At 41.7% G+C, this 144,179-nt stretch overlaps 2 protein-coding genes across 8 annotated transcripts in view; both read left to right on the top strand.

Moving 5' to 3' along the window:
- The first annotated feature begins 39,952 nt into the window (after positions 1–39,952).
- Positions 39,953–127,587, top strand: RASGEF1B (RasGEF domain family member 1B). Of its 6 annotated transcripts, none has more exons than XM_069012984.1 (14): positions 39,953–40,221; positions 112,628–112,810; positions 114,296–114,418; positions 115,197–115,334; positions 117,952–118,170; positions 118,268–118,342; positions 119,637–119,732; positions 120,293–120,395; positions 121,087–121,166; positions 121,715–121,810; positions 123,282–123,377; positions 124,602–124,725; positions 125,366–125,438; positions 126,239–127,587. In XM_069012984.1, exons 2-14 carry the CDS (start codon positions 112,634–112,636, stop codon positions 126,261–126,263), a joined length of 1,425 nt encoding a protein of 474 aa, XP_068869085.1. In that variant the 5' UTR covers positions 39,953–40,221; positions 112,628–112,633; the 3' UTR covers positions 126,264–127,587. The 6 variants fall into 6 exon arrangements, with proteins under 6 accessions (XP_068869085.1, XP_068869087.1, XP_068869089.1 ...); XM_069012986.1 differs by lacking the exon at positions 39,953–40,221 and adding an exon at positions 40,272–40,290; XM_069012988.1 differs by lacking the exon at positions 39,953–40,221 and adding an exon at positions 100,724–100,813 and having other exon boundaries at positions 117,955–118,170.
- A 9,843-nt stretch (positions 127,588–137,430) lies between these two features.
- The window catches only part of PRKG2 (protein kinase cGMP-dependent 2), a 23,193-nt gene continuing 16,444 nt past the window's right edge, over positions 137,431–144,179 (top strand). For both annotated transcript variants that reach the window (XM_069012981.1, XM_069012980.1), the window contains exons 1-3: positions 137,431–137,573; positions 139,813–140,319; positions 142,606–142,772. In XM_069012981.1, the coding sequence (XP_068869082.1) occupies positions 139,826–140,319; positions 142,606–142,772 (661 nt within the window). In that variant the 5' untranslated portion in view covers positions 137,431–137,573; positions 139,813–139,825. The remainder of the gene's footprint in view (positions 137,574–139,812; positions 140,320–142,605; positions 142,773–144,179) is intronic.

Genomic DNA, 144,179 nt, shown 5'->3' with positions numbered 1-144,179 from the left:
GGAAATATTAGTATGTTTCTGGGAGTTCATTGTTAACACACAATTAAAAGAGGAAACATCTATTATTTGCTTCATTGTTTTCAAGATGTAATGAAAATGTTTGGAAAGCATTCACATAACTTAAAAGTATGCAACAATCTAAATGGTTTGGCCTCTGATAGCATGTGATTTTCACTGGAAATTGTGACATTAGCATTGCTTTGTGGTAGTCTTCAAATTAATAGAAAACAAGCAAGAATATTTCTTTCTAGTTTAATTCCTGGTCCATGTTTTTTGTTCTGCAGCTTTGGCAATCAATTACTAGAGAGAAACCAACAATTAACCTTGAAGATTGTGTATATATATATATAAAGTTTTAAAATACTTGTATCCACTCTCAAAAGCATTTCAGAACTAAAGAAGGTATTTTATTTTGTCATTCTTGCGTACCCACAAATGTTCAGCTCCTTTACCATATGATTACCTCTTAAAATGTCTTCCAGATATTAGAAATTATTTTACAACCTTAGCAAATGAATAACCATTTCCAACTTTAATTAGAAATTAGCTTCAGAGGAAGCTACACATTGTTCCTTGCAGAGATTTAGTCTGGCTTTGGACTATACGCTTGTATTGCCCATCCTCAAGCTCTGTTCAGAGGCTCTCACAGCTCCAGCTCTTCCTGGTCACTATACACAAACTGTGAACCCTTTCTAGATTCTTGACTTTTGTTTCCATCACAGACACCACCCACTGCTTTAGTTCCACACAGATATTTGATTACCTCAATTGACTCCCTACAGGCATAGCTTGTGAAAGAAAGCTAAATATAACCCCCCAGAGAATTTTAAGATAACCAGTATTCAGGAAAGGAATTTGGTATCACATCATAAATTATATCATGGACCAAACTGTTTTCTGGAATTGTGTTACAAAAAAAAGGCCCATTTGTATTAAAAAAAAAACCAAAAAACATGGAGCAAAACCAATATTCAGAGAAAACAGCCACAGTTCTTTGCCTCTGGTGTTCCTCATCCATTTAATGTGTCAAACTAATGTTTATGACTTTGGACTAAAGAGCAGTTAAACGCAATTTATTTGTTGCTCCAAGGACATTTAGAGCATGATGAGGCTCAATTTGTCTGGTCTCTGGCTAAAATTCTTCACTCACACTGACACCATTAGCTTATTATGGCCCAAGAAGATATTTACTGCTTGCTCCATATTTCCAGTTAAGAGGCATTTATGACCATTGTATTACAGTTTTGTGGGACTGATATTCCTAGCCAAGATAATTTCAGGAATGTGCTCTAAACGTGTTACAACATCGACTTGAAGAGCTAGCATGGTGCATGTGCTGTGCATAATTCCTTCTGTCACATGTAAATAACAGTCACATTCCTGGAATCAGTTTGAATCCAAACATGCACAGTGCCTTTTACATACTGTCCAATTTCTCACTCACCTTTATCCTACATCGTAGGCCCGGCAGGGCAAAATATGAATAACACCTTTGTTTATTGGCTGATACAGAATGGAGGCATATTTCCCTGCAGAAGATTTATGATCCATGAGCCCATTGCATTTGGATTGCAGCTAGCAGATTAGTTGGAGATTTGTCTCATTCAGAAAGCATTGACAATAGTGATTGATCACAATAATTTCACTGAAGGATCTTAGCAATGTTTTGAGCCACAAGCAGGTGCTCAATTGCCATTCATTAAGAAAGTAATATGAATGGAGACATTGCAATAAAAATGTAAGCATTCTTATTTATTTTGGATGAGAGAAAAATGTGCATGTGAGAGACATTTCTTTGTTTACTTGTGGAGTTAGAACTTTACTGGGAAAGAAACCTTTAAGCCTGTTAAAATCAATGAATTTGGCAGATATCGGACCTTCAAGTTTTGGTGTTGCTCCTTATAATGGAAAATGAATTAATCTTCCACATTCTGACTCATTAAAAACCCTGAGAGGACTTGAATATGACTTTTAATATAAGGGAATGTCTAAATTCAGTAGACTTTGTCTCAGACTGTCAAAAGGGGAGCCTACACTTGAGTTAGTAACTCTATTTAATCTCCTCAAGGTGTGACCTGAGACACAGAACTCGTAGAATTTCAGCACAAAATTATGGAGTTCCTTCTTCTCCCCCCAGCTTTATATGGAATATATATATGTATGGAATATCCCTGTGGTCAATTGAAGTCAGGTGTCCTGCCTGTGGACCCTCCCAAATTCTCATCCGCCTCAGCCTATTCACTGATGGGGTGGTGTGAGAGGCAAAAAAGACCTTGATGCTGTTTAAACACTGGTCAGAAATAATGAAAACATTGCTGTGCTATCAACACTGTTTGCAGTACAAATCCAAAACAGACCCATAGTAGCTACTGTGAAGAAAACCAACTCTATCCCAGCCAAAACTAACACAACCTGCAGACCCAGGAGTGATGACATTGGATCTGCTCTTATGTCTGTGCACAGAGCTGGGTACTGTGATGATTCAGGGCCATAATATATTACTTGAATTCTCTGGGATGTGCATTCTGAGGAGAGGATTATTTGACTAATTTAGTTCTATGGGTCTTCATACCAACCTACCTTTTAATTTGTTATGCATTTTCTTCACGAGAAAGCTTTAGACAGCTTAGGTATTCCCTGCTAAGGCATGACATTGGCTATTTCACAGAAGGCTCCTTCTTTGGAAACTTAGGTAACTTTCCCCAGAAATTAAGTACCTGACAATAGCATCACTCATTTATCAGCATGGCAAATGCTTTAAAAACCACTTTATGTAGCTTACTTCCAAAGTTTGTTCCGAGACTTGCTTCCTCACTGTTGTTTTTACATTGTTCACCTGTGCAGTTAATTACCCTCTCCTGAGAATACACCTTGCATTACCTTTAATGTCTAGCATCTTATTTTTGATCCCCTGAGCTCTTAGACACAGCTCTCCTGAGCATCCTCAGGACCCAGGACTGTGTGCCTACTCTTTGTGACCAAAGTGATCTGCCACAGACCCTTCCACAGCTCTGCAGAGATGTGTGAATATGCAGGCTCTTCTGCTTCGGGCTCCCTTCACAGGTGTATTTGAATGTAGGATGCTTTTGTAGCTGAGTTTTAATGGGGTTTACACAACAAAAGACAATATATGCCTTCACTTAAGTGAATCACCTTTAATTATTTTTTGCTCACCACAGGTGAGCACAGTGTCAAACTCAGCAGTTACAAAGCCAGAAGAAGCCAGGAGGGAAGAGAAAACATGCAGCCACTTATTTGTTCTTCCTACTACACTCAAGACTTTGTCTCTTACAACTTGGCCCAGTGGACATACCAATCAATATTTATGGACTTTGGGCTAACAAGACATCTGCTAAACATCTCAAGTCATAGGATGAGCAGAACCACTGGAAGAAGGAACCGCATGACCACTCAGATCCAAAATGTAAATGAAATTATTAAAGGGACCTTGGAGAGATCCCAGAGCTATCACATATGTTGTAAGGCTTCAGATATATTGTACCATTTCTTCTCTGGCTTAAATGGTGGAACAGATGGCTTGTTGGCAGCCTAATGACAACACTCCACACTTCCAGCAGCTCTGCCCAGAAAGAGCTGAATAATACCGTCTCTGACTCTGAAGAGAGCATTTAAAAGTGTGTGCATGTGTGTAAGTCTGACTCACATTCCTGTGATTGTTGGTTGCCCTGCTTGTTTGCCATGCATTGTGCTGTAATTAGTAGCTCTGGAGAATACAGCTCTAAAGAGTTTTATAAATCTTGCTGAAGTGAGTAATTTCCCTTGTGTAAATGTCACCTTTTGGAAAGAAAACTGCAAAGTTTTCTGGCAGTACATCTTTTACAGTATTAAGACAATACATTATTTGTCATAAAACAAGCACTCTTCCATGTAATGAAAGTCAACAGTGATTTTATTGACCATAGGGAATAACAAAGTCAACTGGAACTGAGAACCTTCCAAATGTCATGGTTGGTTGTTTATCTTCAGGCAGAAGATTATGTTAATCTTCATGAGAGCTAATGAGAGGATACATAACTTCATAGTAGAGGCAGAGCACACAGAGTTTTTACCACACTCTCAATTTGCTGCTTTCAAAACAACACACCAAATATGATGAGTGGACCTCAAAGGCTGAGGTGTCAGGTTGGTTTCCAAAAGCAGCTCAAAAGCCTTGATATTTTACATGAAAAATGCATTTTGTCATTCACATCCCTTGTGTATATTTAACAGCACAGCTTTGGGTGCAGAGACCAAGGATAGTGTCTTTAGCTATTAGAAGTCCCTGAGACTGGGAGAGAAATCTGTGTGTGACCACAGAAGGAAGGTTTCTCTGGACAGCCATTCTTTATAGTGCAAAGTTTCATGGGCACATACTGCTTTTGGCAGGAAAAGATGCATTTCACAAATGTGCAGCTACCAATCCAAATTTTTCTCAAAAGGTCTGTTCTGTACCACAAACTCATGTATCCACCAGAGTTAAGCCAGGAATTCTGGAGCAAAGCTATGCCCTGACAGTGGGAGCACAAACAGTTTTGATGAACCATGTGTAACAGAACACTGGGGCCAGTGACCTCCCAGAAGCCTCTGCCTTCAACTGGGTTAGGGATGCTTAACTACTGGCAGGGCAGGTCCCTTGTCATTAGACAGTCACACTCACCATTGCCAAGGCCAGCAAAATTAACAACTCCTGGTCAGTATCCAGGGCAATATTCAGGACCTCACAGTTCATGGCACAATACAGCTTTTTGCAGAGACTTCTCCCTGTCCAGAGGCAAAAGATGTGTCTAAATGGAAGTCAGAAATATGACAGAGGGAAATGCAGATTTATCTCGAGTTAGCTTCACAAAGTTGTGAGGGATATTTTGCTTTGGCCAGCTTAGTCCATCAGAAGGATCAGCAAGACAGTTTAAAAGGGACACAAGGGGGGAAAGAGTGTGACTCTGCACAGGGTAAGCTCTGCAGCAGAAGACAATGGGCAAGACAAGGAATTGGATCAGGATTCTGCAGGAGTAGGGATAAACAATGGAAATAGAAAATTGCTATTTTATACCCATTCAGATGTGTAAATTAGGATGAAAATAAGAGCTCTTAATTTTTATTTTTTTTTTTAATTCTTAATTCTGCACATGTACCTTCTAAAACTCCAGGCACAAAATAGAGAGTGTATTATTCTCTGAAGTGCTTTGAATATAAGCATATGATTAAAGACCCTGTTGATGGAGATGTTACCACGTCTCAGGGCCAGATCCCATATCTATGCCACTCTTGCAGAAGAGTGATTTCTTCCTGGCCCATCAGAGTTTCCCATGTTGCAGAGGTACCTGTTGGCTTCCCCGTGAGGGGCACTGCTTTGGTTTTGTCTTGTCCTTTTTGAAGTAGCAGATGCATTTAACTCCCCATCAGCATTCTCTTTGCCAGATTGAACAAAGCCTACTCCCTCATGGTTTCCTTGTCCAACGTATGGCCCAGAAAGGAGTATACCATTGGCTTTTACCAATGTGAGTGTACTCTGCTGGCTCGTGTTCCACTTGGTTTTCACTGGAACCCCCAGTCTTACAGACCTGCTTCCCAGCTAGTTCCCAGCCTGTCCTGGTTCTGTTCCAGGTGGAGACTCTGCATTTTTCTCTGCTGAATTTAATGGAAGTACATGCTGCCAACTCACATGCCTGGAATCTAAACAGCTGTGAAGTGAGGGTGTGCAGCCTTAATAGGACCACTCTCTGGTCTAAATTCCACATCACATTTGGACTGACTCCAGTCAAAACTCCTACCAAGCTGAATCCTATACATCAGGAAAGGAGGTTTCAGCTGTTAATATTCTCCTAATGTATAATTTTGTAAATTTGTGCCACTGTGTTTTCAAAAGGCTGCAGGACAACAGGCTGGAGACAGAAAATTGCTGATAGAGGTATGAAGCATAAAAATTGCAGATATAAGTGTAAGCTAGAATGGTGTCATATGAAGAAAAGGGGTAAAGCAGCAGCTCTGCCTAGTCTTTAAGAGTAACAATGCAAAAGTTTCACAGAGTTTGAGCAAGACAGAGAGCTGAGAATTGTCTTCCAGGAGCCAGTGTTGGCCAGGAAATAACTCTCTCAAATGCAGCAAGAGAGCAGGAAACCCACTTCAGTGCTGAGGGTTCCCAGCAGGCCTGACAAAAGGCAAGAGGTGATTGTACATATATGCTCCATTCAGCCCCTTGTCCATGCACTCTTTTGTGAGTATGTCCTTTCCCACCCCATTGTTCTCAACCTGGTTTATACATCAGATGTCCTTGTCTGGATAAATCCATAAGCCTCTCCTTTCTATTTGATTTTTGTGGGATTTTTTGGTTTGGTTTTTTTTTTTTTTTTTTTTTTTTGAGCTAGGAAAAATGTACACTTTTAAATAGGCCATTGAATTTCTTTACAACCCAACTCGTTTGACATAATCTTATAATTTTTCTCTATGCATTTCAAAAGGAAAAGATATGATTTCAGAATCATCTGGCGTATTTTATTTTCAAATATGAAAATGTGCCTTGTGGAGTTGAATATTATTATAAATTGAGCTCCTAAATCTTTTGCTGTGGTGACACCTCTCTCTCAACCCCCCTTTCTCCCCCCTTCATACCACTCCCTTTTTCTCCTGTTCCAGTTTATTAAGATTCATTTTTCAGTTGGGAATTCCAGTATTTCACAAGACTTTTTATCTTTCTCTTTTTTGTCATTTCCTTTGAAACCTCCTCCTCCTGTGATTTTACCAGTCTCCTGCTCAGTCACCTTCTCTCTGCTTTTCTCAGATTTCCTTGTTTTCTTTATTCACATTCAAATGTTCACAATTTCTGATTGCCTTAATTAAATACCTTGCTTGAGCAGGGTATTTAAGCAGAGTCCAGATGCTACTAGCTTTTTAAAGAAAATGTGCAACAGAGCTGGTGGAACCTGTTTACAAATTAACTCCTATTCTTGTTTTTACAAGAATTATGTCTTGTTTACTTGCTTTAAAGCATCCATATAGCACTGCTCTGAAAAGAAAAATATGATCAAATGGGAACAGCTTGAGTTTACTCAGTCTTTTCCTACACAATATCATGCCATGAGCTGTCAGATAGCAGAAAATCAACAAAGAGTTTCAAGAAGTCTAATTTTGAAACTTTTAGTTGTGTTCCTCACATAAATCTAGACAGTCAGTTTCTCTGATGGTTTATTGCTGAAGGACATATATTATTTCACTCAGTTTCTGGCTTTAAACAAAGATGTCCAGGAATTCAGTAGACCTACTGCTTTTGTCTCCATCTGTTGAGCAATCTGCCCTCTGCCCATTGAAAATAAACCAAGAAATCATGTGGCAAGACAGGAAAACTTGGGCTAAAAAAAAAATGAAAATGAGAGGGAGTATTTTTTGTTTTCCTTTTGAAAGGTTTCATTTAGAAATTTGGCTGAACTGGTATTCATTATTAAAGAATTAATAGGTACTTAGATTTTTGATCGAGTAGAACATTCTGCATCAGCATGTATATTATGACATCTAGTTGAAAAGAAATGTGCATGTTTGTAAGGAGATACCTGACTTTTCAATCTGATCACTGAACCAACTATCTTCTCTGCTCTGCAGAATGGTGAACACTTAGGATATGTTGTATTTTTCAGCAGGAAAACTGTACCAGTGTTGTCAGAAATGGTTGTCCTGATCTCACATTTTGTAAAGTTATTAGAATTTTCACACTGAATTGTCTCCTTCTCAAAATCACACATATATATCTTCACATCTGCTTCATCTCATTTAACTGAGATCAGCTTTCTAATCTAAGACAACAGATTAATGCCACAAAAGCTAATGAGTCAACCTGCCAACAAATCCCATAGACTTTTGGTCATAGATCTCTTTGCTCAGCAAAACATAAACCTATCCATGGCTATATAGAAAGAAATAAGAGAGTGTGTGAAAGAGCTCAGACTGTTATATTACAACATTTATTTAAAGCCTTACTCAAGTCAGTTCCCAATGCTACACACACTTTTGGATTAGCTCCTAACTAGAAATATTCAAATTTTGGTATTTTAAATAATGAATTTATGCTTACTTACCAGGAAGTACAATGATTTTCCTATTAAATTTCAAATAAATCAATATTTTAAGCTTTCATCTGAAAGTGTTCTTGAAAATTCTGTAATTGCAGCCACATTCTTGACTTGCCACAATTCCACAAGAGCACTTACTTGAATGTTCACATTATATTATCTATGAATTTAGCTTTAAATTCCCCCTTGATTTGTTGCTTTGGGCTCATATTAGGCAGCTCAGGTGGAGAACATCCTCATTGCTGTTGACAATCTGCTCAGATTTGACAGACAATGTCTCCTTTATACCACAGAGAAGGACTTTACACCTTTACATTTTGGATACTGGCAGAAGCTGGATGATCCATGATGTAGCTAGTTCCTTCAATGGCTGGAGATCAGCTTACAATGGACTTCTGAGGGACTTGAGACACTGGTCTGATGTATCTGAAAAAAAAGAGAGAGCAAACCAGAAGGTAAAAGCTACTGCTGACATAGGGTGCCCTGTGCAGCAATGTGTCCCTCCACATGATTCTTTGTCCTCCCCAGGCAGAATCAGTAAAAATGAACAGGATAATTTCTTAACAGAATTATTTCTAGCACCAGAACAGCCCAAGCATGGACTGAGTGACTCTAGTTGTGCATGCCTTTGTTATTGATTGGTGTAAAATTCTCTCACTTGGCTCTCAGAGATACAGCCAATAAAATAAAAGATCACATTCCCAGTGAGGGGTGGTCATACCTTGGGGGTGGGTAACTTTGGGATGCAGGTGTGAGTTAGTTGCGACAACGAGATTATAATAAGTAAAGTTCATCCAAGGAGAGTGATTTCACCACAGCTGCTCATTCAGCAGGAGGACATCTTCTCCTCTCTCCAGCTGACAGCTCTTATGTGGTTTATCACCTACCTGGTAACATCAAGTTCCCATCCCTGCAGGAATTACCACAGAGCCTGGCCACAGTGTCTCTACTTCACCCTCCTTTTCATCCCTCTTAGTATGTGCTTAAGGTTGCAGGTTGAGCTGTGTGGGAAACTACTGTGACATGGATTCCGTGCATGCCAACCACATTTCACCCCAGAATTCTTATGCTGGTTTAACTTCTATTAAACTGTGACGATAATTTTAGCCTCAGGATTTTTCCCAGTTTTCCCTAATTTTAGCCCCAGTCTTTTTCTGACATATCCTTTGCCTCGGGCACATAACGAGCCCCACTCAGTTTGGTGTCACTGGCAAAAGTTGCTGATGCATTCAATCCCACTCTGTTATTCATGAAGATACCAAACAGGACCAGTCCCAGCATGGAGCCCCAAGGGACACAGCTCATTACTGATCTCCATACGGCTTCTGACTGCATCTTTTTGGATGTTACCATCCAGCCAATTCCTTATCCTTTGACTAGTCCATCCATTAAGTCCACGTCTCCAAATTAACAAGAAGGATATTATGTGGGACCATGTCAGAGATTTTAAAGAAGCCAAGGCAGATACCATAAGGTGCTCTTCCCTTATCCACCAGAACAGTCTCCCCAACACAGAAGGCCATTAGGTTGGTCAGGCACAACTTGAGCTTTGTGCAGGCCTGTTGGCTCTCTCTAATGCCAGCCCCTCTCATCTATATGCCTTGAGAAATCTTTCAGGAAGATCTCTTCCGTGATCTTACTGGGCACAGAGAGAGACTGACTGAGCAGGTTTTCAGTAAGAGCACAAGTCTAGCAACAAGATAAGAAAACAAACAGCAACAGCAACAACACCAATGGCAGATGGTACAAGAAAGAGGTGAGCAATTCACATGGAACTCCCAAACAATGGACAATACCCAACCACTCCCTCCAGCATGCTACACCAGCTGGAAGAGAGTCCTTCCTCCCAAGAGACTCCCTTCCCCTGTCCCCAGAAAATTACATGAGGTGGTGCAGAATAACCTCCAGGTCCTGGGTATGCCCCTTCTGAGGACTGCAAAAATTAACCCTGTCCTGACCAAAACCAGGACAGTTGTCTAGACAACCTGTCTTTTTCTGGGTGTGCAGATTGTCTTGGCACATAAAGCATAACTCACCTTTCAAGCCACGACTTCCATGCTCTTTGAAACACTATTTCTAACAGCCAAATCATCGGGCTTGTGGGCAGGTCACAAAGCATTGTGGTCACTAGGGAAAATGAATTTTCAGAAGAATGGTGATGGATCATCTATTGGCAAAGCATCTCCTTTTTTTCCCCCAAGCATTTCAGTTTTGCAAATGTTACAGTTCTTGAACTAACTGGTGTACAATACTTATAAATTTCCCTTCACGGGCCTTTCATTTCATCTGATTAATAATTGATTTTACGACACAGTTGCACTTCATAAACATTACAGTGCTCTCAAAGTTTACTTGTCTGCATTATCAGTGTGCCTGAAAGGGAGTTTTATTTGTCTTCACTGGGAATGGGGTGGAAAGATTAAAATTGAAGCTTTATGTATGTCACATTTAATGATACCAATCAACTGTGAGCTCTCTCTGAAATTCCTTTCTGACACCATGAGACTGCAGCATTTAAAGTGCCAATAAATTTGTTATGATAAAATCATAGTGATTGGGTAATTAACCAGCACTGGTTAATTTGATTTGAGCTGGAGCATAAACCACAAAGCAACTTGAGGTGCCAGAAATATTTGGTAAGTGAACCTTGGTTGACAATCTTACCAGCTTTTACTATCTTACTATGTGTGCTGTGGGAATAATGCAAATAAGAACTACAAGGGGATTTTTTAAAGAATACTTATTCATGCTATTGCCAGTCATTATGCTTAAGAGTTTTTAAAGATTAAGTATAAATGGTGATTTGCATGAACATTAGAAAAAAAGAAAATAAGAAAGCCGACTAGAAACCAGAGAGAGGAGAACTCTTGCTAAGACCAAAAAAAAGTTGAGAGTGAGATGGCTGAATAGTGGCTGACAGGTTTGATAGGTAGCAGGGCTTGCCAGATCCCTGCACTTCGCCTTCAGTTGCAAGGGAGACATTGAGCAAATCCCTTCATTTTTTTCCTGTGCCTCTGTTCCCTGCCTGAGAAGCAGAGGTGGCTTCTCATCGTATCGGAGGGTCTCCAATACGCAACGGTACCCCTGCTTAGAAAGTGCTCAGAAGTCTCTGGCAAGTCTGAAAGCAGAGAGGTTCGATTTAATAACTCCTGTGCACAGAAATATTATATCATAATCCCTCTGATAATCATAAATCTTGACCCCAGGACAACAAATTAAACTGTGGTTGTCCAGGACATCTCCTGCTCCTCCATGCCTGACTAAACTGTGTTAGGCATTAGCAGCAGTCCTTTGTAAATGGAAATATCACAGGAGCAAGGAAGGCTAGGAAGTGTCCCTCCATCGTTCCCATTGAATTGTTGCATAAAAGACCTGTTTGTATATGCATTTGAACAGGCTGCTTGCTTTTCAGAGGTTGAAAGCATTCTCTAATCAGGCAGAAATCTGACTGAGATGAAATGCTTGCCTGACTCTGTAGGCCTGGCAAAGTTCAGCTTGTCAAACAGTTAAAGAAAACATTTCAGAGATAAAATCATGACCTCTGTGTGCACTGAAAATCAGAGATGTTGGCTTAATTGAAAAACATTTCAATCTTCTTGCATTTGAGAGGCTTTAAATATTTAAAATATCTTCCAATTACTTCATCTTCTTTGTCTACATTATGGATTCCCAGCTGCTGGGCTCCACATGGGGCTCTTTATCTCAAATTGAGAGTCACGGCTTCTGATTTCAGCTCTGATAAGTAGCTGTCCCTACAGCTTATGCTTTATATAAAGCAAGTCTGCCTATGCCCTATTTGATAGAGAAAACAAGAGGCAAGCCTGCTCTGGACACCAGGAAACATGACTACTAAATTCCCTGTATGTCTGCGCTGAAAAGCTACTGAGGGTTGAGCTGAAGCCATAAAAACAAGTGGAAGATCCCATCTCTGCTCCCAAGAGAGTCTCTTGATTTTTTTCTGTTTTGTGATTGGGTTCTGTGTCTGCATGGCAATAGGAGTTCAGTATTCCTTCTCCCCAAGAATAAAAATTTTACTTGATTTGCGCATGGACAAGTGCCCAGGGTAAATCTGATGGTAGGGCAGCGTGGGTGGAAGGGACTGAAAGAGGAAAACTGAATGCAGGGATGAATAAGAGTATATAGGGAAATCCTCTATCTCCTCTCTGCTTGACATACCTGTTAGGCAGGCAATCACTGAGGTGGTAGCATGATTCTAGATGCATGCCTCCCAAGGATGCAAACTTTGTCTGTCAGGATGTAGAACAGGAGCTTATTTTCCTTTGATGAAGATTAGGAAGAAATTCCTCCACTAGGAGCTTACCTGGCCCCTGCAGAATTTCTTGGGTTTTCCTCAGAAGCAGCTGGTTCAGGTCTCCAAAAGAGCCGTACCAAGATCCTGGGTCTGAGTTGTGCTGTCAGTTCCTGCCAGGACATCTTTACACACAGAAGATGAACTCGTACCAGTCTCCTGAAGCTGTGCCCAACACGCATTTTCAGAATGGTCTCAAACTTTACCAGCTCAGCCAGAGCTTTTGCCTGACCTTCCTTTCCCAGAGCAAACATGAGCGATGTGCTGCTTTCTTCAGGCTAGGTGGAGGAGTGGGATCTTGGTGCACTGCACACCTCAGGCTGACAAGGGTAAGAGGAAAGAGCAGCATTTTCTCCTGGAAGTACCCAGAGAGAAACCCTTGGCTTGGCTGCTCCTGCTGCTATCAGTGTGCACTGTGAAAACCACCACCTGCTACTCCCACTATATCCAACAGCTATAGCTACAAATGTTATTATTGGCCATAAAATTATCCAGCCCATTTTTCAATGTGCCCGCAGTGTTTGACTCCCTGACCTGCTGTGGTAATGAATTCCATAGGCTGACTTCACACCACATGAAGAAGCAACTCCTGTAATTTTTTTTAAGTGCACTGGCCATTAACTTCATCCAGTGACCCCCTTATTCTCTTATAATGTGAGAGAGCAGTTTTAACTACATCTTTCATAATTTAAATGCATTACTTAAATGTCCTCTGTGTCGCTTGCTGTCACTACCAGATTTTTGCTATTTTAAGCAAAGAGTTTTCAAGAAAGGAAAATTGACAGAGACAGGAGCAGCTCTGCCAATTTTTACATGCCACCTAGCACCTATATAAATAATGCTAGGAACCTTGGCTTCTCCCTGGGACTTTTGGATCCATGCAAGGACCACACAGTCAGAGGAGATGCGAAGCTGAAATTTAAGACCGGGTTTGACTCTGTTACATTTGACAGCACAGTTTCTGCTAGCCAGGAGAGGGCAGAAGCCCAGTTCTCTCCCTCACTCCCTGGCTCCCCAGCAGGAGTGTGATGTGACTCTTCAGCACTGCAGGGAGCAGTGATCCTGGTGAATAAGTATGTCACAATTTCCAAAGTAGGATGGGAAACCCACCAACTCTGAATGTTGTTATAGTGACACCTTTCAACATCAGCTCCTCCTGGCGAATTCCTCAGCAAAACCATCTGGATGGCAGGCCACCAGCCAAGGCTGGTAGTCATGGGGATTGCTTGGGCTGACACCTGAAGTCATTCTGCTCTGTTAATTGTGATTTTTAAAACACTTCTATAAGCCTGACAGTTGGCATCTGTCTCCAGTGGTCCCCAATCAAGTTAGGTTAGCACAAAGTCAAAGGAGACCCTGTGTTTGAGGAGCCCAAGGATGGCAGAAGCTTGGGCCTCACTGAGGAGTAATGCAGGCTTTATCTGAGGTGTCAGCTGGGTGCAGGGCTGACAGCTGGCACTGTGTGTTAGCTGAACCTGCTGTTGGCTTGTCTGCCTAGACACAGTTTGCTTACATGATATGGTGCTGGGGCTTGGGACCTTGTAAATTCACTGTGACAGGCCACAGACATGACAAGGGGTAGCCAGAAATGACAGGTTTTGACTTCCTTCCCACTAGTCCAAGCAATCTTGGGCTGGATGTTTTATGGTTTCTAGAGCAGCATCATTATCCGGTCTTCAAAGCTCACTGCCTCCTGTGTGTTCAGTCTGCTGTGGTTGGCCTGTTTCAGAGGTACTGTACTGAAAAAAAGGGGTTTATTAGGATGGACCTTTGTGAAAAAGTGGATTCCAGCTCAGACTGCCACTTCTGTAACCTTCCTGACACAACTGCTCTGGCCCCATCACTTACAGAGAAAGAGTTTATACGTGTTGTCCTTGCCCCCTTCCTTCTCTCCCCAGCCTACTGGTAGCTACTGGGGATATAAGCATGGCCCTTTGTGCTTGGAGAGAAATGAACAGCAGCAATATACACGGAAAAGAAATAAAGAGAAAGAATGGATAAGAATATAGAGGGGAGGAAAGATACCACCACTGGTAGATCCTGCAATGGGTCTTGATTGGTGCCATTTCAATGTCCATTGATGTCCATTGTTTGAATTTATGGTCACAGTCTTGATCCGTTGTGGGTGGGGGAAGCCCATGAAACACAGAGGGTTTATATATGCTCAATGGGTTAATATATGCTCAGGTTCACCTGGGAACACCCAGATACATCCACTGAGGGAAGAAATTTTACACTGTCTGATGCAACACTTTGGATCACCACAGTCCTCTGGTGGAAGGCCCCAGAAATGAGTCTGGAGGCTCTTTGGAGTGCTTTGATGGTTTATGACACCTTCTAAGACATGACAGCTGTTTGGCCTCTGCATAGCTGAGCCAGTTGTGCCTTAACAAAGGGAATTGGCATGAAAGAAGCCATCACTCTACCTTTGCAGGATCTGCTTCTTATCAGCTTTTTCCCTTATATGGTCAGAAAACATCTTGCTTAAGACATCAGTCACAGGTTATCAGGGACACAATCAATTGCAGAGCTCAGCTGGTTTATCTAAACAAAGATCAGTTTGTGTCGTGGTCATGTCTGGTGGTGGGTGTACACCCTCTGTCTAATGTAGATCAGAGGATTTACCACCACGCACCAAAAGCTCTCCCCCTCCCCTTCGTTTGGGGGGTGCAAACCTGGCCTCAGCAAAGAACCCACTGCTTTTGCGGATGGGCAATTATTTGGGTCATTAACCATTAACATTTCAGACTATCACACTATACTACACACTTGTTTTCTCAGCCATGATCTCCCTCTCTCCCATTCTCTCCCTCTCCTTTCAGGCTGGATCACCACCACAGAGGTTATAAATACTGCCTGGTGACAGTTCACCTCTCTGCTCCACTCTCCCCTCATGAGAAGCTCTTGACAGGAAGACAATATAGACAAGGCTCCTGTGCCTTTGCATGACAAGGGAGTCTGCAAGCACACCTTAGCTTCCCATCAGATTGGAGCCATAACTTTTATCTGTTCTCCTTTCTCCATAGGTATGCATGGCTCAGGGTTCAACAGATTTCTGTCCCCTCTGAGAGGATGATGTATCACAGCAGTTACAGACAGGGCACAACACCTCCCACAGCACAGCTTTCACTTCACCCTGTATGCAATGCTTCTTCACTTATCTTGCCAAAAACATGAGGATGATCCCCATGCAGGGGGTTTGGGACTATCTGACTGTTCCTTGTCCTCATGTCCAATGTGCAGTCTCATATATCAAGATGTCATTGTCAGCGGTTTAATAAAGTCCTTCCCAAGGTCTCAGAGAGCCCAGAGGAGAAGAAAGGGAGGGATTTTTCTGTCTCTTGAGGCTGTCACTGCACTCAAAAGTACAGATAAAAACTTTGTGCAAGCAGTTCATCTCAGTAGTCTGAGACCCTCAGAGAACAGCATAAATCCCCTCGCCCCCCAAATACATCTTGACCTCAAGATTATAAGATTAGAAATGCAATTGTGGCAATTGGCAAGATTGACTGCTTCAGAAATGCTCTCTTTAAACTTTCTCATTTTCCAAAGTAAAATTTACTGGATTACGTGTCTTTATAATTGATTCATAGGAGGATTTTGTTTTGTTTGTTTTTCATAACAGGGTATCTCCAAGATTTTGGAACAGGAAACTGCAGCTGTTAAATAATCTTCCTATTTCTCTTGTAAAAAGATGCTTTCAGCTTTTCTAGGGTGCAATTCTGTAAAACAATATGTCCCTTTACAATTTCATTTGTGAGGACAGTCTCAATAAAGTCTCATTACTTGTGGGCCTCAGAGTTTCCAGGATTGGGCCATTAAAGGTGTGTGTTGCTAATGAGTACTAGCATCCAATAATGGCTGTGTACTTTAATTTAAAGCTTTGTTAGGACCTACAACAAAATGAAACTTCAATTATATGAAAGCCATGCATAACTAATGAAGAGGATGCTGTTCCTTCTTATGTAAATATCACTCAGTCTGGAGGGACTGCTTGCAATATTGTCTGTTGATTAATTCATCAGGATTAAATCTAAGAAGGGACTTTCGGATTTATACTGGTCCCATGCACCCAGGCACATTTCAGAGGAGCAAGTCACGCATGTAATGGCTACTCAATTCATTAGTATGTTTTGAAAGCAAAAGATTCCCCTTGCACCCACCAGTGACAACACATACTGCTTGTGATCAGCAGCCATCAACTTCTGCAAAAATTTAGCCTTAGGTTTTTGTTTAGTTACACTCCAGGTATTTGCCAGAAAAACAGTTGCAATGCATTTATTGTCTTCATGTGTGGCATCGCTTGCACCCGGGTGATGGCACTGCACCCCTTGTTGAGGAGATTTTTAGAGACAAATGATATAATGAAGTGAAATTTATTTTTTCAAAATAAAATAAAACCCCATTAACTAAAAATTTAGGATGTCAAATGGATTCGTCAGCTGCACAACTGATTTAAGAATTCTGAAAGTTTTAGAGGGGTAACCCAAAATGAAGCAGTGACAGCCCCTGGCAAAGAAGTCATAGTATTGTGGAGATGAAGAGGGGTGCCAAGGCCACCTGTGAGAGATGCCATCCCCTCCCCACAGGCTGGCTCTGATTTGTCACAGAGGTGTCAGAAGAGCAGCCACATGCTGAACTGTGCCCTTCTGATGATGAGAGCTATGGTAGCCTGTGTCACTATTCCTGAAGCAGGCTGCAGAATCAGGGATGCCGTGAATGGGTTAAAACAGGGAAAACATCCAAAAATCTAAGACAGAGTGCCAATAGGTTTCACAAGGAGAACCAGTTGAGGAAATAAACAAAAAGCAATTAAGAAAAGCAAATTGACATATTTGAGTTGGATTCACAGAAGAGCAGGGAGGGATAAAACTTTGTGTTTGGAGACTTTGTGCAACAGCTTGTCTGTTCCCCATTTGTTTAAAAGCAGAACAGCAGAGGTGTCATCTGTTGGTCAATATTCAGGGAAAAGAGCTCCAGGGAAAAGAGTCTTAAGCACTGAGGGTTGTCTCTGTAAACACAATGTTTGTTTTGCATTTATGCTATGCTTCAGGGCTCCTGATTATTTCTGAACAGTCCAGGAAGAATTTGCTGTGTGCAACCAGCCTTCTCCTTTCTTCTGTGTATGACTCGATCTCCATTTTCCCTCTTCCCTAAGACAACTGAGAATTTGCCAGAGTGAGCTAGGTTAAGATGCAGAGCACAGTACTGATACTACTCAGAGACAAATTCTTCACTGTCCCATCAGCTGGTCTTGCTCAGGGTTAAGCCACCTGAATTGTTTGGGGACCAGACAGGACTTCTCCCCTAGATTGGACTGGATTCCCCTATGGTTGCTGTTTCTCAGGCCCACCCATTTTTTTCTCCACATGGAAATCATACCACTTTGGGTGTCTTCTATTTCAAGCCAGTGCACATGAGGGAAGTCATTGTCATCTGAGACTCACTAAGCCTTTCCAGCTATGTCAGGTGCAGCCTCAAAGCTGAATTAAAAGGTAGAGTGGAGTGAGTGACCCAGCCTCAGCCTCTCTTGCACGTCTGTAGTCCTGTATCACTGTCACTAGCACATACTGTCTTCACAGAGTGACTCCAAGTTGTTTGTAAAGGTCCTTTCCTTCCTCACCTCTGGATAGAAAAGATTATATTGAGATTAATGTGAAAGATACTGAACAGTCACTCCCCCATTTCTCATCAAGTGACTTAAATCTCATTAATTTACACTGCTAACTCAGCAAGTTCAAAGAAAAGAGGCTTCCAGGAAGTATGACATTCTGTCATTAAAATATTTAAGTGATATTAGCTTCCCCACTGATAAAGCTGGGATTGAATTTCCTTGTAAAGTACAATTTTGTTCCCTGCCTATCTATATGTTCTGCATTTTACTGAGCTTAATCTCACCTTGGTCTTTTGTATAGTAGATGACAAAGGGCAGCTGGATCCCAAAATGTTCCTTAACATCTTCTTTACAGAGAAGTGCCCAAGCTGTCTGGAAGAGGCAGGCCACAGAAACTGATAGTCTTCCTAGGAATTAATTATTATAGTCTACATGATATGAGGGGAGGAGTTGCATCTTTTGTACTCACGTTTCACAAGATTTTCCCAAGAAAGTCTTAATGCTGAGAGTTCTTTTTCTAAGCTGCATTCTTAAAATAAGAGCTCAAATCAGTTTATATCAAGCCATTTTATCAAGCCAGTTGTGATGAAAATACAGGAGAAGGGATGGTATTGCTGGAGGGGGATCAACAGCAACCAGTGTGTGAGGAGAGTTACATTTTGTCCAAACTGGGTTTTTGTGGAGTGGAGCAGCACAAAATATACAAGGATGCAAAACTACATGCATGGGGCTTTCTAAGCAGCACCCAATCCCATCTTTGCAGCACTGTAAAGGGACTGTGATGAGTGATGAGCAATTTGGCTGAGCACCATGAGATCAGACATATTGCAGATTTGAATGCTTGATTCTAATATGACTCTCTAATGGTTATGTATATGATGCTGGGACAGATAGGGACACAAAATCTTGTTTTCCTCCAGTTCAGCCAGTATCAGAAATTAATTGCATCCTTCCCTGAGCAGGAATATTTGTCACGCTGCAATGGTTTATAGCACAAGTTAGCCATTCCTTAATCAAATCTGAGAGAATGAAGCAGCATTTCTCCAGGCAATTCCTTGTGATGCACTCTGTCCTCCAGCAGTTTGAATATTTTCATAATCCAAGAGGTTCTGAATATCCTTGATATTCCCCAAATAGGATGGCAGTTTGCTTCTGAAGTCAGTGGGGGACTCTCACAGTCCCTGATGAGCTATCACTACCCCTGTGAAAAATAAGTTTATATCTCAGCAGTCATAGGTTAAGAATATCCCAACCTTCAGAGGAAGCTGGATTGGTTTCCTCATCACAAGGCAACAGGTGGGACTGGGGGAAAGAAGTGGAGAGCACAAGGAAAGGGTAGGACACAGCAGGGCACTCTTCAAAGAATTTCCATAAGGTGTCCAACACTACAAGTGAAAGAAAAGAGAGAAGAGGAAGAGGAAGAGGAAGAGGAAGAGGAAGAGGAAGAGGAAGAGGAAGAGGAAGAGGAAGAGAAGAGGAAGAGAAGAGGAAGAGAAACACAAAATACCGAATTTTGTCCGACTGTCTGCAGAAAGAACCTGCCTTCCTGGAAATTACCACAAAACGGATTTGTAGATGAGCCATCATACTGTCTATGAAATTATAATGAGACTTTGAAAAGGTGCAATCTGGTAAGATGAGAGCAGGTAAGGAAAAAATTGTGGGATATCACAGATAAGGGAGAAACCTGGGAAATTGAGCTGTTGGATGTGTCAGTGTTCGAAAAACAGTGGAAAAACATTTTCCATGAATAGAAAAGGAGGCAGTGAAAAGGACTTGAGATTACAGGATATAGACAATAAAAGGTGTTACTTCATATAGTCGTTATTGAGTGAGCTTTGAGAAGGAGCAGCTTCAAAGCAGAAACGTTGCTGCTTGCTTTGAGTTTTGAACACCTCCCTTCCCAAACAAACCCTGCATTTCAGCAAAGCAGGAAAGTAAAATAAATCTGTTGGAACAATCTTCTTGAGAAAGTGTTACTACTCCATCCAGTCAGTTCCAAAGCAGATGAAGATGAAAAATAGAGAAGAAAAACATTGTTTTCAACAAAAAATCATTATCTTCATATGTGACAGGAAGGATTCATTAACCAGCAAGCATATTGCAGGAAATTATGAAGAAGCAGACATCAGAGGGCCCTGGTCAAGTCCTTCATATTGCTTGTCTTTTAAATGAGCCTAAAGATAATTCAATTATCCTGCTATTCTGTTTTAATCAAATTGTGCTATAATCTGTTTCAGGGAAACATTTTTCTAAGGACGTCTGAGCACAACTGCAGAATCACAGAATTGTTTAGGTTGGAAAAGACCTCTGAGATCACCTTTGACTAATCTCCACCTTGTCAACTAAACCACAGTACTAAGTGCCACATCCAGTCATTTCTTAAACACCTCCAGGGGTGATGACTCCACCACCTCCCTGGACAGTCCATTTCAATGTTTAATAACCCCTTCCTTGAAAAAATTCTTCCTGATGTGCAGTCTGAACCTGGCACAACCTGAGGCCATGTCCTCTCATCCTGTCGCAGGTTGTCTGAGAGAAGAGACCGACCTTCACCTGACTACAACCTCTTTCAGGGAGTTGTAGAGAGTGATAAGGTCTCTCCACGGTATCAAAGGCTTTGCTCAAGTCCTGGTAGACACATCCACAGTCTTTCCTTCATCCACTAGATGAGTTATTTGGTCATAAAAGGTCAGGTTGGTGAGGCAGGATCTGCCTTTCCCCAAGCCCTCTGGCTAGGCCTGATCCCTGGTTGCCCTGTATGTACCATGTGATCTCACTCAAGATGATTGGTTCTGTTACTTTAAATAAAGCAAAGAAACCAAATGAAGGCAGCTATATTCGAGCAGCAATGGAAAGGGGAAGACAGGGTTTGCACTGAGAGGACTAGTTCATTCCACTCACAGAAAACCTTGGCCTTTTTTTCCTTGATCAGAATTCCCTGTAGAAACTACCATGAAGACCCAGCAGGGTCACAGTTGAAGTCAAAGTCTGCCTCAAACCTGACTGAATCAAATTCCAAGTCTGAGGATGAATCAGGGTCACTGGATAAGAACCACAGGGGTTTTTTGATGAAAAAGATTTTGTGAATTTCTGATGAAATATAAGCCTGGCTGTATCCACCTATTTTTTTTTCTAACAGGCTCCCAGGGTGCCCAGTGCTTCTTTATTCAGCCTGAGAGGGTTAGTGAATACAGGATATTTATGATTCTGTGCTCCCAAGCTCATTTTCAGTTCAGAAGCTAAACAAAATGTTCTGAATGTTGCCCTACCCCAATTACCTTTCTCTCCTGTTAAAAGAAGAACATAAACAAACAAAAAAATACACTTTGTTCTGAAAGGAACCAAAGCTTGTCAGGATATCAGAATTTCTTGCCCAAGATTCATTTTAACTTTCAGCTAATGTTGCTCTTGCTGCTCTTTTCTCTTTTTCACTAGCCCCTTTCCAAGGCACCATGTTTAATGTTTTATCAAAGTGCTGGTCTGTCTCAATTCTCATGTCATAAATGTTAGCAACTTCATTAAAGACAATTACCAGCCAATCTGAGCCTTCTGCTCCACTATGAGCATGTTCTGATGCATCCTATCAGACTTGCACTTCCAGGTCTCTGGTGATGTGTTCCTCCAAAAGTCTTAAATGCCATTATGGTCGTACTTAGGTGTCTATAATCCTCAAGGGTGTTCTCCCTCCTTCTTGTTAAAATTAAATACCTCTTCAGTTATTCTCCAGGTCAAGCTGGGAAATTTGTTAAAGATCTTTGCTTCTGAGTTGGCAATTTCATGAGACAGATGTTCAGGATTTGCAGTTTATCAGCTTACTCTTCACCTTCAACAAACTCCCAAAGCCGAATTCTCTTCTCCAAGAGGGGCATTTAATTTCTGTCCTTACATTGCCATTTGAAATTTCTGCTTTACTTCAATATCATCATAAAAACCTGAGACAAAACACCAGGCCAACCTAAATATACATCCTATCTGTGTTCAGCATCACGCCATTGTTCTTTTGTTTCAAAGGGACAAATCTGTGAGTACTAGCATCAGTCTTTCATTAAAATCTAGCATATCTTGATTCTTGGCAATCCTTCTTTTACCCCTTGTAGTGGTTTGGTTTGCTAACCCATGACACCCCTATACATCCTGATGTTTCAGCTGTGTCCTTTTCATCAGTTTGCTTTTCCTCTTAGTCTCTGTGCTTATTCCTACTATGTCTCAAACTGTTGGTGACATGAATTCCCTCTCCCAAACTTTGATCTCCATGGGCTTATTCCCCCTTTTAAATTAAACCAGATTAGCCTATGATTCTATGTTTCAGGGTTATTTATATTTTTGTGATCAATATCTATTTTCCTTTTTTATTTTTTTAACATACTCACTCCCTCCACATCCAGCAACTAAATGCCTCCACTTCTCATCCTTTCATTGTGGACTTGACAAAGGAATCGATGAACTGTCACATCCAGGATTATTTGTGTCCTTCTGCTGCTGGTAGCAGTTGTTCTCCAGACTACTGCAAATCAGATGATTTGCAGATGACTTCAGATGATTTGTAGATATTATCCTGACTTTACACGCAGCCCTAATGGCACAGCTGACTTGTGTTTTGCAGAACAGTCAAATCACAGAATCTTGTAAAACTGAGACAAATAGTATTTTTAAACAAGATTAAAAATAAAATAAAAGCAGTTAAAACAGATAAACCAGTTAAGTCAATTGAAGCTCTGCCAACATTTAACATTATAATTCTAAAGGTAACAACATAGTACTTATTTAAACTCTCATTGTATCTCTTGGTACGTAAAGGAAGAAGTAATTAAGCAATAAAAACTTATGAAAGGACACATTACTAATTTTATACTTAATTCTATCCAAGTAATTAACAACTTTTCCCTACTAATCTCTGTCTCTTAACATCCAATATGAAGTAATATTGTCCTTTAATTTTTGCATTCACTTAAATATAAATTTGAATTTCTCTTCAATTGAAAATAATTTTGGGGTTTGGCTTTACATTTAAATTAGAAACATCATAAAGGCACTTGTTCTTTTTTTCTCTGTAAGGTCACACAATTTAATAAATATTTTTAACTGTTTTGAACTGTGTAATAGTTACAAGAAAGGCAAGTTGATCACTTCAAAATTCTAAGGAAAATTTCTTTTAAAATTCTGAATTTAATACACTGCTGTGAACAACAGTTTTGTTTATTTTCAGCACAAGAACAATCTTCTTCAATTTCCCAGATCATATTGTGTTATTCCCAGATTGTATTATTGTTTGCCAGAACTTCCACAATAAAAAACAGCTGGGAAAGAGGGACACTGCAGTGTTTCAACAGGAATATTCCTGTACCATCAGAAATAATCTCAGTGTATGTAGTAAATCATAATGACAGTGTGGCATCTTTGCACATCTTAGAATATGTGCTTCAGTGCTGTGATTTTTGGCAAAAGGAAGTTGATGGTGGAACAGGAATTCAAGCCTGCTTTCCAGAGAACCAGCTGAAGAAATACAGGGTCCACTTCTCCTAATAGTTCTGTCCCAGAGAGATGAATGCTCCCTGGAGAGGGACTTCACATGCACATTGTCCGTCTTGAGCTGATCACACCTGTGGTAGATGCACCTGCCTGAAAGACTTTGTTAATTTTAGGGCAGTGTAAAATTTATATTTAAAAAAAAACTTTTTTCTCTGCCTTTTTTGTCTGGTTTCGCTCCAGAAACAAACCAACAAAAATGATAAAAATCTCCAATGTTAAAACCATTAAAATAATGAAATCAGAGCTCTGTTATAGAATCATAGAAGGTTAAAGGTTGGAAGGGAGCTTTGGAACCAACTATTTCCAAACCCTCTGCCCTGGGAAGGGACACCTGCCACTAGTCCAGGTTGATCAAAGCCCCATCCAACCTGGCCTTGAACACTTCCAGAGATGGGGTACCCACAACCTCCCTGGGCAACCTGTTGCAACCTGTTCTAGTATCTCACCACCCTCACAACAAAGAAAATAATTTCATCCTAATATCTAACCTAAATTAGCCCTCTGTCATCTTGTGGCCATTCCTCTTTGTTCTATCACTACATTTCCTGATAAACAATCCCTCCCCTGTTTCCCTGTAACCCCTCTACTGTTAATAAATTAAGCCCATTTTGGATGCTATGTTAAATGTATGTTATCATCATAACTTTATTAAAGCTGTCTTCATAATCTTACTAATTTTTGCCAGCATAACTTTGCAAATATAACTGAAATTGAAATAGGGCTCCACTAATTGTGAAAGTTTTCCTTGCCACACTCAGTTATGAAAAGCTGATATTGCCTGTCATTATTACGAAAGTAAACACCAGATACACCACAAGAGAAGATTTAAACAACAGGTTCATTGTTGGATGGGGCTTCAGAATGTAAAGAAACCCAACACATATTCTTCCAGAACAGGGATTTGCCCAGGAACAGTGCTGAGAAGCTGGAAAGGCCTTTTAGCTTAGCATTACATGTGGGTCCTGCATCACACAAATCAGTGCCACATAATGTATTTCTCCACCAGGCAAACATGGCCTGGGGTTACAGCTTAGCAAAGTATCTACACTTTTCTGTTTAGACACAAGGACAAAGCCAGAAGTATTAGTTCCACCATATACTTCCACTTAACAGCACAGCCATAGAGCCATAGCCTCATATACGTCAAACACATCACAGCCTTGACAATGCAAACAGTGCATGGCTATCTCAGACTGTCACTAACTTCTAGTAAAAGCAGTCAGCCTGATCCCAAGCCTGACATTTTCTCCTCCTTCTCACATTCCTTTGACCTAGTAGTTGAAGATAGAGCACAGGTCAGACAGGAGAGAGTGCCCTCCTCAGGAGAAATATTGAGTGAAGAAAAACAGACTGACAGAACTTTTTTTTTTTTTTTTGATAGGAATTACTGTAAAGGTGGAGGTATCAAAGGTTCATCACATAGAGTCATATGCAGTGCCAATTCTCCCTAACCTGAACACAGGTGGGGTCCATTTTGAGTTTGCATCTTCCCAGAGCACCAAGTCCTAAGCCCTCCTGGCACTCTATCCAAATTACCTTTGTGTTTGACTGTCCTTCAGCCTGACATGAGGAAGGAGCTGCACTCAGAGAGACCAAGTAGCTCAGGAGGGCCTTGAAGACAGAATGAAGCTCTCAGTGTGAAGGTACCCAAATTTGAACCTCAGCTCAATGCTTCACTAGTCAGCCAGGACAAAATGCCTTCACAGCCTTACAGGTTCTGTAAAAAAAACCATAACTGTACATGTCAAACCCCAAAAGGGGCTGGAGATAGGGACTGCACCTTCTGAGTTAGCCATGTGGCCAAGGACACTGCAGGGAAGGAATGAGGAAGGCTAAGTACTGACTTCAGTGAGGTCTTAGGAAGATCTAAGTCCTTAGTAAAAGAGTCAAAGCTATTTAGTGGATGAAATTACCTCCTGGGATATTTGAAATCTTGCTTAACAGACATTTTAGGGAAACCTTTGTGGTTTCCCAACCTTTTATGGTTTCCATGTGATGCAAAGAGTCAAGCAATGAGGCCTCTCCTTTCTATTCCTCTTTTTTTAAACACTTTCACTGATTTACTGTAGAAATGTGTAGGCCTAAAATTTTTTAAAAAGCTAAAAGGAAAAATTTATGCTTGCTGCTGACAGAAACTTAAAAGTTATAATTATACACACTTCCCCAGATAAACTGAAGCATCATAAAACATTCTTTCCCAGTTAAAACAGATTTACAGAGTGTAAAAATATGATTTCTGGTTAGGTTTCAAGTTAATCCTATCTAGCTGCAGGGCTCAATGTATAGGCTATGACAGTTTTGCATGTTTAGGACAGCACAATTAAAAGTGTAATAAATCTAAAAGATAATATTATTTCAAGCCGTTGTGTTCTACAGAAATTCTGTAGTGATGTCAATGAATGAGTACTTTAACCCTACCTGAACTGTCTGCTCTGTTATCCATTGCTACCTTTATTTTCTCTAACATGCCCTGGTTTAAGGGCAAAGCAATGAGACTCCTCAAGCATTTGAGAAGCTGCAGGGGTGGGAAGGGGCCTATGGACCACTCAGGGTTCTAGATGCCCATCTAGGAACAGGTCAAACAAGGCATGAAGGAATCAGAGACAAAACTCCAGCAGGATGCCCAGAGGTGCCCAGATGCCCCATGGGCTTTATGGGTTTTCTTGCTCACCACGATGGCTGACTGGAAGGGCTGGATGTGCATCTTCAAACACTAGTCCTACCCCAAGCTGTTATCTGCCATTTTCCAACGCAGACATGGGCAATAAAAGCTAAAAAAAAAAAAAAAGATGCCAAAATTTGGGAGTGTTCCTGAAGTACAGGAATGGGGCAAATAGCTCAAGAGTAAGTAGGGCATTTGTCCCAAATGGCAACCATCTAGCCACAAACAGCATGAAGACCCATGGTCACTTGACTGTATCTTTTAGAACATTCTAATGTACCAAATTCTGTGATTCTTATGGTGATGGAGCTTTAATTGACTTTACCTTTCTGTACTGATTTATAAAATAAATAGCATTTGAATATATATTACTTTTCTCAGTTTTAGAAACCTCATGACACTGTGCAGGACTTCACATCTACATGGACCAATCAGACATGGCTTTTTTTGCTAGCTTTGCCCACTCCTCTGTCTCCCTCATCCTCTTCTAAATGTAGTTTGAAGCATGTTTGAAAGAACTAATGAGGAATGTAGCCAGAGATCACCTATCAATGTGCAAAGAAATGACTGGAAAAATAAACCTTGTCTCTGTGCTTTCAGACAATACAGTATGGTATTAATTCTGTCATTTTACCAGCTATTATTAAACTCTGTCTCCAGAAAGACCTAATAAAGTCTAACTCTGCTATTGCTGCCTTTCATTTTGTTCAGTGATAGAAATGTGGCTTCCCTTCAACTGGTCGTTAAATCTTACACAAATTTTGCTGGTCCCATTAATTCAGTACTAAACAGATTTCTCTCCCCTTCCTGTTGATCAGAAGATTTCTGTTCAGTGTTCTGCAGTGATGAGAGAAGAGAAATAGCTGCAGGATGTCTGAAGCAGTGAGCTAATTCCCAGCTTGCTCAGGAAAGGCAAACAGATAAAGTTTGCACTGTCTTTGAAAAACTGGTCCCAAATTTATCCTGTAAAATATTCAGTTTCTCTCAATAAAGGTGAAATATTTTTTACTATGCTGTAATGTCTTCAGTGTTATTAAGAGCCTACAAAAATATTCTAGTAAGCAGGCAGACTCGATAAAGTGATAATTACCTATTAAATTTTTAACACAGTTTAATCCTTCAAAAATATGATCTAGATAATCCATTTATCCAAGTAAGATTAGAAGGATGGAATAAATGACTTTGGATAGTGCACTGATTTCTAAACATGGATGCTTCATACAGTGAGGAAACATCTGGGCTGGATAATTTTTTAAAAGATATTTCTGTATTACCCTCAGAGTAGCTGCTGCTAACAGAAGAGCTGTCCCTGCCTTGTCCACAAAGAGAACAAACAAAAAAAAATACTATCCAACAAATAAAAAAAATTGGTCCATACTTGGTTCTCTGAGGCATCAGGCATCTGCTGTTCCACAGAGACAGCACTTTGTTCATTACCTGAATGCAGAAGCAGATGAGAATGATGGTTGGTGGGATGCTGAAGTCATCGTGTATCTCTGCATACCTCCATGTGTTAAACTCTCAGTTCTTTCTATCTATCTATCTATCCATCTATCTATCTATCTATCCATCTATCTACCTTTGACTGATCCCTTATTTATATTTCTGTGAGACTGCCTCTGGAAACCGTGGATTTTGGGGCTGTGCTTTATATTTGATGAGTCATATTTCCACTTCACTTTGCCAGATGAGCTCACCTTGTCTACAGAACAACACACCAAAAGAGCCCTGAGCTTCATTTTTCATGCCTTGATGGAACATGAAATCATCACAATAAATACCTACTCTGAGCAGGACACATCCTGGTAGATAATTTAGTCAGGTATTTGCAAAGACTAATCCAGAGAGATGGAGTGGAACAGAACAGCAATTTGAGCTCTTAGTGCTGCTTTTATTTCATTTCAAGTACCTACTTAATAATGATACATAAATTGCAACTGGCCTTCAAAATGGAGAAATGTTGATTTAGCAACAGAAAAATTTCAGGGAATTAGGTAGGTAGTTCTAATGGAATTTGTGGTGTTGATCTGCCACTTTATGCTATGTAAAAAATGCTAGGCACCAGCAGCTTTCACCTCAGTAAACTGCAGCTGTCTAGAGATTAAGCATTTAATCTAAACCTGAGCAACATCTTAAAGAAACAGTTTAAAATAACTTGCTCTCACCAGTGGTGCCAAAGATCCCTGTGTACAGAATCTGCACGTTTTCCACAGTCCTTTCAAAATGAGACCATATTTCTCTCAATAAACCTCAGCACCTAGACAGAATCATAAAATATCTCAAGTTGGAAGGGACCCGTAAGGCTCAACAAGCCCAACTCCCTGGTCCTAGTGGGACTACCTGAAACTGAATCATATAACTAAGAGCATCATCCAAATGCTCTTTGAACTTTGACAGGCTTGGTGCCATAACCACTTTCCAGGGCAGCCTGTTCAAGTGACTGACCACCCTCCCAATGAAGACAATTTTCCTAAAGTGCAATCTGGACTTCCCCTGACACAGCTTTATTCCATTTCCTTGTGTCCTATCACCCAGGAGCGGAGATCAGCACCTCCCCCTCCAGTGACCCCCTGAAGGAAGGTGTAGACTGCAACAAAGTCACTCCTCAGCCTTCTCTTCTCCAAGCTGAACAAACCAAGTGACTTCAGCCACTCCTAAGTCTTGTCCTTGAGGCCTTTCACCATCTTTGTCACCCTTCTGTGGACATACTCAAATAGTTTGATGTCCTTGAGACATCCAAACCTGCACACAGTGCTGGGTGTGGGGCCACACCAGCCCAGTGTAGAGTGGGACAATCCCCTCCCTTGGCTAGTTATGCAGTGCTTGATGGACCCCAAGACAAAGTTGGCCCTTTGGTCTGCCAGGGCACACTGTTGACTCACAGTCAACTTGCCATCAACACAGACCCTCAGATCTCTTTCTGCTGGGCTGCTTTCCAGCCTCTCATCCCCCATTTTGTACATATAATCAGTATTACCCCATCCCACCTGGACAATCCATCATTTGGTCTTGTTAAATTTCTTACAGTGGTGATTGCCCAGCTCTGTAGTCTATCTAGAGCTCTCTGCCCTCAAGGGAGCCCACAGCTCCTCCTAGTTTAGTATCACCAGCAGCCTTGTTCAGTGTGCATTCTATTCCTGCATCCAGATCATTTATAAAAACAGTATAAATTATAAGAAAATTATCCAATTTGACAGTGACTGTTTTGGCATCAAGAAACAAAGCATAATATATCAGTAGCACAAGCCAGCAATAAACGTGCATTTTTGATGTGAATACAAACACATGCTTACTAGAACTGCATATGAAATGTTTTTTTCTTTTTGAAAAACACAGTTTAGGTCCTAAGTTGGGATTTACAAGAGCAGGCACCAGGAATTAGCTTTGGGTAATAAAGAGGTACTGCCACAACTCCTGGTTTGCTGCTGAATCCTTTTTATAGCATTATTCCAAACCACATTACTTCACGAAACCATGAATTACAAATGTCACGATGCAAGTAGTCCAAAAACTGAGGAAGAACATCTGTTCTCCAGCATGTAACTACAGCTCCTGGAGCTGCAGTCTGGAAGAACCTCTAATACTGGATTGCAGAGGGCTTTCTTCCTCTGAACACTGCCCAACACAGAGCATTGAAGTATAAATTTGTGCTGACATTAAGGAACATTTGTGGAAGCAGCCTACATAAGGCCCTTGCATTCCTCTGGAGCAGGTGTCTCAAACACAATGCAGCAAGATTGCATCCCAAGAGACTGTGTCACTGGACTGTTTGGGAGAGGGAGGCAGATAGTGAAAGAACACAAATCATGGCATTTCAATTTTTTTGCATGATTTTAGTGTGTCTCAAAAGAGACTATTTTTTATGGGTTGGAAATTTCCTTTTTCTTCAGCTCCACTATCAAACAAGCAATGTCAGAAAACACTAAAAACTTGGTCAAAAGTTTGGATTTTGAAGTGCCTTCACACCATGATAATTTTTCTGTCATGGAATCAGTCTGATATACATGTGCCCTCCTGGCTATTTTTATGTCTACTCTATAAAGAAAACATTTATACTGTTCTTCTCTATTTTTTCTATTCTTAATGTCTTTAAGCTAAAATAATTAGATTGGATATTAAGAAGAAATTCTTTACTGGTGAGGCACTGGAACAGGCTGCACAGAGAAGTTGGTGGTGCTCCATTCCTGGAAGGGTTCAAGGCAGGATTGGATGAGGCTCTGAGCAGTGCTGGTATAGTGGAAGGTGTCCCTGCCCATGGCAGAGGGATTGAAACTAGACCACCCTTAAGGTCTGTTCCAACCCAAATTATTCTATGATTCTCTGATTAAAAAGCTCTGATTAAAAGGTTTTGCAGAGCTAAGATCTGGTTTTAGGTCTTCTCTCCAAGACAAGTTGTGTGTCCTACTCCAAAGGAATATGCTTTGTATATAGAAGAAGAAAAGTTGAGTTTCGGCACCTCAATTCACTGCTGACATTTTTATTTGATGGTTATGTTAAGAAAACTCCCAAACCCAGAATTTCAGGATCCTGGATAAAGATGTTTACCAGCCACCACACTCTGGGAGCAGTGCACTGATTTCCTGTCCCAAGGAGGTGCTGGACAGAGTCAGGTGGAAGAGTTTGTGAGGGATTTAGTTATTGCTTTTCAGGAGTCATGGCCTAGACAGTGAACATGCATCCTCCTGGAAATGCATCTTCCAACAATGGGAAGAAGATGATCTGCAGAAAGGTCATTGTTTACTCCTGTCTTTTCACTTTGAACCAATGTACTACCTATGACAAGACATATTAAAGGAGTATTTTAAGCAGTGTAGGTTATGTAAATAAAATACATTCTCAAATATGTTTTCTTCACTTGTTGTTACAATATTTCTCTATTATGATTAAGAAATACAGTCTTTAACTCTTCCATGGAAAGGCATATTGGCTAAGCTTATGCTATACCACTTTGAAAGAGCAAAATCTGCCTTGTGAACCCTAAGAAATATTTGCAACTTTGCATCCTCCTCAAAAAAAATCTTTTTTAAAAAAATTTAGGTTTTTTGTTTCCACATCACCATTTTGACTGTAGTTGCTCTGATAAAATGATAAAAGACATGCAAAAAAAATCCATGTATGCATTATATATTCATTCAGGGGAACAGGGGGAACTGTTCTTTCATCATGTGAAGGTTACACTGAATTATTCAATTAATTCCAACGTTTATTGGAAATTCATTCCCCAGTCCCACTTTTATAATAGCAATAATGTCAAGAGTGAAACCATCAGTTGGTTGGATGCCTACCTCCAGCATTTCAAAGTAACATGCATTTCCCACTGACCTACCCTCCTGTCTGCCCTGGAGCTTGGCTTTCAAAGCTTCCCGAGTCTGGAAACGTGGGTCGACATCAGGGGGAGTAACCAGGGCTGGATAGTTCTGAAGTCAGACCCAACATATGGAATTTCTCATCTGAGTTTGAGACAGCAGAGACCAGCATTGCTCTGCAACTCTCACCCACCAATTGCCAAACATCTCCTGCATGTTGATGAACATCAACTACAAGTAACTACTACCTCCACTATGCCCTCAAAAAGACACGTGTCATAAAAATGTCTTAAATTCCACATTGTTTACCAAAAGTAGATTTAAAAAGACAGCATTAGTGTTCTGATCCTCAAATGTATTTGCTTCAATAAACAGACAACTAAAAACCTCTTTTATTGGCTCTGGATCTATTAGGAATTAAATAATATTTCAAAATTCCCAGAAATTCTTAAATGAGGTGTTTGTTTTCTGACATTGTGTATTATTTCACATCCTGCTCTTGCATGCATACAATTTTTTAATGAAACTCTCTCTGCAAGAATTTGTGGCTAGATTCCAAAAGCTCTGACAGGAGACAGGGAGTGATTTTACTCTTTGATCAAACATCAATAGGAGATAAATAATCCAGAGATCAACATGTGCTGTGTCAAACATCATTCCCTGTAATTAGCTCATAGTACAAGGTGACCAACCTCAAAAATATTCTACAACATTTTATTTCTCCCCAACCACCTTGAAAAAACAAAAATTGGGTGGGAAAACAGCACTGTGTCAGATCTCAGTGCATAGCAAGTGCTGTCAAACTCTCTCGTCCCTAGTATACACTGCACTCCCATCTGCAACCAAAACCAAGAAATTCATGGCTTGGTTGTCTCTGGGAAAATAAAAGGGAGTTCAATTGAATGATAGGGACAAGAAGTGAGGGTGCTGTAGTAGAACAATGTATTGTCTCCAGATTCTCTTATAAAATACTTGCCAGAACATTCACTCTGTAATTATATATTAGCTGCTAATCATTAACTTTCTTATTCAGAAAGGTTATTATCAAATCAAGCAGTAGATAAAACAAGTGATAGTGAGGAGATAAAAGAAGTGAGTTAGGCAAACCACACCTTATGAGTAACCAATAGTCAAAGCAAGCAGTTCATGGACAACCAGCTCAGTTACAAAATGAGCCACAGTTTGAACTTTTCTTAATGTCTGTGAGAACAGCTACATTCATAGACAAATGTGCACGGATGTAAAGTCTCAAATAGCTGTTCAGCATCACCTGGTTGATCTCCTAGGTTAGAGCAATTCAGGAGCAGCTCCTTGGAACATTTCCCCAGGGACACATCCAGGCACTGTAACAGCCGTGCAGCCCAGCGTGTGGACAGGGTTGGCTACAGGTCTGTGACTACAGGTGAGGTCCCCTGTTAGACAGGCTGGCAGTAAGCAAAGTCCCTAAAAGCACTGCATGAGACCCCACATCCCCCCTAGCTGGCATGCTGAGGTCACTTAAAATCATGCTGACCCAAATCCTTTGCAGTTCCCTGCCTTGCAGCCTTGCTGTCTAAACTTCAGAGACTTATTCAGGACTCAGCCTGCACCAAAGTATTGAACAACTTTAGTCTTGCCTATGAACCAAATTTTCCCTATTTCTCCCCTATTTCCTCATCCCCGCCCCACTCTTGAGTTTTATCTTTTTTTTTTTTTAAATATATTTATATATATGTGTGTGTACCCCATGTACCCCATTACTCTTCTTAGTCCCCAGAGCCCACTATGTAATCTGTAGTTCAAATTTACACTCTTCCTTCAGATATGTGGAGAGAACGTTTCCTTTTCCCTTAGCTGAAACGTACATAATATATTTTTTATCTTTCTTCAAGGAGGGCAATCCATTCGAGTTCTTAACATTTTTGGGTGCTGTCTGAACTGCAGGACATTTGCCTATATCCCTCAAGCACTTAGACATTCAAGAGTGGAGACTGTAATCTTGCTGGATTAAATGGTTAAACTGTCACACCTACAGTTTAGACACCTGCCATTTAGTGAAGTTAAACTTCTCATTTGTTAGGATTATAATCACTGGAACAGCCCATTAAGAAATTACCTGCTGCTACTGAAAATCCCAGAACAATGCTAGTCAGGCAGTCCAGCAAACAAATCTATATATTTGGATTTTTTTCTGTCTGTAATGCAAACAAAAAGCTTTGGCTACTCAGCAGTTGTGGACAAAACTTTCTATATGCCTGTATGTGTAAGAAACAGAAATAAAAGGAGTACAGTGTGCATGTTGCTAAGAATGAAGACAGGGCTGTTTCCCTCTATCAGCTGCGGGTAGCAGTAATGGTGCAGACAAGGACTGCAAAACCCAGGTGAGATTTGCAGTTGGGTATCACAGGGGCCTAATTTTGCTCAGAGAGGGGGCCCAGTTTCAGGAATGGTAACACTCTCAAGACCCTAAGTGTCTCCTGCACACCCACATCCTGACTCCAAATCCCTCTGCTGTCTCCCTCCAGACCACTCAGACCCCTGACAGACCTATCACATAAACTTTTAGAGCAAGTACATGGTACTCTCAGATTAAGACCAGCACTCTGTGTATACATATGTAGAAGATTATAGTCTCTGACACAGAAACTTTACCATTTGCCCAGAAAAACAAGACAAAAATGATGGGCAAGAGACTGGGTATGTCAGGAAGGATAGACAAATTACATAAATCACCTGGTAACAACCACCTCCTGTTGAGGAACAGCAGCCCACCTGCCACTGCTCAGTGGAGTTTTTTGACTACTTTGAAACCTGGTCCTTCCTCTGTCAGTACTCAGTGATATGAATTGCAGGGAATCTGGGCAATCAAACCTGTCAGTGAACTCACCTGTCTGTTTTTCAGCTGGCAAGTGAGTGATCAATCAACTCAAGGGAAAGCCCCATTCTTCAACAAATAAGTGAGATTTCTGTACATCCAGAGACAAACCAGGCCTCTGGTTCCTCTCCCATTTTCTCACTTCTTCCCTCCCTTGGGTTGTAGTTATCTGTATATCAGCTTATTTGTGTTTGGCTCTTTCATGTTTGCCTTTTTGTTTACATAAACTTTCTTCAGAATATTTTCCTTCCTGCTTGCTGCTGTTTTCCCATTCTGCAGTTTCTCATTCTTGCCTGATTTTCTGCTCTATCCCAACACCAGCTGCTTTTGCCAGGATACGTCAGCTTTTCTTCCACACCATGCAACTAGGCCTGAAAGGAAGGACAGAGGTACACAGCTTCTGGCTTGAGAAAGAACTGAGGAATGTTCTTTTGGGGCACTTTCAGTAAAGCAGGTGGGTAGACAGGAATTAGGTTTACTTGGTCTATATTATGCCCTTTCTCCCATGCTTGATCAATCTTCCCAAGGGGCCAAGGCAACTGATAATTTGAATTTGCCAACCCTTTTGCTACTAGCTTGGAGATGGCATTCCTATGCATGGACACACATACACACGTTTGTGATGGAAAACCAAGGCACTAAGATGATAAACAATTCATTTGTGGTGGTAGAAATAGTCCAGGAGCTGAATGCAGGCTTGTGTGTTAAAGTCCTTTTTATCCTCCCCGCAAAGATGGATAAGGAACGCACTGGGTTTTACTGCCATCCTGTGGAGATTCACCTCTCTTTGCTTTCTCAGCAGCTCAACACCAGTTCAGCCAGGAGCATTTTAAGTCAGGAAAGGGGCATGAATCTTATCCGTATTCCCTGAAATCTCCTCTGCTATTAAAATAGATAGGTCGGAGGCTCAGACTACGTGCAGCCAGAAAGAAGGCTGGCTGAGGTATCCAAACCACTTCATCGGAGATGGATATTGTCCCTGCCCCCACCATTCCAGAAATGAAATGGAATGGAGTGGAACGTCGTAGAGTGGCATGGAATGGCATGAAATTTCATAGAATGGAATGGAATGAATTGGAACATCAGAGTGGAATGAAAGGGGACGGGGAAGGGGACAGGGAAGGGGACGGGGAAGGGGACGGGGACGGGGACGGGGACGGGAGGGAAGGGAAGGGAAGGGAAGGGAAGGGAAGGGAAGGGAAGGGAAGGGAAGGGAAGGGAAGGGAAGGGAAGGGAAGGGAAGGGAAGGGAAGGGAAGGGAAGGGAAGGGAAGGGAAGGGAAGGGAAGGGAAGGGAAGGGAAGGGAAGGGAAGGGAAGGGAAGGGAAGGGAAGGGAAGGGAAGGGAAGGGAAGGGAAGGGAAGGGAAGGGAAGGGAAGGGAAGGGAAGGGAAGGGAAGGGAAGGGAAGGGAAGGGAAGGGAAGGGAAGGGAAGGGAAGGGAAGGGAAGGGAAGGGAAGGAAAGGAAAGGAAAGGAAAGGAAAGGAAAGGAAAGGAAAGGAAAGGAAAGGAAAGGAAAGGAAAGGAAAGGAAAGGAAAGGAAAGGAAAGGAAAGGAAAGGAAAGGAAAGGAAAGGAAAGGAAAGGAAAGGAAAGGAAAGGAAAGGAAAGGAAAGGAAAGGAAAGGAAAGGAAAGGAAAGGAAAGGGGTTGGAATGGAATTTCATAGAATGCAACTGAATTCAATGGAATAGAAGTAAATTAATGGAATGGAATGCAATGCAATGCAATGCAATGCAATGCAATGCAATGCAATGCAATTGAATGAAACAAAATGGAATGGAATGGAATGGAATGGAATGGAATGGAATGGAATGGAATTAAATTTCATAAATTGGTACCAAATGGAATTAAATTGAATGGAACAGAGAGACATGGAATGGAATGGAATGGAATGGAATGGAATGGAATGGAATGGAATTAAATTTCATAAATTGGTACCAAATGGAATTAAATTGAATGGAACAGAGAGACATGGAATAGAATGGAATGGAATGGAATGGAATGGAATGGAATGGAATGGAATGGAATGGAATGGAATGGAATGGAATGGAATGGAATGGAATGTTAGGAAATTAATTGAAATTAAATGGAATGGAGTGGATGGATTTGAATGGAACATCTTAAAATGGCATGGCATGGCATGGCATGGCATGGAATTTCATAGAATGGAGTGGCATGGAATGGAATGAAACATCATAGAATGGCATAGAATTGAATGGAATCGAATTTACTGGAATGGAAAGGAATTAAATGATATTAAATGGAATTGAATCATATAAAATGGAATTGAGTGAAACCTCACAGAATGGAGGAATGGAAGAATGCTATGGAGTGGAATTAAAGGAAAGGAGCGGGATGGGATGAAATGGAATGGAATTAAGTGGAATAGAATGAAAGACCATAGAATGGCATGGAATGGCATGGGTTGGACTGGAACAGATTGGAAAGTAATGGCATGTAATGACAGAATGGAATGGAATGGAATGGAATGGAATGGAATGGAATGGAACATCATAAAACGGCATGGAATTCAATGAAATGGATTTCAACAGAATTTCACAGAATGAAATTGAATGAAGTGGAATGGAATAAAATTTCATGGTGATGCCATGAAGATTTTTTGCCTTTTCTTTTATACCCCAGTTATACCTTTTTTTACAACTTCTGTATTAGTGCTTTTTGCCTACATTCTTGGACTTGTTTGTTCAGCTAGAAGACTAAACATTTTAGAAGTTTCGTAGTTAGGGATCAGTGTGTCCCAGACCTCAAGGTGCTCTCCAGAACACATTCTGTAAACTAAGATAGAACCATGCAGGGGAAGGTTCCTTGGGGCAGGGGGCTCATTCAAGCCTTTCATTGGAGATTTTTTGATAGATATGCTAATTAGTAAGACCTATAATGTTATACCAAATCTTTTGGGGGTGGGCATTGCAGTGTGCATTGGGGTGCCTTCAACTTGGACATAGTGCACCTAAGGATCCTTAAAATAAGTACCAAGGTAAAATCCCTTTTTCCCTTCTAACCGTGTTTGACTCTTGCTTTTAAGACAAGGAAGAGGCAAGAATGGAATGGAATGGAATGGAATGGAGTGGAGTGGAGTGGAATGGAATGGAATGGAATGGAATGGAGTGGAATGGAATGGAGTGGAGTGGAGTGGAGTGAAATGGAGTGGAATGGAATGGAATGGAATGGAATGGAATGGAATGGAACGGAACCTTCATAGAGTGACATGGAATGGAATGGAATGGAATGGAATGGAATGGAATGGAATGGAATGGAATGGAATGGAGTGGAATGGAATGGAGTGGAGTGGAGTGGAATGGAATGGAATGGAATGGAATGGAATGGAATGGAATGGAATGGAATGGAATGGAATGGAATGGAATGGAATAAAATCCATAGAGTGGAACACATTTTATGCTCACTGCAAATGATGGGGTTTGACCCCAGTCTTTTGTATTGAGTTAAACAGCAGAAATTACACCCATGTTGCTAAGTTTAAAAAAAATCAAATTGCTTAAACAGTGTAAGCAACATCATGAATTCGAAATATAAGAGGAGTTCAAGGCCTACAGTTTCTGCTTATTCATGTCTAGCAGTGAGGGGACAGTCCTGCCATCAAATCATCTCATTGCAGAGGGTGGGGAAAGCCTTTCTAGACAAGGTTCTCCTACAGGCCTTTGTGATCCTCTCTGCTCACTTCAGAAGCTGAATTTTTTATGATGTTAATACAGAATTTCCCTCGGGAAAGATGTGCCCATAAAAAGGAAGACAATTCTTAGAAATACTGAAGTTGCCTTTCTTTCAGGGCTGTGACCTTTCAGACCCTGAAAATCTCTTTTCTGGGACTGATTCTGCCAGATGTGTTCTCAAAATGCAGGACAATATCTCTCTTTTGTTGCACAAAGATGTTAATAAATTTGCAATTAATTTCTGCAGGAGCAGCAAGTTACTTCATGCTTGAAAGCCCAGGTATCTCACCTTTCCCACCCTTCTTGCCTTACATTTCCTGCCCTTTATCCCCTGATAAATAACATAGAGCATAGAAATTTTCAGTTCCCCTGAAGCTGCTGAACAGAACTTAGAAACTAACTAGCAAAAAAAAGACAAAAGGATGTAAAGGTATGCACGCAGGATGAAAAATGTATTTGGAACCACGGGAAACCAGTGGAGAAACAGATAAAGAGGACTACAGTGTTTTTTTGGCAAGTTATGTAACAAGAAGCAACAGTGCATGCCCAAAGAAAAAGTTCAGGACGGCTCAGATAACAGGCTGGCGAGGACAGGTAAAGGCCAGCAACACTGATATATAGGTGGATATAAATTTCACTACCAACACTGAGACTATCCACTTTCCTTGCCAGGTATGTGTAGGATCACATCCTTTCACTCTCGCAGTGCCGAGATCCAAAACTGAACCTCTCCACGAACTGCTCCCATTCGAGAGGTGCCGGGACACAAAAAAAAAACCTGAGGCGTTTCATCGTCTCACTGTCCCCGCTCAGCTCCACCAGATGACGCTGTGTACTTGCGAAAGAAGTAAATATGCCATTTGCTCTCCAAACAATCCAATGCGCAGATCCAAAGCTGAAAACGTGTAGACGTTACTGACAAACAAAATGTGCCAGGACAAAAAGCTTTCGCTGACTTTCACCTTCTATTTGCAACCCTTAATTTGTGAGAAAGCTGTTGAAGGCTCCCCCCTTTAAGTCACACCCCTTGAAATGCATCCCCAAAACCAGTGCTATGCACTTTCCTGCTCGTGTCTGGGCACCATAAGGTATTTGACTCTTGCATACCCAAGATCCAACAGTGAATGCTCCACTAGAGCCAAATTAGGATGTCACCTGCAAAACTGAGTATGTTGGAGGATTGTTCCACACAAAATATGCCAGGAAGGAAAGATGTTCCAGGCCTGTTCCTCCCCTGGGTACTCTATCATTTTCACCACCAAGACTAGGCATAGGAGTTTGCCTTGACAAAAAAAAAAAAAAAAAAAAAAAAAAAAAAAAAGGACTGCCATAATTTTCAGGAGCCTACTTCCAAAATTCAGATAAATTAACTGTCACGATCTTTCATCAGACCATTTTTGAGGTCGTATCCAAATTTTGGAGGTGGGTTCCTGGCAGCAGTGACAGTACCTTGATTTAAGAAGGAAAGAACGAGCCTCAGTGGGGGTGGTGCAGCTATGTGCTGCCCAAGGGAGGTAACAGCCAGCACCAGCTTCCTTTCCTGTCACATGTAGTACAGGAGCAATCCCTAATGTATTCAGCTCTGGAGATGGTATCCAAATTTGGGATGTGAGCTCCTGAAAATAGGTGAGAGTACCTTTCCTCGGGAAGAAAAGCATCTAACCCCACTGTTGGTGGTGCAGATGATGTTCTGCCTAGGGGAGGCAAAGGCCATCAAGGTCTGTCTTGGCACCTTTTTTGTGGGAAGAATCCCCAGACACAGTCAAATTTGGAGGTGGTATCCAAATTTCTGAAATGGGCTCCTGAAAATAATGGCACTGTGTTTATTACATTAAATAGTGACTGAGAGTGGGAACACCTGCTCCTGTGGTTACACATCACACGTGGCCACACTGGATGAGCTCACTTAGATCGAGAAGGCATTGCCTGAGGATGGCTCATATCAGTTCCATTGCGTGAACAAGTAGTCAATGTCTCTTCAAATTGTCCCCTTTGCATCTTGGTGATAAGAAAACATCGTGGCACATGCTTCTCTGGTTGATTTGTCTAATACCTGGACCAGGAAGTTGTCCTCAATACATTCCTGGATTGCTCACAGCCAGCTGTGCAGAGATCCAGGTGGTTCTGATCCCACCTTGGGATGAGAGCCTGCAATGTTTCCTGTAGCTGAAGCAGGAAGACATCTGCAAGAAGGTGACTGGCTTTACTTATGATGAAACCTTTGTTTTCTTTAAACCTTATGGGAACAGTCATGGGATGTAGGTGAGCTTTCCTATGATCACCAAAGAGAAATGGTTTTATTTCAAAAAATTAGAATATATTATTAGATAAAATCTTCCTTTTGCTTGCTTCTCCCAGTGAACTTAGTACCTAATGCCAAGCCTAACACATCCTGGGTTATGTGATAGTCTGCTCTCATGTTTGGGTGAAAAAGGAAGGTTTTTTTGAGAGAGAGAGGTCATTTTCTTAAAATGTTAGCTAGTCTGCTGAAAGATGTCTTAAATGTTTTGATGAGAGGCATTCATTTATGTGTTGTAAAGAGATGGATGAAAGATGTAGATATGCTTGCATTGTTTTCTAAATGGATAAGCCTGTATTCACCTCTTAGCTGCAGGCTTTTAGTACATTTTGCCTGAAAATGGTTGTCTGACACTCAAGCTGCATTTGCTTCAGTGTGGTTCCTCTAATGTTTCCAATTATAGGCAGCTTCCAGGATGCACTTCAGAGAAAAAAACATTTTATCAGAAATACAAGTGGTTGATGCCTGATGGTTTTGGTTTAGGCCATAATTTCTTTTAGCATCTCAATTTCTTTTGGGGCAAGACAATGATAATGAAAACCATGATCCTCCGTAAAAATGTCTACTGGAAGTGAGGAGCAGTTATATGATGAATGGTTATAGGGTTCCCTCTTTGACATAGTTTGTTCTCTTCTATTTCAGAAGGCAACTTTTTTATTTCAAGTTTTGAAATGGTAAATTAGGATGTAGAAGTTTAGAGCTGTAACTGCCATGAAGTCAAAAGGTTACAATAGCTGCAAGTAAACTGGGTTTTCCAACCTTGCAACTGCAGGGTAATTTTTAGGAAGGGTAGAGGAATAAGCCTATCCAACTGACTTCTGTAATATAAATGTGAATACTCTATCTAAAGCAAACTACCAGAGTGTAATTGAGAGAAATGATGACCCAACTCAGTATTTAGGACCCATACTTTGCATGTCAGACTAGACAATTCAGATGTTGTTGCCCTTTTTTGAACAAATCTCATAAAAATCTAACTTAAAGTGCCCCTGCAACATTTTGAAGAGTAGAAATGTATCTAATTACATGCATATGGGACTTTAGCTTCTTCCCTTCAGGCAAGTGAAGGGGAAGGCAGAGACCAAAAATAATCCTTTCAGGCTACATATACTGTTAGATGGAAATTTTAGCCCCAAGGAAGATGGATAATAATATCTGTCAAGAGAGAGTACTGTAGAATTTTTGCAGTAAGCAATTGATGATCTAGAATTGCATTCGCTGATGGCAGTCACTGAAAAGTTTTTATCAAATCAGACAGGCAATTGATGGGTATCCAAGTGTCAGAAATCACCAGCTTTTTCTTTTTTTGCCTTTTTTTTTCTGTTATTGTATTAACTTTTGTATTGCTCAGATGGAGAAAGGATGAAATGAGCTTTGTAAATTCAGCAGGGTGCTTAGCCTAGAGCAGAAGAGAGGACTCACAGCATTGAACTTGTAGCATGGCATAGCCCTGCATGTGCAAAACTGGAGATGGGGAGGCAACAGAGAAAACGGGGATATTTTGTACAGGAAAACATACTGGATCTATGAACAGGAAGGTTACAAAAATAGAGGGAATGCAGGACCTTGCACTCAACCTTGTTGAATTTCATGAGGTTTGTACAGACCCACCAGTGAAGCCCGTTACAGTCCCTCTGGATGGCATCCCTTCCCTCCAGAGGGTCCAACACACTTGGTATCATCAGCAAACCTGCTAAGGATGCCTTCAATCCCATTGTCCATGTCTTGGATGTTTAACATCCCCCAGCTCCTGAGGAGCACTGCTCATCACTGGTCTCCACTTGGAGAGTATGACCTTTATGGTCAGAAGAGTTAAATTTTTTAGCTTTTGTTGACCTTATAGTGAAAGTTAGTTTTTGGTAATTGCAGTGCATTTAATGTTGCAGGTAACTGAGTTAACACCCAAGCCCCTGTGAACTGATTGTGACAAGGTACACAGAGAAGGCTTTTCAGCACTGGATGATTTTTGGTTTATCTTTGCAGAAATGTTAATACTTAATTTTTATACCTCTACACATAGCACAAATGTATCCCTAGAATTAAGGTATTTCTTGAAGGTCCATACTCAATGTTTATGGAGAAATAATAATTTGGTTGCCCTGTCTGACATGGAAAAGTATAAACATTCTTTAGGATGCCAGCTGTCATCCAACATTCAACACTCTCCTAGCGTCTCCTGATTCAAGCATCCTCCTTTCCTAAGAAGTTTTAAGAACAGAAGAAGCATTAAGAAAATAAAGGAGGTAAAGAGGTGAAGGATTCGTTTATCAAAGAGACTTGGGAGAGCGGTGTGGCTGTTAACTCTCATTATTGCTGCTAATGCTGCAACAAACACAAATCAAATTAGTCGTGTGTGCTAAACTCTTTTTGATGTTGAGGCTTGTTTTACTTGCTGTGTTGAAAAAAAGAAGTTCTGAGGAAATAAAAGCCTAAGAAAATGCCAATGTCTGTCAGATATAAATCCTGTTCTTAAGGCTGTTTTCTTGCTGTGTAAGAGTTCTGTGGTTTAAGTCATGCTGCAAGCAAGCATGCTAGAAAGCTAGGTGTTTATAGATAATTTGCCAACGTGCAAAGTGTTATTCTCTTCAACCTGCTGTGTGACCATGAAGATCAGATGAGGGAACTTGTGAAGCTTCCTAATGGGGGTATGGGAAGAAGAGGAGTTTGCAGACAATTGTGCTGCGGCAAGAACTAATAAAAAACTCAGTTCAGCAGAGCCTTTCCCAGAGTAGGCAGAACATATGCCAAGACAGGGAGGGAAGAGGGCTAGAAAGAGACTCCACTTAAGAGGTCTTAAAATACTTAAAAGTCTTAAAATACTTGAAGGTTTTAAAAGCAGGTGAAGGTAGTTGTTGCTGTACTGAAGGATTTTGAAGAGGGGAATATAAGGAAAAGTATTTCAGAAGTGAAATGAGTTCTTCATGCACTGTAGAGTTGGAAAAACTGCAATCTAGTCTGTGTAGTGTGGGCCATAGGATATCTGGAAATTAATTTGTTTTTACGGTACCATTTTTAGTTTAGAAAGCTATCTAATTGCCAAATCTTTTACCAGAGGTGAGAGTTCATATTATTTGACTTATTTGCAAGTTTATAATTATTTAGTTCTATGCTTCCTTGGGATTTTTGGTGTTTGAAAGCTGTAGGCCAAGACCTGACCTCTGTGAGACCCCTGCTATGGAATTAAATGCGTTTAGGGATTATTTCCTACTTGTGTTCTGAAAAGCCTCTCTAGGTATTGTTTAGGACACCCAGGTTGTAGTTCAAGGCAAGTAAACTTAGGTGTCCATGTGTAGGCATGTAAGCTACAGCCAAGCATCTTGGCTCTGTTTATAGGCCACGGAGTGGAGATGTACAGCAGACAACTGAGCTTATTCCTAAGAATATAACTGGAGGCAAGGTAGCCTGGAACCTGAATCCCAGTCTTACTGCATCACAGAACGTGTTTTATGTTCTAATTTGGTCAAACACTTTGTAATACCAATTCACATGCCTTCCTGGAGTAGGAAGAGCTATCGAAGAAAGGAGGGAACAGTAAAAATGTAGAAATTTTGTAAAAGGGGAGAAAAGGCCTGTCAGAAGGGAGAAGGAACAGTCCTCTACATAAGTCTGAACATAAGGGGAAAGTGCTGAGATGGCTGGAAGAGAAGTCAGGGTTAGGAAAATGGAATATTGAGGGATGCACACAGGAGAAAGGAAACATAACAGCCACAAGAGCTGAAGGTGGAGGTAACTTTGGGTGTGGGTATGTAAGAGCTGGAACAGCTCTTGATGTCTGTCTTGCAGGTAATCAATTACATTTTGTGTACATGCAAAGGAAGAGAGGAAACTAATTATGCGTCCAGCCCAATTTGAGGTTTTTGGAATAAGGAAGCTCTGAAAGAGGGGGAATGAACTGCAGCAGGTCATTTGTCATCACACACTGTGGTTTGAGGCTGGTTTTGTGGTGGCAGCGTGGAAGTGAGAGTTGGAAGATTCAATTACCATCACTGCTTTTTACTTATGCAGTGAATTATCTCTCAGCACCGTGTGTCTGCTCTCTCCCATGGATAAAAGAAAGCTGATGGCATATTCTTTGTTTGTTTTGCAAGGATGGTTTAGGCCAAATTTCTTGGACTGCTGTTTCTAGTTGCAACCAATAATTCTCAAGCAGTGACAGAGAAGATGTAAAGTTGCTCAGAACTAAAATATTAACTTTTTAAACAAGTCTTGATGGATCCTCACAGCCTCATTGGTTTAACTGGTTTCTTGACTGATGAGAGGTGGCTGTTTTAAATTAATTTGGAAGCTTTCACACACAGTTCTGGCACTGGCTGAACTGAAATTGGGTTTGAAACTGTTAACTCAATTGAGAGATTTGACTAGAGAGCATGGCCTTGGCAATGCAGGATCATTCTCTGAAGGAAGACAGGCTGAAAAGGATGGCACTTTCAGCTACGAAATTAGGTCAGTCTAATTGAACAGAGCCTTTTTCTCTTTCCACCTTCATGGCTGTAAAATATATCCATCCATCACTTCATGATCTGCAGGGTTTGCATTGTTTATATCTTACACAGCAAGTTTGAGGATCCAAGTGAAAGCCTAAACATGTTATTAGCATCGTACTATAATGTACGACTGTCCTATTCTGCTCTGGAAAAACAGGTTTTAGTCTCCTAGCAATGAACACCTGGTGGTCTGCTGGCTTTTCAGGGATCTGTGTAAACAAGCAAGCACACACTGCCCATCCCACCTTTAACTTACTGCTTTTAGGTTTCTTGACTCTCCAGGTTTTGAAGGGAGCATGGAAGTTTAAAAGAGATAGAAGGAAATTACTTAGTCAAAAAGGGAAGAGGAGGTTTTGGTTCAGTGTTGCAGTCAAGTGTCAGCACATTCAGGAGTCTTGCTTAGTTCTCACCGTTCTGAAAAGAATAAGGCTTCATCTCGGCCAAAGTGAGTCCATCAGGGAATCCTGTGTGTCACACACATAAGCAGCTGCAATCCAGAAATGAACCTGATTTAGGTGGGTACTTAAAATTCCAAATGTCAGGTCAGAGAAAGAGTATTAGCAGTCAACCTGTTCACAACACTGAATTCAATAGAAAATTGCTACCTTTGGGGCATTGTTTGCAGATGGGAGGAGTTTAATAGTTTTTCAGTATAACGTGTAGAATGCAACTACTTTTCAGCTGTGCAGTATTCCCCTGTAATAGTCACTGCCTATGTACCCTTCAGAAAAACCTCGGGGCTTTTAATGCTTTGAAATACTGCTTGTATGCTAGACTATCTAGGAGGGAAGGAGAGAAGTGTGGCCCCTCTCAATCTGTAATCCTGCTTGCAAGTAAGAGGCTTAAATCTCCCCAAGTCACTGGCTCCATCTGTTGCTTTCTCTCCTCTGCCAGTCTCTCAGAAAGCAGCACTGAAATGCTGGTCACAGATTGTTTTTTCTCACTTGAGAGACCACAGGCCTGTCCAGATTATTTACAGACAATAACAGCAAACAGGTCTCAGTGCACGTTTCAGTTCTTTTAATTTTCCTCGTAACTTTTTCTGAATTTTACTTCTTGTAATTGTGTGGCTTGCAACGGGTGTTGAGCAGACATTCTCATTGTAGCAATGTCATGTCAAGTGTCTGTCTCTTGAGCTGAGAATGTCAGGTTCAAGAAGTGCTTAGGTAATATTTTTCTGAGTGTTTTTACAGTGAGATAAAATTGGATGGTTTTACCTTTATATTTTTCTTTCCTATAAACATCGAGAGGTACTCCCTTGATTTGTAGCTTTATGCCAGTACAATGGCAGTTTTATAGGTAGTGAGTCAGCCGTAGCTCGAAAAGAAATTTCTCAGGCTAAAAAGTAACTAGAATAAAACCCAGAAATATTTTTCTAGGAAAGAAATGGAGCAGCTGCTTCTAAGAAGCTTAATACTTTGAAATTAGAGACAGGAAGAGTCAGTGTTTTGATTACTTGATTGCAACACTAACCAAGAGATGAGGGGGAGAAAATCAGATTAAAAAAATTTCATGTCAATGTTGTGTACATTGACATGACACTGCCTCTTGACTAATCTTTTTAACTATCCTTTTAGGTCATACAATTTTCAAATTAAATAAGTTTTAAAAGTTCCTCTCTTTGTGTTCAGTGAGCACTATTCATTCTCTTCCAGATTAATAGAAACTTCCAATGTATTTTAGTCATTCCCAGAAATGGAAAAAGGGAAGGTGAAATCATACAACGCTTTGGTTCAGCTTGTTGGGAAGGTCAGGAGAAACTGGAGAATGCTTCATATTCTTGCCATAAGCCCTGGCACAGGCAGAGTTGGTGCTTGACCATGGTGCAGCCATGACAGTGGATGTGTCCCTTAGGTGAGGGAGACAGCCACGCTCTGTCCTGTCAGGTGTCATGGTCTGGAGTAGCTCCTGCAGCCTCCTGTTATGACAGGACAACTTGCATGGAAAAATGCACCCAACCGACTTCCCACTGCCTCAGCATTTTGCTCTGTGGAACCAGGCTGAGCAACTCTCAGCCAGCAGCAGCACCTGACCCCTTGATCCATTCAAGTAGCAGTCTTCTCCATTTTGGGTCAGTGGATGCCTCGGGGTCTATCATGTGCTGAGGTCGCTAATGGCTTTCTGTGGTCTGTCATTGAGATTGCAGGGAAATTAATGCAATTCTCAAACTGGGAACAAATTATTTAGGAGGAGAAAATCATAAAATATGTGGAAACTTTTGGGCTTACAAATGAGAAATCTGCCCTTTTTCTCTGAGAGCTCCCTGGGTTTTTTGAAGGGAGATAAAGAAGCTCAGATAAAGGGCATTTTCCTACAGTAGGGGGAGTAAATCGTCAATTCATGCAAAACTTATGAGGTAAGTAGTCTACTATTATGCAAAAAAATAATTATGCTTGCGGGGATCCTTCTCTTTTAATGAATGTTATTTGATTACCCAAAGACATAAGGGATGGTACATGCTGAAAGGGAAGTAGGAGATCATAAGAGGCAGATACTAGCTCAGGTCCTGATTTTGGACACTTATGAATTTAGCAGTAACAAGGATCCTTACTTGCTGTCTCCTGGGTGGATGGTGGTCCCTAGTGTTGTGCTATGGGAGAGTATTTTGTATATGGTATTTTCCTAACTGAACCACTTAGGAAAGCTGTAAGGAAAAAAACCTCTGCATAAATTCTTCTCTGTTCTGTCTGCTGTTTCATTGTATATATGCCCAAAATGAGCTGTGTTGATGTTACGTTTGTCTCCTAGTCCATGGTGATGGAGGATGGGTCAGGGAGCCAAGCTCACAGATGGCTCTGCAACTGCTAAAGCAACATCACCACTACTGTCTTTGTAATTCTTATTACTATTTTTTATTTGGTGTTGTAACAGGCACATATTAATCCTGGCTGACATCAGACATGTTGTCCAAACATATGCTGGAGAACTAATCCTTAGTTTAGATAAGATGATAGCATTCAGCAGAGGCAGAGTTTGGTTGCTTTTGAACCTGGCAAACTTGAAGACTGAAATTTGCCTTGCTAAGTGTCCAGATTATCTTAATATTTATATTTTCTAACTCTGGGAGTTTAACTTTGTTTCTTTGTTCTTATTGACTGCAGTTTATAAGTATCATTTCTGTATATTGCCAGAGTGATAGCTTAGAGTCTCTGTCAGGTCCTGTCATATTCTGTCCAGCTTAATGATAACCTGCTGTAATTCAGTGGTTACAAGTGCTTCTTTTGAGAAGTAGTGGTGAAATGAACAGTGATTTATAAAAGCAAGGGAGATCAAATTGTTCCCCAGGTTGTGTGATCTGAACAGCTTACAAATGTTAAACTCATTTGAAGCAGTTTAAAAATGGGTACACTAATTAACAAAATGTTAGTTATTTAAGAATCTAGAGATTCATTCTAAAAGCCCAGAGATCATTTCCTCTGCAGTGACGCAGAGCTTTCCATTTTGTAACTGCTGTTCCAGGTAAACTCATTGAAGAGGTTTGAAATCCATTCCTCTTAACACAAATGAGTTTTATAGAGTATGTGCTACTTATTAAATTATCTCACCATGAACACATTAGAGAGGCATTTCCTCTCTGAATAAGAGCATCCATTATATACACCTCTCTTATTACCTGCAATCTAGAAGGCTTTAGATTTTTTTATAGAGAACTTATTGAGCCTTTGTCTCAAATGAAATTTTGTCCTCTCCCCCAGGTTGTCCTGGGTGGTTTTTTTTTACCCCCTGTAATTTATGTCTGTGATACCTCTCACACACACAGATCCATTCCTGCTTCTTCCTCCAAAGTGGCAGACAGCAATGGCACTGATTGAATCAGCAAGGCAGCACTGCAGGTAGCAGAACTCACATACTTGAATATTTAGTTCAGCATAAGCATGAAGCTCTTTTCCCAGGTTCGGGCAAGATCCATATATTTTAAATGGCTTATTTGATGCTGTAAGTATTTTTGCTATCATTTTATACTCCTTTTATACTCTTTTGAAGGACCATTTATGGCAGGTGTCCTCCACCCCATTCTTGTATAAAGCCCTGCTTTTATCTTTGCTTATGAGGGCATTGAAAATACAGCAGGAGTTTCTCCTGAAGATGTTAACCTGAGCAGCTTTTCAAAAAGAGCATAAAGCTCAGAGATCCCACACACAACAGCAGCCCCCTGAAGGATGTTTGCAAAATCTGGCTATTAAATACGTCTCTGAAAACTCCAGCTTCTCATGTGATTATTGCTTGGCATAATCCTGAAGTAACAATCTTGTTTGGAAATGCTGCAGGTTCAAAAGTGAAAAGAGAACGGGGCAATAATCCTGCACTTGTAGACATACTCAAAATCCATGCAGTTCTAAAGATTTGTGGACGTTTTGTGGAGGAAGTACCTTGTTAGGATGAGTGCCCTCAGGTCTGGAAACTGTTTTAGTTGTCAGATCTTTTTTAGAATGCTCTATAGCTCCACACAGGTGTCTCTGGTGTAAGTGGACACGGTAAGGGGCTGATCATGTACACTGCCAGAAGAGAGTACTGTTACTGAAGCGGTGAGCCAATACTTCTGTAAAAAAATAACCACTAGAAAACATTTATAGTTGGCTTGAGGTAGATGCCAAGTTGTGCATGAGTTGTTGATGTGGGCACTGGCACGAGGGTGTTGGTTTCCTACTTTTTTCCATTAAGGAAATGGGAGTGGTCTTTGGATGTCAGAATGTTGTATACACTAAAGGAAAGATATGAAATGGCACAAGATGGAGGAAAACTTTGGACAAGTAATAAACACTGCTATTTTCTGGGCAAGACTGTGTCTGTTTTTTGGCTTAAATTCAGAAGGAAGGGATCTGGAAACAGAACTTTGCAATACAATATAATGCTCAAGAGTAAAAGCTCAAAGCTCTGATTTCTGTCTCTCTTGAGGTTAAAATGCTTTAGAAGGCTTTGGCCCCAGTTCAGTAAAGAACTTAAGTCTATAATTAGCACTATATGCTACCTTTTCCTGTTACTCATGGTAGAACTATTCATGTGAAATATCCTAATACAGAACTCACTGATCTTCCTGATCCAGAAGCTTCATGGTAGGTGAGAAGATGAATTGATCAATCCTAAAAACGCTGTTGATGTGATAGTGCTACAGAAATTGAATTCAGCAGCACTGAAAGCCTGGAAAAGAGGATATGTGTCACCCTAGGAGCTACTTAACTATCAGTTTGCAGTTTTATCAGCTTGCTCGACAACAGATGTATCTTGACTGAGCTTTCCAACCTGCCACATGGAAATTTCCAACTGCTGTTGCTTTCCAGCCCACTTTCCAGAATGCTTTGAGACAGCATCTTCTGACAAAGGTTCCCCTTGGCCAGTGTCTGTCCTCACAGATAGCAACACGTGTCTAAGGGCAGAAGTGCTGCCTGCCTGCAGCCCTTTCACTTAAACTATTGTGCCTCAGATTCCTCCATTTGGCACAGTTAAAATAAGACGAAATGGAGCAAGCAGAGGAAGTCTTCACATGGTAGGGGGGAAAAAACAAACCTGTAATGGTGAAAACTGAAATGTAAAATTTCTCAAATATTTTCAGTAATTTAAGTCCACATTGGAAAAAAAATCCAAAATATACCGTAAATAGAAATCCTACATCAGAGCAGTGGATGGTCCCACATTTTGTTTTGGTCACTTTTCCGGAAGAACTTTTACTTGGACACTCCAGCTCTTAAGTTTTCTAAAACGGAGTTGGATCTTGGCTAGGGAGAAATGAGATTTTGATTTTATTTTTTTTAGCATGTATTAGCAACTGGGGACCAGCTGTGTTAAACTGATCTCCAATTCAGACACAGTAATAAAAGCATCAGAATATATATTGACACAACATTTAAAAAAAAAATAGGAATAATTCTTTGCCTCTCTCCGCTTCAGGAACAATCACATTATCAGATCTTGAGGTTTCTACTAAGCTCTTTTCATATTTTCTTGATGTCAACAGGGATTTTGTTGCTAGTATCTTTGAAATTGAGGCTTATTTCAGCTGGCTAAAAGGAAATAAGTGACCGGCATTTGCACTTTGAAAGCATATCTTTAAATTATTTTTCATATGTTTTGTTCATTATCTTCTTAAATCTTCACTGTAACTGTGCATGTACAGTGTGAAAGAACAGTAAGTCTCCAAACTTTACTTTTTTTGGAAAATGTTTCAGGAAAATGTTTCAGAAAAAAATGTTGTGTATCTTATGCAGGTAAATAACAGCTATCTCAGTTAAATAACAGTTAAATTATACTTTACAATTGTATTATGCTACATGTTGAATTAATGAAAGGGTTCTGTTAACCCTGTTAAGTTTTCACTGCTTCTTAATTAAATGTCCAGACAAGGATTGCCTTCTCAAGCTAAGTAGAAAAATGTTCAAAATTGGTTTCCCAGACAACATCCAAGTTATCTGTCACTTGCAGAATTCACAAGCTGAAGTGACAGCAGTGGGTGAGGCAGAGTCCTGGTATCAGTGCAATGAGCATTATAAGCATAAGCAGTTAACTTGAGGCAGGATGTGATTCCTGTGTCATCCAAGGCTTCATAGCTTCCTTGGGGATAAATTATCTTCCAAGTGCTTGGTGGTGTTTTACTCTGGGTTTCCTTTGTAACGTCACTGAGAGATATTAAGACTGCAAGTGTTGGTGTAGTGTAGGGGCACTTCTAAGGGTCCTGAGGCTTTCTGGGCTCAGAATAAATGCTGTCCATTTACAAGCATTGCCAGATCAAAGTAGCACCAATAACTACACAGCACCCTATATAAAGAGCATCCTGGATCCCTTTGCCTTGAAACCTGCAAGTTTGACTGATTTTTCCATTTCACAGGTAGGAAGATGAGGTAGAAAAGAGAATCTTCATCTCTTGAAGAAAATGGAAGTTTGTGCCATAAGCAGAAGTCAAGGCCTGAAATGTGGCCATGTCACACAAATCAATGGCAATTTGGCCCTGAAGAGGAACTTTTCCATTCTGCATATGGCTTCTGGATTATCTTCATCTCCCTGGACACGCCCAAGGGTGTGGGTGGGAGAGGCAAAAGTCTGCCAGGGGTCATCAGTGTTTTGCCTTCATTTCCAGGCACAACACAAGGAGCATGACATCTGTGAAAATGTGAGTCACTTGGAAAGCTTTTGGCTGTGATGCGTCTGTAAAGATCATAACAGAGAAACATCTGCTTTCCACAGTCTGTTACCAATCTGCAGTGTGCTAATTATGGTGTGATACATTAAATGGACTTCTGAAGCAGTCTGTCCATAGGACAAGCATTTAAAAACACATTATTAAAAGTGGATTTTTAGTATTAACAGAGTATTTGTTGAAAGCTTTTGAAAGTCTGAGTGTGCGTCTGTGGCTCTGTTCTCATAAGGAAAGGATTTTAGAACAGAAGTTTTTATGGGGTTCTTGGTTTGAAAAAAGGAAGAGGAGGTACTTCTGAAACCATTGTTACCTGAGCTTATATTATAAGCCTTATTGCTTGTAGGCTTTGTCACTCCACATTTGTTGAAGAAAATCAGAAGGGACAGATGGCATAACAGACATCTGCGGGTCACAAGGATTTTAAGCCTTTGAGAATAAAGACCCTTAAAATGAAGCCTTAATCTTGTGAACTGCAAAGCAATGTACATTGCAACAGATATGGAAATGCTATTTGGCTTTGAATTGGCTGAAGTTCTGTAAAACACTGCCGTCAGAAGCTGGGATTGGGTTTTATTTCGTTTTTCAAACTTGGGGAGCCAGCTGTCTTTTGATTCCAGCATACCCTCACTCAGTGTAAGCAAAAGAATGGGTGCATTGACAGGTCTGGACTTGTGAATCCATATCCAGCACAGTAATTTGGCCCTTCACCAGAATTCTTGCAGTTTATGCATTTATTCTCTTCAGAACCTCTGCAGAGGAAGCAAGGGCAGCTGGCCTATGAGTTCTGTATAGCTCTGTACAGCAGAGTGCATATTTTTAGTCCTGGGGAACTGTTATCAGAGATGACCAAAACTACCACAAAGAAAATGTAGATGTGTGTCTCTATAGCAGGAAGAAGAAAAGGTTGGACTGTCATCCTTTGTATGGACTCCATCAGCAGATAGGCAAGAAAAGGCATTGAAAATTAAATTGCAGCATGAAGAAACAATCATAGTGGCAGTCATAGGTCATACAGGATCATGTATGGCATGGTGTGTGTGGAATGGGAAGGTGGTTTTTTCCTGAGTTAGTTACTCCAGCCTTTATGGCTAATAAGCAGGATGTACACCTGAGTTAGGAATTCACAAAGGGGGCATAATGACACCTAAAATTTTCAGATATATTTTTCCTATTTATTTTGTAAATGCCTAGTCATGATCACTGCTATACTGCTCTCTTTAAAGTGTTCATTTTCTGGTAAATATTCTGTTAGGTTCAAGGCTTGGAGTCCTAGGTATGATATTTCATTTGATACTGCCTTTGTGTGCTGCTGACAAAGAAGGCTGCAAACTTCAGCTGAGTTTTTGTATCATTTGGTGATCACCAGGTACAGGAAGAGCCATTGGAGCCTGAAACTGAAGGACTCCAGGGAGGCAGAGATCCTGTAATGAAAGTGTAGCCACCTGTCCCAGAGCCCCAGGCAGCAGAACTGCTGTTTCCATAATAGCACTGCACAGAACTGGAAGCTGAAAAAGAAGGAAGTCTGAAGGTGTGAATATAGAAAATGCTATTTGTTCAGGCAGAGCTGTTGCTAAACTATAGTTAGCGCTCCTACAGAACTCAGTCTTGGCACAGGATAAAACAACATTACCTCTTTTGAAGCTTTTCACTCAGTACTTGAGAGAGTGTGCAGTATGAAAGACCAAACCAAGACAATATGATGGTGAAAAAAGTTTTGATGTCTTTGATATCTTCTTGAACACAGTTTGTGCCCCAGGTGGACTGCATAATGCACATGCTGCCATTGTCTTCAGGTCAAAATGGATGCTAATTGCTAACAAGATATCCCATCTGTACAGCTTCCAGTGGGAGCCATGGGTGAGTTTGGGCTGGAGTGTGCATCCTTTCCAGAACTGTGCAAGAGAGCCAAGTGTGCTCAGAGCTGCACTAGGCAGTCAATGGTTTCCTTGTGGTAAGAGGATCCACTGCTGCTGAATTTAGCTTGTTGTCCTTAGGATTTCCAGTTATTTTTGAAAGCCACTGTAGCCTGCCTTGATATGATTGCTTTCTCCAGCCCTCAGGAGCAATGGCTTTGCTTTCCACAGCAACTCAACACTCTGCTTTGGACACAAAATAGAGAAGGCTCTGATATCATGGCTCAGAGGTAGATAACAGCATCTGTGCTGAAAGCACCAACTTTAAATGGCTGTCAGAGCATCCACTGAGATTTCTGAGGGCTCATGTAAGATTATTGTCTCTGCTGCTTTAAAGCAATTTTTCCTTGCTCTTGTTTCTTGAGCTACCACTGCTCATCCTTTAGAAATAGTATGTGAAAAATGAGGGTATTCCTGTCAAACTAAGATACTGTTGTCACGCTGGGGAGTGGGGGGAAATGTGTTTACTTTTTAGAATGGTACTCAGGCAGGTACCTCCCTGTGAATATTACTTCTGAAAATATCACCACACCAGGCTTTCATAAAGATCCTACTTGGGCTGAACTTTTCCCTAATTTTAAGCATTAAGATGCCATCCAAAGCCCATTCCTCTCTAAATTCCTGTCTTCCTAGCCAACAAGAAATGCAAAAAGCTGCTGTAGTCTAGATAGAGGCTATGCCACTCTTTCCACATGCACAAGGACAGTGCAGTTCATATTGCACTGATATTACAAAACTGCAGATCCCAAATGACTTGTTTTCTTACTGGTTTATGCTGGAGGCCTGGTAACAACCACTTTTAAGTGATGTATTTTAGAAAATGGTTATTGGATGATTAATAAGGAAAAAACAGACTTCATGATTCTGATTGTTCACCTTAAGAAAGTAATAGGAAAGTCCTGCTACTAAAACAACTTAATTTTGCTTCTAGTTTACATTTATGAAGCATTGAGTGTTACAGGAATTACCTGAGATCCCTAGGTCAGGTTTCATGAGGTCAGTGTCACACAGACAAAAAACAGGATTTGAGCTTTCTTTAAATGTAAGATGAGCAAAGAATAGTACAAAAGCTACAAGAGTAACAAAGCTATTTGAAAATAAAACACTAAAAACTTGTTTATTCTTGATTAGTCTGGCATATTCTTGAGTAAAAGTCTTCTGTTGCCTGCTCTTTTATTGAACCATAGAAGGCACTTCTGGTTAGTTATTGGTTTCCTGCCCATAAGCAGCATCTTTTAGATGTCTGGTTTGTCTTTCCACATGTCACAGATTTCCTGTTTGTGTTCTGCTGTTGCAGTGGGAAGGAAATTCAAATTCTAAGTATTTTTTTCCTTTGATATGAGCTATCAAAGTCAGGAGGAGAAGTCAAAACAATAAACTGTGTTTTATCTACCAGTACGCTGATAAAGAGAAGAGGCCAACAGCAAGGAGGCAGAATTTGCAGGAGGCAAACAAGGATATGTTAGCAAAAACTAGAAAAGTTTGCAGTGCATTGGCAGGACCTCCCAGAGCTGCAAAGATCTGAAGTGTCATAGCAGATGAGATTAAATTCGAGCCGGTGCCAACTAGCAGATGTTGGAAGCAAGAATTCCAGCACGGATGAGGTCGACTTTGTTGTGAGCAGCCAGGAGGAAGAGCAAGGTTTTAATCTTAACAATTCAAGAGACCAGATGCTTATTGCATAGCAGGAGTTAGGGAATTGCACATTTATACAGTTGATGAGACAATCCCTAGTTACAACGCATTAAGTACTACAGGAATATGTAAAGGAGTTGTGCTCTTAGGTTTCTGGTGACAGAGAGATTGAGCCTGAGAGGGATCCAGTTGTTCTTTCTCAGCTTGGGTGGGTTATTCCTCTGACAGATATGATTAGACTACAGACTAGGGTCAGCAGACTGGGAGCATCACCAATCTGACACAGGGTTGGCAAATGCTCTTTCTTCATCTGAAATAATGTGATGTGCCACCTTCAGTGGTTGTGACAGTATCCTAAATTGTTGCAAGAAACAAGTGGGTTTCTGAACGGCTGGGCAAAGATTTTAGTGTTAAAATCTTCCTTGAAGATTAGAGCAGTAACATGCAAACAAGCTGAGGTCTGGATGTGGCTGAGGTGAAGGGAAGAGGGGAAGAAATCCTAAACTTTGCAATTTTCCATCCAGCCTATTAACAAGGGGGAGAGAGGGGAGAATTGATGGAGTTCTGAGAGGTTGTTTGTGTTAAAAGTTCATCAGACTGGAGCAGGGGAGAAAGTGGGGAGACAAGAAGAGAGGCAGCTGAATTACAAGAGAAAGGGAAATGTACAGGAGCTACACATAGGAGCATGAATGTAAAATAACTAGGAATGTGGCAAATACTTGCCACAAGTTTGTATTCTTATCCTAGAGAGTATTGCTATGATACTCTTCATGGAGAGAGACAAAGGCAAATGCTTAATAGTCCATATCAAAATCCTCATGAAGAACCAGTCTGTGTCCAGGACTTGCAGGAGCTGGTGACTGGTAAAATCCAAAACAAGGCTGCCATGCTTCCCCTCAGGGTAACAGTTAGGGGAGCAGCCCAGGGACCAGGCTTTTAACACAAAATACTGCCTAGTTTGACTTCAGCTGCTCTTTACCACATACCATAGTTTTATAGAGCTCTTTCTGTAACTGAGATTTCTCCCTGCTACGTTCATTTCAGCTGGTACATCAATTAATGCTAGGATTAATTTTCAGCTGTTAAGTTTCAAAGCAAAGTATTGAGGGTTTATGTTCAGATTTATACTGGCACAGTACAGGTTTCTACTTCCACCCTTCACATTCTGAATAAAATCAGGACATCCCTCCTGGCATGTAGCTGCATCTGCAGGAGTTGCAGGAGCTATGGTCTGATTGCTACCTTAGCTGTTATCTTTGTAGTTTGAGTGCCTGGGGAGAGAGAGTGAATAAAGATTAAACATTCAGGTCATAAACTTTTGTGGCAGTACTCAGGCTACAATTCTTTTTTTGTAACATCTGATTGATTTTATATATCTATGTCTAACACAGCTGATTTGTGAGGGAGGGTTTGAGTGTTATTTTTCCTAATATTTTCAATGTCCTTCATGCTTTCATGATTGGAATTTGCCTTCTCCAACTGGTCTGACACCCCAAGCCCCTTTTTTCCCCTCTAGATGTTCTGAGTCTATATTATTGCACACAGAGTGTGGGGTGATTATACTAAATGTTGTATGAAACGTATCTGCTGTTAAAGTTTAGGAAAACTACTTCCAAATTGTTTTTATGCTGATTCTATGGCAATGAGATCTGTTGATTCCTCCTTCTTGCTCTCTGTGGGCTGTGAAAAGAAATGTAATCATTCCTTTCACTTGTAACTTTCCAAAAGGTTTTTGGTAGGAAAGCTGTTGCACACGTACACACTTTCCATATGAGAAAAATCACAGCTGTCCTGCTCATGGGGCTGCTGCAGCCAGCCCGCCAGGGAATGCATGAACCATGAAAATGGCCTTTCAGGATTATATCCCTCTGTTCTCAGGAACACCAGGAAAATGTGCACTTTGGCTTTATGATGTTTGCATAACCCATAACTTGGCAGCGTGTAAATCTGGCTTTCCTCTCATTTCAAGTCGTGTCTGTGTAGTGACATGGGAAGCTTTGCCACAGTCCTTTTCTTCTGTGAGTAAGTTGGGGTGTTTGCATATGTCCAAGCCACTCTTTTGTTTTCCATGGATCTTCATTGGTTTTAAGGAGGCCTAGGAAAGAGTTGTATGTGCAGACAAGAATAGCTGTGGTGAACAGACCACACGTTATGGGTATACAGTATAAAAAATATCTGATCGAGATGGTCTCTATCCATCCATGGTCAGACCCAGATGGCTTTGAGTCTGCAACCTGTCCACTGTTGAGGAATACATTTAGTGCAGGTGGCTCAGTGAGCAACTGCAGGTTGTTCCCAGGTTGGGGGAATGGCTGGAGCCTCAGGCAAGGGGCTGTGACCTGCCACCAACCCTTTGCACAACAAAGGAAGACCCCAGACTATGGTCATGTTTAGACTGTGAGGGTACAAAAGCCCAGGGATTCCTTTTTTTCTGGGTCCCTCCTCAGAGGTACCAGCTGCAGCTGCTTCTGTTCAGCTGGTACTGCAGCACAATTAAATTGGGTGAAGGATGCAGACATCTGGGACTCTGCTATAACCTGCCTGACTGTGTGAGTGTGGGGTATGTGGATATTCAAGCGGGGCACCCATCGGATCATGGGAACCCCCTGCTGCCGAGGGGCAGTGACAGCATTGGGTGGGGGGAGTGTGACTGACAGAGCAGCTCCTGAGTGGTCAGACAGGAAAGTTTCCTTAACACCATTAACCAATTTATTGGTCAAAATATAAACACGTAGGGAGTGATAAAAATGGGGCATCCTTAGGTGAGACTTGTCCCAACTTTTTTCAGCCCTTTGATTTTCAGTATGCAGCATTTTCTCACCCAGAGATGGACCTTTCTTCCATGAAATTGGTTGGTTTCCTTTTGAACTTAGGTCAGCTTTTAGTACCTACCGTCATCTTCTGCAGTGAATTCCATGTGTCATGTTCTCCTGTTGATGTTTGACCTGGCTCTTGGTAGTTTGAGTGACAGTTCACTAGTTTGTTTGTGAGCTGTCGCCCAAACTAGCTGTGATTTTGGAGATCTGCTGTCTCACATTGCAATAATCTTCCAGGATCCTGCACAGAAAACCTGTATGGGCAGTCTCTTAAGACTGAGGATAAACACAGTGACTAAGAGGGAACATACAGTGTTGGAAAGGTCCAGTCAGCTGGGTGGATTTGTAGGACCAGCTTTTAAATACACTCCTGGCTCTTGGACTCATTTCAAACTTGTGGTTTTACTCCATAATCAGCATTTCTGTTTGTTTGGAGTTTTTTTCCTAAAAATCTGAATTGAATGCATCTCTATTTCCTGCTCTCCAAATGTGATAAGGACGTAAAGTTTCAATGTAAATGTGACACTCTTGTGAAAATATCTCTATAAATTTGCAGGGTTTTACTCCTCTGATAACTTCATTGTATATTCACTTGTAATATTTGGTGTTGGCTTGACAGAAGTTGGAGAGCATGACCCAGCCTTTCTGCTTTCTGATGGCTAATAACAAAAAGCCTGATTTAGACTCCCTAAAATGAACATGTTTCCTTTTGATCCAATCCATGGTTCCTGACTTCACACATAACCTCTTTACCAAGAGACAATTCCCAGTCCCATGAATCAGAGGGTGACATTATTCACAGAAACCTCCCACTTACCAAAGTGAAGGGAGGAAAGAGCTGGGCCAGCACTAAGTTTGTCTGAACTACTTGGAGAATTAACCTCTTGAAAGGTCTTGTAACCTCTCATTATGACCAACATTGTGAAATATATGATTATTTGGTGAAGGTAGAAGTACCTCTGTTGCTCAAATATCAAGTCATCTGCTACAGTAGTATGATAATATTGTGTCTCTTATTTTAGACTCAATAGTACCTGAAAAAATCAATGTGGGTTTTTCTTTCATGGCCAATAGTCTTGCAATGTGAGGGTTTCTACTAAAAATCCTAATAGCTACTCAGCTGTGGAACTCCCTTTCCAAATCGACAACTTTTAACCAAACAGGCACTTGAGAAGATCACCGGAGGTCAAAGCATCACAGTGAGTTGTCTTCAGAAGTGCAGTGATTTGACAACTGCCACTGACATCAAAGGAAGCTTCCTGCTGCTCTGATCTCTCTAATAGGTTGTGTAAATATCACCCCTCACAGGAGAGTAATTCCTTAATGCTGTTTCAAATGCCTGATATCTCTCAGTTCCCTGTGATAGTTGCAGCTGTCAGGAGGCTGCACTTGATTTCTTAATTTCTGTGCAATGACTTTGTGCTACTTTTTACCAACTGCATTTGCCCTGGCTTAATTTTAACATCTCTAAAATAAGATATTAATAAAGATGATGTTAGAGACGTTTTTGTTTTTCCAACAAGCCACAGAGAGGAATTAAGCAGAAAAGTGTGCCTGATGGAGGGTCTGATAATTTTTTGTTTTCTTTGTTGAGTACCTGCCTTAATTTCCAATTCTAGCCCCATCTTCCTCTGCAGCTGCACAGGCTTGTATTTTCTGCCAAGGTTTTGGAACTCTCTATGTATGAACAATCCTTTTCACATTAGGCTTTATCTTCTGTGCTTCCCAAAACTTTCAGCAATTGGATTCACAAACAGAAGTTTGTAATCTAATTTTAGGTTTCTATCTTCCAAACAGCAACCAAGGTTTTCTTTGGTTTTGTATTTTGAATGGCCATTCATCCAGTTTGTTCAGTTTGATCTGCACAGAGCCTTTAGACAGATTTATGAAGACAGATTTTTGAGTACTTCAAACTGAGGTGAGAGTCTGAAATCTTCCAGGTCAGAGGGCCTTTGAAAGAGCATTGCCTGTCAAGCATGTATTTCTGAGGCCTAACTCAAGCATTATTGTCAAGCCTGCAGTAGTTCTAGCAGGTGAGAACCTGGTGCTGATTTGTGATGCTACTTCAAACTGAAAGTTGAAGCGTAAGACTTGGGAAAGACATCTTTTCATTTGGGGAGTTTTGCAGGATTGAAGATCCAACCCAGCCCAAGTTCCCTGTGCAACTTTGCCTCTGTCTTCTGTCTCTCTCAGCTTTACAGGCTGGACTGCTTCTCAGTGCTTAATAACCTTCTAACCCAACTGGGCAGTTAATTTATGCTGTAATTGATATGCTGCTGCTTAAATGAGAGTGAGTGGGAGGACTGGCTCATCCTGAAGGAAGCCAGGGTTTCTTCTGTCACAGTTGGCTGCTGCTCCTGGAGGCTTTTTCCTTTTTCCCTGGGGTTCTTAAACAAATGAAATGATAGATCCCAGATTTCTGAGCTCTGTGACACATGTCACTGTGAGTTGGAGATTCAAGGCTGAGTAGTGAGGGTTTGTTAAACACTGTTGGTTTCTTTAAACCTCCTTTGTAATAAGATAAAAGGCAGGAGTAGTTGGTCTGTTTTCTCATGGTGCTGCCTGGCCATGTTTTCCTTTTCACAGAAGCCCTCAAGAGAGAGATCATTTCCTTTGTGCACCTGCAGTCAAAAACAGGGATGGCTCTGAAGGAGATTTGTGTAAGAACAGGATTGTAAAGGTTGAAAAAGACCTATAAGCTCTTAGAGTCCAACATCAACCTACCACCACTATGTGCACCTCTAAGCCATGTCCTCAAGTGCCAATCTGAGGTTGTAAATGTGATGAAAAGACACCTGCATTTTAAGTGCTGAAAGGGAAAAACACATAATTTGTTATCAGTGGGTGACATGGAATCTTAGCCAGACAGTGAAAAATTACAGATTTTGTAAGAGGAGAAAAAATCTGCATTACTTGATTTTAGGTGACATTTTCCAGATTCACATGGGATTTCTCTCTCTGGTCATTAAAATCACATTGCATAAAGTGGAAAGCCATCTGTTGAATAGAGACCAGCAATTTGAAGGTGGACTCTCACCTTGTTAGCTCAGGTCAAAGCTGAAGCTTGTTTGGTACAGTTTTGCCATGGCTATTGAGCTACAGCATTCACAAATGCTCCAAAGGATAGGGACAGGAGCCTGGCTGTTGGTGAAAGTTGTTGCATAAAGGTATTGTGTTATCTTTGCTCCATGGAATTGCTCTCACGGGGCAAAAATGTATAGAAAGATGACATAATGTGTTATTTTATATATATACTTCTTTTCAACCTATTGAAAACAGCAACTGCATAGAACATATTCTGTCCTGAATCTCATCCTGAAATCAAGGCACTGATTAGTACCTTCAGTCAGTCAGTCTATCCTACTATAGCCTGCAATGATTATCCCTAGCAGTTCAGCTGAGGGACACTGTGGTGTTACACACATCACACACAGGGAACAGGCCCAGCAAGAGATGGCACGAGCTTAGCAGGGGCAAAACTGCAGGGGTTGACTCTGGAGCAGAGACCAAGGCTGGTCTTTGCCAGATGAAAAACTTGTTGGATTTTCCAGATGATGAAATCCACTTGAATAGATTATTCCATTTTCTAACAGGAGGAACGTTTTGATAGAAATTACAAGAAAGAAAAAATAACCTTTCTTCCTAAATCAGCCAGCATTAGTGTCTCTGGGCTTAGCCTCATGAAAAGCATTGCTGGCATGAAACATAGAAAGTTCCTGTGCTAACGAGGATACAAAAATAGAGTTTAGCTCGGGGCTAAATCCTGAAAGCTGGCAAGCATTTGAGTCTTGTGCTAAGTTGAACAGAAGGTGCTCAGCAGGTCTTAGTATCTGGCCTTTATTGAACAGCAGGAGCCTGGCCTGACTGACATAAGGTGGGCTTAGTGTGCTCTAAAGGGCTTTGTTCTCCACTTGATGGGTTTGTAAATCGTTGGCATTGGTCACTCACAGCACAGTTCAGAGATCGCTCCTGTAAACAGTGCAGGGAAGCTTGGTAGGTGTTGAAAGATAATGATGTGGCAGTAGAGAAAAGGAACTTCTCGCAGCCACTGCCCCAAAAAAGTATTGATTGATGCTTTCTTCATAATTAAAGAGAGAGCTGCCTTGGGTGGTACACATTCAGTCGCTGCTTTTACCCAGCCCTCACCTGCGTGTCAGTTCTGATTCCGTACGGGGACTACAAAGCAGTGTGTTCATGAATCCATGAATGCTCCCTTGCTCCAAAACAGTCAAACACAGCCTCTTGGGACAGATGATGACAGATGATGAGAACTTGTCAGCTTCCTTTGAAGTCAATGTGGTGGTTGTGTGTTGCCCTGTCTGAGCATTTGGCCTAACTAAAGTGAATTTATAATGGAATCTAACACCTCCTTGTACTGAGACCCTTTAAGAGTTTGCAGGCTGACCTCGCCAAAAGCCTCAAGAGCTCTCCTTTTACTTGTTAAGATCTTTCTCATATACACTGCTCTGACATTATGCCCAGCTCCTGGGACAACAGCCACAGACCATGAATGTTAGTTACAGCACTAAAGACATGATTTTGTATCAGAAAAATCTATACTGAGAGGAGATAGGTTTTCTCTATTCACACATTGGCTTTCCAGTTTTCTTGTTGTATTCCCTATATTAGTAAAAATTATTGTCAAGTTATCTTCAGGGCTAGTTGTAGTTCAGTTTGGGGGAAAAATATTGATTAGATGCAGATGAAGTTACCTTTTTCCTATTAGGTCTTATCTCTAGGCATAAAAATGCAGGAAAGTATATGCAATATTATTACTTCCTCTGCCTGTTCTTCAATATTTCTGAAAGACTTTGCCCTGATCACTCCATTAAATAAGTTTCCCTAATGTTTTCTGGGTGGTCCGATTGTTTAGGTTGATTGCTTTCATGATTTCAGGCTGGTCTCTATAATAAGGAAAAAGCTTTCAAAAACTTGCTGTGCTTGGGCTGGAACTATCATGGAAACTTGAACATGCATTATGTATCAGCAGCATTGGTGATTTCCTTTCAGTCTGTTTTTCTAGGGAAATGAGACTTTTTTTTCTTTTTTTTTACATGCTTATTTTATGTTTGTGATCCTTCTCCCCACCCTGTTGTCACTGTTGACTTAAAAATTTGTACAACAGAGGGCTGAAGGAAATTCAGCTTCTGCATGACTAAGGCAGTTGAAGAGGCAAGAATCAATCCACAAGGAGAAGCTGTAGTATGAAATCTTGTCTTACTAGACATCAAAGGTTCCCCATGGGAACACAGCCTTTCGGAATGAATTCACAGAAGATTACTTGTTCTTTGCTTAGGCAGTTATTTAACACTCTTACATGTGTGGCAAATTCTCTCAAGGGATGGCTTGTTTCTGCAAAGCCGTAGCTGAGAAGATCATTCGGTTCTGAGTTCCTATTTCAGTTTTGTGTTTTCTACACCAGTAGAAAAGACACGTGAGACCTGTGGGTTTAGCTTCTGATTATGCCACAAGCTCATTCTGGACCTCGAGCCAGGCACAATGCCTCTGGGACTTGAGACACTATCTCGTCAAAGCTAGGGATAAAGGTGGGCTCTTGTATCTTTTCCTGCCTTAGAACTTAGTTTTCTCTTAAATTTTGTAGCAGGCCTTGCCCTGCAGCAGTAAATTGTCTGTGTTTTAACATGGCAGTTCGAAAATTAGCGCATCGTAACTACAGGGGTGTCAGATTAATTGAAATGCTTACTTTTCAGCACATGCAGCCCATTAGCCAGTTCTGGGATTCAAGGTGTCTTTCAATTTTCTCTGGGCTGCCATTTGCATGGTGGGATAATTTGTTCAATAGTGTGACACAGACTTGAGTACACAGTGAGACCCAGTGAAGATACCTGGGTGGTAAAGGGCAGTGCAGGAAAAAAAATGGTAGTGCAGAGCCAGTGTGTTGTGAGGTTGGAGAGAGGATCCACAGAAAGCTCCCATGACCATGTTATGGCCATTTACCACAGTCAGTTTTCTGATACGAGTTATGCTAATAATGGCATATGGCTGGCAGAGTCCTGTTTGCACTGAATAGGGAGACATAACAACAGGGGAGTGTCAGGAGGGGATTACTTCTGAAGATCAGCTTAATGGTGTTCGGTCTTCCTTTATAAACAGAAGTACTGTTTTCCTAGGGAAACCAGGGGAAAGATGCAGCTCTACAGTTTCTGCACAGCTGCAGTTGCTTGCCATGCTAGGCAGAGTTATTAAAGTGATTGAAGCTCCTCAATCCTCCTCTTATCATACCAAGTTCATAAGTGATAGCACAATAGAAGCCTTGGGTAGACTCTGTTGCCTTGTCCTGCTTCAAGAGATACATTGAGGGATCCAAAATGGTGACAGTGAAAACCAAGACCTTTTCTTTGCTCTTGTGGCTTTAAATTTGAAGAATTAGCTAAATTTAGCTCGCTCTTTTGAATTACATGTAGTACCTAGAAGGACAGGCTCAAGAACGAACTCAAGTGACAGTTCTGCCCCAGAGACAGGAAAGAAGAGCCCCAGCTGCAATGCAACGTTAGCTCACTGCCTGCCCAAACAGAATAACACCTGCACCATAAAACAAGCTGAAAATAAAATCAGTCCTTTACAGTGAGTGATTAAAAAGCTCAGTCTTCTTTAAAGGGATCAGGAAAAAAAATGGAAAGAGGAAGTTGAAACTATGACAGCAAGAGCAGGAAGTGAAGAGACCAAAGGGGGGGGGTTTTGTGTTAAACATGTATTTAACAGCTGTGGACTTCAGTAGGCTTCCATAAGAAACTGTGGGGGTGGACTGAATGGAATTTACTCCAAACAGTCCCAAACACTACTGTGGTCATAGGGATATTATTAATTTCTTTTGAACTCTGCTGTTGTAAGGGAGTAGAGTTGTCGGGGGTTTTTTCTGCAAGGGCTATGAAAAACCAGAGGAATTGCTAAATACAGCAGAAGAAATATTCGAGCATCTATAAAACAACATTAAAATCTATACAGGAAGTTTGAGCAGTGTATTTATAGGGGACTACTGTGCTAGTTTAAAGGTTTTAACAGACCAGGATGAAAAGAGAATTTTGCTAAAGATGATGGTTTTAAGCAAGGAGGTAGCACGTCCTGCAGAGACATAATTAGACTGGAATCATCCCATGAACTAGTTCTTAGAGTGTGCACAGGTGGGAGAGGTCATATGAACAGCCATGTGTTGCAAGTGTCCCTGTCCAAAAAACCTGATTGCTCCATGTGACAGTGGAAAGAATAGCATGTCTGCTGACAGCTGAGTCAGTGCTGTGCTACTCTCTGTCTGATTTTCCTTGCCTATGGATCCCCTCTTTTCCTCTCCCTTCCCTCTGCCTGCCTTGTAGAGTTGCCGGCTGTACCAGAGGGAAAGATGGGGGCATTTTTTCACAGCCCATCAGCCCGAACACCGGCACACACAGTCAGTGTCTGTTGCCTCCTCTGCCCCTTTTGCCTTTCTTTTTATCATTTCTTGTCCTGATAGGCATAAGGAGTTCTCAGCATGCTGGGCCCGTTTCTTTGTGAGTAAATTCCCTCACAGAAGATTTTATAGCAGCTTGCCAGTCACCTTGCCAACCTTACCTTTCTGTTCCAGCCCTGTGGCAAGGTTGCTTTGTGGCAGCAAGGAGAACCTGCCTGGATTCCCTACCCTCTGTGACTGACTTGGTGTGCTTTTTCAGCAACTCTCTGATACAGAAAAAAACATCTGCTTGTGTATCTTGGATGGCTTTTCCCTGGGAAACACAGCAGAAGATGGTGCTAAGAAAAGACCTAAGCCATCAGCTTGAGATGCATTAGATTCACACAGAACTGTTTTTCACCAAGTATTTTAGGCCACATGGTTATTTTAAAAAATCCAAAAAAATCATGGATTTAGGCCCAGACTCAAGCTAGTGTTGGTAGTTTGCAATTGATCTTATGGTTTTCAAAATACGTAAACAGCCTGAGATTTGAGTGAGTGTCTCAGTCTTTGCAAATATTACAATAATTCAGAGAAGTTATGTGTGGGTTCCCTCAAGAGGCTTTTGAAATTAGTATAAGATCCAAACCTCCAGAATAATCAGTTAAAGCTTTGAGACCCTGCTTGGCTGGAGAGTTGCTTTGTGCTTGATTCTGGTACAAGTTGTTGTTTATGGAACAGCAGAATTATTCCAAGGGAAGGCAACATCCCGGACCACTGGACCTTACTGTTTCCGTGTCTAAGTAGAAAGTTTAAGGAAATCTTATGGTCTTGACTGTGGTTCAGGGTTAGGAGTTTAAACCCAGCTGAGCTGTGTTTAGTCATTGACTTTTTGTTGTACTTACTTTGCTTAGCTTGGATGTCAGCAAAAAAGCTTCGCTCTGAAGTAAAGAGCCCTTTTGACTCATGAATATTTCACCTGCTACCAACTTCAAAGCCAGACACGAATTTCCACTCAGTCTTGCCAAGTTAAAATCTTAACCATATAAAAGTGTATTGTGCTTGGTGACCAACTTCTGGCAAGTCTCTTCCCTTAGGAGAACTTGTCATATTCCTTAAAACATCCGGCACATGGCTTGTCATTTGCCACCATAGCCTGTAGACTTTACTTTGTTTCTTCATAAACATAATTATTTCAAAATAACAAGTGCACGTGGATGTCCCTGCAGTGTGAGTGCAGAGTGGCCCTTCTGTGCTTCCTGGCAGTGGTTGTGGTGATGCTTACAGGAGGCTGCAAGAAACAGGGCAAGGACACTGTAATGCATCTGGCCCAATGCACCCTCTTGGCACTCTGAGGCTGCGTGGAACAGTTCGTGGGTTGAAGGCAGTGATGGACTGGTGTTTTTTCAAGGAATGTCTGCTGTGAGATAAGTAGGCTGAGGCTTGGGATGTGGGAAATCAGCCTGAGCAAATCACCCTCACTTAGAATGTCTTGAATTCCTTTATCTCAAAATGGGTCATACTTTGCACTGAGGCTTAAGAGTGTTAAGTCTGGGGCTCCTGTTTCACCTGCCTTCAGACGCCCTTTGTTTTAGGTGTTATGTTCATTCTGTAAGATAATCACCCCATTTTCTGCTGTACCTTCAGCATGGTGCTTTTAGCTTCTGCAGAGAATGCTCTCTCTAGGGGTCATCTCCTACCCTCCAAACTGAAGGGACAATTGTTTCATTCAGTGGCAGCCTTGCTATGGATTTAAAATTATATCCCACCCAAAATGCAGTTGGAAATGTAGTCTGGTCTCAAGCAGTCATGTGGGTCCAAAGTTGTCATCTACTTCATATTTCACTTCACAGAGAGTATTTCAAAGCATGTGTCAAGCATCAAGATGCTTATAGAATGGAAATATTACAATTCTCGGCAGGTAAAAGTATGAATTCCAACTAAATATGTGATTGCAATAATTACATCTGGATGATAAAAGCTGAAGTAAAATGACACAAATTAAAAACTACTGATTTCACAGTGGTCCTAAGTTTTTATGCTTTTCCAGATTGTCTACTGAGAGCTAGCTGTGCTCAACATATTGAGGGGAAATAAAGCAGAACATTTTTAATTACATTCCTACTTAACTTATTCATATCAGAAACAATTAGTTTCATGACAATGCTTCATGGTTTTTAATCCAGACCACAGTGACTTTTTGGTATCTTTCCAGAAACAGATGAAGACGTGAATTTTTTTTAGATTTCTGATAAGATGGTATGATTGCTCCTGTTGTGTTGTTTCCTCACGTGAATACCTTTGGTCTCTTGCCTTCCAAGACTTTTTGCAGGCTTATGTCTATTAGTTTTAGTAATTTCCTGTTTCTTCTTGTTAAAATTCCCAGAAAGCCTCAGACAAGGCTGAGGCTTTCCTATTTTAAGGAGTAGCTTTGAATTTTTGTTTGTATGCCACTTCACCCTCTCAGAATCTGTTTAATCAACAGATAGAGGAAATAATTTTTTTTCCTGGATGTAAACAGTTTGGACCAAAGAAATACACATTCTTAAATGGGTACTTTAATTGGTTTTAATATACCCCAGAACTTCAAGTATGTTTAGTTTAAAACAACATGCTGCAATGCCTCATCCTATAAAAAGATATTGTTCAATGAAAATCACAGGAGGAGTTTGTTTATCCTTCTTCTCCTCCCCAAGAAGCCATCCCCAAGGTTCTGCTTTTCCAGTATTCACCCTAGTTGCAAGAAATAGGGCTTTTGAGAATGCACACAAGTTCCCAAGGAATAAAGTACCCAGTACACCTGCCTTTCTGCTTCTTCTGTGATGGGATGGACACAGCAAGAGACACCTTTTCTCTTTCAAAGGTGAATTAAACACTTTCTTCACATGTTTGTTTCAGGCCCTCATTCAAGGAAAGTTTAGCTGCTTTGGGGAAACAAATAAAAAGAAGTAAGCTAGCACAAACCAAATTGTGGTCTTTCAGGGTGTCACTGTCATTTAGGGATGGGCTTAGGTGGTTTGTGGGAAAGATGGAGCTTTTCAGCATTATGTCAGTACTGTGGGGTCCCAAGGTCCTAGAGGGTCTGAAGCTGTAAGCCCATTTTAATCTCACTGATAACTCTCTAACTAGGTTTTTGTCACCTAATTAGATCCAAAGAATGGTTTACTGGGACTATTTGTAGATTAATGGATTAATTATTGATTGATTGGTTTTATTTTAAGCTGTCATAATTGCTGTCTTTGAGCATGTAACTGACCAAGGATTTAAATATTGACTCTGAGAATCCTGAAATCCTAGGAAAGGCTCAAACCAGAACAGCTCCCATTTTTTCTGCAACCCTGTCAAGATTTTTATGTTTTCCTCCACACCAGTATGATTAATGCTTGAAGAGCTATTTGTTAATCTGTAATGGCAAAGCTGCCTTCACATTGTTTTTTGCACTCTCTGCAGTGAGCTCCTGCACTTTGCAGTATTTACTTAGAGCAGTGGTGAAAAGCAGATCATCTGGAGTTGACACAAACTGAACCATTCCGAGAGCACAAAATGTGTGGGCAGCCTCTTCTGCAAGGAAATAATTCTCCCCATCTGTGGTTTTGTTTACAAGAGGATTCTAAATATACCCTCATCTCCTGCTGATGATTAGGAATAAGCCTTTTCCTGTATTATAGAGTTAGAAATCTGTTTCTTACAGAGTACACTGGGAGCAGTGTCACTGTCAGACTTAGGTTACCCATTTCATAATGATCTGATGCTATCACTGAAATCCTAAGAATTGTTGTACATGAAGTTGCCCCCTTCTGTGGTTGCATATCCATGTGGCTGCCATGAGGGAACAGGAGATGCAATAGCTATGATTAAGAGTTATCCCAAAACCTCTGTGTTTACTCTGCCATGGGTTCAGCCGCATTACCCTGAGAGGAATTATTTAATCTTCTTCCATGTCTTTCTGTTAGATTTCATTCAAATTGACTTTTGGAAATTTGGAGGAAGGGTCAACAAACTCATACTTCTCCAGTGCCAGGGTCTCCCTCAGCATATAAGATATGCAGATCTTATCCCACTGCTTGCTGAATTCTTTTTTAGGATTAAATAACCAGAGGGTTCTGTCTCAGCTCAATGCATTTGAAATGCATATTCTGCTTTTCCTTAGTGGGTTATGTCCAACAGTAGGAAATCCACAGAAGATGAGAGTTAGGTCACAGAATCACAGATGGCTAACGTTGCAAAGGACCACTGTAGGACATCTAGTCCAATGTGCCTGCTCAAGCAGGGTCCCCTAGAGCATGTGACCTGGGATTGTGTCCAGAGGGGTTTTGAATATTTTCAGGGAAGGAGACTCCACAACCTCTCTGGGCAGCCTGTTCCAGTGCTTAGTCACCCTCACAGTAAGGAATTTCTTCCTCATAGTCAGGTCTACTTTCTGAAGTATGAGACAGAGAAAAGGAATGTGATAGAGACTAGAAAAAGTATTTTAGAAACTCCCATTCCAGTGCTGCAACTCAGACAGGGGAAGGTGCAAGTAGCTGAGGAGAAACTGCCAAACAAGCAGGAGAGAAGAAGGAAGAAGGGGGGTTTTCTCTATGCAAAGTATGTCAAAGTACATTTCACACTCTCCTTGCCCAGGTATCAACAGCTATTCCAGAAGATTCTGAGTAGAAAAGAGGATAGGAGGACTATTGCATGTGATAGTAGAATTTGAGAAGTTATTTTGTACTACTTGCAAGTGGTTTTAATGATCAAGTTTTGTCACTTACTACTATTCTGTTCTAGCATTTGGAGTGGAAGAAAAGAGGTTTATGTTACCTTAGTACAACATGACTCACTGCTAAACCCTATTAAAAACAGCATGTTGGGTTAGAGTACTGATACAGGAAAGACTTTTCAAAGATCAGATGAAAAGGACTAAGCTGGATCTGGAGATTCTTTAGTGAGGGCAAAAGAACAAACTAATGGCATTGAAACAGAGCATTTTGGCTTACATAAGTTTATTTTGGTGTGATGGACCAAATAAAAGGAGACCCAGATGACAAAGAAGCAGCAGCTAGGATGGCACTGAATAAAATTCAATGGAGACATTTTCAAATTGCAGAACAATTGTTTCAGGCATGGACAAAAGAGAAATTACTTCAGCCAAACAGAAATTTGTTCAGTTTTCAAATGCCATGGTTTGACTTTGTTTCTTTATATGACATTTCTTCCCATATTTTGCTTCAAAAGAGTTTATTGAAGGTGGTGTATAGATGGTTTTCTCCTGTGTTTACAAAGGGACAGACGTGTTCATCTGCTATTATTTATTTATTTTTACTGAGTTATACTGAAGGTTTTGAACCAAAATGCAATTAAAGCTGCAGAAGATGCTGAGGTGCCTGTTTGTGCGGTAGCCAGAAGACATTTATATCCTGATCGATTTTTTTTGTTTTTAGTTTTGAATTGTAGCAAGTTTTCTTTTTTTATGGTGTTATATAAGCTGAATGTGTCACTTTGTCTGTTTTTCAGTCTGCCTGCAGTGCAACTCATTTTTAGGACTGTTCTCAGACATAAGTATCCAAGTGCTAGTTAATCCTTGCAGTAGTTCTATAGGGTGGGAAGGATGTCACTTGTCCAAATCACAGTGTCTTCAACACCGTGAATATTCTTCCTTTGCCTGTTTTGGTTATAGATTTTAAATTGCATGTCTGTCTCCAGGATGCTTTCCCAGATGTTGCAAAAGCAAACAGAGGTTCTCCATCCTGTGTGTAATGCTGTAGAAGTGCACAAGTGCCTCATAGCCCCCCCGTCTGACACTGCCCATTTAAGAATCTGCTTGATTGTCAGGAGCTGTAAAGGTGGTTTGTTACTTATTACCAAGCAATTAGAACTCAGCTTTTATGTGAGAGGATTAATGCTTTTGATTTCTCTGAACAGATGTGGGACACAGGCAGGTCAGGTGAATGAATGAAGTGACTGTAACTCGCTAGTTTGCACGTGCCCATTAGAGAAGATAACAGAGCTTTTGATTCTAACGGCGTGAGGGAACTCTGTCCTGAGAATTTAACAGCATGTGTCCTAAAAAAAGGTAGTAATCTGTAATACAGGAGGGTACTAGCATAGCCTAATGATGAACTGGACAGACTGGTGGGCATTCAGTCCTTCTACCTGAGCAAGAAAGGTGTGATTATTTTGTTATGCTACTACAGCAATAGCAGCGCAAAAGGGAACTTGAGTCTCAGCCAGCATTCCTCTTCTGCCTACCATTTATCCTCCTGTAGAAGTAACTGCTCCATCATTTCATAGCCCAAGCAGAGGGAGGCAAGCAGGCTCCTCTGTCTGTGCTGCTCAGCCAAAAACAGCCTGACCTTGAGAAGCTGATGAAGTCAAATATCACTGCAGTGTCAAAGCTAACATGTCATTTGACCTTGAATGTCAACTTGATGCAAAAGAAATGTGACTGGAGTGACCCTGGAGCAGTAGTTGGCTGTCACCAATGCAAATGTGCTGGTCCCCTTGAGAGCTAAAGCCTGAAAGAACTGCTAATTTAGAGAGTATTATGGGAAGTTCTCATAGGCTAGAACTGAAGCTTTGCCCAAGTGTGGTTAAAAAAAAGCAAATGATCAGAAAAACTCCCATGTTCTTCATATGATTGCTGAGATGAACTGGTGAATAAAAAGGTCATTCAGCAGGAAAAAAAAAAGCACATGGAGAGCTATCTATCCTTTGTTTTTCCATAAAAAGGCCATCTGCATGCAGCAGAAAGTCACACAGCTAAACACAGTGAGAATAAATCTGTCTCCATCCACTGGAAAATGGAGAAATAATGGGAGGAAATTGTGGAGCAGAACTATGTCATACTAGGGACTGAGATAGAAAAATGCCATTTACAAAAACAGGGTGGCTTTCTTCTTGCTGGGGATTGTCCAGAGCCATTGTCCTGTAAGAGCCATTGCTTTCCCCAGCTTATTAATCGCAAAAGGAAACTGTTAGTTATTAGTAATTAGCAGATATCCCATTTCCTTTTCTCCATTTTGTGTGGCTCCTCTCTGTCATTATCCTCAATTGTATCAGCCTTAGACTTTTCTAGAGATGTTTTTTTTTTTTCTCTCTTCACTTCAGTGTCCTTCAGGCTTGGCGAGGGAGGTGGCATTGTTCAGAACTTCTGTTGTGAAGCATCTGGTACCAGGCACCCACACCATGCTCTTTCCAGACTGAGAAGATGGTGTACTTCAACAAAATAGTATTTTTGGTACATGAGGCAAAGGATGACAAATCTGTGTATTATTCTTCCTGTTTTGTTGGTCAGGAGTTATTTCAGTGGGGTTAAATTTGCTGAGAGTTCACAGCAGGTGTTGTCATTTCACAAGCAGATTGGTGACTGCAGGGCCATCCTTCCTAACATCCCCTCAGACCCACCTTAGGAGGGGGAAAAAAAAAGCCCCCAAAACAATGAGACATTTTCAAGAAGTCTCTTCATTTCAACTCACAGGCAGGAAGCTCTGTCACTGTAGGAGGGGGGACTAACGTGACAGAATATCACAAGATTAGCTGCCTCCGAAAAAAATTAACCTGAAAAACAAAATGAGAAAAATACCATGCAAAGCTCTCAGGACTGTTAGCACTAATTTCATTTTGACCTCCAATTTCTTTATTTTGAATTTGCTCCAAGCAAGCAGCTTCGGTGCAGTTAGTGCAGCCATTTGGCTCCACTTAGATGAACTTCTTTTAAATTCTCAGTAGAAAAACTTCCAGTTTCCAGAGAGCAAATGTATCTGCTGGTGGTGCTGCCTTTGAGTATTAATCTCTCCATCTTCCTAATCATCTTGTTGTTCTACATTAAGAAGTATAAAGTTTCAAATCAAAGCATCTCCCCCATGCCTTGATGGTATTACACATTTCATGAAGGAGGTGGTACCCAGCAGAAACAGAGATGCTTCTGAAATAGACACAAGAGCTCCTGAGCAGCCACCTGGAAAAAGCCACATCAGCCCCACTGGCATAAAGGGCTGCTCCTTCTTGCACCAGGATTGCCCAAAGACTGGATTTGGCAGTTAGACGAGGAACTGGCACAGTTGGCAAATCTTGCACTCTGGTGGTGCTATGGGAAAAGTGTCTTTAGCATTACTGGTTATTGATGATGGGCAAATCTTGTCTTTTTGAGCACTGGAAAATATCAAAACAAGCCATAATGTAAGCATAAAATAAGAAAAAAAACCAGTTGTCAGCTGGTTAGGCACGCTTTAGAATTGCTTACCCAGGTTTTTAGTGTCTCTGCATGTGCCTTTAGGTGAAGATAGGATCATGTCAAAATTCCCCTGACACCAGAAATGTGAATCCCCCCAGCCCAGAAGGGTTAGTTTTCGTTGGGTGGTTTTGTTTTTTGGGTTAAGGGTGGCACAGATACTCAGCTGATTGAGCTGGTGGGGTACAGTGTATTTACAGCATGTCTACTGGAGAAGAAGGAAATCTCTGGATTTTCTTCTTCTTTCCTTTTTTTTTTTTCTTCCCTGTTTGTAGGTCTTTCTGCAGATAGGATAATAATCTCACTTCTTCTGAGAAAAATCACCCTCCCATAATTTTTAAAAGCTTATTACTCTGGTTTTCAGGGAATTTCCAAACAACCCAGTTTGGCTTATTAAAGTGAGTGGCAAAGCTCCAGCCTGCTCTATACTGGAGAAAATATCCCCATCAGAGCTACCCTGGGGATGTGCCTGTGTGGCCTGGCAGGGTCCTTCCAGCCCTGGAAGTGTCCTAGGCAACCCAGCTTATGTTCAACCTTCCCATGGTACAGTGCAGTCTTTTGTCACATTAATTTGGGGCTCGATCCTACAGGGGGTGATTTAGCTCTTTATAACCTTGCAGTTGTTACTGTGAGTTTATTAACTGGGCATGGAACCTCCTCATAAGAGGAGCTGGCTTACAGTAAATAAACAGCAAATTGACCAAGACTCTGAAGGAGCTTCCTGAATCCTCTGCTTGTTCAGAAATGGTGGTATTTAGTGACACAGAAGAAGCTGCAAAGTCTCCTGAGTACTTTAAAACATTATTCAATGTCAGGATGTGCTTTTAACTCCTCAGATTTTGGTAATACCATTTAAATTGACTTCTAGCATATGTCATTCTCTCTGAAAGGTCTCTGCAAATTTTGGCTTGAAGGATCTGAAGCATAATGTGTCTCTAAGTAAGACCTTCAGGGATAAAAAGAGCATGGGGTCTTCCTGATAATTTTTTTTTGTAATAGTTCCTGGTGCCTGCTAGGTGAAAGAAACTGTGAGCCAGCAAGCAGCTCTGAATAGTGACATAGCTGGTGCCTGGTTTCTGGTTTTCCACAGCATCAGGCTGCTCCAGACTCTCATCAGAAAACCTGAGTGTACTGACTGTATCACTGGGCTGTATTATTAGCCAAGGGTTATTCTTTGCCCTGGATATTTACAGAGCCAAGTAAATACATAGCAAAAGGAGGCATTGCCCATAACTCCTAATGGAAGTGTATTTGCAATGTGCTGTTGCACTGAACCCTGTTGGATTCAGGATTTTAGAGCCCCTTCACTCAGCACACTGAAATGACACGAGAAGATGCACAGAGTGGAGTGGTGGTGCTTGAGAAGGAGGAGATGAGGATTTGAGTGCGTTTGTTCTGCTACAGAAACGGGTCCCAGGGGACCTCTGGGTCTCAACCTGGATCTCTGTAAGAACTTGTAAGTGTCCCAATGAGTGCATGGCATCTAAATTTTAAGATGATCCCTGCTATAGACAGGGACATCACATGATGTTGAGGAAATATGTGAAATGCTGCAAACAGGCAAGGGCAGCCCAGCTTGTGCTGGAATAGCAACCAAGGGGATGTTAAGCTCCTAAGGCAAACTCCATACAGCAGATTGTATATTGTCAAAAATTCCTTTGGGCCTCAGGATTTCAGCATATCTCTGAAGACTTGGTTGCATGGCCCCTATGGAAGCATTTTTCTCAGCAGTACTAGCTACCCACCAGGGCTGTGCTGTTGCCATGATGCCATGTCCAGTTATTCCTTAACTGTTCTGAAATGCAGCATTTCAGGAGCTTTCAGAGAGCCTAACACACAGATTTAATTCAGAGCCTTACCCTCCAGTGCTGTGCTGATGTCAGCAGTAACCTTGCAATGATCTCAAGTCAAACTGGAACAAATACAACTCAAAAACACTCAAAAGTGTTTTCTGCCTTTACTTATGATCAGGAATATTGATTATGATAAGATTGGCTTGTTGAGTCCCTGTTTTCCATTTTAGACAAAAAAAACCACTCAATTGCAAAACAGACATTTGTGGGTTTTTTCTTTCACATTAAAATATCCAAACAAGTACACAAGCAAAAATACACAAACCCGAAGCTATGCTCCTTCAACATAATCCCTCAGCAGAAGGGTAGATGTTTGAGGCAGATCTGAGTTTTCACATACAAACTTGGAAAAAGAAGCATGAACACCAGAATAACAATAATTGCCACTTAGAAACACTTAAAGGGAAGTAGGAGCACAGTGTCAAATACTCCAGCTTCATTTCTCAGGGACTTAGTGGAGGTTTTATTTCTGGGTTTGCATCATGTGAATTCCCAGTAACAGGGCTTCATTTTGCAAAACCTTTCAAAACAAAGCTCAGCTTAAACTGCTTATTTTCATCCATTTTGTGGTTTGATCATATGAAGTTAACATTTCCCACGGTTTCTGGCCAAAAACATTAATCTAAGGTTCATCTGAAAATCAGTAAAAGTTCACGTGTAATTGGGCTTGGATTTTGAGGTGATTTCATTGAATCTGTACTGAATTTCGAGGTTACAACAGAACTACAGCATGTAGTGGAAAACACCTGGTTTTTTGTTAAGTTCCCTGTCTACATCCTGCACATTTAACTCGACAATTTAAGTGGAATTTTCTGCTTGTAAATAATAGTGAAATGCCATTGTGGTACCATCTCCTATCACCCCTTGAGTAAAAAGAAGCAAAGGGAAAACCAAAATCTTATTCCACAAGTATTCCTTCTCTCTGAGTAGTGACAAAGACCATCTCAGCTTAACCACTCAACTCCCTCTGTGCTCCTTCTCTGCCTGATCCCATGGCTTTGGCTCTGGTGCTCATCCAATCCTTTAATGAGCTGATTCACCCTGCTTGGGCTCTCTTCCTTTCCTTTAAAAAAAAAAAAAAAAAAACAAAATAGACAGAGGAGTTCCAGACAGAAAGTGAAAACAAGGTAGAAATTTCTGGGTAAGTAAACATTGTCAGCCTGCACTTGAACAGACTCAGTGTAAATGTCTTAATTGAATAAATGCTTTTAGCTGAAGGCTGTCTTTTGACTGAAAGCAAATGAAGTTGGAACAGACTGCTTTAAGATGACAAAGGGTTTAAGAAGACTGACCCGACTCTAGTGATCTTCTCAGGATCTTGATTACCTCTAATTCAGGAATGCTTGCAGTGGTCATTTTACTTTTCACTTTTAATCAGACCCCTAAGACCAAAATGTGCCTTTAGTTCATTGTCAGTTGCATGCTTCTGGTAAGGAACTACTTCTGAAAAAAGAAAATTAAAAAGAAAAAGTTTCTGGGATGATACATACTGCTGAAATTTTCCTCTGTGTGCAAATAAGCAGAATATATCCATGATCTTCCTCTTCATAACACCTTTGCATCCTCCAAAATTACAGCTCTTCAATCCTGAGTCAGCATGTGCAGTGGAGTTGCCTGTAGAGACTTTTTGTGTATATTACACCCTCAAAATAAATTGATGATATGAAAGGTTTCTCAAATCACAGTTGTTTCCCAGTGGGAATGAACTTAGCAGTTCCTCATGACACAGCTTATGGTTTTGAGAGGAAAATCTCGGTCCTGTTGGAACTGTGTGCCATGCATGCAGTAGGAATTTAACAAAAGTGCTTTGATAAGCCTGGCACATTCAAGGAAAGCAAATCTGTGCTTTGAACAAATTCTGTTCACTTCATCCTGGGCCAGTGCAGTCTGTGCTGCCAAAACTCCTCTTCTGCCAGTGTAACTGTGCCTAAATAAAGGTTTCTCCCTGGCTGAGTGGGGATGTCAGCAACACACAGCCTTGGCAATTTGGCTGTCCTGGCAGAGACATGTACAACAGCCATCTGTACCAGGGTGCTGGCCAGACATTAGGGAGATGGAAACAGCAGTTTGCAGCTTATGGGTTATCAAAGAGAACACACTCAGAACAGTTTGTCCCCACATCCATGACATTATTTGAAGTAGAACCCAACGCTTTTATTTTAAACCCACACTTTGGTGGCTACCTCAAATAAGTGTGGCTGTGCACACTGCTGTTGGAAGGAATGTAGCTCTGGAGCTGCCAGAGGCTCTGCCAGCTGAAGTGGCTTCAGGGTTGAGGAATACATGTAGTGCCAGTAGCTCAGGGAGAAGCTGCAGTGGGAGCTGCAGGTTGATCCTGGGTGGGGGGAATGGCTGGAGCCCAGGCAAGGGTCCATGAGGTGGCACCAGTCCTTTCCACCACAAAGGGCACAGGGACCTGCACTCCAGCCAGCTGACCGGACACTCAGGCCCAACAGGAGGTGATGGCTCTGCAGGAAGACCCCAGGCTATGGTCATGTTTAGACTGTGAGGGTACAAAAGCCCAGGGATTCCTTTTTTTCTGGGTCCCTCCTCAGAGGTACCAGCTGCAGCTGCTTCTGTTCAGCTGGTACTGCAGCACAATTAAATTGGGTGAAGGATGCAGACATCTGGGACTCTGCTATGGGAAACCCAGGGTCCAGCCAGTGAGGGAAACCTGTCTGACTGTGTGAGTGTGGGGTGTGTGGGGACTCAAACAGGGCACCCATCAGGTCACTGGAACCCCCTGCTGCCAAGGGGCTTCTGTCCCAGCAGTGACAGCCTGGGGTGGTGGGAGTCTGACTGACAGAACGGTCAGACAGGAAACTTTCCTTAAAGCAGGCTAGATTTTCATCTTCAGTTGTGGCAGTAGTTAGTGAGATAAAAGGGTGACATGGATTGGGAGACTGACACAGAAGTTTTTCTGTCAGTTCTTTCCCCTATCCAAGCTCTACTGGTACAACTGCAGGCCAAGGATGAGCTGTTAGGGGCAAAATCTCTTTAAGCCAGTGCTTGCACTGAGAAAATTGACCACAGCAGCAAGGCTCTTGGATATTTAATGAATTTCAAGACAGCTTCTTTCTTTCTGTTCCATGTGGACAAATGCAAGGCTGCTTGTTACACTGTTTACAGCATTTCTGTGCTGACCTTGTCTGAATGAGTGTAGATTTGTTGTCATGTGTGCGAGTGCATGATCAAACATCGCAAATGTAATACCAAATGTCAAGAAGATTTAATCATATGAGCTGAAACATCTCCCACTAATGATACAACCTAATCACAGGATGCTGTTTTGCATGCATCACTGTCAAATGCTTTAAGAGTTTTAGTCAGAAGGTATTTCAGTGATTACAAGCTGCTTGTGATTAAAATTAGCACAATTACACTAATGGAATAGGATTTGTGTAGTTGCCCAAAGGCACATTTTGGAAAAGAGATCTAAATTTCTTGTGTAAATGATAAAACAAACCTAAAAGTTTATTAGAAGGATTATGTCAGCATTGGTCCTAGTGACCCACGTGTTTTCTCTGCCAGCTTGTTTGCTTCTCTTTTACGTTGTCAAAGAAAATCCTTCCCTTTGAAATATAGACAAACTTCCAAACATAAAAATAGCATGTCTGCCAAAAAGGAAAAAATAAATTGTATTGGTGAAAATAACCAAAGAATGATACAGAGCAGAGATGTGCATTTTTTTCCCACTCTATTAATAAGCATGTGTGTTTATGTTATTTTTTTCTGGGAAAAGCAGAAAAACGTCAATACTTTTCCCCAGCATCCATGCATGCTTCCTGGAAATTGGCAGATTAAGAGGGTCTGAACTGATTCAGACTAAGGTCACAGAGTTTAAGGGACGGTGTGATTCTGTATTTAACTCCAGCCTAGCTGACACTCTCCTGCCCAAATTCTGTTGGCTTTATTAGGTAGGAACCCCTGTCAGCAGCAATTGATTAATTTTGGTAAGCCTTGCCCACCTGAGGTGAGGCAAGAAGTCTTTATAAGAGCCTTGTCTGGTGTTTTTATTAGTGCCAACTTCTCCTGTGTGTTCATCTGAGCACCAGAACAGTAGGACTGGGCAGGAGTACAGAGGCAATGTCTGTCCTCTGTGTCTGCTGAAGAGGTGGTTGGGGCAGATTTCAAGGGATGAGTCTCCTAAAGAGCCTGGCAGAACAGAGGAGAAGAGCTGCTGCTGCTGCTGCTGCTGCAGGAATGGGGACAGGGCAACTTGGGGCTGTCAGACGGAGCTGTTTGCAGAGCAGAGCTCTCAGAGCTCAGCTCTGCCCGTGTGCCCCTACCTGGAGAAGGTTTGTCTGTAGGGCCTGCAAGATAAGCAAAACGAGCAGCCTGTGTATTTCAGGGCAGCTGAAGGCTTCTTTGTTAAATAACTGGGGACATAAGAGAGAGAAACAGATTCTGATCCTCTGAGATTTCACTTGAAAAGGCAAAGCACACAGTTCCTGGCTGCAGTTCTTTGCCTTGATGTCAAGGTAATGCAGGTTCCCTTGACCTCAATTTGAATTTACTTTCCATGTTGGTTTTGTTTTTCTGAAGCAGGAAAGACATTTAAAGTCTCCAAACCATTAGCTAGAATGACTCAAAACCACAAAGATGACTAGATACATCTTTTAAAAACTGATTAGTGAGTAAAAGAAATAAGACTTTTTTTTTTCTCCAATCAGGTTCCAGCTTCTGCATCTTGGGAATCTTCGTTATTATTTTTGACTTGTTAAAGGTATAAATGCTGTTTTAGTTCTAGCTTTCTTGTATTGAGGACCATTTAGTCTGTTTTTAGCTCTCTTTCTCTAAGGCACTTGGCATTGCTGTTTCACAGTTTATCAGCGGTTCCAACCCGTGATGCTTTTTCACTTACCAGAATCTGCTTTTCTTTTCAGTTTTGTTTTCATTCACTGGGGCTTCATCAGAACAGAGTCATACTTGCTTGCAAAATAGTTGGGAAATCAGCTGAAAGACCTCTGTCCCAAAACCATTTGGAGGCGTGTAGGATTATGAGTTCTTTGATAGGAGAATCCAGGGTCCAAGCATGTTTTAGTGGCCAGGAGAAGGTGACTGGGAAGTTGAGATGCAGTGCAGGAGTGTAGGCAATCATGTTTTGATTTATAAATAATCTTCTAAAACCTTTGCATTTTTGGTAAATCATACACATGGAATAGTAACTTAGGGCTTTTCCATTGAATTTCACAAATTTCTGTGAATTTAAACTAGCTGAAGACATGGTTCAATGACTGGAAAGTAAAATTGAGTTCATTTAGCTGCTGCAAATAGCTCTTGTATACTCACCTGTTGCATTAGCTACTTGGGGGTTTTGTGTTATTGTTTATTGTTTGGAGGGTTTGTTTGTTTGTTTGTTTGTTTTGACTATGAGTTCTCAAAAATATTTCACTCGAGTTATACCAGACATAAAGTTCAGTGCTCAGTTTATGATAGTTGAGTGGGATATGTTTAGGGATAGACAGCATCCTCCTGAAAACCTTTCTGGTCCAATTGTGTATGAAATCTTTCTGGTCCAATTGTGTATGAAATTCATGGCATCTTATTTGGTTAAAAGTCCTGACAGTGCAAGTGCTACCACAACATTCTGCAATTGCACTTTTCTTAGGATAGCAGATGTCCTCAGTGTCCTGGGGCTTGTATGCTTGCATGTGCTGTCCCCACACGGGAAAAGGGATAATGCATTCTAATCCTCAAGCTTTGGATTTAGAGCAGAAGGTAAAGCAACCTGGAGATTGCTCTTACTTAAGGCAGTGACTCTGTTACAAGGAAATATTCTCAACAAACACAGCATATCTCACACTTTATCCAGGGCAGTTGTTTAGCAGGGAAAAGGCCTCTAGAGCATTCTGCTGCTAACACGGGAAGCATCTGCAGAAATTCAAGATTATGAGCAACCTATTGCAAAGGTTGTTATCAGTGTGACCTAACCAGAGGGATTTCTTTAATACTTGATGACAGAATCAATAAGACAAGCAATGGTTTTCTTCCCCTAGGAAGATACACAATTACTCCCTGGCATGGCAGCAGCTCTTCAGTGGAATGAGCACAGCACTCAAGATCCATCAACTATTTCAGCGGTTGTTCAAGAACCTTTTATTAGTATTTTGCCTAATATAGGGCAAAATCATAACTTTACTGTCTTATAATATGAAAAATTAGTGCTGCTTGGGTGTTTAGAAAGTTGCTGTAGTAAAAATACAGAGCAAATCAGCAAATAGAAGTTTGATGGTTGAAGCAGTATGTCAGAAACCATTTAAATTTTGTCTTTGCTACATGACAGAATTGTCTATGACATGAGGCACATTTTTAGCTGCTGGGCAGCCCATGGAACTCTTCATTTCCAGCCACACAGAAGCCTTCATTTCTTGTAGTTTCTTGTATTGCTTTGGATTTCTCCAGGTAGAGCTGTTGTTATTGTTATTAATCAGAACCTTATTTTTTGTATTTCTATGTATCACAGTTTGTGACATGATGGTGCTTAGCACCACATGAGCATAAAACAACAAAATTCTTGTATCATAAGGGAACTTATGATCTGAATCAATGAAGGATAAGCTGATGTTCCCAGAAAAGGAAGTATCAGGATTTGGAGCAACCAATACCAGTCAGTGCCAGCTGTGAGAGTCTGGGCATGTCAGTGGCCTGTTCACTTCAGAATTTCCTTTACTCATCACTACAAAGAAGAGGTTTGAGGTGGGTTTAAAGAAGGATCATATATTAGTTCCAAAGGAGCTTTTCCCATGCCTGAATTAAAGCTCAGAAAAGAACCTGTCTCTGTGTTAATAAAGGCAGAAGGAAAGAGATGGAAGTGGGCTGGGCACTGACTTGGAGAAACAGAATGGCACCAAGTAAGATTTCTTCAAAGAAAATGGGTTTTGCCTATTTAGGAGCAAATAATTATAATGGTTTATCATTATTCCTTTTCATATTCTAAGTCATTATATTTTCAGTACGTAACACAGAAATATTACTTCCTCTGCCTTACCTACATGAGGGAAAAAAAAAGATCCTGGGAATTTGTGGGAGTGTGACAGAGTCAATCTGCCAGTCTTCCCCATATTTATATTTCAGGCATCCCACCATCAGAACACCTCCATGAGCTTGGTTGGGGAAAATGCATTAGCAAGTCAGTTGTGGCAATAAAAAAGGAGTGTCTCTCAGATTCAGGATTCAAGCAGCAGGACCTGCTCATGATCAGTATTATTGAGCTAATTTTAGCTTTTGATCCTCCAAGGATTTTCCAGACCTGGGGTTTTTTTTGTAAACACTCTTATTCCTAAATTCTGGTCTCCAAAATCTCCCAAGCATGTTGGCTGTTGTAAAGCTGCTTACTTTTTGTCCACAAGCAATATTGTGAAACAACTGGAGAACTCTGCAGGCTGTTTAACTCAGTGCTACATCTCCCTCAGGCGTGCATGGGTGTGTGTATTCCAAGGACGTTGCTCTGAGCAATCTGAGGATTGCTTGATAGAGGTTCTTTATCTCTTGCATTACAGTTCTAGATGTTATCACATTCAAAACATATTTGAACTTTTTGGTAAACATTCAGCATCTCTTTGAAGCATAAAAACATATCATGGTCCTGTTCCATAAGAGCTGGCAACAGGGGTTTTAGCTGCCTGGGGGCAAATTCATGTGGGAACACTGATGCCTTTGGAAAACACTCCTTCATTTCAGCCATGGAAAAGGGCCTGCTAAATTCTACCCTTGGAAAATATAATTAATAAAATCATTTAAAGAAATTCAGTAACAGATATTCCAATAGTCATGTGGAGAGTTGTAACTATGGTGGTGCACTGAAAGGTAAAGGCTATACTATTAAACCAGGTGAGTGACTTCTTTTTCCATTTAAAAGTGTCAGAAATGTGAACAACTGACAAAACATTTCCAGTGCCTTGATTCTTAAATGTTCAGCTCTGAGGTTTCCCCACCATCAGCATCAGGTTCAGTGGTTATGAAATGAGGTGACTTACAAGACCCTAGCAAAATCTGAACACCAGACTTGACTGGAAGCAGAGAACATTACCCTTTTCCACCTGGCAGGCTTTTTCAGGGACACCCTTAAAACAGAATTTGTGAGTCTCATCTACCCCCAGACTGACTGATTGACTGATTGATTGATCAACTCCATGTTTATGCAAAAGGATCAAAATGGCAAAAAATGGCTTTCAATTACTACCATTCTAAATTTTATCTTTGCTGATTTTCAGTGGCAGGACTGAAAGCAGAGTTCGAGTGATAGGAGTTCATTATTCTGTCTCTTCAGCTACTTGCAGCAAAAGAGCAACATTTTTTCCTCTCCTGTGTTCAAGTTGTGACTCACAGTTCAGCAGCTAAGTGGGGCATACGCTGCTAGAACTAGGCTATGAAATTACTTGCAAGTCTGACATTTAGAAAGCAATGTCACTGAATGATCTTGTGCCAACTTGTGTCTTGGGATGCATCAAGCACAACACATCACCAGCTGGTTGGAGGAGGTGACTGTCCTGCTCTACTTTGCACTGGTGCAGCCTCACCTCAAGCAATGTGTGCAGTTTGGGCACCACAATACAAGAAAGATATAAAGGTGTTAGAGTGTCCAAAGGAGAGCTAGAAATAGGGTGAAGGCTCTAGAGGGGAAGCCTTATGAGGAGCGGCTGAGGTCACTTGGTCTGTTCAGCCTGGAGGAGACTGAGGGCAGAACTCTGTGGTGGAGCCACATATTGGTAGACTGGGTCTGTCTCTTTCTTCCAGTGTCCAGAAAGAAGAAAAAGAAAAAATTATCTCTGCTCCAGATTCACTTACCAACCATCCCAGGGCCATAAAGTATTATTGTGATTGTCCTTGGACTACTCTCCATAGCTTTATTACCACCCATATGGAAGAGAAATAATGGGTTATACTCCAAGGGCCCTTGGACTAAGAAGTTTCCTAGCAATGTCCTTAAACCCCAGGCCCCAGGGAGACAGCAGGCACTAAGAGGAGTGTGTGTCTGGCATGTAGGACCCTCTGTTCCCCTCAGAAGGGAGTCACCTACAACTATAACCCATCTTTACTTCCTTGTGGAGGTGGTCTTGATACAAAGGGCAGGCCTTTCTGGCCCTCACAACACCTCTGGTGTAGATGGACCATCATCCACATCATCCACTCATCCAGAGCCTCATTCCTGTTGTACAGAGGCATCGAGGAAAGTGAGGAAAGGCGAGGGGCTTCTCCTGCCACCTGTGACCTGTGAACACCAGCCCACAGTGATTCTATTTGCCAGCAGTTCTTTCCTTGGGAGGTTCTTCTTGACTTGCAGTTCCTTTACCCTTATGACTAAGATGTTTTCATTCCAAGCTGTAACTGGGGATTTGAGCCACAGAGTTAAAGTTCTTTCAGTGCTGTCTTTTATGTGGTTGGTCAATGTACAGCAGATGACATAAAATGAAGAATGATTTCCTGGTGAGGACACTCAGACAGGACTTTTACCCCTGAAATTATCATAGTGAACTCACTCTGATGAACTTGCTGATCACTGGACTGACCTGGATCTCAAGAAGGAAAATATGGACAGCAAGGGACTGAATACATAGAAAAGCTCTCTGATGACAGTGGTAATGGAAAGAATGTCAGAATATAAGGCACGAGAAAAAGACAAAAATACTCCTGTGGTTAAGGATGCAGGATGTAATTTTTTAAAGTTACATAACTTAGTTTATTTCGGAGTTTAGGCCTCTCAATTTAAGTTTAATCTTCTGACAAACTTTGCATTATTTGCAACCTATTTTGCAAACAGATTTGCAAATCTAGGTCTCTGATTGGAGGCAAGAAAAAAAACCTCTCATCTCTTTTCCTTCCAAAGGCAGGAAAAGAGGTACCTGCCTTTGGAATAATATATAGATGAAGAAACCTACCTGCCCAGCAGGTGAGCTAGGAAGGAGAGTCTGGGAACCACTAGCAGGTGTATAGCAGGAATGAGAACTAAAGTATAATCTTTCTAGGCTCAGTATTCTTAATTTTATCCCTGGATTTGCATGCCTGCAAGCTAGATGGATCTGCCAGGATCAGACAGTCTGCAGGCCTGAGTTTCATTCATCAGGTGGCTCTCTCCCAGTATGAAATTCTTCCTTGGAAGGCAAGAATCCATACTCCAAGTGCCATCAGTTCACACCAGATTTAGATGCTTATGCACGCTTCTGCTAAATCCGGTTAGCTGTCGGAGTTGGACTCTGAAAAACCAGGTGAGGAGTAAAGAGTGTGGGAACTTGCTGTTGTACTTCAGTCCCAAACGGCATAGGAAAGTTTTGGATGTATGCAAAGCAGTTAACTTCTGAATTTACCCTTTGTGTAATAAACTCAAGAGTCTCAGGCATAGATGAGCCTACATCAACATCAAAATAGGAGCTCTAATCTGCACTGTGGTAGTTACTGTCACAACGGGAGTGGCAGCACAGAACAAAGGGAACTTGAGAGCTGGCACAGATGGGTTTCCCTACAGTGTCTGCCCAGACAGAGCCAGGAGAGTGAGATCTGAAAACCCTGCTGGATTTTCTCTGAAGTCCATATGTTACTTGAAAGGGCATTAGAAAGACGCACCTGTTCTAGCTGGAGAACTTGCTAAAACACCTTAAGACTACACACAGCAATCTGTGCCCGGCCCATATGTTGGCAGATGCAGCTTTAAGTTCATGGGGGGAAATGAGGTTGTTGGGATGGGGGAGTTTGTTCGTCCAGCAAAATATTGAAAGTTGCATTTGTTCTGTCTAGCACATTTTTCCATTGCTTTCTATGGACTAAATGCATTTTGTAGTCAGTGTACCATTTCACTGCTTCCTCTTTCTGCTGTGCCTGTGGTGCAGGCAGCTAGCATGGGACTTACAGGGGTTACTGGGAGGCAATCACCGATGGAAGACTGAAGAGAAACTGAGTCAGTACCTCAGGGGAAAGTACAGTTCAGCTGGGTGCTGACATATGTACACTGTCACTAACAAAGCAGCTTGCCATGTCCAGCCCCAAGCAGGCCTGGAAGGTGTAAAGACTGAGCAAAACACAACCCGTCTGAGCTCACAGCTCTGGCCACGGCTACAAAAGCAGGTTCTTCTCCCAGATGTCTTCTCCTTTTCCTGCTTGTCCAGATTGGCCCTTTGGCACTACAGAAGAAATTAGCCTTAGCTACAGTATTAAGGCTGAGTGTAAAGTCTGGAAAGCATTAATTGACTTAGAGCCATTAAGCCTCGCCCTGTCTCACATCCTCAGAGCCAATCAAAGTTGCAGCATTGCTGTGGCAAAGAGAGGGGGCTGTTCAATCCAGACCTGGGTTGCAGGAGTAACCTTTGTGCCCAGAACACAGACAAAGTTTGGGAGCTAGTACACTGAAGGAAGTGAGCGATGGAAAGGGAGGCAGGCTTTCAAAGGAAGTGAGTGGTGGGGTGGTAAAACTCAAGCAAAGCAAGTATGTGATATCCAGAAGGGAAGAGGACACTTATTGGATCCACATGTCACAACAAAGAGCAGTAGAAAGAAATCTGCTTAAATGTGGGCATTAGAGAGATCCAGCATGTCTTTCACACAGATCCTCAGCCCCCTGAAGCAGGAATTCAACTCCATCTCTCCAGGAGCTCCCTCTGAATGCTCTGAAGCCTTCATATAATCCCTTAGAGGCCTCCACCAGTGTGTTCTGAAGACTACAGGCCACTTTAGCTGAGGAAAGATAACCAATAACAGAATGTGACCTCATTTCTAGTCAGGATTTAGCTACTTCCTATGGTTGCTTCTCCTTGTTTTTCCCTCTGGTTACTTTTACAGGGCTACACATGGTCTTAGGAAATGGCTGGAGAGCATGATCCTGTTAGAAGTTAGAAGTTCCATGGTTCAATTGCAGGCAGGAATTCCAGAGTTCCCTCCTCGCACATTGGGTACAGTTGTATGTGAAGGATTCAGTGTCCCGTGGCAGAGTAACTTGCAGTTTTATGAGGTGATCTAACTTTCTGAGGAAGCTTCAGAACACTCATCCCCAATTTTCTGTGCTTAAGGAATGGTTTGTTTGTCTGCTTTGCAAAAGCAGTAATGGCCTCGCAAGGCATGAGGCAGAAAAGAGCTGAGACTCTGTTCTCCCTGTGGAGCTTTCTCAGAAAATGTTACCTGACTCACTTTGCTGATACTTGGCGGATCAGTGGCCAAATTTCACCTTATTAGGTTATGTTAACAAAAAATACATCCCAAAGAACACTTTGTTTTACAAGGCCCTGCACATCTCTCCACCTCATTGCAGATGCCACAGGAAACCAGTTAGCTCTATTTGAAGCTACTGAAAAGTACCACAAAGGAAAAGACTGCAGTTTTGAAAGTTGCTTCTATTGTTCTGGAGCAATCAGAATAGCACAATTTCTTCAAGTGCTGCTCAATTTTGAACTCAGAAGCATCTATGCAACTTGAAATGTCATTGTCCTTAATATCATTTTCACCAAGAAAAATTACTGCAAATGAAAGTGTTCATACGTATAGCTAGTTAAAGAAACCTTTGAGAAATCTGAGCGGGCAGGTAATTTTTAAAAAGCAATTTTTTGAAAAGTTGGGTTTGAATAAGCTATTGTGTTTCAATTAATAACTCCATAGGAACTACACAACATTAGAGTTCTATATATTTTCTGCAGAATAATGAGATTTTTACTGTTTCTGAAACAGTAGCTGAGCAATAGCTATTCCACAGTTCTGCAGTACTAACACATAGTAGTGAAGGAAAGAGGGACAGGGAAGTGTATGCAGAGAATCCTATGATCCCAGGCAGTGTGGTAAACTCTCATACTGGACACAAGCCAGAAGGATGTGGAAGCCATGAGCTTCATTCCTCCATGGATTATTAGTTTCTGACAGTGTTAATAGCGAGTTGTAATCTCTAAAGAGTGTTTGCAGAAGAGGTGGTCTCATCAATGTGCTGGATTAAATTTTAAATAAATTTTATCACCTCTCTCTCATTGTTTGAGTAGGGCAATTTGGGAAATTATGTCCCTCTGCTTCACACAGGTATTTTTACCTCTTCTTTAAAACAGATCAATTTCACAGCTTCAGAGGGGTTTAAAAATAAATGTTTGTAAGGCCTTGACCAGAAGGAAAATATTTGCATACCACTACAGGACATGATTTTTATATTTCCTGGTAAATATTTGTGCTTTGTTAAGACATGAACATGAGTAGCAGTGCCCCTTTGGATGAATACAGCAAAACCTCTAACTCTTTCTGGGTTATTTCTGCTGGGTCTGATCATTGTGTTCAAAGCTCATTGCTGCCTGATCCTATGGAGAGTAGAGCAGACTGGAAAGATGCTCTTGAGCTGTAGGTGATGGAAAAGCCATCTCTGTAATGGGTTGTGATGGGAGCCTTTCCTTGTTCAATTTAGTTAAAATCAGGCACAGATCTTTCCTGAGATTTAGGGTACGGTTTTGGTTTCTCTGCCTTCCAAGGAAGAACACACAAGAAGTCTCATGGCAACTAGGACCAGCTGCTGGAGTAATGAATTTTTATGAAGGGATTTCTGGCAACCACATTAAACAGTGCCTTTAGCCGACTTGTCGGCTCTCTGAACTAATTTTTATATCATCAGCACTGCAGATGGGTGTTTTGTTGCAGCACTGGCTGACAGTTAAAGTTATGAGCTCCTACAACAAAAGACTCTTCTGCTTGTCAATGTTTTCAAGTTTGCAGTTTCTCTTCCACTCAGAGTGACAGTAGTACATAGAACTATTGAAGGGAGAGGAGGAGAGAATATTCTTTCACCCCCCAGGACCCAGTTGTTAAATCAGTTTTAACACCAGTTTAACTTCTTTAAATCTTACTACTGGTTCTAGTTTATAAGAGATTGGAATTCTTCACACCTGTGGCTTCTTTGAAATGGCCTCTGGAAATAACAAGAGTTCACCCTTCAGTGACTGGTATCTCAGTCCAAATTAGCCCATATTATGTCATTCAGCAGTACTAGAAGAACAAGCTCTGTTTCCCTTTATATGCATCACCTGCAAGATTTCAAGACTGAGGATGGGAAAATGTCAGTGTTGTAGCAGAGGACATGTGCAGGTAGATGAAAACAGAATCTCTGTGTAGAGTGCAGGAGAGACCTGCTGGTAAACGCTTCTGAAAAGAAATGCCATAGAAATCAAGCCAGTAGGTTTGTTTTATTATAGTCATTCTTCTCCATGATGTTCACTAAAATAGGAATTCTGTAATTTTCACCTCAAACTCCACGGCATTGAAGAATGTAAGTCCCTTCTTCAACTTAACTAAAACTATCATGGTGCTTATTCACTGATGATATAACCACCACCCCACTTTGCCAGCATTGTTTTTATTTCAAGAGCTTGTGTCCTACTGGTGCTCTGCAGCTCATTTGATGCTGTGAAGTGTGGTGGTTGCATTTGTAAAGGATGCTCATGAACGTTCTGCTAACTGTTAAAAACTGGCTCAGGAGGTGGTTTCCATTTCTCGTTCTGTATTTGAAAGCACACCAAACTCTGTGTGCATATGACGGCCCTTACTTTGGAATTGTAGATTGTCTGGCAGCTACATAGAAATAACCTGGTTTTACACTGAAAGGCTTATCCTGCAGAAAACTGAAAAAGGCAAACATGCACAGAAGGGAAATGATGCACACAGAGCTACAGAAAGCATCGTGACCAGGGAGAGAACTTCCCGCCTTGCTCTGGTTCATCGGCAGGCGTTGGCAACGCTGTTTCCACGGTTTCATGAAACATCCTTTCCTGTGACCATGTTTCCTCACACACACACACACACCATGTGGCTGTGGTTTTCTGCAGTTCTGTTTTAATACCTTCTGCAGCGTGGACAAAGCTTGTGAGGTTTATAAAACTGTAATCCACTAATCTGTTATATGCTCTTGGAAAACAGCATGTAATCATCTACCTGCCTGTGCTTTTGACGCTGCTCAGTATAGGCTTGGGCTTTTTCTGTGTGGGTGACCCAAAGAGTTTTAGCAGATTTTCCCACACATGGATTTCACACTGTTCCTTGCTGGTATTCCTCCTGTGTGATTACAGCACGGCTATACGGAACTGCAATAAAACAGTTTAGTGAAAACTGTACATAGTGATCTCTGATTTCCTCTTAGGAACTACAATCCTCCTTAATTCTTTCCTGCATCCTGGAGTTTGGTTGTTACTTTCGTGGTTGGACTTCTCTTTCAGCCAGTCCCCCCTGTTTATCCAAATGCCCTCTCTCCTTCATTTTTTGGAAGCATAATATTTGAGGGCATTTCTTATGCAGTGGAAACCTCCTTAGAGCCTTGTGCTGCCTTAGTCAGCTTTTAAGGATAACCTCTAATCTGTGTGAGTGAGTAACTGAAGGCCCACATGTCCCAAGGGAAGGAAACCTTGGAAATGGGAGCCAGAGTCGAGTGTTCAGCAAATAACAAAACCCTTTCAGCTTTGTTCACATCAAACATTTGTGTTGGCCAAGAGAGGCAGAAACTTCTGCGTGACTATTTAGAATGCCACCTGCTCATTTAGCATTATGAATTGCATCAAAGCCTACTCTTAAATTAATCCTGTCCTCAAAAAACGGTTAGTAATTTTGCAGGAGGAAATACTCTCTTACAGAGATTATCCTCGGCAATCTGTACATATTTCTCAACTTCTTATTTCTCCCCTATGCTGGAAAAGGGAAAGTATAGACCAGACTCTAGATCAATGCAGTAAGTAATGCTTATTCTTCATAGAGAGCTATGCTGACATATAATTGATTATTTGACTGATGGGTAAAAAATCAATGTTGTATTAAACCTCTCCAGCTGGAATCAAATGAAAATTGGTTGGCGAAAATATTTTGTTTACTTTAAAATATGAAACAGAAATTGCTTTAAAAAATAAAAAAAGTCTTTTTCCTACGTGATCCAAAAATACCAGAGCAGATGTGTTTTGCCAACTGCACTTTCCTATGCCTGAAACAAAGCCTAGTGCATAGGTTGTGAGGAGGGTGAAGTGGATAACACCTCGAACCTCTGCCTCCCAATTCTCATGAACAATTGATAAATGAGCTGGAATACCGTGATGTAAAAATAGGGTTATTTTTATGTGCTTTTTTGAGCCTTAAATATATATTTTGGTCCTATACACAGGCTTCTTCCAATAACCATGATATTTAGGTAAAACCAAATGAAGGAAATGTTAGATTTTCTGCTTTATAAAACTTCTTTCAATGCAAGGAAGCAAAAATTTTCAAGCTGGAACTTTTCTGATAAAATCCTTGGGACTGGGAAATTGAACTGAATTGCTGAAAAATGGAAGGATAATTCTAGCTTTTGTTGCATTATTAAAGGTGAGTACAATGTTATCCCAGAACCCCAGTAAACTGGAAAATGTGGCACTGATTTCTGGAGGCTTGTTTTCATACGCTTTCATAAATGTTTTCTGCATTTAACTATGGTTGTGTTTCTAAATTCTGACACTGTGGCTGTGTTATTGTATTGTATTGTACAAGAAAGAGGTAGGAATTGATTAAAAAAAACCTAACATAATTAGATTCAGAGCCTCTCTTGTTTTAAAATTAGTCTTCTGATGAATTTGCCTTTTGTGCAGTGATGTTCATCCCTACATTGAAGTCAGAGGTGATGAGACACATCTTACTTGGCTGAGGTTCTGCTCTGATAAAGTAGCACAGCTCTGCTAAGTAGAGATGACAACAAAGCAATAATATTTAAACACTACTGTAAGTCTGAGGAAGAAATGGCAGTCTTTAGTGTAAATGCCCTTCCTTTCAGCCTGTGTCCTACATACCTGCATTGATGGGCTCCATTTGAAGTACTGTGTAAATGTTTAGTGAGACTCTCTCTCAGGTCAGCTCTTATTAAAGTTGAGTGTGTGCAGAACAGCTTGCAGAATCTGAATCTTGGTTTCTGGCACAGTGCCTTTCCTTTCTGTTATGCCAGAAGAGGGGGGAAAGCAAAAAGGGAAAACTAGTGAACTGACAGCAGAGAGCTGCAGCCTATCATGGGTGTAAAAGCATTCTAAACCATATTGAGACAAGAGCTGAAGCAGTCACTATTTATTCTGTTTCAAGAATGGCTGTTTTGGAGCCACTTCTGTTACATGAAATAACACGTGAACAGCTTTCAAATGACTGTTGCTTGCTTAATAGAATGAAACACTGAAGCATCAAATGGTGTCAGTGAAGCTGCTCAGTCTGTGTTGTTTCCTTCCAGACTTTTGCTTCCCATCAGAAGTATTGCCTCAATGCAAGTCTTTGCAGTCACTGAGAATAACAGCAGAAAAAGCATCACTAATAACAGTTTCTGACTTCTCCCCCACCACTGTTGGGGTTTTTTTAGCAAAGGAAAGTCTGAGCAGATTTGTGCAGGACGAGATGCTTACCCAGACAGATCCACAGCCAGTGTTTCTTCCTGTAGCTGCAGAAGGTTCAGTTTTGCTTAGCTTTTGTTTTCTGCCTTGGATGTCCTGCCTGCTGGACAGTGACCCTTGCAGTCTATGAGCTCAGGAACTGCAGTTCCCAGCTTTCTGGGAGATAGACACAACGCTAAAAAAGAGGCTGGAAGGCTGAGTGCCAGCCATTTTTCTTGCTTTGGGGGTAGTAGCTGCTCTGTTGGGGGCAGGGGGGTGGCTTCAGGAAGGTTTTATTCTTCAGAGCTTTGTAATCCCCCTCTTCACTGCAAGCTGGAAGGGGACAGCTGGGGACACAGCAGGCAACCTTTCAATTAAGTGGAAAGAGTAGGAAATTTTCCACTGACAGATTTTTCCCCTCTTGACCAGGCAAATTCACAAAACTGAACACTGATATTTAAAAAAAGAAAAAAAAAAAAGGTAGTTCTTGCAAAAACAAGCTGATAATCTTCTTCTGAGGAGAGAATTGAAAAAGATTTGAGCTTCCTCTAGTTAGTTATTTCTGAATATTAAAAAGTGGGGATTTTTTTCCAAGCCAACCATTTTTTTTCACATGTTTAAGTAAGATCATAAATAACACTAAATTTCAAATTTGAAATTAACACATTTAAAAACTATATAAATAAAAATTTCAGTCTGAAATACGTTCATGATTGTTAGCTCACGAACATGAGGTTTTTGGGGTGATTTCAAACTTATGGTCTGATTTGGGAGGGATTTTCAACATCTTACAAATACTTGGGGAATACAAAAGCCATTCCCCACACAGCTGCTGGATGCTGTGATGAGAGTTTGGAAAATATGGATTCATTCCCTGAACTTGACAGAGGTTACCCACCAAATTCCTTTCACTTAGACTGTCAAATTGCTTTCATTAGGAACATATCTTCCTTTTTCTGCACTGACCAGCAACTGAACTAACACCTTAAATGTAATAAAGTCTTAATTTTCTTTGTTTTTCTTCAACATCTTTTTTGTTGAAGTGTAAGAGCCTATTTTGCAGCACATAAGGGTGAAAAACATCCCAGCTTCCTTCACCAAATAGCATGCCCAGGGAAATGTGTGAGCATACTTTATCCATACTTCAAAACAAAAGCTGTGGTTTACGAAGTCTTTAATCCTTTGTGCACTGGTTGTGGGTAGAGATGATTGAACTGTAGCCAAAGATTTTGAGAGGGCACTGCTAAGTTTATTAAACATCTGGGAGGCAGACCAGGTTTCCTGCAAGTCATTTGGTACAGAAGCTTCTTACTCTAACCAGGGCTTTGAGGTTCGCAATTACAGTTCCTAAGAGATGTGGCTGTTGCAAGTTGAAAGGATTCACTTCCTCCATGATTACTGTGACATGGCTGGGATGGCTGGAAGTGACAGAAGAGAATGTCTTTCAAACTAATAGATCATCCATTATAGGAGAGTCCCAGACTGGCTACATGCCGGGCAGCCACACAAGAGAAACAAACCCAGTGCTAGCAAAAACTTAAAGCAAACATAGTGGGATCCGTTTGATAATCCATTGAAATGGACACTATTTCGTCCTCATGGCACTTGCAGCACCAGACTCTGCATGCCAAAGGCAGTTCAGAACCCTCCAGTTCCAGAGCAGTTCAGGGAGGGTTTATGAATATTCCAAAATACACAGAAAGGATTGGTTTTGGCTATGGGAGAAGGCGGTTTATTTGTTTTAATTTGGGGTTTGGATTTTGAGGGATGGGGGATAGGTTTTGTTTTGAGAGTTTTTTTCTGCAGACATCCTTTTTTTCCTCTTTGCTCTTTCCTGTTATTTTCCTAAACCAGTGAGTCTGTTTCTTATAGCCCAGACCCCAATACTGCAGTGAGGGAAAGATGTTCAAAGCTTCACCGGCCAGAGATCAGGCCTGGAATAGCAAAGTGTGGCTGCTCATCCATGCAGGTAATCTGCTGCACTCCTCCAGCAAGCCTTTCCCAGTCCCCACGATGGCAAAGTTTAGTGCAAAGGGGTTTTTCTTTTGGCTGCCTGTGTGAGTGTAGTGAGCCTGCAGGACATTATTATTCACACTCTTGAACCTGTGTCAGATTGTTAATGTCTTAATGTTTATTCAAGGGTCAGAGACTGCTGGCAGGTGTCACAGTAAATGGGAGGCTGTCAATAAGCAAATGACTTGCCATTCACAGTGTGATTGCTGTCAGCATGTGACAGGATGTCAGACGGAAAGAGGAGAGGATGGGGAGGCAGGAGAAACTGTAAATGTTTCCTCTTCTTGAGGAAGTGAGGGAGAAGCCTCCAGCAACAGCCATCGTAAATCAATATTCAAACAGAAATAAAGATCCCAATAGTCCGCTTTGGGATAATGCTTCTAGAGGAGGGGGTTAGGTCTTTTAAAGCTTCAGGCAGATGACATTGACACATATGGAAATTTGCACTTCTCCATCAGGAAAGAAAACAGATTATATTTACTGGTACTCCTGTTTCTCCTGTATTTGTACTCTGTGTGTATAAAAAGAGACAGGGTCCTAAATGAGTGATTTTACCCATAAAGACAGTGAATGTGCAAAGTATGTTATTTCTTCTAGATAATCTAGTTTTAGGCACACTTCCCAGTCCATGAGGTTCTGACCTCCCAAGCCACAGAGGACTTGGGGATCAGGATTCTGTTCTCAGTGTTAGGTCTTCACATGCTGCATCATCTGCCTTTGAAAATGCCTCCATTTCTTCATCTCTAAGACAAGGTGGCATATTTTTCAAATTTGCAAAGACTTATTAATTAAAATACTTCGGGGAAGTTTTATATAAATAAAAGGGAGACTTAATTATTTCACCCTGGACAGTTTATTCCTTTGGGACAATTAAATAGAGGCCATTGATAATGCAAGTGATTGCAATGAAAAAGCAGCACCTTTTAGCAACAAAAACTGGGATTAAGCTATACTGAGTCAGGATCAACTTTCCCCCTCCTTTTCACACTGTCTTGGTGCTAGCATGGAGGGCACAGAGAACATAAAACAGTCTCTCCATCTTCTCAGCTCTGGTGCCCACTGTTCTGAAGGGGATCACTGAAGTGGAAGTCCAACTCAGCCCCTAAGGCTTGGGACAGATTTTGAAAATTGTGAGAAGATCTGTGACAATGATGCTGACAAATTCTCACATGTGCTCACAGGGCAGGCACAGAGTTTGTCTGAATTTGGGCAGCTCTTGCATTAAAGGCAAAACATTCAAGGCAAAATGGAGGGAGCATATCCTTTCAATTTTCAAGACCCTCTCCAAGGCTTTGCACAGAAGGTTTTCCTCCAGTAGGTAACAGGAAGAAATAAGAAAGCTACAGTCAACAAAGGAATATGAGCAATAACAGTAGGTTTTTGTCCACCACCTTTTCAGAAGAGCATAAATAATGTTTTCTGAATTTTGTTCTAGCCTGGAGCAGCACCTGCCACCAACACTTTGAGCTCCAATTGCTTAAATTCTGGCAAAGCTGTAAACAGCTGAAATCAAAGTCTCATTACAACAGATCTGCTACAGGAACTACTGTATGCGTACTATTCAAGTGCCCTGAGTGCTTTTATGTCTCTTAATGTCCACACACAACCCCTGCACTGTCACACTACTGCATCCAAACACTGAAGGCTGTTGCTTGAATCCCCCTGTCAAATCACTGAAGTATGCACTTCATCTCAAACTTGAAGCCAAGGCAGAGTTTCGGTGATCTGCTGGACTGAATCCTCTAACCTACAGGTTTACAGTGTGAATTGAATTTGAAGCAGTTTTTTTGAAAATTCAGAGTGGTCAAGAGCTTTGGTATCTGGTTCTGCAATTAATTCAACAGATGTGTCACATTCTGCAGGTGTCCCAGCGATTTCAGCAGGAGTGCTGTGAACAGGCTTAAAATGTATTGCCAGACTCTTGAATTTCAGACAATTGACTTCAGGTTCTAAATCCTTCCCTTCCATCCATTTGCACAAGAGTACTCTTTGTGTATGGAGCTCTTATGCTGAGTGCTTTTTGAAATGCCAAATATGTTGTGCACGTTTTAGGAACCATGACTTCTCTACAGTGACTTAAATACTACTTTTCATTTACTTTGCCTTGCATCTCATTTAAAACCACAGGCTAGTTTTGGCAACCATTAAGAGCTCTTAAATGGTTTGTAATCTGTTTTTAATATAATTCTAGTTCAAGTTCAAGCTGAATAAATATAGAGCTAAAATGAAACCTGATGTCTTTCTGCTTTATGCAGGGAATTGCTACAAACCACAGGGTAAGGGCTGATTTATTTGCACAGCAACAAGTACTAAAATGAAAAAAAAAAAAAAAAAAGATACTGACTGTTTTCTCTTAATTATTATTCTTTGGTGACCTTTTGGAGTTACAGGAGGCAGAAAGCAGCTAGTTTAGCCAATTGTTTCACACTGCTCTGATGGAGAACTGTCCAGACAGTTGGTTGCTGAAACAAGAGAGAATGTTCTCTCTTTATGTTTAAAATTCACGGTCATTTAACTGTTTTACCATGCTTGCATGACTAGCAAACGATTGCTGGATAAACTGAGGGAAATGGTTTCTGATTTATCACTTGGAAATGATGAGTGTTAGGCTGGGGCATGTAGCACAAGCCATGCTGCATGGGATCAGGATAAACCTGGAGATGGGGAAGGTGTAGGTTGTTTTATCAGTACACAGATTTTCAACCAACGTAACAGAAGTTAGGCCACAACACAAGCTGCACAGAGTTAACCACTCTATTTTCAGCCCAAGCTTGGTGAGTTTTCTAAAGCTTCATTTGCTCAAGTTATCTGATACCATTAAATTTGCTTTCCCCCTACCCTCCATTCTTTATAACTTCTAATTCTTGTGTCTTAGAGAGATATGGAATAGTATGAATATGCTGATTTGAAGCATATTAGCTCACTTACTGGTCACCAGAAAAGTAAACCAAAACATCTTGAAAAAATGCATTTTTATTCCATGAAAGTATTGAAATTTCAAAGCTCTCACCTCTTCAGCAGTTGATACTGGCATTGCTGTTAAACTTTTCTGGAGTGGGTCTGAAAACCCAGGAGCCTGGTTACAATTAGCAAGAATTGTAGTTTGTTTGCCATGGGACTTTCCATGTCTACTACACAGAAAAATACTCTTCTCGCCTAAAATCCACTTTGTTTTGAAGTAACACATTCTGTTCTCACATGCTGATGTTTTAATGGAAATAATGGAGATAAGATGGGGCTGTGGATGAAATTTTCCACCACTCAAATACCAAAGCAAAGCAGAGGCAGACTGTTTTGCAGTCCAAGCCTGTAGTCTGTATTTCTGCCACAGTGGAGGGTCTCATGTTAAAGACCAGCCTGGATGCTGGGTTTCATGCCAGCAGAGCCAGCCACGAGAACCAGCCCTGGATTTTAGGAGAACATTGCCTTCACAGAACTTGTTTAGCAAGAATTGGTTTAATCATACCCCACGTAGTTTTCTAGACTTTGTTTGTGCTTAATTCCCTTAATCTGCATTGCTGTTGTGAGGACTACCGTATCAAAATGGGAAGAATAAACAAGCCAAACATCTGAGCAAGGCAGACCAGGCATGTTCTGCGCTTGAAACGTTGACTCACAACTGTAATTCTTTACCTCCTTCCAAATTTTGATCTCCTCTCAACTCTCGCCAAGTGATTCATAACCACCTGCACTACTGTGAGGAGGCCTGAGCAGCAGCCCACAGAGTCCCTCAGCACATCACTCGTCACTTCCCTGGGATAGTCCTCCCTGCCAGGGAGCCCACAGGCTCTTGTCAGGCTGCACAAAAACAAACCAGGGCAAATGTGCCTGTACTTGCAATTGCTTCAGTAAAATATTTCCCCTTTAATCAAAGATGTTGCCTGAGAACACAGGGGACAAGGGGAGGGAAAAGCAATGTTTGCCCTTGATTCTGAGAGGGGCAAAAAAAAAAAGAAAGGGAAACCTCTTTATTGGATGAAGTCTAAATCTTTTTTCCAGTAGATTTCTTGTATGTACAGTTACAAGGGTTGTCTGATGAAGGGAATTGTAGGGCTAAACAGGAATCAAGAAAGCCAGGTAGTTTACTGCATTGAGGAACCTGTCCCAGAGAGGAATTGGAGGAAGAACCACCACAGAGCAGAGCCTGAGGAAAATACGTAGCACCATCCTCTGACATATTCACCAAAATGGGAAAAGTACCAGGATATGTGTGCAAGTGCTGTGACCCCTGACTTGGTATTGTGTCATCTTCCTTCAGAAATAATCTTGCAATGTCATTTTGTTATATTTCACATTATATGCGACATTGTCTGAAGGGACAGAGCAGGCTTTTGTGTGAATACAGAACCTGAAGACTTGCAAGTAATTTCTAGAATCCACAGTGAGACCACGTGCGTGTTTAAGTCCTAATTCCAGAGAGAGAGTTGCGTGCACAAAGGCCCTTTGTGTTGGGGTTCCTTTTACTCTTAGTTACATTGCCAGCACAATTACTTTAAAATTCATTTCTACAAGTATTTCTTTCTAGATCCTCTATTTAAAGAAATGGGAAGGCAAGTAGGCAGGATTGTGTGATTGCCTCCAAAATCATCTTGACCACAGGATTCAAGCTCCTTCTATGCTTGAATGCAGAAATAGTAGCTAGAGGCACCTGTCTTTCAAGTTTTTAACTACTGGGGCAGTTTTTCTTCAATTAGTGAGAGATCTGATGCACGTAGTTAGCCTCTTGTAAAGTAAAGGCTCTGACCTGACTGCTGCCTCTCCATAGGAAGACCTTGATTGGATTTGAGGGGTCAAAAAAGGAAATTGAGCATAGATCAGTAAATGTTAGGAGGGGGTGAAGAGCAGGGAAAGTTGGAGCATTGCTCCCCAAATCCGAGGTTTGATTGCACCTTGAACTGTGCGTATGCAGCTCCATTTCCCTCATGGCAGAAGGTTTAGAGGTACTGTAAAAAGGTTGGTGGAGGATAACAAGGATTGTCCCAGATTTGGACCCTGTTCATAGAGTGACTGGGTAAACCTGGACTTTTCAGCGTGGGACAGTGCTGACTGAGAGTGCTGTGCAAGAAGTGGTGAAAACTCAAGAGTGCTCTGGAGAGCACAGAGCCAAAGCGTTTGTCACTTCATCCAAGAGCAATGGGGCACCAGATCCAAGCCAATAAACTGAGTTACAGAGGAAACGAAGGGCAGTGGGTGAGGAGTTGTAGCGGATCTGTGCAAGACCTTTTTGAAGATTATTGTGCATGAGCTGCAGGGGGAACTGGATGAGAACTGGGAAGAGAGAAGAAACAGCACCGGGCTGAGGAAATCCCCTGTGCTGGAAATACCACCTGGGAGACTCAGAGAAGGCATTGTGTGCGCGTGTGTCCCGTTCCTGCCGATCTCTAAGGATTCTCCTCCGACCGCTGCCAGCGGAATGGTGCCGGGCCAGTGGCACGCCAGTTGGGGCCAGGGCTGGCAGTAGCACCGGCAGCACCTGCCCGGCGGCGGCTCCCGGGCCGCGCTCCGCAGGCGGGGCGGGCTCACCGCGCTCCGCCTCTGCCGCGGCACCGGCGCTGCGGCGCGGGCGGGGCGGGACGGGACGGGAGCCGCGCTTCCCGGCGCTCCGCCTGCCGCCGGCACAGTCCCGTGGGGAGCCGAACCGAGCTGTGCTGTGCTGTGCTGTGCTGTGCTGGGGATGATGCGTGCGTGAGAGCCATAAAGCAGCGTCTGGGGCCGGGAGCGCCTGCGGCCACTTCCAGGTACAGTCCGCGAGTCTGCGGTGCGTCGTGTCGGTCCATCCGTCCATCCATTTATCCATCTGCGTCTTCTTCTTGCCAGCCCCGGCAGGACGGTCTCGTTCCTCCTGGTGTTTCATTTCCTTCCTGGCTACCCAGTTCTGTACAGACAGAGCTGCTCATTTTTGGGAATCAGCATATTGGGGAAGGGAGAGATACTTCAACCCAGCAGAAGAAGCACTTGGCGGTGCAGTGATTGGGTCCTTTTCCTTGTCCCCTTCCCTGTAGTAAGATAGAGCAGGGTCCTAAAACTGCACCATGTAATTTTTTTCCGTGGCTATAATCCTTGGAGAAGCTTTCCCTGCTTTTCTTTAAGCCCGTCAGTTCAACTGATTGCTGGTTTTCTTGCATGGCAAGGATAAAAAAAGCACCGATTTACCAGATTGTGTTTGTAGGGCTGAGTAAAATGGGTGTGTGGGCGGGGTGTGTGTGTGTCTTTTGCTGGGTATCTGATGAGTGTTAACTGTGGTAAAACTCCAGGTTCTTGCGCTGTGCGAAGTGGCAGCAGTTCAGGGGTACGAGGAGAGTAAGGACTGATAAATGACCCAAATCAGTGTTAAATGACCCAAGACCAGTGTGTTGCTCGTCGTGCCCAGTCCAGACTGTAAACTAAGGCAGCCCTAACGAGCAGTGCCTCCCAGTCTGCCTGTGTGTAAAGCTAAATATAGCACAGAGGGGTGAGGAACTCTTTCAGGGGAGTTCCCCTGAACAGAGCAGAGCAGGGCTGACTCCTCTCAAAGGGCAAGAATGGCCTGAAAAATCAAAAGAGCCGGGAACAAAGAGGTGCTCTGTACCGCGGGCAGCTATGTCTAAGCGAGGAATGTTGAGGGGGTTGCTTTCAGTAAGATTACTGCCTTGGTGGGCTGAGATGACGTGCCATCTGTGGGAAATTGGGATTTGGGCAGGCAGGACTGGGTCTCTAGGCTGTCTCTTTATTTTGAAAGCTGAGAATAGCTTTTGGAGGTATGGCTTCCTCAGGCTTATCTTACAGCTTCCAAATGAGATGCCTTGGGGAGAAGCTGATAATCAGCTGAAAATCAATGCTAAATATACTCAAGACAAGTAGCTAACTGATGAGCTGTACTGGAGAGAACTAATAGGTGAGACCAAGCTCTGATTTTGGATAAGCAATGGGGATATCACTCCTTTGAACAGCAGGACTGAAACAGGCCACTGTAGGATTTGTTAAATCGTTGTGAAAGAGGAAAGAAGTTATTGATTTAGCAGGGGTTAAGCTCACAGCTGTGCCAGACACTGAGTAAAAAGCTTTTTTGTATGGTGCGCTGAATCCCTGTTGGTTTATATTCTCCGTGGTTTCTTTCTGCTGAGGTTTTGGGGCACAGCACAGTGTGTTGTTGCCTGTGCTCCAGTTGTGTGGGTTATCTAAACAGTCCTTGGGGATTGCAGAGTCACAGCACCTGTTCATGGTCTGCGGGGTGAGCTGCTGTCACACTGTGTCAGAAGTGACAGGCACAGTTCAAGCCAGGAGCAGCATCAGTGAAGGAACGTGAACTGGAAAAGCCGACAGTGTGGGGCTGTACTTTTGTAACTGGGTGGTTTAAAAGTGAGTTTTTCGTGGGGTGAAGGCAGGAAGGAGCTTTGTGTGGACCATATTGCCAGTCTGTGCTGTACATCACTGTAAGGGTCTGGTGTTATGACACGTACTGGGGCTGGTTGGGATAGATTGCCTGCATTTCAGAGGAGGAGGCAGAATTTATGATTGCACATACTTAAGCATTTTTTCCAAATGTTAGTAAACACACAGGTGTACTCTGCAAGCACTGACAAGTGCGCTCTGCTTGGCATGGGTATGAGGGACTGAACTACATCATCCAGAAAACACTGGTAGAAAATGAGCTTGTAAACAAAACTTCCAGAGAGCATTTTGCAGCCGCAGCAAGACAATACATAATTTACAAACAGGAGGCAAAGACTCCAGCTGAAAGCTGTAGCTAATTTCTCCTCTGTTCTAGCTGCTGTAAGAAGTAGTATTAAAAAACTAAATCACTACAGTGAGGAACCTGAATGGGGGGCATTTAGTATGGCTGTATTTCTAAACGGAATATGTGCAGGATCATGACAACAATCCAGCTCACTCTCCCTAGGCGGCTCCAGAATAGCACTGCATGACTCAGGTCCACGCATTCTGACTATTTTGATTTGATTCATTAAAATGCATCTTCTTCCCAGAATAAAATGTTCCCCAGGTCACCTGCTCCTCCCATGGGGTCGGGTACTCAGCTTGCTTCTTGTCACATCTGGAAATTGGGCCAGAAATACCAGATAATACACCTGCAGAGAAGAGCCTGGGAGCTGTGAGGCGGCGTCATCCAGCACAGTGAGACATCTGGATTCATAAGGAGTAAGAGGATAAATCCGCTTGAGTCAGACTGGGGAGTGGGGTATTCTCTGAGATAATTGCTCTCATTGATACAAGGCTAGGTGCTTTCTGCATGAATGTAGCGTGCTGAACTGACAGTACTTGTCCATCAGGACTAGAGTTGATCCTCCCTTAAACATCCTGCAGGGATTCAAACACTATTAGGCCATGTTGGCAATGATCTTTTCACGGCCCAGCGTGGTGTACATTTGCTCAATACCATACCTACTGGGTGGTGACTTAATAGGTGTAATTGTTCCAGGGCAAGGAGCATTTGACCATCCATTGCAAAGCCCAAGGGTCCACCCTCAGTCGAGCACAGGAACTGCTGCTGGGTCTCAAAAGGCTGACACAAACCAGCAGTGGCAGCGTGTGAGGGGAGGAGATTTCTGCTACGGCCCTGCCCAGACTGGGGAAAAGGCACTTTTCAGTCATTTTGGCTATAATGTGCTTCTCTTTGATACCCCAAGGAATCAGTCAAGCTGATTGCAGACGACTGTTTTACAAGTCCTCTGTACCTCAGACCCAGCTCTGTTCTAGAAGCCACTGGCTGATATCCAGCCTAGATATAAATGAGTGTGAGGCAAGTCTAACTGATGCAGATACGGAGTTGTACTTCCTTTCTTAACTGCCGAAGTGGAACCATCCATTTTTATCTTCAATCTAGGCATTGGAAAATGGTTTTTTTTGTTGTTGTGTTGGTGGTTTTTTAACTGAAGTATTTCTGTTGCAGAAAATGTAAATATACTGCTTTCAACCTGCTGTACGTTGAGCGTCAGTAAAAATTCTGTACTATTTATGGAAATATAAGGACTCAGCAACTGGGGAAAAAAAAGATTATATGAATTGTTTGCCTTAAAACCAGCATTTTTTCTGCATCATCTAAATGTCAAAGAGACATTTGTCAATGAGGTTTTAGGAAGAAACAGTTAAATGAAATTTAGTACTGTTATTTAACACCACTATAGCTTGCTGTTGTAAATTATAACTTGGCTGCCTATTATGATTGCAAAAGGGAAAGGTGTTTTCTTTTGAAGTGTACTGTAGGTTGCACCAAAAGGCCAAGCATGGATATCTGCAAAGAGCAACAGTTTGGGGATTCAGATTTGATGAGGATTCAGATTTGAAGAAGGAACCATGTCAAGACAGCTTCATGCTTAAGGCTAGTACTGTGCTCCTGGCAGTACTATATGATACACCTTCTGTACACCTTTTGAAAAAAGATCTTAGTGCTTAATGAAAGGAAATAACCCCATACTTATCCCTCTTTATACTGTCAAGCAGAGGAATGCAGTAATGAGAAACTGAGTGACTTGACTAAAGCCACGTGAGGAGCTTGTAGCAGAGTCAGAAGCAGAACCAAACTACCAGCTGCCAGGTCCAAGCGCTGAAATAATGCTTTTTCTGTTGACTGTGGATGGATACATGACCAGCTCTTGATGAAGCTGGTTATCACTCTGAAGTGGCCCAGACCCACACTTAGCTACTGAGCATGCTGATAGAGAAGGTGGGTCTTTCGGCTTTGATCACCTGGGGTGGGTTAGGATTGCATCCCTGTCACATCCCAGGGTTCACATCCCTGCCACATAGAATGGATCACGCTCCCCAAGGTTAGTGAAAGTCTAATACCACAATGATACTCTTCTGGTGATAGTGTAGAGTAAACTTCTCCCATCTCTGTTGAAAACATCAAATTTCAGTTTTGTCACTTTGGAGTACGCAGGAGGCACAAAGCATGCTACAGAAATGATGCAGAGTGCAGAACTCTGTAGATACAGAGCTACAGCACTCATGTCAGAGTTCTGATTCATGGTGGGGGTAGCATAGCATGGATGGCATCACAGGCCCCATCTGTCCACCCCACCCCACGCCCCATTCCTGGACATCTCAGCCGCCCTGAATCAGCTGCTGAATCACTCGTTTTACAGCGGGATGTTTTGGAGTAAAACATCGCCACTGTTCACTTGCCTTCAAACTCCTGAGCTGAGAACTACAGCAATCCATCAGCTGATTGAGGAGCAGCATCCTGGCTGTGTGGGAGCTGGGATGGTGAACTGCTCCAGGCTGTGGAGCTCTGCATCTTGCTGGTGGACGGCAGCCCTGACAAACCAGTCTGCAGCTGGCTGAGTAGAGAGGTGAGAATTTAGTCTTTTAAGGCTGTAATATTTAAGTACAAATAGAGCAAATGGCAAAACTCTTCTGTGCTTCATTGGGTGCAATAAGTGGAATGCTTTGTGCTTCTAAAATCCCCACCCTGCTTCAGTAATGTAAAGAAGTGTAGGGCTTTAGTAGCATTCTTGTGTTTTCTTTGCATTTAATACACTTCTACTCTCATGCCAAAGCTATCAATTTTGCCATCAGCAGTTGCAGCCAAATTATTAACACTGCACTGGTCAGCCAGTAGATTGTCTGCCTTTCCTGATGGTGTTTGATTTGGGACAAAATTTAACACACAGGACTGAGGAGATCATACTCAGCTTGTGCATTAGTTTGATTTTAAACAAAGTGCTTGGAGGACAGTCCAAATTTATGAATTTTTGTGACAGAAATGGATTCTGCAGTGAGGGGAAGGAGAAGTTGTTTCTTAATATGATCCCTGTATTGGTTTCCTTGCTTTCAGTCCAGCTGCCTGCTCATAAATTTTGGTAGAAGAGAGTAGCTGTATTTGTTGTCTGTTGTTTAAGATGGGAGATATTTCATTGAATCCTTTGGCTGGCCTGAGACTCTTGTGCCTCTTTTTCCATTTCATTCGTTCTGTAAATCCCTCAAGTTTTGCAGGAGTCGCTATGGAGTATGCAATGTACTGAACTTTTCTAGAATCTCTTGTGCCTTCTGATATTTAATTACTGCTGTGCTAATCCATCATGTCACTTATAATATATACTTATCCTGTTTATTCATGTTTTAAACTTCTCTTCTTAAACTGGGATTACCAAAATATGTACAAGGTTAAAAAACCCCACACTTTTATGAGAAAATACTTATTTTGCATTCAAATGCTAAAAGGACACCATCCAGATGAAGAAAATATCCCTAAAATTAAATTAAACTTAGAAATGAAATTAACAAAAAGATTAATCAAGTGCATTGATTTAAAAGGTGATGAAGCATGCTTCATATCTTTTTAAATAATTGTGGCCTCCTTAGTTTTAACCTACAGATAGAAATCTCAGCAGCGTTGTGGTCATGGGAAGAGAGACAAGTGCTTTAAGAAATAATATGTTATAGGTGTGGTAGCCTTCCAGTGTCATGTGGTTCGAGGCTGTTGCTTTTTTGTGTCCAGCAACACAGACCGATTGTATCATGTGTTTTATTTGGGAGGAGCACATGCCCTGTCCTTGCCCCGGACTGAATAATTTTCCTGCAGCTGGGATTTTTGCCATGAGGCAGTCTGCCTGCATGTGCTTGTCTGGCACTGCAGCAGTGCTGTCACAGCCACCCTCAGCACCATTAGACTCACTCTCTCTTTCTGCCTCACTGAAGAGGATGGGAGAGGATAGAAGGGGAGCTGAGTTGTGGGGCTTAAGCAGGGAACGTGGATTTACAGCACATCAGCAACAAAGAGGAACTTGTTTGTTTCCTTCCCTTTTACTAAACTTGCAGATTTGGAGAAATTCAAGGCATTCTTAAACCCCCCACAACGTTCCTAATGCTCCCAAGTAAACACACAAATGTATTCATACCCATCACACCTTTGCAGTTCAGTATCCAAGGACTTTAATTTCGAGTCATTCAGGATTCACTTAATTACTGTGCCAAAGTTCTCATACACGAATGATCAGTCAGCAGTGCTGCATCTGACCTTCCCACATCATTAGCTGGGTCTATTTATAGACCCAAGAAAGATGCACATTCAGGGGGAAAATGCCTCTACTTGAAATTCAGTTCCTGGTTTATTCTTTGCTTATGAGGGTTTTTCATTTGCCTTTGCAGGCTTTTGTTGCTCAGGTGATTTTTGGAAAACTACAAAATTGCTCATCCTCTGCTGTTTTAGTGAAAACCAAAAAGTACTTTATGGCTCAGTCGGGTTTCTTATGTCTACCTCAGGTCTTTCCTTACCCTACCACCAGCTGTGCAGGATGTATTTCTACTGTTAAGCCACTGTCCAGCATGGATAATTTTGGTCCTCTTGTTCCTCTGGGTTGGATTCCTTATGAGAGGTTCCTAATCTTCCTCTTGATTTCAGGCTGGGAAAAGCCCATATCACTCCTCTTTTCATCTCCTGTGTGAGTATGAAATAATATTTTGTACTCTTGCCTCTTAAAAGATACAGTTATTGTAAGAACTGTAAGATAAGAAGTAATAAGTAACATTAGAAGTAAGAAGTAATTCTAGGAAGGAATTGGTTGAAGTTGGTGCTGAAGTCACACTCAGAGAATTGCATAGCAAATTCTTCACAAAGAGTGGAAGCAAGAAGGCTTGAGCTGGGATGGTTCTGTGCTCTTAATTTCTGCAAGTAAGGCACGTGGAACACCCATCTTGGAGTTTTTCAGGTTTCTTATCTCCTCGGCAGCTTTGGCTCTGCAGAATTTCCCTTTACCTTTCAGTGCAAAACCACAAAAGCTTTGTGAGCAAAGCACACACAGGGCAGGCAGGGCTGTGTGGAATGCGGTGGGTGGCCTCTGTGTCTGGTACGCGTCTGTTTTGGGCAGCCTGGGCGGATGCCCCGAGCAGTGCGAAAGGATCGCAGCTGCTCCAGCCAGCGAGTCAGCTTTATCGGGGGCCTGGCTCAGATGCCTCTACACAAACACGAGTAGTATGGGGAACAAACAGGAGGAATTAGAGACGTGCAGGTGCCTGCATGGGCGTGATTCCGCTGGCATCACGGAGACGTGGTGGGGTGGCTGCTCTGGCTGGAGTACTGGAATGGAAGGCTGTTGTAGGCTTTTCAGGAGAGGCAGGGCTGGGAGGGCAAGGAGCGGAGGTAGGCCCGGAGGAATACGGGGGAATTGTACAGACAGCTAGGGATGAGGTTAAGAAAGCCAAGGGCCAGTTAGAATTGAGTGTGGCCAGAGATGTCAAAGACAACAGGAAGGGTTTCTGTAGGTGTGTTGCTAACAAAAGAAAGAGTAGGGATAATGAGGGCCCTCTCTGGAACTCGGCTCCTGCAGGAAGTCAGTCTTTTGTTTTGCCGTGCCTCAGTTTTATGATGGCATCCTTAATAACAATGGTGGATGGTAGTCACCAGCTAAATGTGGTTAAGGGTTTCTGATTGTATAGGGAACAGCTCTGAGGGGATGTAATTGCATTTCTGAAGTTTGCATCTTTTAAGGGGAGGTGTGGCTTGGGACTCCTACCACTCCTCTGCCTGAGGGATGTAGTGTGGGAGAAAACTGTACCTAACAAACAGAGGAGCTGAAAATGTTTGGCAGTGGCTTTAAAGGCACCTTTTATGGCTACTACTGAACTTCTCAGTGGGTGCTTCTGTAGAGGATACAAGCTTTCCATATTGTTGGCTATGTTGTATGAATCTGATGTGCAGCCTGAGCTCTTTAATATAAATGAAAACAAACCAATGCAACCTTCCACTGTTTATAGTAGAAAACAGATTTTTTTTTCTTTTTTTTCTTTTTTTTTTTTTTTCTGTTGCTGAACATAAAGGTTTGGACAAGCACTTGGCAGCCTGGAAGCTACATCTGATTCCTTTAGTTCTGCCAAACTGAAACTTGGCTCCTGCAGGACATGGTGGGGGTTTGAGCACATCGTCTTTGGCTCTGACTTCCTATTTACAGTGCTGTTACTGGGAAGGTTGAGACTTCTTTCTTGTCAGAGGTTACTCAGAGCCAGAATATGGACCTCAATGCCCAAGGTCTCATGTTCTCCATAATGATATTAAATGCAGAAAAAATGTTGTATTCTTCTTTCCACAGTGCAGAGTTACTGACTTCTCTGTCACACAAGAGGAACACTGGTAAAGCCAGGAAATTATTTCATTGCTCTTTCCTTCAAGTCAGATCTTTAATGGGAAAAAAAAAAAAAAAAAAGGCAAATAAATAAAGAAAGCCACTCTCTTTGTTCTTGGAAAAAAAAAATAGAGAAGAGATAAGTGGGTTTCCATGTGATTGATAGCCAAATGTTTCCAAAGCCCAGTTAAAAAGTTCCAGTTTTTAACTGCCAGGATGTTTTTCACTGGAAGACTATTTCTTGTCTTTTTTTCCAATTCCTGCTCATCAGATCTTGCCCTGCTGTGCTTTATCAACAATATTTTTAGGTACCAAGATACCTCTATATGCCACGGATTTGTGGACCATTATCTGCTCTGTAACCAATTTCAGTTCCACTCAAGTTACTCTGAAGGTGGGGTTTGGTTGGAGAAGCTTCTAATTAGAATTAAGCATGCTGCTTTGTGTCTCCACCTCCAAATAAAATACAGCAGAGGAGTCAAGGTCAAGATAATAAAGGAGTCATGCTGGAAAAGCACATGTGTTGTATGAATCATCCCGTTGGCTATGCTGTATTTATCTCTGTCACATTTCGATATCATCCCTTTTCGTCGCATGGAGAGCATGTCCTGTGTCCTGTTCACTTCCAAGTGAAATCCAGTTCTGGCCATACAGAACATCACCACAACTTGGTGTCTCCCTAAAGCAGGACTGAGCCCTCTCTGTCGAGCAGCTTCCAGAAATACATAACATACAAGTGAGACAATATGTACCCTTTGGGACAAACTTCTGAGAATTTTATTTTATGGTTACAAATCTGTACATCTATTGATGGGCTGATGATTTTTTTTCCTTCCTGTTGATGAGGCAGTAGGTGACTCTGTGTCTCCAAGCTATCTGATTTCTGTGGTGAGGGTTGCATGAAATCAAAACTAACTTCTGGCTACATCTAGCTAAAACCCCTGCAGATTCCAGTCTCACCCTGAATCGGGCTGTTTTGGTTAATATGAGATCTGGGTTGAAACAACTACTGTCCTTGGTTTTTCACAAGTGCTAATGTTGATGTCAAGTTGTTTTGCAGATGCAGACCAGTCTTTCTCACTTCCCTGTGGAGTATTACCTTGGAGCTACAGTGCTACAAATGCTTGGTGGATGGCAGTGTTTACACACTGTTCACTGCCACTTGCGTTTTGACTGAATACACTGTAGCTGAAAAGAATTCTGAATTTTGGTGCAAACAGGACATCTCTCAGTGCCAGTGGACTGAAGAATATTTTGGAGTTGGTTCATGTCTCTGGCTTTACATACACAGTATGAAAACCTAGGAAATGCTGCAGAAGGTTCCTGTCAGCTCCTCAGTAACGTTTTGTTCCTTAAACTGAGTTAGCCTTGCAAGGAACCTGAAAGACCAGGAGTCTTTATGCATCAGAATACTTTATTGGTGCAGAGCATGGCCGTGGTAGGGTTGCACCTCACCTGCCCAGTAATTTGAACTCTCTGGTACAGAAGCCTGTTAAATTCGGAGCTGCACTTCACACTCTTAGGGCGGTGGCACGTGTATTTACTTCATTCTTCTCCCAGTTCACTGGGCTGAATGGAATTGAATCGCTGCTTGAACAGCTGCACGGAGTGTCTAATGTCACTTTTCAGACATGGAGACTTTTCAGTCTTTCCCATTTTGATGCAGATATCTTTTGGCACCTCTCAAGGTGGGATTAGCACAGCTCGTGTAGTCTAGGAGGCTCTCTCCACTGTCCTCTGCCTTTGTTTTTGGCTTTCTCTTACTGTTTATTTACTGAACCACTCAGGCTTGTGCTGGTTTGAATGTCTCCATTGTCTGGACACACTGCCAGCAGCAGCAGCAGCAAGTCTGTGTGGTGCTTCAGGTCCAAGCTAAGGAATCTGGCTAATAGCTTAATAGCTTCTCATCTCCACCGAGCTCACTCTGAAAAGTGCTTTATTGTGGGTTGGGGAGCACACAGATGGCAGCACGCTATTTATCTCCAGGCTGTCACATCACTAGCTGTTCTCAAAACGGGGTGCCTTCACAGGCTGGTGTTTGCTGAGGTCTGTGGCTTTAAAGAGCCTTTTCCCGAATAGGATTTGATACAATGGAGAGAAAAGAAACAGCATCTGCACTTACAATGATGGCTCAGAGGCGTTAATGCTTTTCTCATGCACACGAACATGCTCTGTCAACACATGAGCACAGCTCTCTCTCTCAGTTTGATCTCCCTTGCCTCCAAGTTGTAAGGAGGATTGGAAGCTAAGTTTTTCTGTTTCTCCCTGAGTGCCCATCAGCACCCACAGCCCAGTAACTGCTGCAGGAGAGTTAAAACCAGCACGTTAGTGGTTAAAACTGGGCACAAACTTAGCTTGCCATCGAGGCTATAAAAACCTAAGTTCCTTAAACTGACAAGAACTGCTACACCCAGAAAGCAGAGAAGGAGGGAGAAGGAAGGAGTTTATAACTCAACACTCAAGCAATCAGAGAGATTTTATCTTTTGGCCTTTTCAGATCCTGCATTACCAGAAGAGCTCTTGGGTGGTCATGGCCCCTTGCTGCCCACCCACTGCTCTGAATGACTGAACAGCCTGCAGCACTGACTGATCTTTTCCTTGGAAAGACATTTTGATTCCACAGGCACTGAGATGCAGACTGATGAGTAATTGCTTTATTTTTCCTAAAGCTAGAAAACATAGGGCTGGATTTTTCACATTTTCACAATATTTGGGGAGAAGGTTTAACAGAACTCTTGAGTCTGGTCTCATCTTTTATATCATTGGTGAACTTGGACAACAGTGGTAAGCAACTGTACACAGGCAAGTTTTTCCAAAATTTCTGTAGAGCCACTCAGAGGGTAGGTGGAGGCTGATGCACTGAAGCATCAGGCTTTAGCCTGGATCACACCTGTCACAGTGTTACTGGGAAAACCAAGCACCAATTTACCAGGGTGGAGTTGGGAAATGGGAGGTGTGGGATTGCAGTTACATGGTTGTCGTGTTGCTTAAAGGGGACTGTCCTCTCACATAAGCCCTTCAGGGCTTCACTTCAGTCTGTCTCCTTCTGTACTGGCTGGGGGGGTGTCAGCCTGGACAGCCTGAACACGCTTCCCCATCAGAGTGCTGCTCTTAGGGAGCTATTGTCAGGATTTGCCCAAAGCTGTCAGTGACCATTATGCCACATCCCCAAAAGCTTTATAGAAAGTCGGAGTTCCCAAAGCCTGTCAGGATTCTTGTACCTCCTTCTAGCTCTTAGCCTGGATGTCTTATCTGTCCTTTAATAAAGAAACAGCAAGATAGAAAAGAAGCACCTGGCGATTATGACAGGCAGTGATGAAAGCCTGTGTTGGCCCTTTCCTGAGAAGTCTGCACAGGCTTGAAAACGGTCTGCAAGTAACCCATGGTGTGACACTGGGTTTTCTTCCTAGTGCAGTACTACCTCTGGAAGATAGAAAACCCCTTACACTGTACCTTCTGTGAATTATCCCTTATCTCTTTTGTGTGTCTCCTCAGGGAAAGATGCCACAGACGCCTCCCTTTGCAGCGATGTTTGACAGCAGCGGCTGCAACAGGAACCTGTATCAGACAAAAGAGGACAACTGTGGAGGGCTCTATTACCACGACAACAATCTCCTGTCGGGGTCTCTGGAAGCTCTGATCCAGCACTTAGTACCAAATGTGGATTATTATCCTGATGTAAGTTACACACCCAGCTAACTGTATGGCCAGGCCTGATGCATCTCCTAAAGGGGAACTTTCCCATGTGCAGCAAAAGCAGAATGTGTCACATCCAATGGCTAAGGAAAGGGTTCAGGTGGCTGCCCAGCAGTGATAAGATAACATGTGCTTTACCTGAGTGCAGCATGCAATAACTCACCTAACCTAGGAAGTCGAATGCATTATTACTCCTGTTGTAAGGTGAGCAACCCTCGTGACTCATGTATAAAGCATGCACCTAGACTGGCTTGCTGCTTGATGGATTGTGTGTACCATTGAGCCTCAAAAATCTGCCAGGCAAGCTGAAAAGAAAGGCATGACCACCGTTGTGACAGAATGAAAGTATTTATTGCAAAACCAAGCAATTTTTGATGCACATTTCCCGTTGCTCATCTGAGGTCCACCTGTATTGTGCAATTAGCAACCAAAACATGGACTAGTACCACATTATTTGGGATCAGCAGAGGCTGGATGTGAGAACAGGACATTTGTCATCTGAGAATCTTTGGCCTTTCTAGGCACACCCATGCACTGAGACTTTTTCTATAATTCTTAGAAAAGAAGATAAAAAAGAATGATATCAAAAGGTGGCAGGAAAGGGCAGTTGGGGATAACTGGTGGGTGATGAAACTATAGCTCTGCTTGTTGACATGCTCCTGCTGAAGACATAACTCTGCTTATATTCAGCTTCTGTTATTTCATAGATCTGTTCACATTTCCAAGACAGGATCTTTTTTAACTTGGGTCAGAATTAACAGCAGCACAGGACTGTGCTTAAGCTAGAGCTTGTCCATTAATGCTTAGTGTAAACTTCAAATATGTAGCAATTTAGACACTGCTTGGTCAAACATGATGATTTATTTCAAGTTTCTAGAGCCATAACATTGTAGAGTCTTCCTAGAGTGGGTGCCATAGATACTTAACTACTGGCAAGGAGGAACGTGGAATGGATATTCTGAATATCAATCTCACACTGAGTTCAAATCATGATATATGGAAAAACAAAGCAGAATAAGGATCTGCTTCTTGTAACCTCAGAATGAGTTACTGATTTTTATTCTGTAAAATTAAGCTAGGTAGTTCCCTCCACTTTCAACCAGGAGATAAAGCTTTACTATAGAACAAGAGAAGATGAGTTTAAATTTTATTCTGAGTAATTTCAGGTAATGAGCTTGCAATAAGGCTGTGTGCAATAGGAGAGCTAAACCACCTCTGCCCTGCCTTGTTTTGGTTTAATCTTGCATAACTTGGCTCGAGCACAAACTTATAATACTGATTCTGGAGCAATGATAAGTGTTAAATTAAACGCTTACCTCTGTAGTAATTGCTTTTGGCACAGCCACATGTAGAGTTTTGTTCTGCAGATAGGAAGGTATCAGGAGCAGATTTTTCAGGAAGGCATTTTGAGAAAATATAAAAAGTGCTGGTAATTTATGCCTTTCTCTGTCTTCCTCTTGCTTGCAGAGGACGTACATCTTCACCTTCCTTCTCAGCTCCCGTCTCTTCATGCACCCGTACGAGCTCATGGCCAAAGTCTGCCACCTGTGCATTGAGCAGCAGAGACTCAGTGAGCCTGGCCTGGACAAGGTAAGGTCCCACACTCTCAGGGGCTTCCCAGATCCCTGCCCAAACCAAAATGCTGCTATTCAAGACAGTCCTCGGCAGGATTGAACAGATTGAAAACCCAACACAGGCAGCTAGAATTTGACCCTTTATTTGCTGAGATTCATGGGGAATTTCCACACTGCTCAGCCTGTCCTCCATGAGGGCTGCTGCTTCTGCTGCATTGTTTGTTTTGCCAAGACTCTGAACCAGTGTCCTGAACAGGCCAAAATCTGCCCTTTGAAAGTCCAAGGCAGAGGTTTTATTGACCCCCCTCCTTACTTTGCTGAGAATCAAAAATCATTTAGTGGTCACTATGCCCAAGGCAGTCTCCGACCACCACATCTCCCACCACCACTCCCTCTCTCTGTACAAAGGTTTCTCACTATAAGGTGTAGTGCATGCGTAAGTCTTGGCACAAATGAAATTTAGCACTTTCTTTGTTGGTGGTTAGTCATAAGTTGTGGAAACTCTAATCAATGCCTTGCGCTGAGACGCTCCTGATGATGACAGGAGTCACTTCCACCCACCTGAGGCCTAATTTCCAGGTCAGCTAAGCCAATGAGAGTCTCTTCATTGGCTTCCATGACCATTGGCTCTGACCTGTAATCCAATGCTGAATTAAGTTAAGCTCAAATATTTACCTGACATTCTTACCCTTATGCTCCACAGTGTCCTCCAGAACAGAATTCTAGTTCCTTTGAGTTAGGTATTTCCTGCATTGCTGTTACATGTAACATTCCTCACCACTGTTTCCAAATAGAACTGGACACAAAAAATTGCACCAAAAATCCTACAGTTGTTGACTGAGTGGACAGAGACTTTTCCTTATGATTTCCGAGATGAAAGAATGATGAGGAACTTAAAGGAGTTGGCACAAAGAATAACCAGTGGGGATGAGGTAAGTTGTCTGCACACAAAATTATTGGATAAAGAGGCATTCCTTTTACTGCTTTGACAGTGCTGTTAATAAAGTGGTGTGGCTCTTGGTGCTTAAGAAAACTTATTATGAAGGTGCTGGTAGGCAAAAAGTTCTGTCTGTACCTAAGCCTAGGACAAAACCATATAGCAAAAGCAGATCTTTTCCAAAGTATGGGCAATGTTCTCTCCTTCCCTAAGCCCACAACATAATCCCGCATTGTGCAGACAGGCACAACTTGGTGGATGTTAGTGTTTGTCATTTTAGTGATGCTGCTTGGAAGAAGCTAGCTAGGACAAGAGCTGAGAAATCCCTATCAATGTTGATCATTTCTTGAGTAAGGTGTATTGGAATCAGGCCTTTGACCTGTAGGTCAATGGAAAAGTTATAGCAGGTTTGGGGAGAAATTTCCAAAAGAGGACTGGACCAGAAAGAATTGTCTTGAGCTTAGAGTATCAACTCAGAGGAAGTCTGTCATATTCCTTCCTGTGGATGGACCACAAAAGGAAATCACCTGACCTTTTTCTAAATCCCACTTTTCAGATGGAAGTGAAGTTCCACGTGGGTATTATGAAATATTTTGCTGCTTAACTGATGCTTGTCTTTTAAGTACTGAAATAAACTCCACCAAAAGGCAAGGGTTATATTTACTTAGTGGAAAGGCAATTAACAAGGTTTCAGTAAGCAGATCCTGTGTAGCTGGCATAATACTACGATTGCAAAAGACACTGGAGTGGCATTTGGAAGAACCATAAACACAAATAGCAATTGCTAAATGCCATTGTGTTTCCAGTGTTCCTCAGGGACCGGTGTTCCTTATATAAGCCTTTGAGTAACGATGTGGATGAGGCAGCAAAGAGCACATTAACGGGCGTGGAGGTAAGCTGGACTGGGAGGAGCTGAGAGTGCTGCCAAACACCTAGAAAGGTCTTGAGAGGCTGTACACAAGTGTGGAAAAGAGCAAACCCAAACTGAATTTGGAAGCTGAAATACATTTTGATGTTGTGAAAGTGGGGAGGGATGAAAGAAGATGGGACAAGAGAGTGAGAAGCAGTATGAAATACCAATGAAAAAGAGAACCAATTTGGTGTGCACGCTGAAGGTTGCAGGATAGCTCCAGGGAGCTTTGGACTGGGAAGAGGTAAGAGGTGTGCCCTCATTCCAGGGCTGCCAGGTTGCTTTGTTTGTAGATAGCCTTCAAAACAAGGTAAGAAACTGAAGTTCAGTTCAAGGCAAAGTAGTTAAGATTGAGGGCTCACACCCACTTGAAAAATACTTACTGGCTCACAAAAAAAGAACTGTCTAGCCCGGAGGAAGTTGAGTTGGTGGATGGAAGAGTGAAATGAGAAGAGGGAAGGGTTGTCTGCAGGGAAGTTTCTGGCAATGCAGACACTTTAAATAGTGAAATCGTCTATTGAAGGGAAAGGCAGATGCACAAAGCTGCTAGAAAATGTGCAAAGGGAGCAATCTTACTCTGCAGAGAACTATAAATCCTTTCTAGCTGTAGCTTTGAGGGGTTTTTGACTTTGAGGTTTCCTTTAGAAAGACAAAGTGAAAGCAAGTCCTGCAGTAAATTGAGTTGTTTTATTGTGAACTGCTTGGAACAGTAAATGGCAACTTCCTTGACCTTGCTTTTCTACAGATCACTTGGATTTTTGTGAGTCATTACCTTAAAGGATACAAAAGAAGCAGTTTCCTACTCCTGTTCACTACAATTCTACTTACGGCTTCTGATTCCGCTTCCTGAATTATTGTACTCCAGTTCTTTTAAGAGCTGTCAGTAAGAGTCCAACAAAAAACCTCTCACCACACTAACATTGCTACTTCAAAACATCATATTTGGAAAAAGCTTTGGAGGAAAGGACAAATTCTTCAGAATAAAGGAAATATTTCTGCCTTGGACTGATCATACTATAGTGTGCAGACAATAGATTTTGGATTATCCTTTTTGAAGCCACTTAGGTTTTGCTTTAATGGCTTTAGGATGATATGTGGAATTTGGAAGCATAACCACCTTGGTTACACAGATCTGTCTACTTAAGAGCTGAGTCCTGCTCCTACTTAAAATTGTCACTCCTGTTAACTTAAATCACTACATGGAAAGGCCTGAAAAGGTGAGAGAGAGAGATGGTTTTATTATCTTCTCCTTTTCCTCAGATTCACTGCAAGTTTTAACTCTGACTTCAGTGAAATTGGTCTTGATTTGGTGCAGAGAGAAGCAGGCCTTTTATTCATCACTGAATGGCCACATACTTGTTTTTTTTCTGTGGTCTTAAGCAGGAGAAGATGGAGTATTTTCATTTCTTATATTTCCTCCAGTGGTGGTTGGTACTTTTCAGGAAGTGGATTGAACACATCTTTTCTGCTGTTCCTTGAGCCAACTGAGTTAATATTGAACCTGTGAGACAATCACTGTTTAAACTCTCAGCCGGATTCCTTTTGGTCTGATGAAACATTAATATTACAAATTCACATAATAGAGCGTATCTTAAGTTGACAGCAAATACAGGTATCAGCATCCATCTGTTGTGGTGTCATGCAGGCTTTAATGATGTCTTCTCACATTTTGGAAGTGTTTTCTGATTGTGTGATGTTAAAGCAGGTGTACCGGAAGAACGTGCAGCAGCTCCTCCAGACCCTGATTCGGAAGCTGGCCGCGGTTACCCAGTACGAGGAAGTGCTTGCAAAAATTGATGCCACCACATCCACAGATCGCCTCACGCTCCTAAAGACCAAGCCCCAGTCCATCCAGAGGGACATAATCACAGTCTGCAATGATCCCTATGTGTTAGCTCAGCAGCTGACACACATAGAGCTTGTGAGTTACTATGCTCCCAAGGATGACTTCATCCTCCCCCTTTTTGAAGTGCAGGTAAACAGGGAATATGACTTGGTTGCTTCTCTGCTTTATTTAGGAGAGACTCAATTATATTGGACCAGAAGAATTTATCCAGGCGTTTGTGCAAAAGGATCCTTTGAGTAATGACAAGGTAATGGGGCAGACCTGGAGCAGCTCTGAAATGCAGCATTTACCATCAGGTGCACCATGAGCTGGAAGTGAGGTCCAGCAGTAAATGAGGATCAGTAGAAAACAAGCTTTAGTGTTCCCATTAAACATTTTGTTAATGGGTTTTTTTTTTTTCTGGAGGACAACTCCTGAAGCTCCAGAGCTCAGCCAACATACTGACTTAAATGAACACATTTCCTGGGTTTTTGACCTTAAGCTAAGGGAGAACTTAATCCTGTGAATGTTTTCCCCAGGCTGTGTATGTGGCCTGCGGTTGGAAGAGGCTGAGTTTAACTTTGGCTTCTGCATTATTCATTTTCAACACCTGTTTTTCCTTTTAGTAAACTGAGCTCTTTGCAGCCAAGTGGCACATGGGGCAATTTGCAGGTAGAGCAGACATAACAAAAAGGGCGCAGAGGGCTCTAGATCTATGTGAGATGGAGGGCCAACATGCAGTGTTTTTAACCAGCCATGATGGAGTTGTCATCTCCTTGAGTGCTGTTTTCAAAATTACTTAATTTTTACGTTTTTCAAGATGACTTAACCTCTGTAAATAAACTGTGACAAAGTCAGTCCATTAAAACTTCAATTAACTTAAAATGACAAACAGAATAGAATGATGCAAGTTTACAGTTTGATGTTCAGTCAGATGGTCTCTGATTTTGCAGACAGAGATAACTGAAACTCCTGTCCACCCCTTTTTAGGCAGCCCTGAGATGTGGTGTGGGAATGATTCCAAGATGATACAGAATAGCACTGCTCAGGAAAGGGAGAATCCAATCAAAATGGTAGATCTGATCTCCCAAAGTTAGGATGCAGCATGTGCATATGTCATCAACAGCCAAACATAATGTGCCTGGCCTCTGTTTTCCTGCTGCACTTGCAGAGAGCTTAGTGTTGTATTTACTCTATCAGTGGGACAGGAGTAAGGACTGAAACAGTGTTCATATTCAAGGGAGCTTTATGCAGATACTTAGCCCTGATTGTTTGCATAAGTCTCTCCTAGGTCCTTAAAGCATCCTGGTAGGACTTAAAGCACATGGTGAATTCCACATGCCTGCTTGGATGCTTTACTGGGCCACCAGCTCAGAAGGAAGTTACACATGCTTGAATACTATCACTGCTGCTTTCCCTCTAAGCTTTTTGTCAGTTTGGGTAATTTGAGTTATTCCTGGTTACTTGACAGTGTTTGGGAATGGCAAGGCAGGAAGCCAAAAGGTCTCGTAGGGAAAAGACAAAACTTGTGCTAAAAGTTGCTATTTTTCTTCTGTCCACAGAGCTGCTATGGAGATCGAAAGAAGACTCGCAATCTTGAAGCCTATGTGGAGTGGTTTAACAGGCTCAGTTACTTGGTTGCAACAGAAATCTGTATGGTGAGCAAGGACTTTTTGTGCTGAAAGGTTTTGTTTAGTAATCTAAAACTCTGAAGCCTTTTCAGGTTTGGTGCCTTTTGGACTTTTCATTCGCTCAGTTTGTAACTGTTCACATTTGGATGCAGTCAGAGCACGTCTGAAGAGGAAATAAGTTCAGTGTTTTCAGCATTCTACTGGTGCCTCAGCCTTGTTCGTGTGACAGTGGTGATTTATTCTGGGTTAGCCCTTCTTGGTGCAGGAGTGTGTCTGGCCTGCTGTTCTCTCTTTTGAAAGCCCCTTGTGAATTGAGGCACGTTCTCTCCTCTGGTGACCCTCTGCTCTGCTGTTCTTCATATCCTTCTTCTTGGCAGAGCCTCTTTGCCTGTTGTCCTTGCTCTCTGCCTGCCCGGGATCTGGTTTGTCTTTGCTGTCCTGAATGCTTTTGAGCACAGTGGTGTGGCTCCCTCTACACGTAAAGGACAGTGTGAAGCTGTGGTACATATGGAAAAGACTTTTAACAGGGGGATGTGTCTGAGTGCTGTTTCCTGCTGAGCATAACCCTACAAATGCATCTCTTGCAGCCTGTGAAGAAGAAGCACAGAGCAAGAGTGATAGAATATTTCATCGATGTGGCACGGGAATGTTTTAACATTGGCAACTTCAATTCCTTAATGGCTATTATTTGTAAGTATGTGCACTGAGATATTACTTGATCCATGTTTGAATCTGGATAAAGGAAGCAGAGTGCTTCACACAAAAGTCTACTGCTTAGCTTGGTCAGCAGCATGAAGTTGCTCAACACTGTTGTAGCGCTGTGTGTAGCATAAATTTGGTATAAACCAAAGTTTTCATTGCAACTCTTCAGAGGCTTAAATCCCTAGTTATTTAAACCAACTTCTGAATTGCTAAATTGGAATAGTAACTTTCCCTGTAATATGGAGAATTGATTTCTTCCATTGTTTCTGTCACATCTTACTACTTAAAAATTCCACACCCCTTTAAATCTGATAGGAAAACATTGGGAATTTTTTATTTATTCTTCATAGTCAATGTGTAGTTTTCAATGAAGTATGTAAGAGATGGTGTTCAGAATGCTCATTTGAGCTTTTCTACTGTATATATATGCTTTATCAAATCCACATTAAATAATGTCATAGCATTTTTTTAGAGCTTTCATTCTGTAAGAGATGTAAATTTTGTTTCCAATGTTGTTTTGGAATTTAAAGAAAACAATGACTCTGATTTCTTGAGTAGTCTGGTGAAAATATTTGTTATTGGTAATAGATTCTTTGCTTTAGAAATACTTACTAGTCCTAGCTACCTGAAAGATTTTTTTCTTTTAAATACTCCAACAATCTCTTTCTCTTATATCAAGCTGGCATGAACATGAGTCCTGTGTCTCGATTAAAGAAAACCTGGGCAAGAGTGAAGACAGCCAAATTTGATATTCTTGAGGTAAGTTTGGCTAATATTTGGACAGGAGGCTGTAAATACCATTTTACTTTTAACCGCTCTAAAATGCAGGTTTGGTTTTGTTATGACATTTCCTTTAGTATATTTGTGCTCTTAGTGGATATTCTAGGAGATACAGTAAGAATTGTCCAGCTGACTACTGCTCTTTTGATTTGGAAGAAGAAAATTGAAGTTTGGTTGGTTGGGTTTTTTAATTCCCAAAGCCACCTCCTAAAAATAACAACAACAAAAAAAATTGATTGACAGTTACCTTCGGGTAGTAGAGACTTTGGTCGAAGATCATGCAGGTGCAGCACTGTATGAGTTTGTGATTTATCCCAGAGACTCTCTGTTGGATCCCTTGTTGTGCTGAATGGACATTTTTTAAAATAAGGTTCTCTTCTGATCAAATGAGCAGATAGAGAGATGCTGCAGTCCTCTGCCAAGCTGTATTTGTGGGGCTGTTCAGAAGATCTTTTCCTATGTAAGAGTTGCTCAGTTGAAAAAGGATTGTGTGTATCTCATTATTTGTATTTTTTCATGCCTTGTAGCATCAGATGGACCCTTCTAGCAATTTCTATAATTACCGAACTGCTCTGCGTGGAGCCACTCAGAGGTCCCTGACAGCCCACAGCAACAGAGAGAAGGTGTGTTTGCACATGACTTGGCAGAGGGAAAAAGGGAAATGTGCTTGTTAAGTTACGTGGTAAACCTTCATCCTGGAATTCTGATTCTCGGCAACTCTCCCCCTGGTGGGCTTGTAAAAAGCTGCCAGATAATTTGGTGCTGACTGGAAGTCCAAACATTAAATGATTGCTTTGATTATTAAATAAAATAAGCCTTAGCCTTTTTTTTTTCATTTATGCCTCAGCTCTTTTTTTTTTTTTTTTTTGGACACAGACCTGTCTCTCACAAACCCATAACACAAATGGAAAGGCTGAGGACTGACATGAGGTTGCTAGTAATTTGTTCTTATAACTGCTACTTGTGCTAAACTTTCAGTAATTCATGGCTTATTGCTGAAAAACTTTAAAACTTACTCATAAAAGGTATTCTAAACCTCAAATCTAGACAGAGCTGTGGAATTGCCTTCCGGTGTACAGTCTTTAGATGCAGCATCTCAGTGGTAGTTCTTGTGGAAATGAATCAAATAGCTTCCTAGCTGCTCTCCACTTGGAAGCAGTTGCTCATCAACTCCTTATGATATTAGGACGTCATGTTGTGTTTAATAAACGTGATCTTGGAGTTCACAGAATACACTCCAGGCAGATGAAGCAAATCCACGTGCAGTCTGCTGGTCTATACTGTTGTTACACATGGAATGTCTTTCTGACTCCTAAGGATCTGTTCACATGTCATTCAAAGTACCAGAAATTTAAATGTAAGAGGCTTACTTCTTTTCAGAGAAAAGTCAGTTTTAAGACTCCAAAGAAAGAACTTACAGATACTGAAATGTGGTGTGGTGAAGTGTTCCATGGAAATAATAAGTGGTATTTGTTTCATCCCCAGTTGCAACAACGATGTGTAGCTGTGAAAAATTCCATAGGACAAAAAGTAAAATAGAACCATTTTAAGAAAGTAAGAATGTTCCAGCATTCTCCAAAGAAAATACATTGTTCAGTTGGCAGGAAATGCTTCATTGCAAGCCAGTCAGTACCAAGTTTCCATGACTTGCATGAACTCAGGGAAGTGTAGTTCAAAAACCATTTGTGCTGCTACCCCAGTATTCCCTGCTCTGCTTCAATGTGCATCTGCTTTTGTTTACTAAGCAAGTCCTGTCAAGAGAGAAAGCTACACTATGAGATACCCTACAGGAATTACATGTATGAAATAGGTTCCTCTGAGCATTTATCTCCTGGAATCCACAAGGAAGAAGAAAAAAATGAAAACAAGAGGGGCATGACATAGAAATAAATGAAGGAAGGACTTTGTGGAGAGACCTGTATTTTAAAATGTAGTGAATGCACAGTTTTTGTGTAGTGAAAGAGAGTTGTAGAGACTTTCGTCCTTCAGTATTTTGCTTAACTTTTGTATCACCTAACTTCCTTTCATTTTTCTCTGTAGACCATTGTGTCTTGATTCAGGACCAGACTGATAATAAAGCTGTTCTTTTCCTAGATCGTGATTCCTTTCTTCAGCCTGTTGATCAAAGATATTTACTTCCTCAATGAGGGTGGTGCCAATCGCCTTCCAAATGGTCACATCAATTTTGAGGTAAGTAGAGCACCGAGTGGGGTTTTAATACAGGGTCAGCCCCTTTAACAGAGAACTGAGGCAGATCACAGTCCAACTTCTGCTGAAATCTGGGAGAGCAAACGTAGCCTGGAATTTGAGTATATCTGTTACTTCTCAGAGGAGCTGGGACGTAGTTAGGAAAAAGCAGTTTTATCAAAGATGAAGTGTTTATAGAAACTTTCAATATTCACAATTTTTTTAGTGGGGAAAAAAAAGTCAGAACTTCTTCCCAGTTCTGAAATTCATCTCAACATTTCAATTCACAGGTTTGTTACAGTTAATGAGAGAATCATTTAAATTAGTATTTTAGGGCTTATCTTTTATTTCCTCACATAAAATGTTCCTCCTTTGTCAAGATACATAGGCAGTATTTTCATGCATGTAAGTCTCAGATTGTCTCTGAAGAAAAACGTGATAGAGCAGCAGTGAGGGAGTTTTGACTCTCTTGTCTTCCAGTAGGTCTTCTGCCCCATATTTCATGCTTGTTATCTGATTGGTTTCCTGGTGCTTTCAGTTTTCAAGAAGCCTGGGTCATTCACACGAATGTGCAGTACTTTTCAGTTGTAGTCATAGGCCTGAATTAGCCTAAAGGTTCTAAAACTAGGCTGTGCAATGACCTGGAATGTCCTTTTGCTCAAGGAATCCATGTGCACTTGAGGCATGTTAAACTTTTATTGAAAGAGTTTATCAATTAATGACATCAGCACACTACATGGGGAGTGTTTATTTTTGGCATAAATTTCCAGCAAGAAAATAGAGCATTTCAGATTTGCTGACTGACAGGAAACATCTGGATTTTGAAATGTCAGTATTAAGCATCTGATGTGAAAATCACGATGTATGTCACTGCAAAACAAGAAGCATGAGCATCATCAAAATTAAAATTTGGGCATAAGGAGTGTTACTTGAAAAAAAGGTCCTTGAAAAACACTAAGTGCACTTCATCATCTACTGTATTTGTATTGCCAAATAACAGCAGTTTTAAGAAGGTGAAGGAGTGGGAAGTTACCACAGTTTGAAACAGGAACACAAAAGTTAGAAACTGAGTTGTGGAGTTAGATCATGTTCAATTCTATCGTAAAAGCCAAGGGCAATTGAAGCCTTGGTCTCCAAACCAAGATCTCTCCCTCTTTTTAAAAAAAATATTCAGGGTAAGCAATGCTGTTCAATATATAGCACCTCTTGTATTTCATCTCCTGACAGAAATTTTGGGAACTGGCAAAACAAGTCAGTGAATTTATGACATGGAAGCAAGTGGAGTGTCCTTTTGAAAGGGATTGGAAGATTCTGCAGTACTTGCTCACTGTCCCAGTCTTCAGTGATGATGGTAAGGAACTCTGGGCTCCTGCAGGGATGGTGTCACTGGCTGCTGCTTAATCTGTTTCCATGTTAAATTGTGGCTTCCTCACAGTGAGAAAAGACTGTCCTGAGACATCTCTGTCTGGCAATAAAAAGTGCTCCTCCCTTACAAATGACTAGAGAAGATAAGATTTTTCTTTTATGTGCATATAGTCTGTGAGAATCAACATTGATTCTGAAATAGAATGAACTAAATTGATGTGGTGCCTCTAAATGTCATATGAAACGTATTTATATGGACTTTCAGGATACTTTGCACAAAAGGGTGCTGCTTAAAGGAAGAAAACAGGGACTTCACTGGCTACTTACAAAGCACCATGTCCCTGGGCTCATTTTATTTTCTCTTGAGTGCTTTCTTCTCCTTGTGCTTTTGAGTTTCTGCTGGTTGGTTTTTCCCCCCTCAGGGCAGTCTTTGTTCTCATGCACAGTTTGTTAGCATTGTCTGGGTGCAATTATAAGCAATGCTATACTTCCTAATGGGATTCTGAAGCCCTAATCTGAGGGATGGATAATGCATGCCTGCTTCATTTAACTCAGTCTGCTTTGCAGGGAGAGCAAATTTTAAAATGCCAGTAGGCCTAACATAATGTATTTGCTTCTGATTGCAGCACTTTACTTGGCTTCCTATGAAAGCGAAAGTCCCGAGAACCACGTTGAAAAGGACAGATGGAAGACACTAAGGTTTGTGTCAGAGGTTACCCAGATCAATAAATAAATAGAATGGGATACACAGCAAGCATCCAGCAGTTAAAACCAAATGGCATGTTACGTGTTTCAACAGATGGGGCACAGCATGGCTGTAAATCCCCCTTCCAATCTGGGACTCTTGGAAAAAATAGAACAATCAGTCTTTATCTTAAACCCTCTGGGTCCTTCTTTTCCCTAGGAAATGGGAATTAGAATAAGGAATTTTGTATTTTAGATTCTTGTGTTACTCAGTGAAGGAAGAAAATACTTTCTAAACTCCAAGAAATCCCCACTTCCTCACAAGTACTATGCAGAGATTCCTCACAGATGTTTTCACAGCTACTGCATCCCTTTCTGCACCAGCCTTTCAGACAGGGCTGACATTTGCATAAAGATCACTCTGGGGCAAATGCATTAATGAAACCAGTTAACAACTTAAGAGTTCAGGCTGGGGAAAAAATATTCAGCAAAATCATATTTTTGGCTTTTCTTCTGCTATTGGAATGCAGCGTCATCAACTCTTTGATTTTACTAATTGTGGAAGGATGCATGAACCATTAAGGCAGGGGGATGTAACAATTCCATCTGATTGATTCCACTCATTTTGAGGAGAAGACAGGAAGAGAGTTACATCAGGGCACAGACACTCCACATTACACAGGGTGACAAGATGAGAATCTGTAGTAACACGAATCTCAGTTTCACGGCTTCCTTACCGTAGCCACTCCGTCTGAGAGGATTTACATCATTCTAATGATTGTCCTTACCCGTTTGCATTTCCCTCTGCCTTCCAGGTCAGCGCTTCTGGGCAGAGTCTAGAGCACACTATGTCTGCTGTTGCTGTGTTACATGGATTGCCAGGGGGCACGGCTTGGTTTATTTTTCTGTGCACTGAGTGGCACTCAGAACGATGAAAGATGTGCAGTCAGTTGCGATATCACCGCAGCAAAGATGAAAGAAGTTAATTCAAGAACAAACAGGCAGCTTCTCCCATCTAACAGATGAGATAAAATCACAGCTCACTCAGCTGGGATTCAGGCTGAAGTATTGATGGAGAATCATCTGAAGATCTCAGATGCTGCCTGTGAATCATTTCACAGCTGGATGGAATATTATTTCCTTTCATTTGGCTGCAGCTTGCTGCTACAAGGACTGCAGAGCTGCTACAAAGACTCACAGGAGATTACAGAGGTGAAGTATTCACCATTCCTTTCGGTGAAACCCAAGTCTGCATTGAAGAGCTCCCATTCCTAATAAGCTGAATATATCCCAGAAGTTTGGGATTGCTAAGAAGGGAAAGGACTGGACACAACAGATTGGCTGCTGAGGAGAATTTCTCCCTACCACTGCAATGGTGGCTGGGTGTTTTTTCTTTTTCCAGTGTGTTTTTGAGTTGGCTGCTGGCAGGCAAACTCATTATTATTCTAAGTTATTTTAAAAATATAAAGTAATAAAAATCAAGGCTGTGGTAGAAAATACACCTTCTATAAAAAGTAGCTATGTAGCTCTACAACTTCTAGGGAGGCTTTTTCTTTTGTTCACTTCTTTACAGCTAACCACTACATGCTACAGACATTTTTACTATGCGGTTTTGTTACTCTTAATTTTCCATACTTGACCTTCTTCTTATATTAGGTTGAACAAGCTGACTTTTCTAGAACAGTCTTTGAGAAACTGGCATACAAACTATATTGAAATATGAGAGTATGTTTTTACTGAGTAATTTTTATACCTGCTTTTTTTTGAAAAGGTAACAGTGGAGAACGCAATCCACTTTGACTGAAATAGCAAGATGCCAAAAAGAAAAAATGAGGCTTCTTCTGAACTCCAGCTATGAACAAAACAGTCTTCCTGTGTGTTTGCTTTAGGGATTATGTTTATGACTGTGAAGTAGTTCACTGTGTTACACACCTAGTAAGTTTTTAGTATCTCTGAGTACTTAGTCACTCTATCTATCCGAGGAGGAACCTGATTAAAAAAATACAGAACAAAGCTGTAGCTGTAGATAACCCTGGATGCAAATATCAATAAGCAAAGTACATACTTGACCAAAAAAAAAAAAAAACCTAGTTGCAATTATTCTGCTACTGTTGTTAAAAAAAAGAAAACTGTAAGAATAAATTTATTTATTTGTTGCACTGCATCTCTTGAATTTTCAGGTACGGTGGTTTTTATGTTCTGTCTATGCCTTTTCAGGCAAATATTTTAATTTTGAATTCTGTAGTAACATGCTGAAGCAGCCTTCATTAGTAGGAATACTGTCCTTAACTACAGCCTGTTTGCTGGTACAAGGTGCTGGAAGTCACTGAGTTACATATTCCACAAAGACTAGCACCAGGGCCTCAAGCCCTGACAAAGGTTTCTTCTCCTCCTTTCCCATTCCCTGAGTTGGGATGAAGGAGAAAGAAGAGGCCAGCTCTTGGAAAGAAGACTGCTTCTGCTGTGCACAGACTTGCCTCCCAGCTTTCATCAGGTGAGGTCTTTCCCATCCTCCCCTCTACATCCTTCCTCTGTTGTTGAGGCTTATGCCTGGTGCTTGAAAGGGGAATGCAAATTCCTAACCTCTGGCAAGCCAGAGCTGCTCCTTCAGCCATTATTTAAGTCAGTGTTTCATGTTAGAGCCTTACCATGCTCTGTGCCCTCTGCTCCATCACTTGGTGCAGCCACCGTGCTGGGCTTTAATTTTCATCATCCTGAGCTCCTGTCAGGCTCTTGAACCAGTGGCTTGGAAACAGCCATTCACACCTGTCCATAGCAAATGGGAGAGAAAAGGACTGATTCTTCCACGGTTGAGCAGCTCGCAAAGGAAACATCACAGACTCTCAGAAATGAGGAGTTACAAGAACTCATTAACTCTACAGGCTGAGTGTTCAGGCAGGGCTGAAAATCCCAGCTCAGTGCTGACAGATGCTCAGTGCTTAATGGAGGCAGAGGCAACACCGATGTGTCCTGTACAAATGGGTCAAACATTGTGTATTTCTTCGTGGTGCACTTTTCTTCTCATGGTACAGAGACAAAAACTCTGCCTCTTACAGACACATGTGAACCAACTTCTTCAAAAGAGTCTATAGATGTCTGGCTAAGCCCACAAGATCAATACCTGTCCTTACCATCCAGGTGTTTCCCTGACCTCCTATTTGGAAAAATCTCCATACCATCATCATGAACAGTCAGATGAATGCAAAAACGTGCAAGAGCCTATTTACAACTGTCATGTCTAAAAGAAAACTAAGAACCTTTACATCCACGTGGGTATTTTGCATTTGTGTTGGTTTTTTGTCACCCTGCCCAGACAGACTGTTCTTGACAGAGCTAAAACCGGTACTTGATCCAGCACTAAAGTACACAAATAAGCTAGTGGGCAAAACATTATTCATTTTCCAAGACTTCTGTTATTCTAGGGAATAGTCCCTGTCATTCCTTACTAGTTGTGTGTAGTATGCTCTTTTGTGGGCTTCCTGCAGTATTTTTGCTGGAAGAATAGTAAGAATAGTCCTTTTGTAGTGCACCAATGTCTGCTTTTTCTCTCAGCTCCTCTGTCTAATCTCGGTAGCTGATTTTTCCTGCATAAAGGGAAGGCATGTGCTAAGCTGACACTTCAACACTCAAAGAACTGATCAAGTTCAGTAAACTTAGAAGTGAGAGTTTCATGCCAACAAGGGCATCATTTGATGGCCACTGACACTTCATTGTCATTACACTGTTCTGCATAAAGCTCTTGTGGAATAAGACTTTTTTCCTTCTCTATTAGATTAGCTACAGTGTGACCCAAAAGGATGTCCCACTATAAGCCAAGTAAATACGGTGTCATCCTTTCATGGAGATTACTTTTCAGGAAGAAAAGTGCAAAAGATAATGTGAATAAAGCAGCTGTTTTTCATCAGTTATTTATATAGCCAAAGGAGTCTGAGTGCCAAGGACCCCATGGGTCTGGATTATCTCCTTTCTTTTTGTGCTTTTCTTCCCTGCGTTGTGAAGTCCAGAGCCTGGAAGGGAAATAGTTTTTAGGTGGACTTCCAGCTTCAGGGGAAAGCATCATCTGGAGCCAGTGTATTCCAGGGAACAATAAACCAAGCAAAATATCTGTTGGTATTACAGCAGGATCTTCTGCAGGCCCCCAAGTCTGGCCTAGTGGTCAAAAGATTAAATAACTTTCCTGGCATTAACAAGTCCTTATTATCTGACAACTCAGTAGCATTTAAATGTGGAATGCCTCACTGCTTTTTAAATGAGTTTTTCTTGGGAGAAGGTTGTATGTAGGAAGTCAGAAATAATTAGGGCTGGGAGAAAGCTATTTCAGGAGTTAGACTTTCCCTTGTCCTTTTCTTCTCCAGACTATTCAGAGAGTTGAATTCTGCTTTTCCATTAAAAAAGTTAGAAGAGGATCTATGGAGTAACAGAAAAGAGAATCTGGTAACAAATTAGTTGGCACCCCTTTCCTGAGGCATATCACATAACTGTGGCCAGCAGTATTGGATAGGAAGAAGCGCAAGCAATAAAAGTTACAGTAGTTTGTTTGACATGCATATGTTGAATTTCAGGTTTGCTGCCTGAAAAGCTCCACTCAGAAAAACCATGGTGACTCTCTTGTAAAGGGAGTCAGAGGTGTGCTGTATCTGCTACCAGGCTTAAGAGAAGATAACATCCAATGTCAACAAGAGTAACCTAGTAGTATGACAGCAGAAGTTTATGTAAAATTCGAGCAATTAGTAAGAAAAGTTTAGAAAAACTGCATGTGAAACATGAGGTAAAAGAAGTATTGGGCTATATACAACGTGTTTCTTCATACTGCTGTTGCTAAGGTAACAATCTACTCTGATGTTTTTCCTTAATTTCTGTTTGAGCAAACATGTACTACTTTCTGTTTAGCAGTTCAGGATCAGGCCTAGAGGAAGTAGCAGGTGATACTCCTTGGTCCCTGTGTGACTCCATTTGATAACCAGCAGAATTAGTATTCAGAGGCTGTTTGCCCCCCATAAAAAAGTACTTTCAGCATTACATACTCAAGCAAGTTCTCACAGAGAACAAGTCTCATTTGAAGATCCAATCTGAATTTGAAGGGCTGAGCATTAAGGAGGCCTGATCTGTGAATGTTTCAACAGGTTCAGTGAAAATTTAAAACTGCAATACATGTTGAGCTGTTTTTCACAAAAGATTAATGAAAATATATTCTAGAGCAACATTCACAGGGTATGTCATTAGATTAAGTTTCAAGAAACAGGTAAGTATATGAGAACAGTGCATCACAGTGTTCGTTTTTTAACAGATACAGAATTTTCCTTTCCTCCTACAAAATCAAATTCACATTCATCCCAAGTGGTTGATTTCATAATGCAGATTTTTAGGACACAGTACAACCTCTGTTGATGTGCTGTTAGGTTCTTGTTATATTTAAGAAACAGTCAGTCACCGCCTCTAGAAGTGAAGTGAGAATTTATTTAAGTCTATTTATTTGTCTATACAAATTTCATTTCGTATAATAGTAGCATACTTGATTGGATTATTTAAATGCTGCTTTTCTTCTCAGAGAAGAAAACTCCTTTTTATTAACTGCCTTGAGAAGTCATAGTTACACAATGTCTTGTGAAGAGTATCAGTTGGTATATCAATATATAGCAGGTTTTCAGTAAAAAAGTAGGGAAGAAGGCACTTCAGTTATCTCCAGCACAACTGAGAGAGTATTTTCAGTCAAATGTTATGTGGTTATTTTGTTTAAAGCCCTTATTTGTAGTCTGCTACTTTTGAATTCAGTTTTTAAAATTGCAGGGGTCCTCTTCCTAGTGGAGGAGAGGAGAGTGAGTGTTTATCCCTCCCACCCAAAGAGAGGACACTGACACTGCAGGTGCAACTGCTGTTCCCTGGTGGCTCTTTCTGCAGTGCCCCTCTCCCCGAAAGCCCATTTCAGTCCAAGGACTTTCCTGGTTTCAGCTTTTGCCTTTCAAGATGTGGATGGGAAACTTCAGTCTGGTTCAGGGTGCCCTCTTGTGATACAAATGGAACAAATCCGGAGATACCAGCGGGATGGGATGAGGAAATCAGAGTGAAGGTTCCCAAGAAGGAATGTGTTTAGATTATGGCCATAGCCAGCAACCAGCAACTGCTTTTTCTGTGTACTCTTCAACTTCTGCTGGCATGGGGTGTGAAGCCAATGGGAATTAAGCATCATAATGAATTTTACTGGGGCATATTTCCTACACAACCTCATTTCTCGGAGTTTTTTCCTTGGAATAGGTACATTTTAATTGGAATAACATTAAGAGCAAGCAGCAATTCAGATAGGGCACTGCATCCTGTTTTGCACCACCTGGAAAGCTGGCTTCTTTGGAGTAAAGGAAATGAGATTCAGCAGAGATGTTATCTTGCTTAATGCCCGACTGAAAAGTGTTCAGTTATTTTGAGATGGGGACAAAGTAAAATGCGAAATAAAAAAAAAAAAAAAAAAAAGCATCAAGACTCTGACCAGTTTCCCCCCAGTAATTTTACTGAGTCAAAATTGCACTCATTGAAATGTTTCTCTTGGGACTGGCCGTATGTGGTATATGATTCAACATAAATTTTCTCTTGTAATTCCCTTTTTTTCCTGTAACTGCAGGAGAGGTGCAAACCCAAAAAGAGCTCTAGGTTTTTTTAAAGAAAAAAGCAGCAAGCCTGCCATTATCCACATATTTACTTTTTGGAAACAAATGTTCAAGTACTTGGAGAATGAACCCAATGAGCATATTAAAATGGTTTGGGATAAATTTATTCTCCCTCTCCCCTTTCTCCCAACCTTGTTATTGGTCAAATGCAAAAACATCAGTTCTAAGTGCTATCTCTCACCATGTTAATCTGAATCACATTCTTGCTGCTTTCACATTCATGTATCAGTGTGATATCGCATTGCTTCCACAGCCTCCTGTAAGCAGACAAGTCATCTAGTTTACAATTTGGAATTTACATGATTGTAGAACAAATTATGTGATGTAAACAAGCTCATGGCAACAGACTGGCTCCTGCCTTTCCAGCTACAAACATCTGAAAACAAACTGTCATGAAAATAATTGTCTGAAGTTGAGGAAATGACTTGTCTTGGAAACACATTACGTTTCAAAGAAACACTGAACAGAGATAGACCAGAGCCAGAGGTAGGGAGTATCTGCTCATTCTTGAGATCAGTCTTTTGTGTCAAGTTACATTTGCCTTGGACTCTTTGGGCAAAAGAGCTTTTTATAGTGAGACTCCCCCGATGTCACACTTAGAAGCCAGGGTGTTGCACATGTAGTTTAAGGCACTGGAAAGAACCAGGCACCTCCAGCACTTTGTTCATCTCCTCTCAGGTGAAGTGATCTCACTCTTTGCTGCACTTCCTGGAAAAGGTAAGATTAGGGTTGATCCCACCTTTAGCAGATGCAGTATGGAGTAGTCCTTGACCCTACATATTTCTTTCAATTTACAGAATACTCTCCATATGTGTCCTGCCTGCACAGTATCTCAGTGGGAGAGCTTGAATACCCTTCCAGATGCGTTGTACACTGAAGGCTCTGTGGCTTGCATAAGCAGTTCTTCAGCACATAGCAAAACAAAGCAATGTGTAACTCTTTCCCCCTTTTGGACTGCACAGCCAAAGCATACACAAAATGTATCTAAGAAGAAGAAAGACAGGAGGCTGCAGGCAGATGGAGGTGGTCCAGGAAGGACCACACACATTGTCTGGAAATGCTCCTGCTGCCAACTGCTCCTGGCTGTCTCAGGGAGGAGTGAGGTGCAGTTATCTGCAGTTGGCAGGACTGGCTGAAGCCATTCTTTGCCCTGTGGAGCATCTGTGTACCAGATATTGCTTGAGGAGGTGTCACTTGCACTGCTGGAAAAGCCTCCTTTCCAGCTCTGAGCACACTTGCATTGCAGGAGTGGCTTGTAATCTGTTGGGCACAGTCTGCCCTTTCTTCTAAACACCCAGGTGCAGTAGGTCCTGAGGCTTAATGAGGGGAGAAAATGAGTGGCAAGGTAGAAGGGGAACAAAACTGAAAGTAAATCTCTGCTGCATATCAGAACTTGTTTTTCTTATCACTAGGCCACAGCGTAAGAAAAAAAAGACCCTGCACCCCTCCCTTTTTTGGCTTCCCTTGTTCAGCTGCCATCACCAGCTCGACCACCAGATGTCTGCACCCAACAGAAAACTGAAATTCAGCACTGAGATGAGCAGCTGGAAAAAGAAATGAAGAGACCAAAGTGGCAGGGAGGGAAAGTGCAAAGGGAGCTGAAAGGGTTTATTTCCAGGCCTAGACACCCTCGAGGCAGGGGTGATCCTCAGGCCCTCCTGGTGAGCTTTCGTTCCACAGTCCAGGACTATATTCCCACCACCAGTGATGCTGAACTGAGATGGCTCTCTTTGGAGATGGGCAGGAAAAGGAAGTGCTCAGAAGCACTGCTGTGGCTATTTAACCTGGCTGCTCAAACTTACAACTTGACAGAGAATCCCACAGGAGAATTATTCAATGTAAAGATGAGACCTGGGTCAAAACCAGAAAATGTTTGCATGCAAAAAGTAACCAAAAAAACAAGATGCTTTGAAATGTGATAGCTGAACTAGAAAAAAATTAGTGTCTTTTCAGGTGTGCTAGGTCTCAATTGAATCCTAATACCAGAGTAAAAAAACTACTGTATTTCTTTCCACTTAAAGCCTTATGAGTTTGCATAATTTTTGCTGTAATGGGTATCCACAATTTGTATTCCTTTTTGCTTTTGAGAAGTTCTTCATCTGTGGTGTGGGAGGACAGCAAGTGAGAGCTGTTCTAGACCCAGGATGTAGAAGGCCATCATGAAGGGCGCTACCAGTACTGTACACATTCACAGTCCATACCTGAGCTGACCTTGGGATGATGCTCAGTGTCTTGTGAAGATGGGCAATGAGTAGTTCTGTGGTTAGGTGCTTGCTCTCAATGAAATGAAAAAGAAGACAGCAGAGGTGGCAAAATTATCTGTGCCAGAAGCTCTGAGGCATTTCTCTTCTTTCCAGATGTTTCACTGCTCCAGTGTATTCATCCTTTGTCAAACGGAGTGAGAGTGGTGGAACTGAGGGTTTGGGGCAATTGAAGTGCCAGATGTGCTTTTGCTATGCTTTCCTTTTCAGGTGTTAGAGTATTCTTGGCAAGAGGAAGTTATGGCCAAGTGGAGGGCTGGTGAGTGACCTGACACTGAATAAGGCAGTGTTCAACGGCTTATTTATTATTTGGGGAGAAGATGGTAAATAAATATCCATTATTTCATGTCATTAAAAGACTAGTTTCTGTTTGGGAAATAAGAAGCAATGCCATTTCCCTCATACAGTCCCTCTTTCGTATGCCATAATCTTTGTTATCTTATCTGCATAAAGAGGCTGCTCAAGACATCCTAGCAACATTCAACCTGTCAGTCAGTTCTAAAGAGAGGCAGTAAAATGTGGTGAACTTTGCCCAGTGATCATTTTAGTGGGATGAGAAGCTATTTTTCCCACAAGGCTGAGGAGGAGGATTTTTTTTTGGCAAGTGGGGACAAAAAGAAAAGCAGGATCTCATTTGTTATCTGCTGCCTTCTGAACAACCACTGTTGTGATCCTGGCCTCAAGCCGGGACTGCAGCACCACCTCTTGCCAAGGGTGTTGTCCCAAAAATGATTCTCTCACCCAGTGTGCAAGAGGCCAATTCACACACAGACCTGAGGTATTTATTTACAGTTTTGTGCAGAAAGGGGTGCTGGGTGACAAATCCACAAAGCCAGCATGACAACTAATGAAACCTTTCACTATTTATAGATTTTACCAAACAAAACATGCTTGCTTTTTTTTTTTCTTGACAGAAGTGGAGCTTAGATAATTGATGTGCTTTAGGTTTCAAACAATGTTTTTCTGATTGTTTGATTTTTAATTATGGTACTAGATGAGCCAAAACCACAAAAACAACCTCACACCCACAATAAAAAAACTGCTGTTTGAGGTGGAAGGGAAGAAGGGATCAACCCCAAACAAAACACTCTTTCTGGAAGTACAGTGGGCAAGTGAGACTGTGTCATGTTTCAGGTTGAAGTCCATCTTCTAGATTACTGATTCAATAGGCTAGTCATAAAATTAAGAGCAAAATTCCTAAAATAAAGAAATATTTCCCAAGGCATGAAACAAGCAGAAGCACTGTTGTTTTCTAATCCTTGTTTGATTTCTATTAAAAAAAAAAAAAAAAAAAAAAAAAAAAAACAACACAAAAAAAAACCCCAAACACCAACCAAGCAACATTTAACGCCATCAATTTTATTCTGCTACAAAACATGAAAGCAGCAGAAAGGTGCAGTCTAAATCCCCATCTTTTCAAGCATCTGCTCCTCAAGAATTCATGGCAATAAATGTCTCATCTGTTTCTCACTAAGACAGCAGTACAAATGGAAAGGATTAACAGCAGGCCACCCCTGTTGTGCTTCATAGGTTTACTGCTGCCCCTGCAGTTTGCAGATAGGACCGTGGGTATTATAGAATAAAGGCCTTGTGTGATATGATTGCACAGTTTTTCTTTCACAATAAAACAAAAATAAGTTGCAAGCTTTCCAAATTTTCGAGATAACTTGTATCAAATGACGTTCTAATCTAGTTTGACCAAAGCATCCCTAATTTAATGCAAACATATTGATACCCTGAAACAAGTTCTGAAGGCAAAAGAAGGCTCTGTAATATATCTAAGGAATTTTTAGAAGAGGTGTGACAGCTGGACCTGCCCAGGCAGGTATGAGGCCCTCCAGACAGTGCCCTGCAGCTGACCTCAGTCCTGCAGTGCCTGCTTTCAGGTCTGGAATGCTGATCTCCAAAGGCTCCTGGGAGGTGAATTCCCTGCTGTACCCATTATCTTTTACACTTTACCAGCAAAGAGCAAGACCCCACAGCCCTGGTGTACCATAAACAGGGAGCAGTCTCTGGATTCCTGGCTGCGTTTCTTATGAACTTTGCAACATGAAAAGAGGGTGCTGACAAACTGCCTCAGGGAATCCGAGTGAGTTCCTGCAACCCAGAGCAGCTCACTTGCAGAGTGTAAGGAGTTGCTGGGACAAGTTTTCTCATCACATGCTTTGCTGATCACTATAACATTTCTGGTTTGAGGTACTGAGTAGAGAAATGTATGTGAGCAACATTTTTTTTTTTTTTTTTTTTTTTTTGTGGGCGGGTCCCATTAGAATTTATGTGAGCTGCTTCATCCCAGACATGGACAGTGACTGTGAAACCCTGAGATCTATTGAAACCAAAGGAAGATTTATAAATAGGCTGTCCCAAAAGGTAATTGCAGAAAAGAAAATTGGAGAGACAGTGTCCTAGAGGCTACAGGTTGGCATTAGACCAAGTCTTCTTGACAGCATCCATAGGAGAAGTGTGCATGCAGCTCTTCGCCTGTTGTAAAATCCTTTCATCCCTGGTTTGTCAGGCTGTTTGGGTAAACAAGCCCTGAATACAGACGTTTTGAATCAACATAAAGACATGTGCTAGGAGAGAATGGCCCTTGTGAAACCTGTACTCCAGCAAGAGTCAGTGTTGAACACAGGCAATGCTGCACTCTGAGGCGAGCCTGAGTGAGGATATATCCTAGGACATGAGCAAGCTCCTTGCAGGACTGTGCAGTGGTGTTTGAGGGTCAGTTTGAGAGAACAGGAGCTGCAGGACCTCTGCAGCTGTGTGCCCGATAGCCACTTCAAGACCCATCCATAGGGCAGCGGAAAGCAAGCAGGACAAACGCTTGTGGACATGGCCCGAGCTGAGCTGGGCCCTGCATTTACCTCTCTGCCAGGTGGGGTGCATTGAGGAGCCCAGCTTGTCCTGCCCACCTGGGACGGGGCTGCCGCCTCCCTGCCGAGCCCGGACACGGCACCGGCGGCTCCCCAGGCCGGCATCGCTGCCCTTCCCTGGGCGGGGGACAGCCCAGCGCCCCGCAGCCCCCGCACGGCCGAGGGAGGGACAGAGGGAGGGAAGGAGCGAGGGAGGGACGGGCGAGCTCCGCCGCCCCCTCTCCCGCCCCGCCGCATCCCCGGGCGCCCGTGACGGGCAGCGGGAGCGGGTTCGTGCCCAGCCCGGCTCCGCGGGAGCAGCGCTCCGTCCCTGCCGCCGCCAGCCCGCCCTGGCTCCGGGGCCAGCCGGGCACGCAGGTGAGGGCGGGGGCCGGGGAAGGCCGGGGCCGGGGAGCGTGGGGGAGCTGCGGCCTCCCGGGGCGATGCCGGGCCCCGGCGGGGCGGGGGCTGGGTGGGGGTGCTGGCCCGGCAGCGCCGACACCGTGCGGGCCTGCGACGGACCCGGTTTCGGCTGGTGCTGCATCCCCGGAGCATCCCGCGGCGGGCGCGGACACCTCCGTCGCTCCCGGGCGGGTTTTGGGTCTGCCCAGTCCCTGGCCCCGTCTGTCCAGCGACCTCGAAGGAGCGTGTAAGGTGCCCTGTAGCAAACACGGTGCAATGCACTGGTTTGCCTTTTATCTCCTGAGCCGTGGGTAAAGCTGGTCAAACCTCGGAGGAGCAAGGCTTTAAGTTTCCTGCTGGAATTGACTACTGCAGTGTTGAATTACCAAAATCACCTGCCAGTCTTTTATTGATTCCTGCCACATACATGAGTTTCCTACACAAGTGGCCAGTAAAGGGCACCATGTGGAAAGAGGGATCTGTCAGATTCGACTGCTTGTTCCATTGTCCACTGACAATTGACTGTGCATATACAGTGGGAAGACAGAAGCTTCTAACACTCTAGTGTGTTTGATAGATTATGAACTCCAGTCATCACACAGTAAACCTGTTCTGTTTCTGGATACAATCCAAACAGTAGGTTTTTCTGTGCCCTGGGGCAGTCACTCTGCCCTATATAATTTTAAAGTGTGTCAGATATCTTTTATTTGAAATGCAGTGACTGCCACTGCATTTAGTAGCCGAGACTGTTACAGTGCTATGATGTGTTTCCCATCATTTCCTCTCTATATTGTAACTTTTAGTTGATGTTGGTTGTTGGTTGGGGTCGTTTTTAAATACAGTTGCATGCTGAGCTAAGATTTTTGGTTAAGCCATGTGCAGTGACACACAGGTCCCTCTTCAGTTATTTGGTTCGGTACCCTTGTGTGCAATTTGTTTAAATCCTTCTGTGCAGTACAGATTTGCCTTCATTTCTGACATACTACCCTGTTAACAGGCTGAAGCACCAGCTGTCAAAATGCATCTGTGAAACTGGCACAAATGAAAAATATTATTCAAAGTCACAATAAGCAAGACAGAGCTGAGAAGAAAGACTATTTTAAAGAAAACTAGATTTGGAATGTGAGGTACCCTGTCAGCTATTTCAGTTCTGACCCACTGAAGGCTGTAAACCAGAACAGAACTGTGCATCTGTTAAAAGTATGATTATACTAACAAGTAAAAGCAAATTGCTGAAGCTTCCCAACTTGTCATTTGATCAACATAGCTTGCCGAGGACATGTCCTTATCCAGTTTCAATAAAACAATAAAAGAGATTATCTTAATCCACATCACTTGGGGTTCAGCCTGAAAAAGGTCTCCTTCATCCATGGGGCAGACAAACAGCTACTTCGGGCCTGCTGATGCCTGACCACAGCAGCAGCATGATTCCTTGTTCCTCTTAAAATGATCCAATGAAATATGCCAAAGATTGTGTCCAAGGAAGAAGGTGGGTCACTGCAAATCTACCGAAGGCTGTTGGTTTCCACAAGTGCTTGTTTGAGGCATAGGTGCTCTGACAGGAGCCCAGAACATTTTTTTTTCCCTGGTCACTTTTCATGAGTAGCCAATGGAAGGGGGTAATGCCCCATAAAAAGATAATTGTTCCTTGACAGCAGTAGCACCTGTTACGCTAAAAAATATGAGCCAATTTTAGATGAGTAAGTGAGCTGCAGAAATGATGCCAGCTACCTGTGTGTTAACACATATACTTACTAATCACATATCCTTTATGCCAGGCAGGTATGTACCCACTGGTTAAATTAGTCTGTGTACACAATAATTATTCCTCAGTGAGGAAGTGATCCAACTTTTATTTTTTGCTTCTTACAGTTTTCTTGCTTCAACAGTCAAGCACAAGCTTTTCTCCTTCCTGCTGTTTGTTTTGTCTTTGTTAGGCTGATAGCAGCTTACACATCTCTTAAACTCACAAAAATTGAGTAGTAGCCATGAGATCTTTTGCTTTGTTTCTACCACCGTTCCCTACCTCTTCTCTTTGCCCTTTACTCTGCTGACTTGCAGGACTGGAGAGGATGAAAGCAATCAGCTGTGTTTACTACGGTTGCATACAGCAAATTCAGCTGCCAGCTAGTTACTAACTTCACTGCTCACCATTCTATGATTTTATTTTTTCTTCAGGAATGAAATAAAACTGCAAATTTATTTTCTCACCTAGGTCTCTGGACAAAATGGGGAATGGATTAGTGAAACCCAAGCACCTGAGGCAGCCAAATAGGCATGTGGCAAACCTTGCTATTGGCTGTGCTGCCAGCCACAAGTTTCTGATGGACCCATGCTTAGGCATCAATGTGATCAATGGGCAAGCTGATGTCCTCTGCAGCAAGGTACTTGAACTGGAAAAGGAGCTGAAGAGAAAAGATCAGCAGTTGCAAGAGAGTCAAAGCCATGTTGCTGAGCTTCAGGAACAGCTGGCTATGCAGACAAAGGTCATAGCAGAACTCACCAAGGAGCTTCAGAGCAAGTGCATACAGTTGAACAAGCTGCAGGATGTTGTTAGGACTCAAGGAGAGCACTTTCTTCAGCCTTCTCCATTTAAAGTTTCTGCTGATAGGAGGAGAGGAGCCAAGGAAGGTGTCTCTGCAGAGCCAACAACACGACTGTGTGATTTGAGCAGGCAGACTATGTTTTCCCTTGAAAAAGCAACAGTCCGAAAGGATTCCAGGTGAGCTCATTTCAGAGGGCTTCTATGCTTGTGTTACAAGGTTATTACTTTTATCACAATTATAGATATATATATATATCCTCTCCTCATGATAAATCAGGATTAAAGTATTCATCTTTTTCATTTAGGCTTTGCAGCTGTGATAGACGCTGGTTGAGTTTGTGTGTAACTTTAACCAAGGATCATCTGTGTCCCACAGGTTTCAGATGAAGAGTGGTGGGTAGCCTCTGTATTTTAGATGAGAATCTTATCGATTTTTTGGGATTTATCTTTATCGCCACCTTCCTCCTGCCCTCCAGCTTCTGAGGGTCATGGTGTAGGAACTGAATTTTCTTCGTTCCTCTTTGAATCCAAGTACACTTTCTAGACTCTGACAGACCCAGAAATATCTGTGGTCACAGCTGACCTTGCAGACAGAGGTATCAGACTGGTATCCTTAAGCTTAACTTAGACCCTCTTTTACCTTGCAGCGTAGACATAACCTGAGAGTCTGTGGTGGTAGCCAGACTCTACCTGGACTTCAGCCAGTCACTTAAGTGCCTCAGATTTGTGGGGAGCTTTATTATTCATGGCATATCTGAGTCTGTACCATAGTAGACCTGAGAGTTATGAGACTTGTTTTCTCATCCATCATGTCCAGCACTGCACCTTAGAGGGTGCCTCATGAATCAGAAAGGCTGCCTGAGTCACCATAAAGAGCTGAGAACTTCAGCTAGCAGTGTTTTTCCAGAGTAAGGGGAACTGCATTAATATTTTATCACAAGTACCTGGGTAGCTTAAATCATTGTTTTAGGAGCGTTCGCTTTGTAACCTGTCTTCTCCTTGGCACAATCCTTGTGCTGCAGTCCACCACATGGTTTTCTAGGGTGCTTTCAGAGACAGAATTGCAACAGCAGTGAGGAGTAAAACCAGGAGAAGAGCCAGTGGATTAGCAAAGTGCAGCAGCCAGAACCAAAGCAAGTATTGCAGCTTAAGCAATCCAAACGTAATGCACATCATTTTTTGATGTTGTAGTGGCCAAAGTATTATTTGTTCTTCCAAGTACTTTGGAAGCAGACATATGCCAAAAAAACCACCACAAAGCTGTGCTGCTGTGCATTGCTATGCCTCTGAGTTAAATAAGCCTGTGATACACATGCACTAAGACACCATCACCTTGCTGTTGACACAGCCAAATGCTGAAAGGTCCAAACATTTAGTTTCCTTATCTGGACTCTAAATACTGTAGTAGGTCAAGTTCAGAGAGTTCAGACATGTAAGAACAAGGCATAACCTTCACTGTCTACACATTTCTGTCCACTGTAATTAGTAAATACTGATCCTTTATCCTGACAGTGTCCATAGGGGTGTTTGGAGTTGCTGGTGTCAGTAGCTGCCTCCCCTTTACATAGAAAGGACTTAATGCAGCCCCACTTCTGCACAAGGTAACTCCACAGTGTTGCTACACAGCTCTGAAAGGAGCTGTCTCAGAAGGAGGGGAAGCTCCATGCTGTGTTCTTGAATCTGCCTTGAGTCCAGAGTGTCACCGGTCCCTTTTAGAAATAATTGTAAAACAAATGGCACAATTTTATGCTATTCATATGGCAGGGTTTTGAGTGCCATACTTTTGTTTGGAGTATCTCAGCATGAATGGTTTTAATGAAAGCTTTAGAAGCATAGTCTCCTATTCTATAGGAAGCCTTTGTGCTCATTTTACCTATTGGGTTATATGCAATTACTGTATTTTATTGCAGAATTGTATACATGATGCAGGCCAGGGTGAATCAAATTAGCAAGGTTGGTTTTAGCTGAAAACTAAGTTAGAGCTTATATTCCAATAACCCTATTGCTTTCAGCAGAAGCTAAGTTATGATCCCTATTTCTAAACACAGTCCTCACCATAGCTACTTGGTTTTATTTTCCTGCTTCATCTCATCGCCTTCACTTATTTTCAGTCATTACATGGCTAGTATCAATGTAAATGTATTTAGATGCCCTAGGTTTGTTCATTCCTGGATTGTCCTCAGGAGATTTTTCCCACATAACCTAGTTTTGATGACAACCTTGCATTGCTTTATGAATGCAAACAAGAAGAGGCCTTAAATGCCTCAGAAATCTGCCAGGGTTTTGCCTTTGTCGACATTGGGAGCACTAACCACGCTACCATCGCACAAGGTCTGGACAAAGCAGGCAGAGCAGTGTGTTGGAAATGAGAGGAATCCTCTTGGGGGGCATGAATGCTTGGTGAATAACATACCCCAGCCATACTGGGTATTTTAAATTTTGTGGGTTTTTCTTTGCAACCAGTGAGAAGAAGCTTATCACAGATGCCCTGAATAAAAACCAGTTCTTGAAGAGACTGGAGCCTCACCAGACACGAGACATGGTGGAATGTATGTATGAGAGGACGTTCCAGCAAGGCAGCTACGTCATCAGACAGGGAGAACCAGGCAACCACATTTTTGTGCTCAAAGGTGAATATTGCTTACTGGTACAACACACAAGTGCAAGAAACACGAAAGGGGTTTAGAAGGTTTTGCAGGAATTTGCAGTGAGGGTGTTTGTGCTCCTAAATAATTTGTCTCTGCGGAGGGCAATGCAAGTTTTACCTGTGACTTTTATGAAACAGAGTGAGAGCAATAAAAAGCACCTTGGAAACATGACTCTTGATTTAATGTTTTCTCATGACCTTTTTCATTTCTGAAAGCCCAGAGGCCAGGAATTCCTTTCTGTTGTAGGTGTAGCCAACCCTTTCCTCTCCAGAGGAAGAACAGGTATTATTTAAAATACTGAGAACTGCTCAATGGTGAAGCCAATCCTGAAATAAACTTACTTTTCAACATTCATAAGATACCAGTTTTCTGTGTTTGGGAAATTGAAACATGAGGTCTGCATTTACTGTTCTCAAAGCTGAGAGGTTGTCTTTTTTTACAAAAGAAAAGACCTGCTCGATTTTTTCTGAAAAAAAAACCAAAAAAACAACAAAACAACAAAGCAAACAAAAAGCTTTAGGACAAAAGACTTTCCTAAAATAATGCCAACAAGTCTGCAGTCATTTGTGCTGACTGCTACTGTGCCTCAGATTGCTGATCAGCTATAGTGGACCCCAAGTTTAACACCTGGAATTTGCTCCTATCAGCAATAAGCTCTTTCATCATAAAAAAAAAAAAAAAAAAAAAAAAAAAATTGTGATTAATTTTCATATTTCATCAAGTTTGGGTCACTAAGAAGCCCAGAGACTCTCATGCATTGGAGCTCATACTGTAAGGAGTATGTTCTGTTGAGGTAGGAATATGTAAGCAGGAGCAAACTGGTATATGTTGGAAAGCTCATTTTCTGGCTTCATATGGATGGGATAGTTGGAAAAAATGATGGTAACTATGTTAGGAAAACATAAATGTTACAGGAGAAAAGAGGAGGCTGGATTTGTGATGGGGTGATGGTGTTTATCTCTTGTGAGATAAAATGATAAAATTTTGAAAACAGATGAAACATGAGAAAGGAAATGTGCACCTGGAACTTTTGCTGGCACATTAGACCTTTCTTGGGGAGATGGTGTGTGCCTTGGAGAGAAAAGGGCACAACTTTCATAACATGTTTAAGGGAAGGTTTTCTGGAGCCGTAACCTGTGAAGAAGTTCAGACTTTCTTTGCCTTTTGCTGGTGAGGCTCAAGAGCCACTTCTTGAAGGAAGGTTTAATGTGGTTTTATTTTTTCTGCCCTCTCCTTTGCATTCTGCACATATATACTCGTGCATGTGTATGAAGAGACAAACCATGAGTAATTTCTCCTGTGATCATTATTTTAAGACTTTTCCCTTTACGCCACACTGGAGCACCTGAACCACTAGTGAGTGGCTTGTTGTAGCAAAGGTTTATCCCA

Source organism: Aphelocoma coerulescens, chromosome 4 (genome assembly GCF_041296385.1).
Source record: "Aphelocoma coerulescens isolate FSJ_1873_10779 chromosome 4, UR_Acoe_1.0, whole genome shotgun sequence".
Taxonomy (NCBI): Eukaryota; Metazoa; Chordata; class Aves; order Passeriformes; family Corvidae; genus Aphelocoma; species Aphelocoma coerulescens.
The sequence above is the reverse complement of the archived record's forward strand: the minus strand, read 5'-3'. Positions and strand labels throughout refer to the sequence as shown.

What these genes read in the sequence shown, in the direction of transcription:
- RASGEF1B (XM_069012984.1), top strand. Translation starts at nt 112,634, where the DNA reads ATGCCACAGACGCCTCCCTTTGCAGCGATGTTTGACAGCAGCGGCTGC. An exon ending in ATGTGGATTATTATCCTGAT is followed by an intron (nt 112,811 to 114,295) that starts GTAAGTTACACA and finishes TCTTGCTTGCAG; the next exon opens with AGGACGTACATCTTCACCTT. An exon ending in CCCACAGCAACAGAGAGAAG is followed by an intron (nt 121,811 to 123,281) that starts GTGTGTTTGCAC and finishes TTCTTTTCCTAG; the next exon opens with ATCGTGATTCCTTTCTTCAG.